Here is a 144,179-nt window from a genome sequence, read left to right on the forward strand (position 1 = left end):
CAACCCGTGAATGGTAACTAACATTATCACTCACATTTTTCAGACGGGGGAATTAAAGCACAGAGAGGTTACATGACATGCCAAAGTCACACAGCTGGTGAGAAACAGAACTGAGATTTAGCTGAGGCAGTGTGGCTCTTGAGTCCCTATTCTTAAGCAATATTCTATGCTGCCATTCAGAGATCAGAATTGCTAGGGCTAGTCTGGGAAATTGGGAGAGTTTCCTAGGGAGGTTAAGATTTAACTACATAAAATTTGAGGTTTAAAACAAAATAAATGATTACCATTGTGTTTGTACTTCGAAAACAAATTTCATATTTTTACATGGTTTCAACTTTTCTTCCTTGTAGAAAACGCTTTATGGTATAAGGAGCAGCTGTGCGTGTATCAAGGATTGGGGTGTAAAGGAGAGAAGAAAGAAAATTTTACAGGTAAGTGAGTTGTTTTGATTGATAATGAAATGTATTCAATTGCAAATTTAAGTCTCATTCGATTCAAATAATGCAATTCAGAATTTAGCTTTCTTTTTACTTTGTCACTGTGGTACAGAGGTTTTGAAAAAAATAGACCTTCGTGTTCAATTTTGAGGGGAAGCGTGGAGGGCGGAATCGCGGATGGCGTTTAGAGTTCATTTGCTCTTATTCAGAGAAGCTGTGTGTGACACGTCATTGGGGCAATGTCCTGGCAGCAGGGTGGCACTGGGCTCCGGTATGGGTTGCGGAAGACTGTTCTCTGGAAGCTTACTGTTCCTGAAAAGGCTGACATTTTATAGGAACTATTAGAAATGCATGAATTCTGCACACAAAATGTCAACTGATAGATTAAGAAAGAGCAACTTGCTGTAGTCACTAGCAGTAAAATTTCTTTAGCTTTCACCCCATTCTGCTCCATAGATATACTGTATATAAGCTTGTACCATTTCAGATGAGATCATTTGACACCCAAAATACACAGTCAAGTGAAACTTTTGCAATAAGAGTGAAAATTTAAAGAAAAATGAAAATAGTAGTATTTCTCCATCTTCAGTTCAGAAGCCAAGGTCATGGATTATGAATTTTAAACACTCAAAAATCATTCTAGATAAAAGATGGCATCTTTACTCCACTTGCTTATTACTTTTAAAGTATGTTCCCGTTTAAGCTTCTGCTTTAAGTTTTACAAATTGGATGCTAATACAAAAAAAAATTAACCCCATCATAAAGCCATTGAATTTAATAACATTTTTGTATTGAATTTCATAGTCAGTGATGCTGCCTCCCATTATGTCTAGAAATCCAGAGAAAACTGAGTGCTTGAAAAAAAAATGTATGCTTAATATTTATGTAACCCTTTCAGTATGATGTAGCTTAGGAAGCTATTCCTAATGGAAAATGAGATTAGCCATAAAATTTGTCCCTGGAGTACTTAGACTCTCAAACACTGGACTTCAGGCACAGCAGAAGACAGCAGTGTGTTCATGGCGTCTCCTTTACCCATGGCTCGGCTCACGTGTGACGTAACAGTTACACGGCTTCATTCCCAATTTTAGCGTATATTACCTCAACTTCCTTGTCACCCATAAGACTGCTCGGCATACACATTTATGGCTGCTTTTCCAGCACATTGAATTCCATTTTCTCACCACAACTTCCGGGACTCCTTTTTGTTAAAAATACATGTAGATGATGTCATCTATAACTTAACCACAGCTCTGCCTAAACTGTAAGTAGCAAATGATAATTAAGTTATTCAATTAATTTTAATGCTGTTAAAATCTGTTTTGTTCACTGGTATAAACATTTAAATATGCTTTTGTGGATAAAAGTGAAATGCTTACAATTTTCCCGTATGAAAAGGTAGAAAGGTCAATGGAGGAAGCCCACAGAAAAGTTTGAAGTTACACAGAAAAACATCACCTATTGGGTTTAAGTGAGAATGTTAGTCATCTCATTACTCGTGACTAGTAAAGCTGTCATTTGTGCATGATTTAGAATTTGAATAGTGGGTGTATAGGATACCTACAGTACTATTTAGTTTCTGCTTTGCTGGTGTCTTGTCAATCTGTCATTTTTTGGTTGTGGAAAATAGGGATTTAATCATGCTTTAGGGAGACTGTGTTGTCTGAGAAGAAAATGGAAATGAACTTAAAATGGATAAAAATGTAAACATGTTTAGTGGTGCCCTGACTCATAAAACTAAAAGCACAGTCTGTCCAGGGTAGTATGCGAGGAGTGGGTCCTGCAGTTAGGAGGCATATCCTTTCCTCTGTAGACTGAGATCATTTCTGAAATATTTTATACTCTATTAAGTTATACGAAAAATAGACAGGAATATAAGTCAACACTTGTTCATCATTTTACTTTTTAATTTTTTAACATTTTGGACTATGAACCGTCAGTCGTCCCATACTTATTAATTAAGCATCTACTATGTGCAGGGCTGTGTGCAAGGCTCAGTGAAGAGATACAGAGCATATTAAAGAGATCATATGGTTGAATGTTTCAGACTTTGATTTCTGGACCCACACCAGCTTGTGTTTGAATCCCACTCTTCCACTTACTAATGGGTGATCACGGAGGAGGTACTTACTCTTTTAATCTCAGTTTCATTTCCAAAATGGTGATAAAAATAGTGTCTGTGTCATATGAAAGTTTTGAAGTGCAACATGACTGCATACATAAAACATTTAATGCCCTTTGTGACTAGCACATAATGAATACTCAAAATCTTAGTAGTAAATTAATACTATTGTTATCATTGTTCATGTTCATTTTTCAAGGAATTAGAAGAGGAATTTCAAGGAATTCAGTAGAGGAAAATTGAACTAACAAAAATATAAATAAATCTGTTGCACTGTGGAATAGTCTCTTAAGAGGAAAATTCCCACAATATAAATAAAAACTTAAATTGAACTTAGATATATAGGAGAAATTACAAATATGCCATTAATTAGCCTATTTCCAACCTAAAATTAATTCCCTAATTAAAAAGAAGGAAGAGAGTCCTTTTCACCTTGGGAGAAATAAGAAATTATATTTAATAAAATATTTTGTAATGTATGTCCATGACAAAATAAGTAGGCCAGATGAGAAAATTTTAAGTAAATGACCAGCATGTATAATCCCAACATTCACAGATGACCACACTCAGTAGTTTAATGTATTTTCCTCCAGTCTTTATGATGTAGTTTTTAACACGATGGATATTCTATTGTACATTAAATTTTATGTCTGCTTTTGACGTTAAACCTTATACTATAATAATTTTCCACATCTTTAGGAATTCTTTATTAGTTTCATTATTCATATCTCAAAAATTCTGCATTTTATGAGGCTACACTCTCAATGCATACGGAACAGTAAACGTTTTTGTCACCAGTTTATAATTTGTAAGACAATTAGAGAATATGACTAGACACCAACTAATATACTTGAGATGTTCAAACAGTTACAGCTTTAAAAAGAGACACATTATTAAAATTCTTAAGAAAATTTTCATTAAAATTAAGAAGCAAATGTTTTTGTGTTTATTGAAAGGTGAATAGAACATCATTAAGGAACAAAGAAGGTGTTAGGATATTTAGGTCATGAGCAAAAAAAATTGAAGTAGAAGCATAAAATGTTAGGTGGTGGTGGTAGCTGAAAAAATTAATAACAGAATCTCAATCAAATAGAGCTGGGAGACCAGAGGGGGAGCCCTCATTCTCTGTGACAATAGTAGAGCCCAGAACCTCAATTGAATAGAGCTGGGAGACCAGAGGGGGAGCTCTCATTCTCTGTGACAATAGCAGAGCCCAGTAGGAAGAAGCAGCACTCCTCTTCTTTCCTGGCAAGGACTCAGCCAATGAAAAGCCAGGGACTCTGTTTACTAGAGCCCTCCCAACTATTTTTTCCTCTCTCTAAAGAGTTTGCCTTCTCTTGCGTAGTAGGAACTTGCACTAGGCTTACCATGGTTGCAGAACCTGGGCTGCAGTTCTCTACTGAACTCTACATAGACCCATTTTTGCAGGAGAAATATCTGAGTCTGTTTGTTTCAGGTCACCATAGTTTACCTGAATACCAATAGTGCATGCTTTAAATGTTGTAAGTGAAAACTGTATATAATGTGGAGGAGGGAAGTTGAAGAGACAGATTTTGTTTTCTTAGGTGATTTTTTTTATCTCAACCGTAGTACTTGAAGCGGACTAAGTACATAAGTATTGCTTAGATGTTCTAATATTTTGCAAATTATTTTCACATGCAATATATTGCAAATTGAGCAAAGTACTGAAAAAAATAATATTCTTTTCTTTGTAGTATAAGTTGATGAAGTGTCAGAGAGTTGTTTTTCATTCTCTGAAATAAAAATTTTGTGTTTTGTTTTGATTTCACACCCAAACAATACATTAGTTGAAATAAAATGTGTATTTTGTGCCGTCAAAATTTTGTACACATTGTTGAATTGCCTTTTAAAATTTTTTCCTTATGTTATGCAGAGACAAAAGACTTTTACATAAAATGTGTGTAAGGCAATGTACCAGTTACTAAGGATGTATGGACAAATTACCCCAAAACTTAGTTGTGTAAAACAACTATTTGTCATACTCATGAATATTCTGTTTCAGAAATTCCAGCAGGGCACTGTGGGGTGGCTTGTCTCTGTTTTATAATATCTGGGACCTCAGCTGGAAAACTCAAAAGCTGGAGCTAGTGTTATCTGAAAGCTCATTTATTCACACATGTGGCTTCTGGTCTGGGATGACTCACAAGTTTGGCGACTGAAGCAGCTGGGGGTTTTGTGCATCTCTCTGTGTGTGTTTGTTCCACATGGTCCTTCCAGCATAGTGGCTAGTGCATTTACAGTAGCCATACCTATGGTAGTCAGGGCTTCAAAGGCACAAGAGGAGAGAGAGAGAGAGAGAGAAACCCTATCACCTCTTATGACCCAGCCTCAGAAGTCATGTCATGGCACTACCATGGTCCTCTATTGACAGAGGCAGATTCAAAGTTCCATCCAGGTTCAAGGGAGCATAGACACAACATCTCAGTTGAAGGGTGTCAACATCACATGTATTTAGAGCATATGAAATGAGCTGTATATTGGTGTGTCAATCTCTGGGAAATATAATTTGCCTCAGGCATGAAGGCTAATAACAATAGCATCACATTGGAATTCCAACTACCCATTCCAAGAAATATTTCACCATTACTTTTGCAGTCCCCACATGCCTTACTTTGAATGTATCAACCCCTTTCTCTTCCTTTCGTACATCTTCACTTCCCTGTGTTTTGTACCTCTTTCTGTAGGTTTGCCGAATGTGCTTTCATGCCATCTCACAGTGGATTCATGTGCAGCACATGTGTGTGCAGAGTTGGGTTTCATATATTATTAATAATACCAAATGCCTTCTTCTGCATCTTGATCTTTTCCCCTTGACCTGTGTTCTTAAGATTTTTTCCATACTGTTTCATGTAGCTTAAGCACATGCATTTTACATGAGCCTTACTATTCTGTTGAATATATTTTCCACAAATTATCCATTTTATTGATGATGGGGTTTGGGTTGTTTCCAGTTTTGTTTTATTTATCTCTTATCTCCAGTGTTTCTGTTGTCATATAAGTTTCTTTGAATTTTGCTTTTATATAAAAGGTTGTTATAAATATGCAACTTGCGTGTATTATGTGCCATAAGGATATAAAGTTCATTTTTTCCCCAAAGGAATTTGGAATTTATCCTAGCACTACTAAGTGAAAAAAATTTAGTTGGAAATAATTTCAAGGTTATAGAGTGTTGCCAAAACTAGTACAAAGAAATTATATACCCTTTAGCAGGGTTTAGCTGTTATACATATGTCCATGTTATAAATATATATATGTGTGTGTGTATGTGTGTATGCACATATCTACGTAGATATGTGTGTGTGTAAATTACATTAATCATGGTGCTTACCTCTGAATACTTTCATGTGTATTTCCTAAGAATGGGAGTATTATTAACTTATATAACAGAATCATAATCAAAATTCATAAATTTACATTGAATCAATACTTTTATCTATCATCTATATTCCAATTTTCTGAATTGCCCTAACCTTGTCCTTTATAGCATTTTCCCACTGTAGTACAGAATCTAATCTCTAGAGTCAGATATTACAGACTTGTCATGTCCCTTTAGCCTGTAATATTCCCAGAGACTTTCTATGTCTTTGATAACATGGACACAATTGAAAAATATAGAGTTCGTCTCCTTTTTCAAGAAAACAGTCCCTATTTTGCATTTGTTTCTTAATCATGTCTACAATGAAGTTATGCATGCATGGTGTGTTTCAGGGTTTCACATCTGGAGAAACATCATGTCCACTTGAAATATTCCTTTTGATTACCTTGAAGGTGTTCCCCCAATTCTCCACTGTTAATCTCCTTAAAAAAAAAATTGTTGTTAACACTTTTCTCAACTAATAGACAATTAATTGGAGAACAGCTTAACACCATACAAATACATGGATCATCAAAATTTCTCCTTAACTGTGGCATCCACTGATGATTCTTGCCAGACAGTCTTTACCATCATAGTTCCAATATAATGATTTTCCAGCTCCAGAAACCATCCCACCTTTAGTATTCTACCATAAACAATAGACTTCACTTCTCCTGTATTTATATATGTATTTATCTATTTATTATTGAACAGTAATTAATTCCTATGTTTAATGGTTTATCACTGATTACTAAATATAATTATTTCAATGCTCAAATCCTCCCAGATTTGGCCCATGAAAGCCTTCCCAGTAGGGTTCCTCTGTGTTTGGGACTGGCTCCCATCTGACTTTCTGGCATGACAATATATTCAGTGCTCACCTTGGACCTGCTGTACCCTAACAGTGGAATCTATTTTTCCAAGGTGCTATAGTTCCTGTTTATTAGCACCATTTACTTGAGTCCAGTGTTTTCCTATTGATCAGTAATGTTAACCCTGTTATAAATCAAGTTTCCACATGTGGATGGGACCTGTCTTGGCTTCTCTATTTAGTTCTATTAGCCTACTTGACTGTTACTAGATACATAGGAAAGTCTCAATACTTTCATGTTAATTATTATACTGTCTGCTTACTTCTTAATTATCATACTGTCTGCTTACTTCTTATATTTGCCAGGGCATTTAAGTGGATAATTGGTATAATCTTGAAATAAATAAGGAAGTAATATTCTTAATTAAAATCATTCCAAGAAACAAACAAACAAGAACTCCAGGCACAGTTAGCTTCACCAGAAAAATTTACCAGAGTTAAGGAAGAAATGATGCCAAACTTACAGATTCTTCCAGATAGATGAAAAAAAAAAAGCAATTCTCTGCCTTTTTGAGGTCAATTTGTTTTTTGTTTGTTTGTTTTTTACATCATCATAATATTGATTTAAAGACATATGACACAGGCCTTACAGAAAAGGAAAATTTCGGACCTTAAATATGATCTTAAAATCCTAAAGAAAATATTAACAAGGAAATGTCAGCAAAATATATATTATGACCTGGTTGTTTTTAGTCTCCAACATAAGCCTGGAAATATTTTAAAATCAATGTAATTGGCCACCTTAATAGAAAAATTAGAGAATTATATCAAGAGATGCAGATCAATTAGTTGAAAACATTAAATATCCATTGATAATTAAAAGCAAAGAATATTTTTATTCTGATACAAGATAGCTACAACAAATGAAAAAGAGAAAGCATTGTGCTCGATGGTGGAAAGTCTAAAGCTTTTTCTTTGAGATCAAAAATAAGAAAAGATGGCCATGGGATCTACTTTTATTCAATGTGTGTCTGAGGTCCTAGCTAGTCCGTTAAAAGAAGGAAAACAAACAAATTTATAAGTAGTGAGGGCATAAAATAAAAGTGTTATACTACTGTTGACATTGTAGACTACTGTTATATATGTAAACTAACCAAGAGCATCTATGGATAATTATTAGAATAAAGCAGCAATATAAGCAAGTTTGCTGGATGTAAGATCAACTTACTGCATCCTAGTCCCTACCCACCCCCCAAAAAATCCTATTTAGATGGAGGAATATACCATATTAATTTATCAGAAGTCTCAATATCATAATGTCATTTTATCCAAATTCTACCAGATTTACCCAATCAAACTCAAATGTGGTAGTTTGTTGATTTGCCAAGCTGATTCTGAAAATCATATGGAAATGCATATGGCAAAGAATATCCAAGATAATCTTGAAGAAGAACAACAGAATGGGAAAACTTGCCCCTACTGGATATTAAAACTTATTGTAAAGTTACTATAATTAAGATAGTGTGATATTTGCACAGAAACAGGCAACTAGACCAATGGAACAAAATAATGACTCAGAGGGAAAACCACACATATATGGGCATTTAACTTATGAAAAACATGGCCCCAGAGAGTAGACAGAAAGAAACTGTGTTTTTAATATTTATTTGGTGCTGGGAATAATTGGTATTCATGTAGATATCCATATCCACAGCTTGTACAGAAATTCTAGTGGATTGTAGATCTGAATGTTAAGGAGAAAAATAAAAGCTATAGTAAGGTAACAGAATTTTTAAAGACTTCTGTACAGAAAAATATTCCTTAAACAGGACTTAAAAATCTTTAAGAAGGTAAATATTGATAAACTTTGATGACATTAAAATATTTCTGCTAAAGAAACAACATTAATTCAGTAAAAAGGCAAGTACGTACTGAAAGACCATATTTGTAACTCACATAGTTGACAAATATTGCATCCACAGTATGTAGGTAAATCTTCCAAATCATTAAGAAAAAAAAGGTAACCCAATAAAAATATGCAGAAGACAACTGAACAGCATTTCACAAATAAGGATATACAAATAATCAATAAACGTATGAAAAGATACTTTAAAGATATTGGAAAATAAACATTAAAACCACAAGAAGATAACCCTATTTCCCCAACAGAAGGCCAGAAATAAAACTGCCCCAAAATTTGATAATACCAGTGGTTGGAAAGAATGTGGAACAAAAATTACTCTCTTTAATTTCTGTAGGGAGCGTAAATTATTTTTTAAAAAACTAGGAAAAATTAGTATGATTTATTTGTATTACAATTATATTATTATTAGTATTGTATTAATATTATTAGTATTACTATTTGAAGATATACATTCTTTATGATACTATAATTTCATCCTTAGGTATAATCCAAAAGAAATTCACATATGTGTGCACGAAAGGCATTTTAAAGAATGTTCTTAGGGGCATTATTGTGATATCAGTACATCAGTTCTAGAAACAACCCACCAATGGTAGAATGAATGTACACAGTTGTGTTGAATGTATCAGATGGGGCAACACGCAGCTGAAAAAGAATGAACCGCAGCTATATACATCAACACAACTAATCCCACAATACAATCTAGAGTGAAAGAAATAAAAAGAATACGTGATTCAGTGGTAAAATAATACAGAAAGATGAGTGATGCCCAAACAAGAGAATGGTTACCTAGAAGTGGGAGAGGGTTAATGTCTGGGAGGAAAAAAGGAGACTTTTGGGGTGTAATGTTCTAGCCTGACCTGTGTTACGGCTATTTAGGTGTTCACTTGGTGATAAATGAACTGAACTTTCCATGTCAATATATGCTTTTCTAAATTTGTGTTCTGTGTCTTAAAGCCAGTTTGAAATGAAAAAGGACAAGCACGGTGAAAATCAAAAATGACTTAGAACTAAATGTCAAATGAGCACACTTATATCAAACTTTGCATTTAGAGATAAATGTCTACATTTACAAGAAGTTATTAAAAATTAAAGGAAACTTGAAGAAAAAAGGGTTAATACTAATGAAGGAATTGATAAAATTAAAACTAAGCAGTTTAAAGAATAATTAACAAAACAAAAAATGAAAGGTTTGGAAAACAAGATGGAAAACTGGATTAAGATAGAAAAACGCAGTGAGTGGACTGAGAGGATGAAGGTGACTAGAGAGAAATAACCACGTTAGGAAAGAAAAGAGAATTACTACGGAGGATTAGTACATTTATACTTACAATTCTGTCAGTTTTTGTTTCAAAATTATGGATTGGAAAGATATAGACAAGTTCATGAGAAAAAATTTTTCCTCTTTGGAGGGATAGAGTAGTGTAGTATAGAACTGGGGAGCAAAATTAAAAAGGTTTAAATAGTATTTGTAATTAATTACATATTTTATTTAAAATATTTGAGACCATGCACCTTTTTTGTTAATTTGGAGGGCTGGGTACACATAGGTTAGTTATAATATTATTTATAACTTTCAGTATTTTTTCAAAAATCTAAATTTGAATTGATTCTTAAATAAATCTTTAAAGAACCACAGAATTATTCCATTTTTAAACAATTCACATAAGTCAAAAATGGTGAATTCTCAATTGTTTGATCAGGGAATTGATTATATTTACCAGTGCTTCCTAGAGTTGCAAATAGAGCCTGTAATATATTAAGGACATTTCACGTTACAGGCAGAAAGTATTGATTGTATTGAGTGAGCACGACAACCATTCCTGCCGTGTAGGTCTAACGCGTACCCTCATTAGCTTACCTGCTTTACTGTGATGGTTTCCAGATTCTGCTCCTTACAATTCATGTCGATTTTAAAAGACTCATCCCAACCTGCCATACCTGAGCTTGAGATATTTTAACACCTGCTTATATTTCTACCATAGCCCCCAAATCGATAGCATAATATTGTAGGACCTTCATGCACTCTATTCTATATTCCTCATTTTATGCACTTCACCTCATAAGAAGCATTGTAACTGATTTATTGAGAGCTTTCAATTCCAGCATATTTTTTCATATATTAAGATAATCACATTGTTTTCTCTTTTTTTCTGATATGGTAATGAATTACCTAAATTTTTAATGTTTTAAACCAAACCATACAGAATACACATTACTCTGGTCAGAGAACTGCTTTGAATAACACCAGTCCTTTGAAATTTGTTCAAACTTTCTCTCTGCCCTACATATAGTCATTTTCTTGGTCCCAGTTTCATGTAAACTTGAAACACATGTGTACTTCTCAGTTGCTGAGTATAAGGTTCTATTAATGTGTCAAGTAGATCAGTTTTTAGTTGTGCATATCAAATTTTTTATCTTCTTCCTCTACAGTTTACTGAGAGACATGTGTTAAATCCCTCACCATGATTATGGATTTTTTTTCTTCTTTAGTTCTGTCAACTTTCATTTTACATATTTGAAGAATACATATTTTTGGTTCATACATATTTAAAAATTTTACATCTTCCTGTTTGATAGACTTTTATCATTATAAAATGTTCCTTTTTTTATCTCTGGTTTTCCCTAAAGCCTTCTTTGTTCAATATAGCTCAATCAACTTCCTTTTGGTTAATGTCTACACTGTGTATTTCTTGCCATTTTTTTTACTCTCAACTCTTCTGTCTTATTATTAATGTGGTGCCTGGAAATAGACTAAGACATAGTTGCATCCAGACTTATTGGGGAGTGCACTCAAAATGTATACTGGTAAAGAAGGGATTAAGTCAAGACTGATAAGAAGGAGAAGCAGACTGCGGTGTGGTTGCAACCGAGGTCTCCGACAATCCTGCAAGGAGCTTCGTGGCTAGAATGACTCTTTGGAGTTGCCTAGGTTAAGGTGGCCAAGGGCCATTCCTGGGAAGGAGGTGGCATAACCTCGGGCGAGGCAGTTCCCTGCATTCAAGGGTAAGTCCCGGTGCAGGATGCAGCTGTGGGTCTGTCTTCCCAGCAGTTGCGAATGGCTGTGAAGGCCTGAAAAGGGAACATGGGTAGAGCAAAATAGTATCCACTGAAATCATTTAATGGCCATCCTTTCCGAGGAATATCTTATTGGATTTTACCCTTTTTATTCAGCCTTAAATACGTCTCTTTCAATTGGAGTAATTTCATTCACAGTTAACATAATTACTGTTACATATAGGTTTAAGCTTATAATTAACTTTGGTTAGGAAACAAAAGAAATTCAGTTCACCTATCCTATATTCTTTCTTCCTTCCTTTTTTGCCTTCATTTTAAGAAATATGTTCTATGTGAGCTGATGAATGTGTTGACCAAACTTACTGTGGTAATCATTTCCTAATACGTACATGTATCAAATTTCTACATTGTATACCTTAAAGTTACACAACGTTATATGTCAATTATATCTCAGTACAGCTTGAAGAAAAATACATGTCTGTGCTTTTTCCTTCTATTTGTTTCTAGCTATACATTTGTTTAGTATTCTCTTGGGTGGTTACCACAGAGATGTAAATGAATACTTTTATCACTTTGGAAATGGTACAGGAGCCTTGAAAGACTTTGGGGACATTTATTCTTCTCCAACCTACAGAGCCACAACTAATGTGTACAAATTGTGTGTGATACTGTTTGCAAGGTCCTTGTGTATATAGACAGTTTGATTTAAATTCAATAAATAAAAAATTATGAGATCATGTGAGATTTAGTTATTTATTAACTAGTATTTAGAATGAGAAGATATGAGGGGTTTATGTGTCTATTGTTCTCATTGCATATAAAGATTCGTCATGGTGTCTAGACATCATCACTTTCTGTTCAGGTGTAGAAACCATCTCTTCAAGGTACTTTAGTATCAAATTTCATGTCTCCTGATGCAAGAAAAAGAGAGCAAGACTGTTATTATTTACTATCCTATGACTTTTCAAAATATGTTTATTTTGAAACAATACAGATTTTCTTGTCTGTGCAGTTTTCTAATTTCATTTATTTAATGCAAGTTGCATAATTACTTATGATGCTGAGTCATCCATCGTGCTGCTTGTGTGAACTCTGGCTTCCAATTTTAATATTGTTACTGAACTTTGTTAATGATGACCAAAAATGTAATTCTTACCCAGAGTGTGCAGGAAAATGTACAAAATGCCTCTTTTTCTGGTCATGTTCAGTTAACTATTCAGAATTCTATAGTCTAAATGTAGAACACCACATCTTCCAACAATGTCTTCTCTTGAACTCTTTAGGCCGTATCTCTCAGTTCCTAGAATGTGAACTTTTTCTCTGTTGACCTTAACTTTGCCTTCCACACACCTGCCCCCAGCAAGAAGAATAGGTGAGGAGACTGTAGGCAGAGCAAACAGGGCTGTTCTTTTTCCATTGCTCATCCAGCATGGCTAAAACTGGCCATTGACATGTGGCTCTAGGTCTATCACCCTTAGAATGTGAAGAGCAAATAGTTCTGGAGAAAGGAGACATTCTCTTATTCTATAAAGCGTGCCAATGCATGTCAGTTTTCTTAACTCAGCAAGTCCTAAGCATGGAGAATCATAAAAACATTCACATTATTTTGACACTCTTTTCTCCTTATGTAAGTCAAATTACTCATGTTATACCTTTTACCATGTTGCATATGTCTTTTCTGTATTATATGTCATTTTATACGATTTTCTTCCCCTTGTTTGGGTCCTGATTTTTTTTAACCTATTTTTAGCTGAAAAATGTTCTTTTCATCTGTGTCTAATATTTTGTTAAACTCATTATTTAAGTTTTTAGTTTCAGTCATTGTATTATTTAGTTCTATAATATTCATTTGCTTTTAAAAAATTATTTCCAATTCTTTTTTGAATTTTGGAACATTGTAATTTAATTATTTAAAAATACAAATTATAGTTATTATAAAGTCTGTGTCTGATAACTGCAGTATCTGGATATTATTTAGATCTATTTCTTTTTTTTTTTTTTGGCGGTATGCGGGCCTCTCACTGTTGTGGGCTCTCCCGTTTTGGAGCACAAGCTCCAGACGCGCAGGCTCAGCGGCCATGGCTCACGGGCCCAGCCGCTCCGCGGCATGTGGGATCTTCCCGGACCGGGGCACGAACCCACGTCCCCTGCATCGGCAGGTGGACTCTCAACCACTGCGCCACCAGGGAAGCCCTAGATCTATTTCTTTTTAAAAATTTTTCTTAGTACTCTGACATTTTATTCCCTTCATCTGTGAAAGCTTTTTATAATTGAGTGTCAGATATCATATATAAAAAATTATAAAAATTACTGGTAACTTTGGGTAGTGCTTTGTTCTTCCAGGGTGAAATTACCACATATTTGTTTAGTTTAGTTTAGTGTTTTGTTTTTTAGGCAACTCGTTTAAGAGTCATTGACTTTATCCTATCACAGGTTGAAATTATTTGAAGTTAGATTTAAGTCCTTGAGAGACTGGTCAATTATTGGTTTACTTTGTCACCTAAAGTATGTCTCTTTGGGGTTATAAGCCAAAGCCTGACTATTTAAAAATCAGGTCATCTGTTCCTTGTAAGTCTCTGGCCTTCAGTTTCTCACCCTGCCCCCACATTTTGTGAGGCTGGAGAAGATACTGTCGACTTCCTCATGAGATTCTATGGGATTCCATTGATTTGTGAGTTGAATGGTTTGAAACAAGTAATTCAGCCATTATTAGTACATCGTAACTGTCAGACTGCTCTGAATTTGATGCAAATAATTTCTATATTTTTCTAATTCAACCTGAATATAATATTATCAACTAAATAATATTCAGCCATACATGTAATAAACACCCTGGGAACACATTATTTACCAAATATGAAACTGTGCAATGTGACACAAAATGATGGAAATGACAGAGCCTGTCAGGAATCTTCAGCAATATATTGAGAAGGTTTAAAATTAGCATTTAGATATAAGTAAATGTTAGTAAAGGATAAAAGCAAATATTCAAGTTTGAACTACCTTCACATTCACCTGAGATGTATGGAATGACTCTTCAACTCCATTGTAAACACTTTTTAATAATATTCATAAAAATTTGTGTTGCAGAATATATATATATATATTTTTTTACTTTACAACAAGAGGATTAAGACTCAGAGATAAAGTTTCTTACTTAGTATCACACAGCTTGAAGGTGTCAGAGCAAGGGTTTCAACCTGTATTATATATGTGCAGTGTGTGCTCCTGAAACCCTAGTGTTCTTTCCATTCACTGATGCTGCTTCATTGAGGCACATACATTCAGAACAAGTGCATATTTAATCTCTATTTGGGCTTGAATGAAGTAATATATTTGTCACATGACACTATTTAGGACAGAATATAAGTAAACATACAGAACAAATCATTACTTTCCTCAAGTAGTCAAAATCTTTCAGTATAAATTTAAAGATTAGCTTAGGTTCTCCCATTGCTCTTAGGTCATAATGAATTTCTTCTTCTACTTCTGTATTTTCATATAGGTCATGTATTAAGTGATTTCTTTCCTGTGTTGCTTCTGACTCAGTGAGCATCATGTGGCTTTTGAGTCAACTCAAACTGATGTTTAAAATCAATTTCTTTTGTTCACAGTTATCAAGTCAGAAAAAGGCGTTTTCTCTGACTTTAGGAAGAGAGACACTAGATTTTCAAAACAGAATCTAAATTTATCCTGAAGAATTTGTATAAATTGAAATTGCTTAAAAGTCTCAGTAATTTTGCAAATCAGGCAGGAAGGCATCCAAAGTCTATTACAAATGCTTGTGTATGTCTATCTAGCGAAAGCGGCAGGTGCAAAGGATCAGATTGTGAATCTATGGATTTAAATTTAGAATCTGTTTTTTTAAACCATGCCTTGAAAAGAGAGGAATTAACAAGGGCTGTTATAACAATAGCTATTTGTTCTGACTATTAAGTTGTGTTTTTGGCTAGATTTTTCTCTCAACACTTAATTTTAACTGTATGGAATTAAATTGTTTTACAGATTGGAAACATATCAATTTCTTGTATATTTGCACAATGCTATTCCTTACTCTTTACTTTAGCATGGTCATTTGGCAGAAATTTATAGATATTTTATTTAATTTTAATATTTTAGTTTTTTAAAAAACCCTCTTGTTTTCAGTTCAACCCAAATGATATGTAAATAAAAAGAGAAATAAAGTTAGAAATATGGATTAGATATAGAGTCCAGAGGGCATTGAGTACTGGCTAAGGAATTCAGACATTCTTAAATAAGCAATGGTGAGTCCATGAACATAACTAAATACTGGAAGAAGATAATCCAAAATGTGCTTTATAAATAACAATCTGGCTATCACGCATTCAGCCCACTGGGATGGGCCTATTAGGCACATGACCATGCCAGTAAGAAGAACTTTTAAGATTGTGCAGGTAATAATTTGTAAGTGCCTGTATTAAGGAAGTGATTATAGTAAGAATATTAAGCAGATACTTTTAAGGTATCAGAGAACCAGAATTGACGGGATCAGGACATAATGCAGTGAACTGTGAATGAAGTGGGAGATTGATCATGAGACCATTTTATTTTTTTAATATCTAGGTGAGTAAGAGGATGGTAATAACATTTACAAATATAAAAATGCATATATTTTCTAATTTAGACTTTGGACCTAGAAAACAATTAAGAAATGATGTGCAGATTTTGTTCATCTGAATATAGGATGGAAGTTTTAGGGAGAGGTCAGAGCTAGAGTTTTAGGTCCAAGTGTTATTTACTAAATTTGGCTGACACCCATGAGCTTTAATGATCTTTCCAAATAAAAACTACTAACAGTAAGTCAACGTTTCCTAATATTTCCCCATCAATACAGTAATTATTAATAAACATGACCCAGAGATAACTTTCTGGAGGTCATCTTAAGGAAATATAAACTAGAATATTTTATTATGTGAAAAATGGTATGTGAGGGATTGTATTAAAAGAACTATAAAACCTTACTCTTTTCAATCTCTGGGAATCTAAGCTTTTATGAAAGGCAGCTTCATGTGTTACAGTGTACAGCACTATCCTCTCACAGATACAGTTACCGTCACCACCATAGCTTTAGTCATGTCAGTCATAGATTCAGGCAGATCCTTAGTAGACTATTTTTGACCAAATAAGTGTTTTTTAACTCTGTGATTCAGCATCATCCACTTGAACTGGGGCACCTCTGCTAGTTCAGTCATGCCTACCCCAGCCCATTGACTTTGCAAGTTCTTAAACAAAATTCTCTTTGTCTCCTGGTATTCTGGTTTTTATGGGGGGGGGGGGGTTGAAACTTATACCCACTAAGTACCTTGCATTTCTATTTATTTTTCTTCTTTATCTCTTTGCTATCTTTAAAGCTATGAGAGAAATAGCTTTTATCTAAATTCCTTTTTCAGTAATGCTACAAATATTATCAAAACATCGTATATTTTTAAAATATTCTTGATCTTATCCAGCCAGCGAGATGGTGGAATAGGAAGTCTCAGAGCTTATTTCCACACAGAGACACCAAATTAACAACAATATGTGGTCAAAAACCCTTTATGAGAAGTCCAGAACCAGTTAGTAAGTTGCAGCACACCGAAGTAAGCTTAAAGCCAAGAACAGCCACGTTGAAACTGGCATTAAAATTTTTCTTTTCACCCACATCAGCCCCTCTTCCAGGCTGGTACAGTTCATGATTGGGAGTAAAAGCCAAACTAGCAGCTTCCCTCTTGGGAGGGAAAAGAAGAATGAAAAGTATGTCCAGTATTCTGGCCTTTGGGGATGCTGCCTGGGTGATTAACTTCTGTCTTACCTGATTTGGATTGCTGATTTGGGTACCTGCATTCCTTGGATGGCTGGGGAGCATAGAGAACAAAAGAGAGCTCAGTGGCTTGTTGGCAGCACCAGAGAATCTGCAGTACCACAGGCAGACATCAGCGGGAGCAAGAAACTACAGTTGTCCCTTGAGCAACTTGGGTTTGAGCAGTGCAAGTCCACTCATATGTGGATTTTTTCAACAAACACATACAGTATTGTGATTGGTTGAATTCATGGCTACAGAACTTCACGTACAGAGGGCCGACCATAGGGCATGAGCATCCACAAATGTTGGTATCCTCGGCAGATCCTGGAACCAATCCTCTGTGGATACCAAAAAATGACAGATGGCTGTACAAGCTTCTGAAAAAGAAGCTGGCAGACCTCTCCAATTGTGGAATTACATGTATAAGCCCAGAGAAGACACTTTCCCATAAAAAGGTTTGATTGGTGATCTATAGGTGGACTGATTTGTGAAGGTCTTCCCCTGTATAGAGATAATTCTTCCAGACTGGGAGAAGACAGAGAGCTTATTTAAAAAAATTATGGCCCCAAATGTCTTAAATCGGGGGAAGGGGTTCAAATTCAAGAAACTCAAAGCATTCCACTTATGATGAATTCAGAAATATCCACACTGAGACACATTATCATGAAACTGTCAAAACTCAAAGACAAAAAGAGAATCTTGGAAATGTCAAGTGATAAAAGACTTGTCACATACAAGTGAGCTCCCATAAGATTATCAGTTGATTTCTCAGAAGAAACATACACAAGAAGGAATAATATAGAAGAGATGGATACATTTGTAGAAACATACATCCTATCAGGACTAAACCATGAAGAAATTAAAAAAAAAATCAGAACAGACCTATAACTAATAAGGAGATTGAATCAATAATAAAAAAAAATCTTCTAACAAAGAAAAGCCAAGGAACAGATGGCTGCATTGGAGAATGCTACCAAACATTTAATAAAGAATGACACCAATCCTTCTCAATCTCTTCCAAAATTTTGAAGAGGAGAGAATATTTCCAAAGTATTCCAGAAAGCCAGGATTATTGTGATACAAAAATAAGACCACACTACTACAAATAATGAAAACTACAGACTAATGTCTGTAATGATATTAATGCAAAAATCGTCAGCAAAATATAGGCAAACTGAATTCAACAACACATAACAAGGATATCATTATAACCAAGTGAGATATATTCCTGGAATACAAGATGGTTCAACATATGAAAATCAGTCAATACAATACACCACTTTAACATTATGAAGGATGAAAACCACATGATCATTTCAATTGATGCAGAAAAAGCATTTGGCAAAATTCAAGACACTTTTGTGATAAAAACACTGAATAAACTAGGACTAGAAGAAAATTACCTCAATATAATAAAGTCCAAATAAAAAATAAAGTTCTTATGTAATAAAGTTATAATAATATATGAGAAGTCCAGAGCTAATATCATACTCAATGGTGAAAAGCTGTGAGATATTTTTCGAAGATCAGTAACAAGACAAGGATACCTACACACATCACTTGTATTCAACACAGTACTGGAAGTCCTAGCCAGAACAGTCAGATTAGAAAAAGAAACAAACAAAAAATTCCAAAACAGAAAAAAAGTTAGGTAAAATCATCTCTGTTCACAGATGTCATTGTCTTATATGTAAAAAACAAACAAACAAAAAAAGAAAAAACCTAACGATTCCACAAAAGAACTGTTAGAACTAGTAAGCATATTCAGCAACGTACAAAAATTAGTTGTGAATCTGTCATTAACAAAACTACCTCAAAAGGAAATCAAGAAAACGATTCCATTTGCAATATCACCAAAAAAGAATAAAATGCTGAGGAATAAACTTGATAAAGGAGGCAAAAGACTTGTACACTGAAAACTATAAAACATTGCCAGAAGAACTAAAAGAAATGAACAAATAATGGAAAGACATCTTGCATTCATGGATCGGAAGACTTAATATTGTTAAAATGTCCATATTACCCAAAGTGATCTACATATTTAGTGCATTCTCCACCAAAATCCCAATGGTATTGTTTTGCAAAAATATAAAATACCGTCTTAAAATTCATGTGGAATCTCAAAGGATCCTGAATAGTCAAAACAATCTTGAGATAGAAAAACAAAGCTGAAGATCTCACACTCCCTGATATCAAAACATATTGCAAAGCTGCAGTAATAAAAAGAGTACTAACATAAAGACAGACATATTGACTGAAAGGAGAGAATAGATAGCTCAAAAATAAACCCTTATGTATACAGTTAAATGATGAGAAGAGTGCCAAGGCTACATGATGGAGAAAATATAGTCTCTTCAACAAAGGGTGTTGGAAAACTGGATGTCCACATGCAAAAGAATGAAGTTGGATCCTTACCTTACACCATATACAAAAAAGAACTCAAAATGGATTAAATGTAATACCTAAATGAAAGACACAAAACTATAAAACTCCTAAAAGAAAATATAGTGGAAAAGCCTCATAACTTTGGATTTGGTAATGATTTCTTGGATATGACACCAAAAGTACAGGCAAAAAAAGCAAAAATAGACAAATGATACAACACCAAACTTAAAAATTTCTGCACACAAAGAAAGAAATCAAGAGTGAAAAGGTAACATACAGAATGGGAGAAAATATTTCCAAACCATATATCTGATAAGGAGTTAATATCCAGAATATATAAAGCACTCCTACAAGTCAACAACAACAATAACAAAATCCAATTAAAATATAGACAAAGGACTTGAATAGACTTTTCTCCAAAGATGATATATAGAAGGCCAACAAACATATGAAAAGATGCTCGACATCACTAATCACCAGGAATATGCAAATCTAAACAATGATATATCATCTCATATTCATTAGGATACTCAATTTCAAATAAACAAAATCACAAGTGTTGGCTAGAATATAAAGAAATTGGAATCCTCTGCACTGTTGGTGGGAATATAAAATGTACAGTGACTATGGAAAACATTATGGAGGTTCCTCAAAAAATTAAAAATACCATGTAATCCAGCAATCCCACTTATGGATCTATATCCCAAAATGTTGAAAACAGGATCTGGAAAAGATATTTGCACACCATGTTATTGCAGCAGTATTCCCAAGAGTCAAGAGATGGAAGCAACCTAAATGACCATTGATGGATGAATGGATAAAGAAAATGTGGTATATACATGCAATGGAATATTACTCATCCTTAAAAAGGAAATAAATTCTGTCATATGCTACAACATGGATAAACCTTTAGGACATTTGCTAAGTGAAATAAGACACTCACAAAAAGACAAATTCTGCATGATTCCACCTATAAAATGTACCTATAATATTCAAACTCTTGAAAACTGAAAGTAGAATGGTAGTTACCAAGGCTGTGGGGAGGAAGAAAAAGGAAGTTGTTGTACTAAGGGCATAGAGTTCCAGTTTTGCAAGGTATAAAATTTCTAGAAATTTGTTTCACAGCAATGTGCATATAGTTAATATTACCGTTCTGTACACTTAAAAACTGTTAGCCTGGTACATTTTGTGTTACGTGGTTTTGGCCACAATAAAAAATTATTTTACATAGATATGCTTTATCACCATAATAATGTATCAGATAGCTAAAAAAAACCCTTATCTGTATTTACTCTTCTGTTTATTATATTACTGTCTGATTTCCATGGTAGCCTAATCTTCACATTTACAAATTGTTTTATTATATATTTTGTCTATAATTTTAATATTATCTGAAACTCATTTTCATAGAGCATTTAGTTTTAAAAAAGGGTAAAATAAGTGAGCCTCACCAGGATTCTACTTATCCTTTAATAACTCACAAAAATTCCTCAATAATACTCATTACTTATTTACGTTTGCCATTTTTGTCTACCAATATGAGCTTTTGATACTAATAGATCAAACATTTTGGATGATGAATTTCAATTTTCTTCTGATTCTGAATACTAATAGATAGTTATTTAGGATATTAAATGTTTTGTTTCACAGATGTTTTGAACTATCTGCTTTCTACATTCAGCAATCATTAACTACTCAGATACTTCATTTTAATTTCATTCTAAAATGTAATGACATATATATAAACAGCTTGCTTGAAGATATGTTTATATTTTGCATACATATGTTTTTCTTGTGACAACTGAAGTAGTTTTTTTTTTTTTAATTTATTTATTTATTTAGGGCTGTGTTGGGTCTTCGTTTCTGTGTGAGGGCTTTCTCTAGTTGCGGCAAGCGGGGGCCACTCTTCATTGCAGTGCGCGGACCTCTCACTATCGAGGCCTCTCTTGTTGTGGAGCACAGGCTCCAGACGCGCAGGCTCAGTAGTTGTGGCTCACGGGCCTAGTTGCTCCGCGGCATGCGGGATCTTCCCAGACCAGGGCTCGAACCCATGTCCCCTGCATTGGCAGGCAGACTCTCAACCACTGTGCCACCAGGGAAGCCCTGAAGTAGTTTTTTAATTTATTTAGTTTTCATCTAATATAATTTAGATAAAAAGAAATTTTAAGTGAATGCTCTTCTCTCTTTTTTTTTCAAGTACTTTCCTGTTTTGTAAATTAACCTATAGTTACTATAAATTGTCCCAATATAGCGTTGCTCGTTTTAAGTTCTTATCTCCATGCCATTTCTTATACAAGGCATTCTTCTTGGCATTATCTTTACTCCCCTTTTTAACAAGTTTCTCCCAAAGCCTTTAAAACAGTTCTAACCAACATCCCCTGTAAAACCCTCCTGGTGGCCAATCACCACGTTGATTTAGTTGGTCTTGTTTGCTTTCATAGCACAATTCATCACACAAAGAAGGTAACCAAAAATGCTTTTAGAATTTCAATGAATGATTTTGATTTACGTGAATAAATTTTCCAGTTTTATACTTTTTGAAAGTTCTATACATGGTTACATCTTACATGAAGAGTAAAAGAATTTTGTCACTAATTACAAGTGGGATTTACCAGAAGTTTCTTATGTAGGGATGATTAAATCAGATGATTGTATATAGTAATTATTATCAATAAGCTTCAGTTGCATTTATTACATATGCCTTGAGGGTCTGTTATGATTCTGAAAGGTCTGTGTAGGGACTAAAAGTCTGTTCTTATCTGGATGCTTTGGAGTCAAATCAGTCTTAATCTGGCTTTGGAGTCAAATTGGCCTTGATGTGATTTGGGGGAAATTACTTAAACTTTTGTGGCTCAAGATTTGTAATAGAAGAATTACTGTTAAGGGACATTTTTAAATAAAATATTACTTTTCTTTAATGTCCTCTAGTCTCTGAGTTCTTACAACTCAAAGATTATGTCTTAAAATTTCAATCTGTGTCCCAGTGCAGTATCTGACACCTAGCAAGCACTTACCATGTGGGTGAGATGAACAGAAGGGTAATGAAATTATTAGCGCTTGTGAGGAGGAAGAATATAATTCTTGGGGCTGATACTATCAAGGAAGAATTCCCAGAAGAGATGAAAATTGATCTTTACATTGAAGGGCATGTGGGACAGAAAAAAAAGAAAGAATATCCTAGTTGTGCATCTAAGCCAAAAGTATATTTTCATGGTAATCACGTGAAAGCATTTTCCAAATGTCAAAGCCCATAAAATATTTATTAATAAAGGTGTTTGCAACAAATTTTCCTAAACATCTCAAATCTATGCTGTATTTATGTTTGCCTAGTCTAATGAATAGAAGTACTTTACATTTCTGATCAGCTTGCCTGCAATGCTGGAATTTGAAATAGTTGAAATTTAATTGCTTAAAAAATACTCCCTGCTTCTTCTCTTGCCCCTTTATTTTTCTCTCCCTTTTTCAGTCAGTTTGAAGGGGGGGGGGGGGAAAAAAAGACACACTGAAAATCCATTTGATAGGTTCTTGTGCCCTCTTGTGGCAAATCCATTTTGCAGCATAAATACTGCCCAATCAGGCAGGAGTCATCAAATTGCTAACCAGCCCCTCCTGCCTCTCACTGGAAATGCTCTTGTAGGCTCCACACAGAGAGTAGGCACTAACACATCGGAAATAATGGCCGCATCACAAGTAATTTGGTGAAACTGAGAAGAGTTCAGTTGTATCTATACTTTTAAAAAAGCATTTTGTTTTCAGAAGCAGTATGACCTTGGGCTAGCCACTCTGTTGCACTGAGCTTCATTGCCCTCATTTTTCAATGGAGATATTTCTATGTCAAAACAATTTCACAGGAATGCAGAATAAATTAATGTATATTAAGGTGTTTCATTATCTAAGTGGGCAAAATAAAAGGGTTTATATCATTATTACATTTTTATGGCATACAGTTCAAATAAGATGTATTTAAATAAATTTATTCAGTAGGATAACTTTTTATTTTGACTAAAAATCTTGATGACTAGGTCTGGCCTGGTGTGAAAAATATTAAATTCAGGAAAATAAACAACTATATTCTGTATAAAATTACCTACCTAATTACTCACTATATATATATATATGTCCTAAATACAAAAATATTTTTAATTCAGAGAGGACAGAGTCATTTGCAAAAAAATCAACTCAGTTATTAGATTCACTCGTTCATCAGATAGTTAAAAATAATCTACAGTATGCCAGTATTAGCTTAAGACTAGGAAAAATATGGTGAGTTCCCACATGGAGCTAATGTTCTAGGAAATAAACACAAACTAAATAATCATATTATAAATGTAAAAAATGAACTGTGGTGATACAAGAAAATGAAATATGCAGGTATCAGGATGTTTAATTGGGGAAATTATATTACCTAGGAAAATAATGCCTGGGCTGAAATCTAAAGGAATAACAAGCATTATAGAGGCAGAGGGTCAAGGGTGGGTTTGGGAGAAAGAAATATTACAAGCAAAAGCCGTGTCTGGAAGGCAGAAAGACACTGAAAAAAATGAAAATGTCAGAAAGCAAGAGAAAATATGGTTTTTGAAAAGGCAGGAAAACTGAATAGTTTGAGCACTGTGGCCCTATGAATGACATTCATTCTTTACTTTTAGAGTCGCCCATTTTAAAACTTCAGTTGTACAGTTTCTTTTTCCCCAGGAATTTTGTAACTTAAAAACAGCTTTAAAAAGCAGATGGAAAACAGAGGTCACACCAAACCTGGCGCACCACTCCAGCACACATACATACAAAGGTACACACTGACAAACACACAGATACGTTGAAAAGGAAGTTAACTGTAAAATTCCTTTGGTATTTAATGAACGATAAAACTTATTAGTTGATAAACATAAATTTATGATACTGGTTGCATGCTCTACAACATATGTGTATCAATATCTAGATGCATATGATTTTTGTGTGCTGCTTCTTTTGGCTCCTTCTTTTGCCTAATTCTTCTTTTGTGTAGGCAACTTGTGACACGGCTCCCAGTGAGTCTTAACTCTTAGTGGTCCTGCCCTTGATTATTTCCCTCCCCTTGTGCTTGAGTTGGATCTAGTTAGTGGGATGCTTTTAGAAATGACAGAATGACTTTTTGTGGCTAGGCTTCCAAAGACAGTGATTTCACCTTGCAGGCATTCTCTACTGGCTCTTCTCACACAATGGCTCTGACGGAGAGGGTAACTGAGGGCAAGGGACCGAGGGCAGATTCTGGCCAATGGCCAGTGGGAACGGAGGCCCTCAGGCTCACAGCCCTAAAGGAATTGAATCCTGGCCACCACCGCTGAGGGAGCCTGGAGGCAGATTCTGCGTCAGCTGGTCCTGCACCCCTGGAAAGGTGACATTGTCCCCAGTCAGCATCTTGACTGAAGCCTTGTGAGTGAGGTGACCATCCATCCTGGTTTGCCTGGGATCAAGAGACTTCCTGGGATGCGGAACTTTCAGTTTTAAGACCAGGAAGGTCCTGGGCAAACTGGGATGAGTTGGTCACCCTGCCTGTAAGAGCCTCTGAGCCAGAAGATCCACAGAAGTTGAGATAATAAATGTAACTTGTTTTAAGGCAGTAGATTTGGGGGGTAATTTGTCATGCAGCAGTGGAAAACTAATACACTTACATTCAGGATTCAATTCGGGTATCAGTTCTCAAAGAAAATCTCTGAGTCTCGGGTGTGTACCTTGAGACCCCTCCTCAAATCCTCTACAGTATTCTGTACTTTTCCCTATGAGAGCATCTGAAATGCTGTCTTGTCTTGGTCCACTTGGTTTTTCTTTCAGTTCTGCTAGACTACAGACCCTCTGTTAGTATGGCCCATGTTAATTCCCCAAGGAAACCTTAGTAATGTTACAGAATAGATACCACAAGCTGAAGCAGTGATGTGTGTGTCCCCTGGCTGGCTCTTCAGTATACTGGAAAAGATGTCATTATTTGAGGATACAATATTTCATAAGTTTAAAAAATACTTTATTTAGTTCAATTAAATTTTCATCTTCTGTGAGTAGCATTAGATTTCTTGTATATTTTTCATATTATAAAGAAACGTTTTTTAAACTTACTCCTTTTTTTTTTGGAAAGCCAAAGCTGTTTTCACAAATCTAAACTCCTCACTGTATGATTAAAGATATGATTAAGAAGTAAAGGGATTTTGATTTTGTGGCCAAGATACTTTAGAATAAATTGAAGTCTGTTGTAAGTAATAAGAAACATAATAGTTCTGATTACATTCACATAGAAATAACTTAAAACTCAGTTTTTATTTCACTAAGAAGCACGGATAGCAGTCCTTATATAACGATGATTAAGTAAACGATGATTAAGTAATGGGAACAGAAATGACAAAATGGTAAAACTTTGTAAAAAGTCGACTTTTTCTATCATAAGTGAATAGACTTGCCAGACATCAGGAAAAAAAGAGTTTGTAACAGACAATATGAAATCCTATTAATTGAATTAACTAAAACACGGAACTACATGATTATCATTCAGTTCAGTCTCTGTGGGCCACTTTTCTTTTGTTTTATTCTGTGGCTGTAGTTTGAGCTCCAGGCAATTGCCCTTTAAATGTGAGCACTAGGTATGTCTTAGCACAAGACTGAAGAGCATGGCTACAAAAGGCACTAGTGCAATATTTCTGCAAACCAAAAATGCATCTTAATTTTTTGATCCTTCTAAAGATGTTTTTATAATGTAATATGGGTCAATTATTACAGTCCTTCTAAATGTAGTCTAATGGTTTATTTTTAGAGTGCACTTTCTCCAATTCCGAAGCCAAGTTTGCTAATATAAGACTCTACCCACCCACAAATGTCACCCCCACTGTGATTGTCAGGCTTTACTTGTTCATCGGGAGCTATCTTCTGCTCTTTCTGGAGTGAGCAGGTAAAAGAGAAAAGATTTTCTTTTTAATTACTGAAACACAGACTGCAAATAAAAGCGTTCCTAATGGCAGTGTCATAAGTGTAGGAGGAGACAGGTCTCACGCAGGATGCAGCAAGTAAGGACAAAGAAAACGTAAATTCTTGCCTGAGAAAATTTATGGGAAGAAGCTACTACATAAAGTGAGGTGTTGGATTCAATGATTTGTTTATAAGTAAGTAGTCCAAAACTTTTGAGCTCTCTAGAACATAAAACAACGAATATTCAACACTTACTGCTTTTTAAGGGCCAAATATTTATGTGTTCAGCATATCACATATGAACACTTTAGATGTTCATATTACAGTTTATTTGCAAACTTTCATTGAAAATAATTTGGTTAACAGTGTAAATACTTTTATTGGTTATTTGATACATGTTACAAGTGATGTGCAAAATAAGGATTTATTTTATTGCTTGTAAAACATTAGTATTCCTAGTTCTAATTTGAAAAGTTTCACGATGCTTCCGAAACTTCATCTGTTATTCTGGCCTTTTTTACTTTTCTATAGAATTTGCAGTCCTTACCTCATACAATCTATGAAAAATGCCAGGAGATTATCCATAAATAAAGCTGTGAAATTTACTCATTTCTGAAAAGGCTATGTGCAATCTTGCTTATAGATTTATTCTTGCTTCAGAGAGAGCTATTAGTTTCCTTGTGTCAAAGTGAACTATGTTTTAGTACACAAATCAGAACATATGTTTTCTATGGTATCTTCTATTTAATTAGCAGTTAATCATCAAAGATAACATGCAAGTTAGAATACACTGTATTTAGAAAGCTAGACACTTAATCTCTCTAACAGATTGTATTATATATTCCAAGTCTCATGGCCCAGCATTATAAAAGAAGTTATATCTGGAATGTTTCAATAACATCTAAATTGCGCATGCTCAACCCAGGGCTAATTAGGCAGAACTCGATCTTACTTAGTTTTAGTTTCCCTTCTATGTCTTGTATTTAATGAAGTTTTTACCACATATTCTTCAATTGAATCAACTAAGCCCCCTAGAAAGTATTGTCAAAAACATGAGTTAATTTTATATTTATACTGTTATTAACGGAAGCTAGATTTTATACAATTAAAGAAGATTCTAAATATTAAAAGCAGTTGTCAACATAAGATCAACACAAGAGACTGGGTTCATGCTAAGAAAATCAAGAAATTTGAAATTGAGACACATGCATGAAATATTCACACATTATTATTAGCTCATGTTGTTAATGAGATAAATAGATATCATTCTGAAAAGAAAAGGTTAGTTGTGACAATAGAAAAGATGTGTCATGCCACTTCTCACTATGTACCCATGATAAGGCTGAACTGTTGTTTGTTTTACTTCTTAAATTCTGTATCAAGAAAGGTGTGTCCTTACTCCTCTCACAAAATATACAAATTCTGCCCATAGCCCAAGTTCTAGTTTAAAGGCTGTTTGCATCATAGACGCTTCTTGGTAGCTACTGTATCCTGGGTGCTTATAGGACTCATTACTCTGTTCTTACTCTTCATTTCAGTTACCTATTGACTTCCCCATCTATTAAGAAGAGTAATGTTCCAATTCTGGTGTGAAGAAAATTACCTTAGCAGCTTGTGTACAGTGCAGATTCCTAGTCTGTATGCCTGGAAAATTTTAATTGAGCAGATTTAAGATATTAGGCAGAAGTCTCTACCTCTAAAAAGACCATGTAAACATTATATCAAATTTATGTACTTGATTTCATGCAAATATTATTTTTCCCACTTCAAACACACTCTGAGGAATTTATTTTACAGCCCTGGGCCAAAACTCTCATGTCTGTTTTTTTTCCAACATTTTGTGATATTGCCTGGCATCTTGGAAGTGCCCCCCAAAATAGTAGTCTACGGTTATTTTATTTCAGTCATCATTTGTGCCCCATGCAAACTCTTTGCTAAATATTTCATAAGCATTCTGTTTTATGACCATAATCATCTCACTGAATTAAATTTAAATTAAATTCTATAATTATGTGGGTTTAAGTCTTAAAACAAGTCTTTAAGTCTTTATTCCCACATGCTGTGTTCTTGACTTTCATTTGTATATTGTTTAATAGGATTATGTTTTCAAGACAATGTTTTGGTAAAGCTAATTGTATAATAAAACTCCTGACACCTGATAAATGTAACAATATTTTTTTCTTGCCTTTACTCATTAAAACATGATGAAAATACAGAAATTTAAGGTCACATACCTTATTCCCCTCACAATATTCTAGATATTTATTGTCTCTGATATTGTTCTATTAATTATGAGTAATTCCAGAAGCCAGTTATTGTTCTCCTTTTAAATGAACTGCAACATTTCTTAGAGTATAAAATTTTGTACTTTTTTACTCTGAAGTTCAATTGACTACATCACTATATATATTTACATATATATCAGCATATAGTTGTGGTTGTTAATTTCATTTTCTTGGATTACAGTGAGACTCCCTGTCTGCTCATCTATGGCTTCATTTCAGTAACATTTTCTTTCATATTTGATATTATCTTAATGTATCATTTGATACCTTGTCTTAAATTTACACTAATCAAGGCTCAGTAAGTATTCTATTGTCTATCATCCATTTCTCTCATTTTTCATCTAGTCACTTCAATCACCGTATGCATTTCCTTTGTAACTGGTGTGGTTTTCACAAGCCTCTCTCACAGGTTATTTCTTTACATTTTTTACAGCATCACTTTGATTCGGTTAATCAGAGTTCAGCAATAGCATTAAATTCTATCTTAATTTATATACTTAGCTCCACCATCTCCTTTTTTTTCTTTTTGCTTCACATTGTTTTCTTCATTCATTCTTAATCAAATATTTTATTGTGTCCATCTCTTTAATTTTCCTGAAATGGAAAGTAGTTATGTTTTAAATAATTTCTATATTACCTAAGATAAATAGATATAATTCTTAAGTGAGTTTCTCAGTATTTGGAACGCTGTGCTTTGAGTCTTTAAAAACAAATCATTCATTAATCCATGTATTTTTTTTTTTTTTGAGAGTGTGCTTACATGCCTTTGTGTGTCCCTGAGGTTTGTATTTTTAAAATCTGTTTTGGATGAGTACAATTCTGTGTACCTTTGGCTTTCTACTTGATAAAGCAATACATAGATTGTGGAATCTCCATGATTTTCCTCCATTTTTACCTGAACAGTTTAGACATTTATTTGTTCTTTAACTTTGAGTTGCAAGGCTGAATGTAAATTTTTATGCTATTTTTAGCTCTTCAACTGTGGGAAAGGAATGTAACTCTGGACATCCACAACCTGAAACTTTGAATACCTGCTTTTTTTTTGAAGCTCTCAACATGTGCTCACCCTAAACTTGCCAGGGCAATTTTTATACTTAGTGGTAAAGGACAGGTTCCTTTCTTAATTTAGTCTTATGTGCTTTGCTTTGAGGAGCTTTGGATTCCATGGTAAGAAGTCAGTTTTTTTGGCCAGCACACTGTTACACATGTACGATTCATTTTTATCAGCAGCTACAAACTTGGTTCTACAGCTGCTGTAGACATATATTTGGCATTATTCTAGTGGGGTGGGATAGGGAGTGTGGAAGTGGTCACAAAGCACTGAGCTGATCTCCCTGTGCTATTATGTGGCTGCTTCCCACTAGCTACCTATTTTACGTTTGGTAGTGTATATATGTCCATGCCACTCTCTCACTTTGTCCCAGCTTACCCTTCCCCCTCCCCATATCCTCAAGTCCATTCTCTAGTAGGTCTGTGTCTTTATTCCCATCTTGCCCCTAGGTTCTTCATGACCTTTTTTTTTTTTTTTTTCTGTTTTTTAGATTCCATATATATGTGTTGGCATACGGTATTTGTTTTGCTCTTTCTGACTTACTTCACTCTGTATGACAGACTCTAGGTCCATCCACCTCACTACAAATAACTCAATTTCGTTTCTTTTTATAGCTGAGTAATATTCCATTGTACATATATGCCACATCTTCTTTATGCATTCATCTGTCAATGGACACTTAGGTTGCTTCCATGTCCTGGCTACTGTAAATAGAGCTGCAATGAACATTGTGTACATGACTCTTTTTGAATTATGGTTTTTTCAGGGTATATGCCCAGTAGTGGGATTGCTGGGTTGTATGGTAGTTCTATTTTTAGTTTTTTAAGGAATGTCCATACTGTTCTCCATAGTGGCTATATCAATTTACTTTCCCACCAACAGTGCAAGAGGGTTCCCTTTTCTCCACACACTCTCCAGTATTTATTGTTTGTAGATTTGTTGATGATGGCCATTCTGACCAGTGTGAGGTGATATCTCATTGTAGTTTTGATGTGCATTTCTCTAATGATTAATGATGTTGAGCATTCTGTCATGTGTTTGTTGGCAATTTGTATATCTTCTTTGGAGAAATGTCTATTTAGGTCTTCTGCCCATTTTTGGATTGGGTTGTTTGTTTTTTTGTTATTGAGCTGCATGAGCTGCTTGTAAATTTTGGAGATTAATCCTTTGTCAGTTGCTTCATTGCAAATATTTTCTCCCATTCTGAGGGTTGTCTTCTCGTCTTATTTATGGTTTCCTTTGCTGTGCAAAAGCTTTTAAGTTTCATTAGGTCCCATTTGTTTATTTTTGGTTTTATTTCCCTTTCTCCAGGAGGTGGGTCAAAAAGGATCTTGCTGTGATTTATGTTATAGAGTGTTCTGCCTGTTTTCCTCTAAGAGTTTGATAGTGTCTGGCCTTACATTTAGGTTTTTAATCCATTTTGAGTTTATTTTTGTGTATGGTGATAGGGAGTGTTCTAATTTCATTCTTTTACATGTAGCTGTCCAGTATTCCCAGCACCACTTATTCAAGAGGCTGTCTTTTCTCCACTGTATATCCTTGCCTCCTTTATCAAACATAAGGTAACCATATGTGCATGGGTTTATCTCTGAGCTTTCTATCCTGTTCCATTGATCTATATTTCTGTTTTTGTGCCAGCACCATACTGTGTTGGTTACTTGTAGCTTTGTAGTATAGTCTGAAGTCAGGGAGGCTGATTCCTCCAGTCCGTTTTTCTTTTTGAAGATTGCTTTGGCTATTTGGGGTCTTCTGTGTTTCCATACAAATTGTGAAATTTTTTGTTCTAGTTCTGTGAAAAATGCCCGTGGTAGTTTGATAGGGATTGCAATGAATCTGTAGATTGCTTTGGGTACTATAGTCATTTTCACAATGTTGATTCTTCCAATCCAAGAGCATGGTATATCTCTCCATATATTTGTATCATCTTTAATTTCTTTCATCAGTGTCTTATAATTTTCTGCATACAGGTCTTTTGTCTCCTTAGGTAGGTTTATTCCTAGATATTTTATTATTTTTGTTGCAATGGTAAATGGGAGTGTTTTCTTAACTTCACTTTCAGATTTTCCATCATTAGTGTATAGGAATGCAAGAGATTTCTGTGCATTAATTTTGTATCCTGCTACATTACCAAATTCATTGATTAGCTCTAGTAGTTTTTCTGGTAGCATCTTTAGGATTCTCTATGTATAGTATCGTGTCATCTGCAACCAGTGACAGCTTTACTTCTTCTTTTCCAATTGGGATTCCTTTTATTTCTTTTTCTTATCTGATTACTGTGGCTAAAACTTCCAAAACTATGTTGAATAATAGTGGTGAGAGTGGGCAACCTAGTCTTCTTCCTGATCTTAGTGGAAATGGTTTCTGTTTTTCACCATTGAGGACGATGTTGGCTGTGGGTTTGTCATATATGGCCTTTATTATGTTCAGGAAAGTTCCCTCTATGCCTACTTTCTGAAGGGTTTTTATCATAAATGGGTGTTGAATTTTGTCGCAAGCTTTCTCTGCATCTATTGAGATGATCATATGGTTTTTCTCCTTCAATTAATATGGTGTATCACATTGAATGATTTGCATATATTGAAGAATCCTTGAATTCCTGGGATAAACCCCACTTGATCATGGTGTATGATCCTTTTAATGTGCTGTTGGATTGTTTGCTAGTATTCTGTTGAGATTTTTTTTTTTTTCTTTTTTTGCGGTACGCAGGCCTCTCACTGTTGTGGCCTCTCCCGTTGTGAGCACAGGCTCCAGACGTGCAGGCTCAGCGGCCATGGCTCACAGGCCTAGCCACTCCACGGCATGCAGGATCTTCCTGGACCGGGGCACGAACCCGTGTCCCCTGCATTGGCAGGCGGACTCTCAAACACTGCGCCACCAGGGAAGCCCCTCTGTTGAGGATTTTTGCATCTATGTTCATCAGTGATGTTGGCCTGCAGCTTTCTTTCTTTGTGACATCTTTGTCTGGTGTTGGTATCAGGGTGATGGTGGCCTCGTAGAATGATTTTGGGAGTGTTCCTCCCTCTGCTATATTTTGGAAGTTTGAGAAGCATAGGTGTTAGCTCTTCTTTAAATGTTTGATAGAATTCTCCTGTGAAGCCATCTGCTCCTGGGCTTTTGTTTATTGAAAGATTTTTGATCACAGTGTCAATTTCCGTGCTTCTGATTGGTCTGTTCGTATTTTCTCTTTCTTCCTGGTTCAGTATCGGCAGGTTGTGCATTTCTAAGAATTTGTCCATTTCTTCCAGGTTGTCCATTTTATTGGCATAGAGTTGCTTGTAGTAATCTCTCATGATCCTTTGTATTTCTGCAGTGTCAGTTGTTACTTCTCCTTTTTCATTTCTAATTCTATTGATTTGAGTCTTCTCCCTTTTTTTTCTTGATGAGTCTGGCTAATGGTTTATCAATTTTGTTTATCTTCTCAAAGAACCAGTTTTTAGTTTTATTGATCTTTGCTATTGTTTCCTTCCTTTCTTTTGCATTTATTTCTCATCTGATCTTTATGATTTCTTTCCTTCTGCTAACTTTGGGTTTTTTTGTTCTTCTTTCTTTAATTGCTTTAGGTGTAAGGTTACGTTGTTCATTTGAGATGTTTCTTGTTTCTTAAGGTAGGATTGTATTGCTATAAAATTCCCTCTTAGAACTAATTTTGCAGCATCTCATTGGTTTTGGGTCATCGTGTTTTCATTCTCATTTGTTTCTATGTATTTTTTGATTTCCTCTTTGATTTCTTCAGTGATCTCTTGCTTATTAAGTAGTGTATTGTTTAGCCTCCATGTGTTTCTAGTTTTTACAGATTTTTTCCTGTAATTGATATCTAGTCTCATAGTGTTGTGGTCGGAAAAGATACTTGATACAATTTCAATATTCTTAAATTGACCAAGGCTTGATTTTTGACCCAAGATATGATCTATTTGGAAAATGTTCCATGAGCACTTGAAAGGAATGTGTATTCTGTTGTTTTTGCATGGAATGTCCTATAAATATCAATATTCTTTGTTCGCACAGCTCCCGGGGTTCAGCCTTGGATTTGGCCCCGCATCTGCGTGTAGGTCGCCTGAGGGTGTCTGTTCTTCGCTCAGACAGGATCGGGTTAAAGGAGCAGCTGATTCGGGGGCTCTGGCTCACTGAGGCTGGGGGGAGGGAGGGGTACGGATATGGGGCGAGCCTGCGGCATCAGAGGCCGGCATGACGTTGCACAAGCCTGAGGCGCGCTGTGCATTCTCCCGGGGAAGTTGTCCCTGGATCCCGGGACCCTGGCAGTGGCGGGCTGCACAGGCTCCGGGAGGAGAGGTGTGGATAGTGACCTGTGCTTTCACACAGGCTTCTTGGTGGCGGCAGCAGCAACCTTAGCATCTCATGCCGGTCTCTGGCGTCCGCGCTTTTAGCCACGGCTCACGCCCGTCTCTGGAGCTCCTTTAAGCCGCGCTCTTAATCCCCTGTCCTCGCACACCAGGAAACAAAGGGGCAAGAAGAAGTCTCTTGTCTCTTCAGCAGCTCCAGACTTTTTTCCCAGACTCCCGCTAGCCGTGGCGCACTAGCCCCCTTCTGGCTGTGTTCACGCCGCCAACCCCAGTCCTCTCCCTGCCATCCGACCGAAGCCCCAGTCTCAGCTCCCAGCCCCACCCGCCCCGGCTGATGAGCAGACAAGCGTGTCGGGCTGGTGAGTGCCGGTTGGCACAGATCCTCTGTGCAGGAATCTCTCCGCTTTGCCCTCCGCACCCCTGTTGCTGTGCTGTCCTCCGCGGCTCCGAAGCTTTCCCCCTTCGCCACCCACAGTCTCTGCCTGCGAAGGGGCTTCTTAGTGTGTGGAAACCTTTCCTCCCTCACAGCTCCCTCCCACTGGTGCAAGTCCCGTCCCTATCCTTTTGTCTCTGTTTATTCTTTTTTCTTTTGCCCTACCCAGGTATGTGGGGACTTTCTTGCCTCTTGGGAGGTCTGAGGTCTTCTGCCAGCGTTCAGTAGGTGTTCTGTAGGAGTTGTTCCACGTGTAGATGTATTTCTGATGTTTCTGTGGGGAGGAAGTTGATCTCCGCGTCTTACTCTTCCGCCATCTTCCCCTCTTCTCTGGATGTAAATCTTGAAGCAAAGTTCTGCCATTTGTCTATGTTTGTTGGACATATGATTTATATAATGCTGGTGAGGTTACTGACTAGGTGGCATGTATTTGTGAATTCAAATGAGATAATGAGGGCAGACATTCTTTAAAGCATGTAAAACTTTATAAAACATGAAGCTTTATTTTACTCATTATGCCTGAATTAAGGGAACTGAAAAATATTACATATTTATTTCTACCTTAAGACTAGGCTAAATAACTGTAAACCATTTAGTTGCTTCCCCTACTAACAGATAATACCCACTAAAGCTTACTTATCACAAATTGGCATCGATATGATATCCATGTCCTGATCATATAAATTCTCATAATAATTAGAATTCTCTATGTATATATTCACCATCACAGGGATTTACCTATTTGATATAGGGAACCAGATTTCCCAGGTTCCATGGTATCGTGGCATCAAAGTTGGAACTTTGGAAGAATGTTTTCCAAATATATGTGTGATTCAGAGTAGTCATTTACAGTGGGAAGATACAAAATAATAATCTTTTAAAGTAACCACCTAGAGGGGTGGGATAGGGAGGGTGGGAGGGAGGGAGATGCAAGAGATATGGGGATATATGTGTATGTATAGCTGATTCACTTTGTTATAAAGCAGAGGCTAACACACCATTGTAAAACAATTATACTCCAATAAAGATGTAAAAAATAAAAATAAAATAATTGTTTAACTTTTCTAAATAAGGTGAATGATCCTAATAATGACCCTGTGAATTGTGCATCATTCTCTTTGACAGAAGAATCCAAGGGTCAGAAAAGTTAAAGACTGTGTCAGAAATTATGTTGTTAGTAAGTGGAGGTCTTAGAATAAATCCCATTTTGCCTATTTTTAAGTAAAATGAAATTTTCACAGGGTAAATATCATCACACTTAAAACACATTTCCTCTATGGGCCCTGAGTGAGTCTCTGAGAAGAGTGACTCTGAATTCTTCACTCTTATGACCCAAGGGTGAGTCCCTGGCCTTAGCACAGAGCAGTCTCAGTAAATTGGTTTTGCTTAAGTAGATAAACATGGAGAGATGAAAAGAAGAAATGTGAGATTGACAGCTACAACCAAAGTGATTCTGAACACAGAACAATGGACAGGAAGTCTGTCATCAGAAATGAAAACAGAGGCAGCTATTTGGAAGATCCCTTGTTCTATTATCTTGCTCTAACAAAAGATCAAGTTTACATGTTTTCTTTAAGATAACTATGTGGAGATGTTTAATTTCATGAAAAGTATAACCCATATTCAGAATATCTATATAATTAAAAAAATAGATTGTGGGAAAATTAATAAAATTCAAAAGTCTAGTGTGATATTTTGGGGAAAGCATTTTAAATGGGAAACAAAAGAAAAGCTTGAATTCTCTCAGTTATCTTTATTGATTTCCACAGTCATTTAAAGAGATAAATTTAGGTGTTTTTCTTGGTTCTGTATATGGGTTTAATAAATATTAACAGTTTAAATTTATAAAAATTTAAGAATTCATAGGTCATTTAGTTTAAAAAGTAACCACCCGTTACTATTCCTTATTTTCCTTGCTTTTAACCACCCATGCATACACACACATTTACTTTCCTTACTGAGGTATGCAGGGGAGGATGGGAGGGAAAGAACACTTATAACAATGGTTATTCTGGAGAACAAGCAGTTCACTAATAAGGTGAGCTAAAACCTAACTTCACTGGATGAGAGTACCCAGAATGATGATGATTGCTCTTACATCAACTAGGTATTGAAGGTTTTAGGTATTCATATCTGATTATGTTTGATAACCACACATCTGTAAGTCACATTCCATAATGCGAGTGATAACAAGTCATTTTGGTTTATGAACCAAAACTAAGCACTGCCATGTCTTGTTAATATCAAGGGATATTGTAAATTAGAAAAACAGAACCTTAAAATATCAGCATTTATTCCTCCTGTGAGCACAAGGGGGAAATGCTGTCATAAGATCAGAGACCCTAGTCAATATTTGGGGTGTTCCTCAGTTGAGGATTGTGGCAGGAACTGAAAAGGGACCTTTCATCAGCTACACAACAGCTACTATGGGAAATTACTGCCAAATCGAAGAATAAAGAAAACGCTTCCACATAAGCAGAAGAGCACTCGCACACCAATTATTGTTCTGTGGGTCTTGAATGAGTGAGGCCTTTGCAATAAAAGTAATGAAGTTTCCCTTTTTTTCCCTTTTACAGAGGAGGAGATTATGAAAATTTCCATACTCTGAGGTTTTTACTTTATTATGTAAGATACTATTCTGATAAAACTGTGTGAAGCAAACATACATCCACCAGAGTTCCACATATTAATTCAAATATTAAACTTCATATCAAGAGGCATTTTTTCATGAGAAGTGAGAAAGGAATTAATTTTCTTTTTATTTGCCTTTTCTCCTACTACTTAAAAAACAAAACAAAAACAAACAAAACAAAACAAAACAACACATTTCCTACATGTTGTTACCCTTCTAAAATTTCTGCATCAGGGTCTGAGACCAATGGTTGCCGAGAACTACAGCTTATCTGAATCCCAGAGTCTATATCCAGGTCGTTCCTTTGGAATGTGCAGTGCCCCGGAATCTGGCAGCAGGACCCCTCTCTATTGGTTTGGAGAAGCCTGCAGGAGGTCTGCTCTGTCATCACCTCATACTGCCCTGAGTCTGCTACTAGGAATCTTCTCAACCAAAGCCTCCAAATTCTCCTGCATCTGCTCTTTCTGGTTCCACAGACGAAGAGCTGTCGTCCACATGCAATACTTCCCCCTTCGCTACTATTGCCAATGCCCAGCCTAGCAAGAGTTAAAATTAACAGTTACATCTACCGAATACTGGACATATTTGCAATTATTTCTTCAAATTTTTTTTTCTAAATTATCCCTCTTGGGATAACAATTAAATGCATGTTAGACCACTTGACATTGGCCATCAGGTGATTCTGTTTATTTTTTCCACCTATGATTATTTTTTCTGTATCTTTCACATAAGATAATTTCCACTGATTTGTGTTTAAATAAGAAACTTTTTTCCCATGTACAATCTGCCATTAAGCTCATTCAGAAATTTTTTAAAAATTTTAGATATCTTATTTTTATTTCTAGAACTTCCATTGGGTTTTTATTTTATGGTTTGCATTTCTCTCATGCGGGTCTCCATCTCTTCCCTCATAGTGACCCATCTTTTCCCTTAGGTCCTTGAAGATATTTTTAATAATTTCTTCAAAGTCTTTGTCTGCTGGCTCAAATCTGCTTCATCTCAGGGTCAATTTTTATTGCTGTCTTTTTTCTTGATTTTTCTGGACGTTGTAGGGAGACTAGACTGTGTTGTGTACATGTAATGGGTATTGAATTTTATTCTCACTGTCAGTTGAATTACTGGTATAAACTTTTGGTCTTACCCATCTTGTCTTTCTTTTTAGACTGAATCTGTTTCATTTCTCCTTAGTTCTCCATCATGTCTCTAACTATAGAGAATGATCTTTACTGTTAACTCATGACCTTTCTGATGTCTCAACTTAATGCCTGAGGTTGCCATAGTGGTCTCCTTACATGGCTAGACTGAAAATACAGTGTCTCACAACATTCCATGTCTTCTAATATTTCTGTTTATCTCTCAGTCCTGCAGCTGGCAGTCTCTGATGCCTTTTGGAGCCATGCATAGTCAACTCTTGCTAAAGACCTAGGCTGGACTGACTCCAAAATCTTGCTCTTTCCACTCTACTTCTTGAGTATCTGACTCAAGGCTTCTCTGTGCAGCTCTCTTCTTTCTCATACTCTGCAAATCTCAGCCTCTTCAGCTCCAATTTGCCTGACCTCCAGTCTGCCCAGAACTCTTCCCTTGTGTTCTAATTCCCTGTGTCACACAGGAAGTGTCCCCAGTCAGATAGCCTGGGCAAACATGGGTTTCAATTTATGAGTTCCCATTCTTTGAAGGATCATAGTACTATGCCACCAGTTATCTGATACATGAACACAATTGCCTCATATATTTTGTCCAATATTACAGTTCTATGGTGAGCAGACAAATAGTATACTGGTTACTTCATCATGATTGCATGCTGAAATTACCCATTTCCTTTACATTTAATGAAGCCTTATTAATTTCTTCCAGTAATAACCAGAACTGCCATCCAATTATGATTCTTTCACACATGATTAAATATTTTTCTTTAAACTGCAATAGCAATAATAATTTTGGAAAAAAATCCAAGTCATCAACTTCAGTTATTTTAATAATAATCATAAATTATTAAGTTATTGCAAAATACCAATGTACATATCACTATATGTGGATTTCTCATTATTCCATACAGAATTTATAAAGTAGGTACTCTCCTCATTTCAACTATGAAAGAAATGAAACAGAGAAATTAAGTAGTTCTTTATGGTCTCATAGTTACCTAGTACATTTTGAATTCAGGAAAGAAACTCAGGGAGTTTGCCCCCAGAGCCCGTGATCTTGACTGTTTTGTCATGTGAAGAATACTGAGATAACAAACAGGAACAACACAATAGTGATCAGTACTAAATAAACAATTTTTAGAAAATATTTGAAAAGTCACAAAAGGAAAGCACAATATTTGCAATTAAAACAAAAGGAAGAGGAGAAAAAACATACATTTTGCAAATACAGGCATAGCATAGAGATACCGTGGGTTCAGTTCCAGACCATAGCAATAAAGCAAATACCATAAAATAAAGTGAGTCACAGGGATTTTTGGTTTCTCAGTGCATATAAAAGTTATGTTTACATTATACTGTAGTCTATTAAGTGTGCAATAATAGCATTACATCTAAAAAACAATGTACATATCTTAATTTAAAATACTTTATTGCTAATAACAGATCAACATCAATCTGTGCCTTCAGCAAGTTATAACCGTTTTGCTGGTGGAGGGTTTTGTCTCAATGCTGATGGCTGCTGACTGATCAGGGTGGTGGTTGATGACGTTTGGGGTAATCGTGGCAATTTCTGAAAATGAAACAGCAATGAGGTTTGCTGCATCAGTTGACTCTTCCTTTCACAAATGCTTTCTCGGTGGCGTGCAGTGCTGTCTGAGAGCACTTCACCCATAGTAAAGCTCCTTTCAAAACTGGAGTCAGTACTCTCAACCCTGTTGCTGTATCAACTAAGTTTATGTAATATTCTGAATCCTTTGTTGTCACTTCAACAGTCTTCACAGCATCGTTACCAGGAATAGGTTCCATCTCAAGAAAACACTTCCCTTGCTCATCCATAAGAAGATACTCCTCATTCCATTAAGACAGACATTAAGATAATTCCATTATCATGAGATGCAGCAATTCAGTCATATCTTCAGGCTCCACTTCTAACTCTAGTTCTCCTTCTATTTCTACCACATCTGCAGTTACTTCCTCCATTGAAGTCTTGAACCCTCAAGGTCATATATGAGTGTTGGAATCAACTTCTTCCAAACTCCTGTTAATGTTGATATTTTGACCTCTTCCCCTGAATCATGAATGTTCTTGAGGGCATCTAGATGGTGAGTCCTTTCCAGAAGATTTTCAATTTACTTTATCCAGATCCATCAGAGGAATCATTATCTATGGCAGCTATAGCCTTACAAAATTTATTTTTTTAAATCACAAGACTTGAAAGTCAAAATTACTCCTTGATCCATGGTCTGCAGAATGGATGTTGTATTAACAGGGATGAAAACCACATTAATATCGTACATCCGTGTCAGAGCTCTGGGTGACCAGGTGCATTGGCAATGAGTAGTAATGTTTTGAGAGAAATCTTCTTTTCTGAGCAGCAGATCTCAACAGTGGGCTTAAAATATTCAATAAATGATGTAAACAGATATGCTGCCATCTAGGCTTTGTTGTTCCATTTCTAGAGCACAGCATAATTCTTAAGGGCCCTAGGATTTTCACAATGGTAAATGAGCACTGGCTTCAATCTAAAGTCGCCAGCTCTATTAGCCCCTAACAAGAGGGTCAGCTTGTCCTTTGAAGTTTTGAAGCCAGGCATTGACTTCCCTCTAGCTATGAAAGTCCTAGGTGATATCTTTTACTAATATAAGGCTCTTTTGTCTCCATTGAAAATCTGTTGTTTTGGGTAGCCACCTTCATTACTTATCTAAGCTAGGTCTTCTGGATAATTTGCGGCAGCTTCTACATCAGCACTTGCTGTTTCACCTTATACTTTTACGTTATAGACACAGATTCTTTCCTTAAACCTCATGAACCAGCCTCCTCTAGCTTCAGACTTTTGTTCTACAGCTTCCTCACCTCTCTCAGCCTCCACAGAATTGAAGAGAGTTAGGGCCTTGCTCTGGATTAGGCTTTTGGCTTAAGGGAATATTGTGGCTGGTTTGATCCTCTACCCAGACCAATACAATTTTCTCCATATCAGCAATAATGCTGTTTTGCTTTCTTATCATTTGTGTGTTCACTGGAGTAGCACTTTTAATTTCCTTCAAGGACTTTTCCCTTGCATTCACAACTTAGCTAACTCCTTGGTACAGGAGGCCTCGCTTTCAGCCTATCTTGGCTTTCAATTTGCCTTCCTCACTAAGCATAATCATTTCTAGCTTTTGATTTAAAGTGAGAGATGTGTGACTCTTCCTTTTACTTGAACACTTAGAGTCTAATGTAGGGTTATTAGTTGGCCTGATTTCAATATAGTTGTGTCTCAAGGAATAGGAAGGCCTGAGGAGAGAGTGAGAGACAGGGGAAAGGCTGGTCGGTGGAGCAGTCAGAACACACAACATTTATTGATTAAGTTTTCTATCTTGTATTGGCACGATTTGTGGAGCCCCGAAAATAATTACAACAGTGAAGATCACTGATCACAGATCACCGTAACAAATATAATAACAATGAAAAAGTTTGAGATATTGCAAGAATTATCAAAGTATGACACAGATGTGAAGTGAGCAGATGCTCTTGAAAAATGTCACCAATAGATTTGCTTGACACAGGGTTGCCACAAATCTTTAATTTGTAAAAAAAATGCAATATCTGGAAAGCTCAGTAAAACTAGGTATGCCTGTGTGCCATAGTAAAGAAGGTACCAAGGAGAAGATAGGCTTGGTAATTAATGTGTAGAAGAGTGAAGTTACTGACTATAAATATCTTAAAGTTGGAACTAATTTCTTATTCTGTCTTTAAAGGGAGGCAGGAAACACAAATCCCTAAAACTGGATGCAGGCATAGAACTTGTTTGAGAATCCCTGCTTGCAGAAGATTTGTAAACCAGCATGAATTTGCAAATATACTTACTTAAGTGATTAAGGGACTTAACTATCACTGCTAGGGCTTAAACTAGTTTTAGATAAGTCACTGGTTTCTGGCAGCACTAGAGGGGAGGAAGGAGCCATGAGTCATGGATGGAAGACAAATGGTTCTTGTCCCAGCCCATAGAAGGGCAGTCCATTGACCTTGGGCAGGTCATTTCTCCTTTTTGAGGTCTCTGTGCTTTCATCTGCAAGCAAGGACCTTGAATACATAATGTTTCAGTACGTCCCCTCTCTACCTTCTATACATAATTTATCAACGGAATGAACAAAAAATCTAAAATAAATTCAATCCAAACATAAATCGATCTGTTAAATGAACACTACTTACTAATAGAATTCTATTATGTTATTATAGATTTCATTGTAAATAAATAATTAACAATAACCTCCTTGGCATTTAAAGCTGTCTCGTATCTAATCTAGAAAAAAATAATAACGGGTCCACTACAATGTCAGTACTCAGTCAGACGTACTCTTACTAGATCTTGATTCAAGCTCTGTCCATGGAAGTTCTTGTAAATACTTAGAAAAGCGATCATGGGAAACTCTTCTAGGATAGGAAGTATGGAAAATCCTGAGCATCTGGCCATCACAGTGTCCTGCCAAAGTGGAAGCTCTGTGATGACAGAGAAGTGAGAAAAGCATCAGTTTACTGAACAGAAGCTTATTTTAAAATCTGTGTGATGTTAAGTGTGATAGTAATTTGTTGAACTTCAATTCTGAGTCTTTGAAATAAATTAATAATGCCAAATTTAGAAATTGGAGGATTGCTGATGTTTGAATATAAAGGATTGAGCATATTGTCTGAAATTCGTTAAGTTCTTAATAACTGGTAGTTTTCGTTCATCACCTTTCTTTTATTAGTATAAAAACAAAGATGCTATTTTATAATGTGTACTTTTTAAACAACTTTACAGAGATATCTCTGACATATAAATTGTATATATTTAAGGTGTACAACTTGATGTTTTGATATATTTTTACATTGTGAAAACATCACCACAATTAAGCTAAAGAACTTAACCGTCACTCTACGTAGTTACCGTGTATGTGTAGAAGACTTAAAGAACTATGCTTTTTGCAAATCTCAATTATAGAAAACGTTAACTATCATCACTACACTGTACATTAGATCTCCAGAACTCATTCATCTTGCATAACTGAGACTTCATATCCTTTGACCATTTTTTCCTCATTTCCTTCATACCTCCTCCCTGGCAACCACCATTCTACTCTCTGCTTCTATGAGTTTGAGGATTTTAGATTCCACATATAAATGAGATCATGCAGTATCTGTCTTTCAGTGTCTGGCTTATTTCACTTAGCATCATGTCCTCCAGGTTCATCCATGTTGCTGCAAACGGCAGAATTTCCTTCTTTGTCTTTTTTTTTTAAGGCTGAATAACATTTCATTGTATGCACACACCACATTTTCTTTATCCATTCATCCATTGACAGACCCTTAGGTTATTTCTACATCTTGGCTATTGTGTGTGCCCCCTTGGTGGAAAGGTAAATTGATACAGCCATTATGAAAAACAGTATGGAGAGTTCTCAAAAACTTATAACTAGAACTACCATATTCAAGCAATACCACTTCTGGTTATGCATATATCCAAAGAAAATAAAACCTGGAGATCAGGTGGGTGTTTTAAAATTTCTACATATTCTTTAATGTATAAGAAACAAGATCCCAGGACGTAAAAGATAGCTATATATACTTCAAACAGTTTCAACAATTCAGTAATAATTTATAAAATGGCAGTATATAAACAAATATTAGATTAGTTATTTATTTTAATATGAGATTTAAACAAGAATGTACAAAAACATAAAGTTCAATAAATGTATATAATATGTCATTAATTTTCTTGAAAAATACATGTAAATTAATGTACATTAAAACAGTTCAAAACTTGACTGAACAATTTGTCAAGTTATAATAATTAGAACTTTGTCTTTATTATTTTTTTAATTAGTCTCAATTTCATGTTTGAATGAAAGCAATATTCTACCTCTTTTCAGCACTTATTCTTTCATTCCTTTAAGTCTATCTTAAACAAATTTTCTTTACATAAAGAAAACTCATTGTTCACTCTCTAATATCTGTACTAGATGTTAGAAAGGTATAAAAATGGTGAAATATGGACTCTGCTTTGAAGGAATTTATAATAGCAAAGTGTGGTCATAATAGAGATTAAAAAATTGTGAGGTTGAAGATAATTTTGTCTGAGACATGAGAAGTGTTGTCCAGAAGAGACCACTGGACAGAAGACATTTTAACTTTGAAATAACGAAGTGCTTTAATCAATAGGAAAGATGGGAGGAGCAAAGCCACAGATCATTGAGAAGTGTGGTGTAGTTTGGAAACCCGAAGTCTGATAGAATGGGGAGCAACAGCTTAGAAATATTGGTGGAGGTAACATAGAAATTGTTGACTTGTGTTAGATCGTGGAGGCAGTTGAATACAATATTAAGTTTATGTTAAAGTGGAGAGCAGTTCGGGGCCACTGACGTTTTCTAAGATGATGAGAGATGTCAACAGAATTAAGTTTCGGGGAAAAAAAACCACTTCAGTTTTGACAGGGGAAGATTTGAAACAGATCAGAAAGAGTGCTTATGAGAGATGAGAAGATACCAGGGTTATGGTAGGTGTATGTTTTCACTGAAAAATGTGAAGAAGAGGAGGTGAGGTTTCAAAATGTCTGGGTTCTTCCTGGTGTTTCTGGAAACCTGTCCAGACGCCCAGCCATAATCTGGGCATGACCAATCTTGGTTTGAGGCTGCTTTGATGAGATTCTCCATGATCCTTCTTTAGTCAGTAACTCTGTCTCCCTCTGGTCTTACTTGTCTGGTTCCTTGAAACCTCTGAATCCCCCTTTCTCCTTTGAGTTGATCTGTAGATCCCATCCACCCTCTAAATCCCAGATTCTTCATCAGCCACAGAAGGCCTAATGATTTGAATGTAGAACTGGAAACCCAGTCAAAAGCTGGTCAAGTGATACCCCAAGGTTGTGTTATTTTCAGATGTCTCTTTCTTGTCACAAAAGGCTCTCCTCCCAGCTATCCACATGGACAATTCCTTCGATGCCAAGACTTTGTTCAAACATTACCTTCTTGAAAAGGCTCTACAATCTCTCTGTTTAAAATTTCAGCAGCCCACCACACACCCACCTCTGAATCTGCCATAGACTGCTTTAATTTTTATAAATATATACCTTGCCTTAAGTATACAGTGCCTTCTTATATAATATACTATTTATTATATTGATTTTTTTTGTCTGTCTCCCCTACTATCACAACAGAAGGTGAGCTACGTAGAGAATAGAATCTTTTTTATTTTCATTGTGTGTCTGACACATAGTGGGTACTCAATTAACTGTTGAATGAGGATAAAAGCAATTGTCACAGGGTATTTGGTGAGTGAAAATTAAAGTTATAATTAAGAGATTATATGGCTCATTCAGAAAACTGAAAGAAGTTGATTAGAGTAGAAGTAGATTGCATTGGGAAGAACACTGAATGGAGAAAGAAACTGGCATTGTTTACACCTTCGGTGCACAAGGAAAACTTTATACCTAAAAAGCTCACCCTCCTTCACATTAAAGGAGCTCCAAGTCCTCTCTTTCAGTAAAACTCTTCACAGTGCTACCATGCAACAGGCATTACTAACTGACTGGACGGAACTTTTGTGGGATGTGAATAGCAAATGACGCCTTGCACTTGTGGGAGGCAGAATAATGGTCCCCAGAAATGTCCACTTCCTTATCCCCAGAACCTGTCGATATGTTTTGTTGCATAGCAAAGAAACAATGAAGAAGTCAGATGAAATTAAAATTGCAAATTAGCTTGACCTTAATGTATGGAGATGATTCTGGTTTACCCACAAGTAGTCACAAGCGTCCTAAAAAGTGGAAGTGGAAGCAGAAGGGGGGTTCAGAGAGGTGTGATGTGAGATTAACTCAATCCACTATTGCTGGCTTTGAAATGCAGGAAGAGAACGTGAGCCAAGGAATGCCTGTGGCCTCCGGAAACTAGAGGCAACAGAGTAATAAAATCTCCCCTAGAACCTCCACAAGAGAATGCAGCCCCACCAGGACTTCAGCCCAGTGAGACTTGTGTCATCCTCTGACCTGCAGACTGTAAGATAATAAATCCATGCGTTTTAAGCCACCAAGTTTGTGGCAATTTGTTATACCAGCAATCAGATCCTAATACAAAATCTTTCCTGAGTGAATGAACAAAGATCCTAATACAGACTCTTTCATGAGTGAATGAACAATGACATCCTAATGCAGAATCTTTCATGAATGAATGAACAGTGGCAATGAATGAAATCATCATCGCCTTCCACGAGCTTGTAAACTTGATGCCTATTCCTTATTACAGTGCACCCGTGATTTTGCATGCGATTCTAACTTCAGACAACCCCTGCTCTGAAAGTTTGGAAAATCTTTCCAAATATTTGGTAACAATCTTTCTAGAATGTCTATTGTTAAATAGAAAACTATACGCTGAAAATAAACGAGGGAGCATATTTCCAATCTCAGATTCTTGCGGTTCGCTCACTCTTAGTCTTTTCAGCTAACATCTGTGAGGAGAAGAGCCAGATGTGAAGTAGCATGGAAAACAGTTTGCTGAGAGGTGCTCTGAAAAAAAAAAAAAAAAAAAAAAAAGACCATGGCAATTGTTTTTACTTAGGAAAAAGTAAAGGTAGGCTTTAAAAAGTGCACAGACTGCATTATAAAAATACTCTTCAAAGTGTATTTTATTTTGAGATAGTTGCTCATTAGATGAAAAGCATTGCTATATTACAGAAAGAGTATCAGGCTGAAAGTCAAGCTATATGGTTTCTATTATCAGTTCTGCATTTTTTAGGCTCTATGTTAACCCCAGTCCCTATATTTAAAAGGTGGTAAAGTTTTAATGAACCTATGTGTATGACTTTATGATATTAAAATGTAAAGTGTTTAAGTGATGTTTAAATGTGAGGGAAAACTATGATAAGTAATGGAAAGAAAATTAATTAAATAGTCAAGAGACCTGGATTCATTTGTAGGAGAAAGAGCAAAGTTTTCGAATTACAATGAGCTTGGTTTGAATCCTCACTCTGCCATTGCCTAGCTTCGCTTAATCAAGTTATTTATTCTCTCTGGTCATCTCTTTCCTCATTTGTAATAAGAACAGCAATTCCAATTTTAAGGGTCATTTAAGGGATTTATTGTAATAATGCTATTAGTTTCCTAGTGCAGTCTCTTGGCTTTAATAAATGAATGGTGTTAAATTGAAATAGATTCCAAGCAAGCTTCTCTGTACCTGGGTGTCTTCTGCAAGACTTAACTCTCAGTCTTCATCTACAAGAAGTGACTCTCACCTCTTCTGTAAGAATTAAATGAGATAACATGGATTTGCCTAACAAAAATTAGGTATTCAATAATCACTTACTAAAAAATGCAGAGTCCAGAGTCCATAGTTTCCTAATTCTGACTAGGGCTGGACATAGGCAAAGAAACATGTCAACATCTCAACCACATGGCCCCATCTTACACAATGCATTTCCATCTATTTCAAAGGACGTCTGAGTGTAAAGTTGCCCTTTGGGGTGGAAGAGATGGGCACAAAACACTTAGGGAAGGTGAAATGCAAATTGTGGGAGTCTGTAGGGTTTGAAGCAGCTACTAGCCTAGAACTATAGCAACAAGGCGAAAGAAGGCTCTGAAGTAGCTTATAAGGTAGATAATGCTAAGTCCAAAACTGAACAAAAAGATGCCAGGAGAAGAAAGAAAATCTTAAGTGTGATTTCAGTGACTTAGCTTTAGAGGGAAAGGTAAGGATTAGAAAGTTATTGCTGTTGATGTTCTCATGTCAATGCAATCTCTGTCTGTGGCCAAGAGTGTTTACCCTTTACGGTATCATGAACCTCTTTGGGAATTTAATAAAACATGTTGACCTCCCTCACCAAATTCAAATGAACATATGCACAGAATTTCAGGGTGTTTAAGGGTGACCTGAAGCCCATCCATGGACTCCAGGTTAAGATCTCCTGCTACAAATATATATTCTTTTTTGACTGAAGTATAGTTGATTTACAATATTGTGTTTCTGGGGTACAGCAAAATGATTCAGTTGTACATATATACATATTCTTTTTCATATTCTTTTTCATTATGGTTTATTGCAGGATATTGAATATATTACTATACAGTAGGACCTTGTTTTTTCTCTATTTTACATATAGTAATTAGTATCCCAAACTAATTTATAAACTGTTAATCCCAAACTCCTAATTTATCCCTCCCCTACCCTCTTTCCTCTTTCGTAACCATAAGTTTGTTTTCCATGTCTGTGAGTCTGTTTCTGTTTCATAATAAGTTCATTTGCTTCATATTTTATATTCCACATGTAAGTGATATCATATGGTATTTGTCTTTCTCTTTCTGACTTACTTCACTTATTATCTTAATCTCTAGGTCCATCCATGTTGCTGCAAATGCCATTATTTCATTCTTTTTTAGGGCTGAGTAGTATTCTGCTGTATGTATGTATATACATATATATATATATATATACACACACCACATCTTCTTTTTCCATTCATCTGTCAGTGAATATTTAGGTTACTTCCATGTCTTGGCTATTGTGAATAGTGCTGCTATGAACGTTGGGGGCCCTGTATCTTTTTGAGTTACAGTTTTCTCCAGATGTATGCCCAGGAGTGGGATTGCTGGCTCATATGGCAACTTTATTAAATACATATTCTTAATCTGGAAAATCCTTGATGAACATGGAATCAGAGTTCAATAAGTGTTTAGTGACAGTCAGCTAAAAAAGCCTAATATGCTTTCCACAAAAATGACAGCTCTTTTGCTGGGATAATGAATGGATAAAGAAGATGTGGCACATATATACAAGGGAATATTACTCAGCCATAAAAAGAAACGAAACTGAGTTATTTGTAGTGAGATGGATGGACCTAGAGTCTGTCATACAGAGTGAAGTAAGTCAGAAAGAGAAAAACAAATACCATACGCTAACTCATGTATATGGAATCTAAAAAAAATGGTTCTGAAGAACCTAGGGGCAGGACAGGAATAAAGACACAGACGTAGAGAATGGACTTGAGGACATGGGGAGGGGGAAGGGTAAGCTGGGACGAAGTGAGAGAGTGGCATGGACATATATACACTACCAAACATAAAACAGATAGCTAGTGGGAAGCAGCCACATAGCACAGGGAGATCAGCTCAGCTCAGTGCTTTGTGACCACCTAGAGGGGTGGGATAGGGAGGGTGGGAGGGAGACGGAAGATGGAGGAGATATGGGGATATATGTGTATGTATAGCTGATTCACTTTGTTATACAGCAGAAACTAACACACCATTGTAAAGCAATTATACTCCAATAAAGACGTTTAAAAAAAAAAAAAGGACTGTCTCTGAGTCTGGAATTCTCATTTTGAGATCACTGCCAATTTGATCTTTGAGATTTTCTTCTTCAATGTTTCCTTCAATATGACTTAGTAAATTCCCAGCTATAGACTTCTTAGTGGTTTAGTGGATTTCTTGCCAAGTCATAGAGATATGTCTTTACTTAGAAATGCTGATTTGTTTTCAAATGTATTGATATAATTGGACTCTGAGGAATTTTTTTTTCCATTTCTAGTGGAGCTGGGAGCAAGCCATCAATCCTGCCCAGCCACCTATCCATCCCTGCTGTGCCTCTTTCTATGAACCTCTCCTAAGCAGAATTCCTTAGCTTCTTAAACCTTTGTTCATGGGCCACAGAAAATAGACCAACCCACCTGCAAGTTAAATCAGCTCTGCATTTACATGAACTGCCATATTGGTTCATTTGACACCATCATGATTACTTCCAGCTCAATCGAAGATTCACTGTCAGACTTTATAGTAGTCTCCTAACTCTTCTCCCCAACTTTCACCATTTTATTTACCTATTTGTTTTCAACACAACAAGCTAACTGATTTTTTTTTTTAAGTATTGCAGTGAAACATAGGGAACCAATATTTTGAAGGTCAAAATATTGTGTATTAGACATTTCATATGGTTTGAGATAATACATCGTATCACTCACTTGCTCAAAACCCTCTAATGGCTTTTTATCATTCTTAGAATATGTCCCAAACCCCTTTTCTTGCCCTACAAGGCCAGCATGACATAGTCTTTGCCCAGGTCATCCACATCATCTCAAACAACATTGCCTCACTTACCCCAACCTCAGTCACCTTGTCAGTCTTGCTGCTCATTGAAAATGACAAGCTGATTCCTGCCTCGGGGCTTTTGCACTTACTGTTTATCTCTCTAGAGTAATTTTTTTTCCCCCAAAATTTTCTCATGGCTGGTTGCTTTTCAACATTCAGATCTCAGCTCAACCATCACCCTTTCAAAAAGAAGAGATTCCTATACTGGCTACAATAACTCTCCACCCCCATCACCATACTCACCGCTCTCTACCATTGTCCATCATCCGACTTTAATATAGATGAAATTTTTACCTATAAGCCCATATGTACTTATTTATTTTCTTGTCTAATTGTTAGTTATCCCTATAATATTATGAACCACTCAAGGGCAGGAATTTGTCTGACCGACTGCTCTAGTTCCAATACTAGGAGAATATCTGATGTATATTTGGTATTTGACAAAAACAAAATAGTTGAGTGAATGAAAGGCTCAATCAACAAATGAGGAAAGTGAGTGTATTCTTTCAAATTAATTAATTGTTTATTTTTTAACCAAACTTCACTGGGCATGAATTATGTAATAAGGCACTAAGCCAGGCACTGTGAATAAGATCTGTACTAAAAACAATAGGTCCTGTAAATAGATGCATAGCTCATAGTTGAGGAGCACAGATTCAGTAAAACATGTAATACTCCTAGTACGCTAAGACAGATGCAAATAATTTGCTTTTGAGTTCAGAAACAAAGGGTAAATGTTTACAGCAAGATGAATTGAGTCACTTAGTCCATTCCTTCTAGAATGGGCAGTAGCCTTTCTGCTACTCCAGTTTCTAGGAAGGTTAATGTGCTGGCACATATATATTCCATTTAATGAATGGGATGAGATAAGAATTAATTTTAATATTAATTTTAATTTTCCCGTATATATGACCAATTGTTCTACTCTTTTGAATGGTCATTCTATTCCCACTGTTATTAATGCAAGATTTATCAAAAATTAAAATGGATTTATTAATATATCCTTCATCCTATACCATCTTCAATTATCTATCGTTGCATAAAATCACAGTAATTAGTATATAAGTTTTGATATCTGTACATAAGACTCATGAGTTTTCTTTATTAGAGTATTTGTAAATATTGACTGTTTGCTATTATGGGAAAAAGATTTGTCTTGTTGATTTCCAGTCATATTCATGCAAAGAAAGTCTGTTCTGAATTTATTGGGATTACAATTAATCTCTATAACTTTTGTTGGGGTTCCCGTTTTTATACTGGATGCTGCTTATTCGTAACCTTAGTATATTCTCCACTTATTCAGGTTATCTTTAATGGCTATAAAATACAATTGCATAATTTTCTCTCTAAGTATTGTGCATTTCATTATTATTTTTATTCAAGGGGATTTTATTTTTTGTTGTTGAAAATAGCATTCTTTTTAAACATCACATTTTATAAGTATTGCTGGTAAATAGAAATGCAGTTTACTTTTTCTTGGTAAGGATCATATATCAGACAAACTTGTTCAACCCTCTCATTAATTTCATAATTATTTATAGATTCCTTTGGGGTGTTATTTGAAAAAAGTATTTTCTGGGAATACTGACAGATTGCCTTCCTTTTTCAACCCTTATAACTATTATTTTTCTTTTGTTTTGTTTTGTTTTCTGTTAAGACTGTAAATTACACAACCTGTTCTCAACACTATGGTATATCATTATCTCGAACTTCAGTTTCTTGGTATTACGTCATGTATTCTGTGTAACCGTGCTATTGTTAAGAGTAGGTAAACATGAGACAAAATCACATGAGTCCATGGCATACAATAAATACTTAAAAATTATCTTTTGTCCACTCCTTCATACATGCACAGAGAAAGCTAAATATTTGTTTCAAGTTTAATAGTTTCCTCTCATTACTCTAGCTTAATAGGATTTCTTAATTGGAAAATATATATCTGGTAAGGATGGTGGTAGAAGAAGGTAGAAAACACATACACACACAGTCACACACAGACACACACACACACACACACACACACACACACACACACACACACACACACACACACACACACACACCCATGGCTAGAAAGAATGAAAATATCCTGAAATCTCCTTTTCTTTCTCTGTATCCAGTTAGACACCTTACAATGACAAAGGAAAAGTGGCCTTGAATTATTTTAGCTTAAAAGAGGTACTCATAATTGTCCTAAATCTCTGTGTAATATTTTTGTCCAGGAGGTATAACAAAATGTCTCCTGTGAATTAAGAATGGTAAGGACTGTCACAGGAAAGTGGAAAAATATGGAAACTGAACCTCATTTACATTGACACATTCATTATAGAGAGAGCTTTTGAGGAAAATCACTCTGTTATATATTTTTTCTAGGTGAATCATAAGTAAAAAATGGAATAAATTTGGTTTGTGGGATTATGAATTGAATTCTGCCAGGTAAATTCCTCTGATTTTCTTTGAAGTCAGCTCTAATTATACTCTTTCAGAGGTCCTCTGTGAATATTCAGTTTTACTACAGTTTTGACTTTCACTAATTTGAACATTAAAGGAAAGAATTTTCAGAAACCATCTGAGCAAAATACTTTTACAACCCCAGCAGTACTATTGATTCTAAAAATTAAAATCTGAAACCGAAATGAGAAACATATTTGGAGACTGAAAATATGTAGGTATTCCAAATCACAACAGTTAGAAGCCAATGTTTCTGTCTTATAGCAAAGTACTGAAGCAATTTCTATAACCTTAGGAAAATTATATAAAACTGTATATCTGCTAAATTATTTATCCTCCCTTTTCCATAAGCCTGCTCTAATGCTACCCTCTTTCTCTAGATACAGTGAAGTTTGGGTTAGAATTTTTTAAAACTTCTAAAAGTGTGACAGAAGGATCCAGAGGTGGGCTGATTCCAAGGACTAGAGAGAAAGCAGGAGTGCTATGAGTGAGGAAGAGTGAGGAAGTGTGGAAGGAAGTGAGGAAGAGTGAGGAAGCCAGAGTTCTGTTGCTATTCTATGAATGACTAATTACATATTCTGATAAAAGTCACTTGGTTTCTCTTGGTTTATAGTTATATATCTGTGAAATGAAGAAGATATTGGAGTAGGTTCCTCTATAACAAAGTATTCCTTTAAAATCATATATCAGTAATAATTGGCACAAGGAAACACTGAACAAATCAGTTGAGGATCAACCACATCAAATGCAATACTCAGGCACCAATAAAAGTGGATCAGTATTAGGCAGCTAAGTGATGAGTAAAGGAGAAACCAGCTTTTCTATCACTCACTTCTATTTGCCTCTTTGAATTTTCATTTGCTTTGCTTTTCTGTATCCCTTATTGCAGAAGAGCATCTTGGAATGATCTCTTACCTCTGGGAGGTGCCCTTGCCTAAGGTGGTGTTTTTCAATGAATACTCAGTTTTATTGAATGTGGTAGTTATTAAGTTGGCTCCGTAGCTATGAAACCTCGAGTTGGTTCATCTGTAAAGTGGCGTTGATGGTTGTAAGACAGTGTTCTAACAAATAAGATGATGCATATAAGGTGAGTGCTCAGCAAACAGCAGCTGCTATTCTGACTATAATAACAATTATTATTTCCCAGCGTGCTTATTAAAATTCAGACTTCTTGGCCTCTTCTCATAATCTGATGGGATGAGCTGAGGCATGCATCTTTTTAGCAAGCTCTCCAGGTGTTTCAGATTCATAGTTGTATTGGATAAGTATTAGCGAAAGGGAAAGGAAAAGGAGGTAAGAGGACCTACTTCTACTGTTGCTCTTGGCCAAAGAAACAAAATGAGCCTTTGCATCTTCTTTGTGGTCCAGCTTAGCTTACCAGAACAAAGAGTCTAACCTATCCAAAAATCATAGTGTTACATATATTTGGTTTTGCACACTGTGTTAGTATCTCCTTCAGGAATGAAGGGGCATAGTTGTAGTCAGAAAGAGCTGTGCTTGGGACTTCCCTGGTGGTGCAGTGGTTAAGAATCTGCCTGCCAATGCAGGGGACACGGGTTTGAGCCCTGGTTTGAAAAGTTCCCACATGCTGCAGAGCAACTAAGGCCGTGCACCACAACTACTGAGCCTGCACTCTAGAGCCCGCGAACCACAGATACTGAGCCCACGTGCCACAACTACTGAAGCCTGTGTGCCTAGAGCTTGTGCTCTGCAACAAGAGAAACCACCGCAATGAGATGCCCGTGCACCACAACGAAGAGTAACCCCCACTTGTTGCAACTAGAGGAAGCCCGCATGCAGCAATGAAGACCCAACGTGGCCAAAAAATTAATTAATTAATTGAAAAAAAGAGAAATAGCTGTGCAGGACCTTCCATGTGCAGAATCATGTATCACAACCAATGACTCCATCTCCACAACATAGGATGAGCAGTTTTATATAAAAAGATAAATAGGCCATTGTCTTTTTTAAACTTGAATTCTACTTCAAACTCCAAGTGTGAACTTAGGTGTTTTTGAGTTCTGTAAGTGTATTCAATTTTAAAAAGTAACTTAGTCCTCTTTCAGGGGTCACAGTATGGGGGAAAAAAAGTTAATATTTAGAATATACTTCACAGAAACTCCTCCCCCATTCCTCATTAAAAGGACATCACACCATAAAACTCATTTTCTTTTCTAGTATTAGTGATTTGTTCTTATTTTGGTACTAGGTGGCTTATTATGTTGAAACAGTTATCCTAAAGCTAGAAGTGTTGGATAAGACAATTTGAGACTATACTATCAAGCAGACCATTGGAAAGTGGCCCCTTGGAGAGATGATATTTCGTCATCTTTTAAACAGCTCTTTTGAAAGGGAAAAAATTATTATATTGAGGATGGTTTCAGATTACCTTCTACCAACACTTCTAATTATTACCTAAAGTTACTGAGGGATAAGGTAACTTATTGTAACTGAATCAGGCAGAGAAATAGGCTGGAAAAGTCACATTTTCTTTCCCATATTTAGTCTTCTGAAATCCTTTATAGAATAAAATATGAACATATTTGTTCATAAACTGATAATATGCACCTAATGTGTTCCTAAAAAATTGTTTAAGAATCGAGGTTGACTTTGAATGTGAGACATTATTATTAAATAGGCTATATATGCAATTTTGATTTTCCCATTAACTCAATAGGTGAGAAAGTTGTTCTCATTTTAAATTATAATAGTTGGAAAATTTGTAATATAAAATTGTATTTCTTTACTATCTTATTAATTTATTTTGTGTTTTTAATACAATTATGAGCAGAGAATATGAGACAAAGGGCAGAAGACCTAAATTGACATTTCTCCAAAGAAGATATACAGATTGTCAACAAACACATGAAAGGATGCTCAACATCACTAATCATTAGAGAAATGCAAATCAAAACTTCAATGAGGTATCACCTCACACCAGTCAGAGTGGCCATCATCAAAAATCTACAAACAATAAATGCTGGAGAGGGTGTGGAGAAAAGGGAACCGTCTTGCACTGTTGGTGGGAATGCAAATTGATACAGCCACTATGGAGAACAGTATGGAGGTTCCTTAAAAAACTAAAAATAGAACTACCATACAGCCCAGCAATCCCACTACTGGGCATATACCCTGAGAAAACCATAATTCAAAGAGAGTCATGTACCACAATGTTCATTGCAGCTCTATTTACAATAGCCAGGACATGAAAGCAACCTAAGTGTCCATGGACAGATGAACGGATAAAGAAGATGTGGCACACATATACAATGGAATATTACTCAGCCATAAAAAGAAATGAAATTGAGTTGTTTGTAGTGAGGTGGATGGCCCTAGAGACTGTCATACAGAGTGAAGTTAAGTCAGAAAGAGAAAAACAAATACCGTATGCTAACACATATATATGGAATCTGAAAAAAAAAATGGTTCTGAAGAACCTAGGGACAGGGCAGGAATAAAGACGCAGACGTAGAAGATGGACTTGAGGACATGAGGAGGGGGAAGGGTAAGCTGGGATGAAGTGAGAGAGTGGCATGGGCTTTTATACACTACCAAATGTAAAATAGATAGCTAGTGGGAAGCAGCCACATAGCACAGGGAGATCAGCTCGTGCTTTGTGACCACCTAGAGGGGTGGGATAGGAAGGGTGGGAGGGAGACGCAAGAGGGAGGAGATATGGGGATATATATATATATATATGTATAGCTGATTCACTTTGTTATACAGCAGAAGCTAACACACCATTGTAAAGCAATTATACTCCAATAAAGATGTTAAAAAAAAAAGAGAGACAAAACTTGAGATTTTACTTGTATGTGTTTGACTTCCTCTTAGTGGACACCTGCTGTTTTGTCCACGCAGTCGTTCTTTTCATTGAATGCTGTTCCTTCTTGTCTGGAAGGGCTTGATTCTTCTCCATCTCCCCATCAGCTGCAGGGAGGGGCACATTGCTCAGAGGTGGCTTGTCAGAGGACTGCAGCATCATAGCAACCATGAATGATTAATGTAGGTAGGGACAGAACTAAACTCCAATCAGCATAACTCTGGGATTTTTTCTCTTAGACCTATTGAGTAAGATTCCTTTCCTCCCAAGATCAGTGAACTGGCAGGACAGGAAGTGCATGACATCAGCCACCTTGCTCATCAAGTACAGAGTCTATTTTAAAGTAAGGAGAGCCGAGCTGGTTGCCATCCTTGGAATTCCTCATTCCAGCTGTGATGCAGCCAGCAGTACCTCTGGACTCCCTATTCACATGCCCAAATACATTTTCTTTATTGGCTAGCTGATGTGAAATACATTGTGTCAGCCACGACTAAAAGAAACCTGATAAAATGTCTCTAGGATTTTATTGTTTCTAATATCTACATTATTTTCAAGTACCAACATCTATAATCTTGGGGTAGTACATTCAATGCTTTTCAGTATTATATCATATGTGAATTGTCATCATTTTCTTTTTTCCTAATAGCACACAAAATAATAACATGCCTTTAAGTTAATGGTGTCTTAGATATAGTGAAATATATTTCATTATATATTGAAATATTGAATATTTCAATATTTTGAATTGAATAATTCAATTCAATTATTGAATTGAATTATTCAAAATAATTCAACAATAATTGAATATTGTTGAAATATTGTTATATAATAAATATTCTATCAACATGACAAATATACTGGAAAAAAATACATTCTATATAGCTGCATTACCTAATACTGTAGTCACTTGGTTTTTGACCACAAATGTAGCTGGTTTGAATTGAGATGTGTTTTATATATAAAATATGCCTTGGATTTCAAAGATTTAGTATGAACAAAATAATGTAAAATATCTCAATAAGTTATATTAATTTCATATTGAAGAATAATATTTTAGAAATATTCGGTTAAATTAAATATAGTATTAAATGTATTTCATCTGTTTCTTCTTAGTTTTAAAAATCTGGCTACTAGAAAATTAAAAAAAATTAATATGGCTTACACATTAAATACGGCTTACATTGGACACATTGTATTTGTGTTGGAAATATAATATTTCAATGGGGTTTACATGACTTTGCTAAATGTAAATATATTAGCGCTATCACTCTAATTCTCAGTATCATCATTCATTCTTTTTTGAATTTTAAACAATGCGCCAAATACACAATGAGCAATCATATGTTCCTAACAGCTTTTGTCCCTTATTTTTTGATCTAGTAGTCTTCGATGCACATAATTATGTCTATATATATATCCCTTTGTAATATTTTTCTTCACTATGTAATTTTGATTTGTAATTAATACTGGATCCCTATTTTATATATTAACAAATAAATCTTTGGTAGTATTTTATTTTATTCTGCTTTAAATAACAAAGTTTGTTTGTTCTCCTACCCTCATAGTGATAAAATCCATCCTCATCTTCATGAACTATAAACAGTCAAGTGCCTCAGGTCTGTTATTGGACCTTTCTTCTGTATCTCTGTTAATTCCCTAAATGAGACCATACAATGCGAGGGCTTGAGAAACCATCTCTATGCTCATAATTCCCCAACCTGTATTTTCCGCACTTTCTTAAGAGCTTCTATTTCCAGCTGCCTACTTAACATTCTTCACTTGAAAATCTAATAGATATCTCAAATATAATTGTGAAAAAGTAATTTTAATTGTTACACTCTTCCAGACCTGCTTTGCAGAGTCCTCTTCTTCTTGGGAAATCACACACTTAGCCATTAAAGCCAAACACCTAAAAGTAGAGTAATCCCCAGGAGTAGAGAGCCTGTTTTTCTCAAATACCATTACCAATCATTCAGCACATCTTGTAGAAACTAATTTTAATATGTATTGTCGTCCCTTTCCAGTCTCATGACGATAGCTCTAGAACTCAGTTATTATCTCTTACCTAGTTAAATGCAGTAGTTGCTTGCATGTTCTCCCAAGGCGATTCCCCAAATTCTTCAGTAAATTATCAAGAAAACAACCATAGTGAGCTTTCAAAGACCTTAGTCATATTTTTAACTTTCCCCTGCCTAAGATAATCCTCTAATAAATTTTCCATCACACTTAGAATAAAAAGCCGATGCTTTGCTGTGGCTTCCCATGGTCTATGACGAGTGCATCTCTCTGACTTCACCCCCTTTCCCTCTCACCTTCCCTCAACACTGTTCTAATCACACTATGGTTCCTCATCTGATCCACATCCTCAGGTCTTTGATCTTGCTCTTTCATTACACTCTTCAGGTCTCTGCTCAAACGTCACTTAGAAAAGTCGTTCTGGACCAATTCCGGTTAAAATAGCTCATTTCTTATGCTTCATTTCCTTTCCCCAGTTGCAGTGTTTCTTTGGAGCACTTATTACAATTTGCTATTATAGTATATGTCCATAAATTTGATTTTTAAATTTGTCTTCTTCCACTGAAATTTTAGTTTCTTGCACATAGAAAAAAATCCATCCATTTTATTAATCATTATAGCCCTAGGGCAAAGAAAAGTGTTGAGCACTTAATAGAAAATTTAATAAATACATGCTTAATTAATTAATTATGCAGAAGTAGAATTATTGCCTGGTAATTTATGCACATAAGCATCTTTACTACAATTTGGAAATATTATCTTCAAGAGTGGTTACACAAAATTACTTTCCAAACAATATAGCATTAGATGGTAATTTTCCTCATTTGTGTGACCACTTAATATTAGCAGACTTTTTCATTGCTGCAAAACAAATAGGTGTAAAATTATAACCATCTCTTTTTTTTTTTTTTCTTTTTTCTCTGTCTGCTATGATGTTGAGCAGCATTTTATTTGTTTCTTCACTATTCAGGTCTCCTGTTTTGTGACTTCATTGCTCACATATGTTTGCAGAATATTTAACGATTTAAATGTTCTCATTCATTTTAGGAGCTTCTTTATGTATTCTCAATATTAATTTGTTAAGAGGGGTATGCCTGCAACTATCTTATGCAAGTATGCCAGTTGCCTTTTCATGTAAAATGATTTTTTTTCTTTTGCACTAAGTACAATAAAAGATCTAATATATTTTCTTTTAAAATTTTAAAGATTTACTTTTTGTATTTAGGAATTTAATTATCCTTGGAATATATTTTAGAATATGGCCTAAGGTTGAGATATAGTTTTACATTATTTTCATATTCAAAACCAACTGTCATAATCATTTATTAAGTATCCCATGTTCAACCCATTGGCTTTTGACTCCATGTCTGACATCTATGATCTGTATATATGAAATTACCATATATGTCACTGGGTCTATTTCCAGGTTCTTCTACTATGTTGCATTGAACTCTGCCTATGTCTGCTCTCTGTTACACTAATTTAATTGTGGTTGTTTCACATGAATTCTTTATAATAGAAAAAATTCTCCTTCATTAGTTTCCTTCCAACAACTTTGATTCATCTTGAGTGCTTACATATCCATATGTATTTTTAGAGTCTGCAGACACATTCTGTGAAAAAAACTTAAGATTGTGATTAGAATTGTATTTAAACAATAGTTTAATTTGACAAGAGAGCCACTGCACTTTAAAAAATAATAAAAGGTGATCTTTGATATCAAATCTGTAAATAAGCTTTTGGTATACTCAGGAAAGATCTTTTTGTGGAAAGAAATGTTTTTTAAGGCTGAATTGGACCCGAATTCACCTGTCCTTCAAACTATGTTTGTGAACATATTTCTCTTGATGTAGCTTGGGGCAAAAAGAAACAGACACATTTATATGTCTTTCAGTATCTGTGGAGGGATATTTATGGAGAGAGACCAGAGAGAAGGCCTCTGTATCTTTCCAGTTATCTCAAGCACTGAATATATATTGGTGTAAGTAAGCAGTTAATTACTGCAGGAGCCAGACAAGCAGGCCAAATCTTTACTTTCTGCCATCTACTAACAGTTAATTCTTGATAACATAGAGAGGTCATCTATTTAAGGCCTTAGCATCAGACTTAATTTTTGTATGGAGAATATTGTCCATAAATTCATGAGATGGAGCAATGTTCTCTCATTCCCTGACCTTCTCAGGGAGCTAAAACATGAGAAGATGCATATTCAGCTCTTCCCAAGGAGGGTAGTGACCTGCTGAAGAAGAGGAAGAGAATGGCCATCCAGTCAAGTTGAGGATCTTAAGGAGAGTCGTATCCACAAAGCACAGAACAGAGAATTAGGGAATATACAGAGCATCTCATTCTGAAGAATTGAATTTTCATTACAAATGTTGTGAACAGATAAAAATTCCTCCCTGAAAGTATATCTCTGTCATTGTAGCAGAAATATGAAAATGATATTAAAACAACTCTAGAATTTTGTATTATTTCTATGGAGGGAGGAGATATCTCACTTTTGTTCTCTGTAATAAATTGAGTCCTTTAATTTTTTTGTCTACCATTAGTGATGGATTATTACAAATTTGATCACACAAATACTGGGTTGATTTTAAATTAAAACACTGCAAGGAAAATAGGAATGCTTTCTGTTTTTTTCCCTCCCCAAGGCAATTTTATTAGACAAATCATTAAAGGGAGTTCACTAATTTTATAGAGAAATGCCAACATTTTTCAATTAAATTACACCAACCTGTGTGTTTTTAAATACTTAATAAACACTTAAAGCTGTATCTTATAACAGCATTATAAAATAACACAAACAGGACAAGGACCTAAATGAAATGGATGTTGCTCTAAAAGCAGGAAGGCATTGAGTGAATAAAATTGGTAATAAAATTTAAACAATGTGTGACCCAAAGGAATGATATTTATTTTTCTTCCTCAGGCTACTGTTATTCAAGACTTTAGATTCATTTTCTTGACATGGGTATAAAGTAAGTGTAATGGAAGAATTTTGAAGAGTGAAGGAAAAGATTATAGGGTATGAATGTGCAAGATTTCTGCTTCCCCTCAATTACTTAACACTTCTTTTTTTTTTTTAATGGGGACTCTCAGTGAGGAACACAGAAGGCTTTAGCAGGGGAAATCCTCAAAATCACCAAAAGGAAACATCAGGGCACATGGAAAGAACAGGAACTTCATTAGCTTTTTGCCTGTCACATTTCTAACCTGGCACATACAGGAAGGTGATAGGTGTGTTGGCTGGTTAAACACAAATGCTGGGCGGTTTTTGCTCATCACCAGTTATGCCCTAACTTCAGCTGCCTCTCGTACCTTCAACCCCATGCCCTTGACTGGTTCCTCACACCTGATTCTCCCAACTTAACTGCAACTTCTACACTCTCACTTCTGACTTCCTCCTAAAACTACGGTAATCAGATTTTTAGACCCCAAACTCAACTGAGATTGTCTTGTTAAAATCACTGTTAACTGATTAATTGATAAATCATGTGGAATCTTTTTTCCATCCTTTTCAAATCTGTCTACTGCATTTGTCACTATTGATCCTTTCTTCATTGAATTCTCTGTAGTGCCAGCATCCAGACCCGCCTGCCTCTTCCTTCTCTGACCTTCATCAATAGTTCTTTCTCTGCTCCTCCCTCTAACAAGTCTCTGTCCTCGGGACTCACTCCTCTCGTAGGTCAATTATATCCTGTCACCTTGTTTCACCTGCCATGTATATACTGTGACTCCAAATTGGTCGTTTGTAGCCCAATTTTCTCCCCTGACATCCCCTGTGTTTAGTCTTATAAATACAATTAAGACAGGAAATATTCATCTAACTATTTTACAGTGGCCCAAGTTGAACTTGTTCAGAAAGTCAGTTATCACATTTACAATGAGATTAGACTGGGCAAACTACTTTGATTCCTAGACGAGGAAATAGATCCCAGACCAGCTGCTTTAACTCCAAATAAGAACTTTTTCCCAACAGAGCAGCATTTTTCCCCAATAAACAACTTTTTAGTATTTTTTCTTCCAAATTTGATTTTCTCCATCTTATTATTATGTCAGAAAGGAAGAAAGATACAGACACATTTTTTACAAAAGGGTATATTTACTCTGCATAGGAGAAATGTATTAGATGTAGAGAGGAGAGGACTTGGAGGAAGCTGACGAAGTCTTGAATGCATGCCTTAGCACTTGGTCACTGACTTTTAATCCCTAAGACTCTGGGATTCTAGACTGCCCTCTTCCCTTGTGTGATCGTTAATTTTAAGCGTCAGCTTCACTGGGCTAAGGGATGCCCAGATATCTGGTAAAACATTATTTCTGAGTGTGTCTGTGAAGTGTTTCCAGAAGAGATTAGCATTTGAATTGGTGAACTGAGTAAAGCAAATGGCCCTTTCAAAGTGGGTGAGCTTTACCCACTCTGTTGAGGAACTGAATAGAACAAAAAGGTGGAGGAAAGGCAGACCCACTCTCTGTGCTTGAGCTGAGACATCTGTATTCTCCAGCCTTCATACACAATGGTGCTCCTGAAACTTGTACCAACAGCTCCTCAATTCGCAGGCCTTCAGACTCATACTGAATTTCACCACCAGTTTTCCTGGTTCTTCAGCTTTCAGACAGTAGATTGTGGGACTTCTCAGCCTCTGAAACTGTGAGTCAATGCCTATAATAAAGTGTTTTCTATATACAGTTGATCCATCAACAATGCAGGGTGTAGGGGCACTGCACCTCCGTGCGGTTGAAATTACACATGTAATTTATGGTCAGCTCTCCACATCCATGTTTCCTGCATATCCACCATTCTGCATCTGTTGATTCAACCAAGCTTGGATAGTGTAATTCTGTAGTATTTTACTATTGAAAAAATCCCTGTGTAAATGGGCCCTCACAGTTGAAACCTATGTTGTTCAAGAGTGAACTGTAGATAGATGACAGGTAGATAGATAGATAGATAGATAGATAGATAGATAGATAGATATGCTATTGTCTGAAGGACCCTGACTAATACATCTGGCATCCACCTTGTTATTCACACATCATCTGAGGGACATTGGTCAATTAGGCACCGGACAGGACAGTTGGATTTTTTTCTTTCCGGAAGAGCAAGAGAAACTGAAGGCTATATTCTGTCACTGATACATTCCATTCCACATATATTTTTAATATCTCAGCACTATGTATTCAACCTTATATCACATCAATCATTCTATATTCCTTATATCAGTCATTCGAAGGAGATAGCATTATCTCATTTTGTAATGAATTGAGGCTCAAGAAATTTTAAACTGCTATCCCAGGGTCAAACTCTAGTAGAATTAGAGTTGACCACACACGCACTTTCTATTAGCTGCTCTCTACTCGCCCAAAATGACCTTCTTAGCATACTTTAAGTGATTCTGTTAGGTCAAGTTCTGCTAAACCCTCATCTTCCACCTCTCGCCACTCCAGGCTTTTGGTTAACACTGTCAGCATGCCTACCTTTACACACCACGCTGTTTCACGTCTCCGTTCTTTTATCGCAGTCCTCGTCCTAACCTGAAATGGATTGCTCGCTCACCCCTTCTCCTTCTTCTGGCTAACTCCTACTCAGGTGCCTGCCTGCTTGCCTTCCTTGCTTCCTTCTCTCCTTTTTTATTCCTTGTTGTTTTTTAAAATATTTTTGCGTGTATATATAATATATGAGATAACTGTCAGGGGCTTGACAAACAGTGAAAAACAAGACACAGTCCTTATTCTGGAGAAATTCTGTTTATTGGAGTAGATGGACTTTCCACAGATAATTTCAATATGGTGTGATAAGGGCTATAATGAGGCAATTACAAAGCAGTCTACTGGACTAGTCATTTCCTTGTCCAGGAATCTCTCCTAGACTCCACTTGCATCTCTCTAAGCTTCCATAATAACTTCTCTGTATCTAATTGCAATAACTGTATTCTTCGATTAACATCATCTGTTTATGTGTCTGTCCTTCTCCTGACCATTAGTTCTCAAGGCAGGGATGATGACCTATTCATATTTGTGTAGCCACTTTTTGGAAAAGTTAATGGTAAATAGCACTAAAGAAGTATGGTTATTTGGTTTCTTAAATAGTCGATGTTGCTATAAAATATATGACAGTTACAGAATAATTTTTAAAAACTGATAAATACATAGAAATATTTATGCCTAGAAATTTTTTTGCTCCATAAATAATATTTTATTAAATATGTCATCTTTATTCATATGAGATATTTTGTAATGATGCAGACAACCTGCACTCTGTAAGGATTACAAATTGATCTCACCCTTCTGGCAGTCTTGTTCTTGCTACACCTGGTGTTGCTTAGTAAGGCTACGCTGTCCTAACTTTAAACCTGGGGCTCTGGGCTTGCTTCATCACTTTCATAGTGGAAGTGAGGTGGGGTGGGGCAATTTCAGGAATTAGAAATGTAAAATGTTTCCTTCTCTAGAGGAAAGATCAGCCATAGATGATGAGAGAAAGGGACAGAGGTGGTGGCAGGACCAAGAATAGCCTGGGAAGACTGAAGTAATCCCCAAAGACTCCATTGGCGTGTCTTTAAATCTAGTCCAATAGCACATAATTCAGGTAAAAATAGTGCAGTTGTTTTGCAAAGAAATTCAAGACATGTCTTCTAATCTCGTCATTCTTCTGTCTGAAGCCCCTCCAAATAAAATAATATCACTGGGCTTGCAAACTGTGTAAAGGAAGATTTCAACACAATCCATCTTCCCACTGATGTGTTACTCATGATGCAGACATTCTGGAGAGAGCGCAAGATCAAGGAGAGAGTGTTAAGGAGTAAAAACATTCCCAAAGTCATGCATGTGACTATAGTTTGTGTTATCATCTTTTGTGGGTGACTAAATTGGCCCAGGAGACCAGATAATTCTGTCTACAATGGTGTGCTGGGTCCCCTAAGATATAAGTAGTTTATGGGCTCTGGCAAATTAAACCTGTTAAAGATGACAGACTTTTTTATTAACGCTCAGTGCTTGGTAGTGTTTATTATTATCTTTATCTTATACTTTTTTATCCTTTTTAAAAAATTTTTTATTGGAGTTTAGTTGATTTACAATGTTACGCTAGTTTCACGTGTACAGCATAGTGATTCAGTGATACATATACATATATTCATCCTTTTTCAGATTTTTTTCACATATAGGTTATTACAGGATATTGAGTAGAGTTCCCTGTGCTATACAGTAGGTATATCTATTTTTGATTATCTATTTTATACATATTAGTGTGTGTATATTAATCCCAAGCTCCTAATTTATCCCTCCCCACCCACGGAGGATGACAGGATTTTAATATTAAACTATTTATCTGATTGTTCATTGTATCTATGATCTTGTTTCTGTTTGTAATTAATATTTAAAATATATACATATATATGAATTTGATTTATACATTTACCATGAAAATCTGTGAGAAGACTCAGTTTTTCATATAGTTTATCATTCTCTATGTAAATGCCTCATGAATGGAAATATTCTTTCAAAATTTAGGCTAGTATATTTTGAAAATAATAATAGTATCAATAGGAACAACAACAACCTCCATCTGTGAGAAGCTTCTCCATTTCAATCATTCTACAAAGAGCTTTTTAAATGGCCAGTAGACACTTTCTGTGCTAAAGGCATCAATATTAGATTCAAGTAGTTCTTTAATCATAATGAATACATTGATACTTCATGTTAGAAAATATATTTCCTCCTTTTTCTTAACTCTGTTTTCCCTACTTATTACATTCATCTTATTATGTGCTGTTTTTGTAAGCTTGTTTAATGGCTTATTTGAAAGTAGATGGTGTAAAATAAATAATAGTAAATTTGCTTGTATTACCTGATTTTCTGTTTTATTGCATTTCATGTAATCGTATCAGAGTGTAGTGAAATAATGCAGGACTTGAGCTAAGACCATCCACCCGTAACTCTCACTTATGAAATAAAAGTAAACATCCTAACATAAATACTAGAAAGCCAACAGAACTTGATAGATTTAACGGGAATTGATGTTCCAGGAAACTAGAGATTTTTCCCAGAAATGTAAGAATCATTTAACATCAGAATACGTGTTATAATATTATACCATACCAGTTGGTCCAATAGTAAATAACACGACATACTATCAATTTGCATTGAAGTAATACTTTATTGTTTTGTCCGAATAGTGATGTTTCCTTCTGCCTCTGTACCTGTTGCGCTTTCTGCTCAAGCACAGCAGCTTTCTGAATTTTGGTTGGATTGGCTCAAATAGATTATTGTATTTATTTTTCCTCATTCAAAAATATTCATTGAGTATGATTTCTATGCCAGACCCTGTTCTAGACACCAAGGAAAAAAATAAATGATAAATAAATAGTCCCTGCTCTATGGGAGCCTGTGTTATGCAATGAGAAGTGTTTTACAGGTTAACTAGAGCAGCGGTTCTGGACCCCTGGCCCTGGTACCTGAGCTGAGTTAGCTCCCCAAGCTTCACATGGGAAAAAAAAAAAAGTTGAACTATAGATTCATGGGCCCCAGGAGGGAGCTACTGGGTCAAAATCATCAGGTGTGGAATGAAGAAATTTGTATTTTCAAAAGCTTTCAAGGTAACTTGGAGGAAGAGTTTGGAGCCATGGGCTAGTCCTACCTCCCATCTAATGCATCTAATGGTTCATCATCAGGTGCCTCAAGAGGATGATGAGTAGACAGGATGAAGGAGAAGAAAGAACCAAGAATCTGAAGCATAAACTAATAACTTCACCAAGATTCCAAACTCACATTTTTCCTTGAAAATCACTCTATTATGTGCTCTTTCAAATATTTTCTTCAGAGTCAGAAAAATAAAAGCAGGTCTGAAAGATACTTTGTATATGTATATCAACTTATTAAACTGAAAATCCCCCAAGTTCATGGGATCTTATAAGATGCACAAAGCAAAATGGTGACAGTTGTGTCCACCTGAACACTAATTAGATTCTAGACCTGAGGCTCTGAGCATTTACACATCAGTAGGGACATAATAAAATCATGGCTTGTTCAGAAGTGCAACCACAATCATAGTAACATTAAAAATTATTGCATGAGGAGCAACCAGGACGTTAAAATGAAATTTTCATTCCATAAAAGTGAAAAGGCTACCTGAGCCTGGAGTAAAATTCTTGCTGTACCACTTACTAGATGTAGTAGACACAGAGCTGCATCCTCAGACCCCTTCTTCAGGCTGATGCAACCCACCTCCAGCTGCTGGAAATATCTGAGCCATGCTTTCACTGTAGTTGGCCAACCCATGGGTACCATTTCATACAGGGGACTTTAGCATCCTTGGAATTTGGTATCTGTGAGGATCGTGGAACCAATTCCCCGCAGATACTGAGCGACATCTGTACTTAATATGCCTCATCAAGGTTATGTCTTCTCCTAGGAAGTGGTCTGTGATCAATGATGAACTGACGTGGGTATATGTATGTCCACCCCTTTGTCTCAATTTGAGACAGCTCTGAAGGACCATCCCATCTCCAGATCTCCCTGTAGGAACACTTGAAGCTTCAGTTGAAACCCCGGTGGGTCATCGTTTCCCTCTGCCCAATCCTGTTTTCCTCCTTCTTCCCTGTGTATCTCCTAAGACTCCCCAGAGAAGCCTCTGTACACAGCTGTCAGTCTCAGAGGTTCCTTCTAGGGAGCCTAACATAAGACACTAGATGCACACAATTTAACAAAACATCTCAGTGCATTAGTTTCCTCATCTATAAAATGAGAAATAAAATAGTTATTTGGAGGATTAAATGAGAGCATTCATAAAACAACAACAACAAAAATAAAAACACATGGCACGTAGTTGGTAATTCCTCAGTGCTTATTTGTTTATTTAATTTTTAAATGCTGACATACTAAATCACAATAATAAATAGAATAGTTCTTCTATATATAATTTTACATTTTCTAGAACATTATAGCTCTGTCATCTTATTAAAAATCACGCATGTCCTGCTGGGAAGATAGCAACCTTTCCCAGTTATGAGCTTACAGAGAACTTCTTGTCTATCCTCTCCATCTGGAAATGAATCTTATTTCATGACACCATTTCTGAGGTTAATTGAGTCTTTCTTATCATTGTTATTTCTTTTAAAGTTTTATGGCTATATAGATGCTGGCCTATCTTGAATGAAGGGAAGATAATTGGAAATCAGTTTCCTCATTGGCTAGTTTTTATTATTTTATTTTAGACACGAAAAACTAAATTCCACATATAGGTAAGCAAAAGGGAGTAATTTTTTCTGGCATTAAAACGCAGATGTATAAGTAACAAAACCAAGAGTGTGGAAGGAGTATGAAAGAAAAAGCAAGAAGTGTGAAAATCAGAGGATAAAAGAAGAATCAGAAGAAAATGAGAACAGTCAGGCTTTTAAATCGACTGTAAAACACACGCTTATTGGTTTAACTGACTTTTTTGCAGAAAGTTAAAATGCAAAGTAGGATTAGCCATCTTTAAAAATAAGGAGTGTATTTTATGAGCTAGATGCCCATCAACAGCTAATTGAACAGCACGTTACAGAAAACAGTGCATGAAACCTCTCTGCAGCCCCATTCATGGTCTACAGCATTCTGCTTGAAGGAATTAACATATCCAAGGCCTCAGGGCTAATAAAAGGCAGAGACAGAGTGAAAATCCAGGTTCTCCTATTCCAAAATCCTGCATGATGCCCCATACCTCCTCTGTGTTCATTATATCAAATGTTCTTCCCTGTTGAACACATTAGTGGGTACAGTATTTTTATAGGGTATATAAATAAAATCAGTGGATGCAAAGTACCTAGCACAGTCCCTGGAACACAGACATAGACACAGTTGAATGTTTGTTAAATCTAAATACATTTAATTACCTAAGAATGGTTATGCATTCTTAGGTAACTAAAAAGATGAAGTGACTTGTATCCTTTGATGTACACAATGCAACATAGAATTGCAGTTTTAATTGTAATATGGATCACTCTGTTAGAGGTGGCTTTGTGACAGCCTTGCTAGCCTAGATCTACAAGTTCCTAAAAGGCAAGGCTTATCTGTTTCTGCATTTCCCAGGCTGCTTCCACTTTGTCCCATCACAGAAAACAAATCCAGCAGAGAGCTTGTGAGTCCGGAATCAGATGTACCTGGACTTGAGTTCCAGATCCAAGCACATAAGTTGTATGGCTGCAGAATTGTCATTTTACATTTTTGTGCTTCAAAGCTACATATATAAATGAAAATCACAATGTCTGTTTCACATAATTATTGTAAAATATAGACTAAATAATATCCTCTTCTTCTTTCCCATCTGATCATATATATGTGTGTGTGTGTGTATATATATATATATAAAACATATATATCTTCTTTAATAAACATTAGTTTTCATCCTCTTGTAAGTAAAAAGATAAAAATATCAAACCATAATCTTACATTTAAATATATATTCAATAAATGTATAGAACCACTGATTTTGAAGACAATTGGTGACCACTTACTAAAAAGTCAATTTCATAATTTTTTATTGCAGGAAATATTATTTATCTTACTGAAAGGGAGTGATTTTACCTATCTAAACAGTAGGACCATAGCAATTTTCTTTCCTGATTGTCCTAAAGCCCCACTGTTCTCAAAGCAACATGAACCCTCACCTTTACTTGAAGGGAGACCTGTGTCTCTTGACTGATCATGTCTACTCCCAAATTGAGAACTATTAACAGCTACCTAAAGCATCACGCTTGGTGCTAAGATCTTCCAGCATCGATTTTGTTTTTTCCACAGCTCAGCAAAATGTATGTGAGAACTATTTATTTATTTATTTTACTTTCTCCTAAAATACTATAAAGAACTCTCATTTTACCAAATTTATTCTCCAATAGCTGTCTTTTCTGCTCCCCTGTGTTTTTATTTTTCACTGGATGAAAAATTAAACATTTTTAGATGAAAGCAGGAGTGAGAGAATTAACTGCTTTCATAAAAGCTTCCAGAAATGGTATTGTAAAAGCATCTTGCATTTGTTATTTCTGTTTTTCCTCCATAGTTCTTTAATTTCTTCTTTGTGTTTGAAGGAATTCTGTGCTCTTTTCAGCTTAAGAAGAATTAAAACCATACTCAGTTCTTCAAATTTAGACATTGACATTGCAATGATCTTTAGTGGAAGAAAAAAATACAGCAGAGACTTCACACATGTCTGTAGGTTGTGATTGGGCTAGTGCTCTAGACTGGGCACAGAATGGAAACTGGATTGCTCAAAACCGGGACACAAACTGATATTTGAGGCATAACTGCTGGCCTCCTTCCACAGCTTAGGATGCTACCCCTTCACCAAACATTGATGAAGGAATTTGAAAATGATACAAAGAAGCAGAAAGATATGTTGTGTTCTTGGAATGAAAGAATTAATATTGTTAAAATGACAAGACTCCCCAAGGCAATCTAAAGATTCGACATAATCCATATCAAAATACCCATGACATTTTTCACAGAACTAGAACAAATAATCCTAAAATTCATATGGAACCACAAAATACCCCAAATTGCCAAAACATTCTTGAGAAAAAAGAACAAAGCTGCAGGCATCACACTCGCTGACTTGAGACTATACTACAAAACCACAGTAATCAAAACAGCATGGTATGGGCACAAAAAGAGACACATAGATCAATGGAAAAGAATAGAGAGCCCAGAAAAAAAAACCCATGCACTTATGGTCAATTAATCTACAACAAAGGAGGCAAGAATATACAATGAAGAAAAGACAGCCTCTTCAATAAGTGGTGCTGGGAAAACTGGACAGCTACATGTAAAAGAATGAGATTAGAACACCATATACAAAAATAAACTCAAAATGGATGAATTACCTAAATGTAAGACCTGAAACCATAAAACTCCTGGAAGAGAAACTAGGCAGAATACTTCTTGACATAAATCATTACAATATTTTTTGGATCTGTCTCCTAAGGCAAAAGAAATAAAAGCAAAAATAAACAAATTGAACTTAATTAAACTTAAATAAAACCTTTTGCACAGCAAAGGAAATCATTAACACAACAAAAAGGCAACCTGCTAAATGGGAAAAAATATTTACAAATGATATGAATGATAAGGAGTTAATGTCCAAAGTATATAAAAAACTCATACAGCTCAATATAAAAAAAATCAAAACATGGGCAGAAGACCTGAATAGACATTTTTCAAAAGGTATACAGATGGCCAATAGGCACCTGAAAAAAGTCTCAACATTGCTAATCATCAGTGAAAGGCAAATGAAACCACACTGAGATATCACCTCATACCTGTAAGAATCGAAATGTCTACAAATAACAAATGTTGGAGAGGATGAAGAGAAAAGGGAATCCTCATACACTCTTGGTGGGAACGTAAATTGGTGCAATCACTATGGAAAACAGTATGAAGTTCCTTAAAATCTAAAAATAAGCTATCATATGATCCAGCAATTCCACTTCTGGGGATATATTCGAAGAGAATCAAAACACCAATTTTAAAATATACATGTACCCCAATGTTCATAGCAGCATTTTTTTTTACAATATACAAGACAACAGACAAATGGATAAAGAAGTTGTGATATATATATATATGTGTGTGTGTGTGTATATATATATATACACACACACACACATATATTATATATACACACACACAAGGGAATATTAGTCAACCATAAAAATAATGGAATTTTGCCAGTTACAACAATGTGAATGGACCTAGAGAGTATTTCGTTTCATGAAATGACAGAGAAAGACAAACACTATTATATTATCACTTATAGATAAACTCTAAAAAGTAAAACAAATGAATGTGTATAGCAAAACAGAAACAGACTCACAGATATACAGAACAAACTAGTGGTTACCAGCTGGGAGAAAAAAGGGGGGAAGAGGCAAAATAGAGGTATGGGATTAAGAGGCACAAACTACTATGTATAAAATAAATGAGTAACAAGGAAACGTACAACACAGGGAAATATAGCCATTATTTTGTAGTGCTTTAAATAGTCTAATCTATAAAAAATGTTATATACTATGTTGTATACCTGAAACCAATTTAATACTGTAAATCAGCTATACTTCAATTTAAATTTTTTTTAAAAAATAACATTAACAGAGAGAGGATATGCAGGCAGCTAACTGCACAACCTCTGGAAAAGGTGCCAGAGTCCTGAGCTGGTGATGTGACCGTAAACAATGCAAACACAAGGAGATCAGAGAGGGAAATCCCATTCTTTAAAAAGTATACGGCACGTAATTTTGTAGGAGTCTGATTATCTAAAAATGTGTTTGTTCTGTCTCACATTTAATTAATAGTTGGAATGTAAAATGTTAGGTTGGATTTTTTTTTTTCCTTGTCAGAAATAGGATGCATTATATTTCTGGTTTTCATTGGTGCTGGTAAGAAGTACACTTCGTTTCTGATACGTTTTATTTTGTTTGAGGCAGTTTCTTCCCCCGCTTTTTCGAATTTTGTGGGGACCCCTCATTACTCTTATTGGTCTGCAGTTTCACAATTTTATTTACTAGGTATTGTCCTAAATTCGTCTTTTGGGCTAAGCACCAGCTATTCATTTCAATGTGAAACAGCATTGTTTTCCTTTTGGGAAATTGTCAGGAACTATTTCTTTGATAATTTCTTCCCTCTCTTTCTAAGGGTCTGTCTTTCTAGCACTCTGATAGTTCCGATGCCTGAACACCTGTGCTCACCCTCTCGCTTCCTTACCTTCTGTTTCCTATTCCACTGTTTATGCTTTGTGTTCTTCTTCTTGGAGATATACTTAATTTTATCTTCCAGATACTACGTGAATTTTCTTTAATCCATGTTCTTCTTAAGTTTTGTGTTGCCATTTTTATGTCACTAAATTCTTTCTTCATAGATATAATATATTCTCTCATCTCAGTGAATTGCTGCTTATTTGTGGGGACTTCTTGTCTTTTACTTTTGTTCTTTTATTTTGCTGGTTTTTAAGTATTCTCTCTACCTTCTATCTGTGTTTTCATTTTAAATATTGCCTTTTTAGTATGATACCTTTGTTTTGGATCTTCTATAATAGACACATTATTCTATGGTTTGGTGATCCTTACATGTCTGCTTTTATTTACAACGAGGAGATCAAAAAGCTAACTTAGGGAAATACTATACAGCAATTAAAATGAATGAGCTACTAAAACATGTGACAGCAGTGATCAATCTCACAAATATACTGTTGAACCAAAGAAGCCAGACCACAAGAATACGTATTATGTGATTTCATTTATATGCATTGCATTCAGGCAAACCTGATCTGTGTTGTTAGAAGTCAGGATAGGTGTTATCTTGGAGGACTTGTGGGTTGGAAGAGGACTTAGGATGGCTCAGGAGTACTGGTAATATGTTATTTCCTGACCTAGGTGTAGTTTATCTAAGCATGTTCAATTTTTGATAATTCGTCACATTTTAACCCTGTACATTTTGTGGTGTATATTATATTTTTAAAAACCTTTAAAAAGTCTTATTAGAACAATCCTTGCACAGTTTTTTAAAATGCACTATAAGCTGTCTGTGTGAGGAAGTAAAACGTTAATTTAAAAACACAGGTCTTTACTGTGGGATCATCTGCCTGAGCTGATCCTATTAAAAAAAATAGTAATAGTAGTATCTTTTATTCTTTCCTATTGGGCTGCTTTTCTAGGAAAGACTATTTTCATCTCCTGACTGAAGGGTAGAGCTTTATCTACCACATTCAAGAAGCTGAGTAGAGAAGGTGGTCCATTCTGTTCATCTTCCTCCCTCAACTAGGAAAGCACTATTTTCACTACATCCATGGGCTTTTAAAAAACGAATAACATGTTTATTAAGATATAATTCACATCATAATATTCACTCCTTTAAAATATACAATCCAGTGGTTTTATATTTATCAACTCCATTAATTATAACAACCCTATAGAGTAAGTATTAATATCACCTCCACTTTACAGATGATGAAACCAAGGCCAAGAAAGGTTAAATGTCTTCCCCAAGGCCTGAATGATATCATGAATATAAACTGTCAGACAAGATACATTTAGCAAGGTAGATAATAAATATGAATTATCTTTTCCCCTTATTAAATAATTAAGACACAATTTGCAAATTGTCACAATAAATCAATCATTACTTTATGGAACATGGCCTTGGTCATGTTCAGTTCCGGGCACGTGTGAAACACCAAGTTTACAGTGATGACTAACTCATGCCCCTGGCCTCAAAAACTCTTACAAATGTCTAAGAAACAGGCAGGCATGTGGCAAAGGTTTAGATAGATTTTATCACCAAGGCTTATCTGTAACCAGCAGAAAGTATGAGTTAAGGAAAGCAGTTGGGAACCAATTTTTCAGAACAAAACCATTATTTAAAACGTACTCTTTTAGGCATCTTGTAAACATATGAAAGGAGCAAAACACCGATTGTTTAATGGAGCCTCAATGAGAGACACAGCATATAACCACACAGTAAAATGTATAATATGTGGTTTCTATGGGAAATAGGAACCCAGTTAAAAACAAATCAGCTCCAGCTGGGGTAGTCCAAGAAGACTAGAATTAGCACTTAAAGGACAGCAAGAATTTCGAACCTTAGAGGGGCAATAAGGACACTCAAGATAAAGATATATTTAATTGTATTCATTGATTCATATTACATAGTTATTAGACGTATAAACATGCTGGACATAAGGAAATTACAAGTGGTTCAAAGATGAATAAGATATAATTTCTACAGGAGAAGAGCTGTAGAACAGGAGAGAAATAATTACATAGACTGAGCTGAGAGCAAGTTATTCTCTGTGACTGAATGCACACGTACAGAGGTGATGAGGGCCCTTAGTGGGAATTTGGTCTTCCAGGCGGGTGTTGTGCAAAGCTACCCAGAATAGTGCAGCAATATAGAAAATTCTGGTTCTTTGGGAAGACTCAGAAGCTAAAATCGTCAAAGGCAAATGCCAATATAAATAAAGTAGAAGCAGAGGCAAAAGCAGGAGTGGACTGAAACATGAATGAAAGAGTGCAAGTTGGGAACAAAGTGAGAAAGCAAAGCACTAAGGGATTCTTACAGAAGATGCCGAGTGGCCAGTACAGCTGCTGTGGGTTGATGGGTTGTGTGGGCATGGACAGTGCGCCTGCCTGCAGGACAGATGTTTTGCTAGCGGTATGAAGAGTATTCTCTGATCAAAGAGGGGTACAGGTCAATGTTGTTTGTCAAAGGGGTGGGAAAACTTCCCAGAGGAGATAATGTATATATCAGCCTTTGAAAGTCGGGTCGGTTTTTCCCGGGGTGGGGGGAAGGACGGGGGCAGGAAAGGTCACTTGATGCAAAGGGTGCAGCAGGCTCAAAGGCTCAGGGGCATATGAGTGCATGGCCACATGGGTGTTCAGGGAACACGAGTATTCTGGCATTTTTAGCACATCACACGAGTGGGAAGAAACAGTGGGGTATGGTGCTTACAGGGAATTTCAGAGAACTCTAATTAGATGCGAATGGGAAAAAAGAGCTTTGTTGCAGAAATCGCGTAAGTTGCTACTTATTTTTCAAGTTAGACCTATATTCCCTTTAGGTCCAAATAGGATTAGCTTTATACATTGTGGCAAATTGAATGAGCTTTGTTTTTTTTTCAAAATGAAGGGTTCACCAGTGCTGTGATGGTTAATTTTATGTGTCAACTTGACTGAACCACAGGGTGCCCAGATAGTTGGTCAAACATTATTCTAGGTGTTTCTGTGAGGATGTTTTTGGATAAGATTCACATTTAAATCGGGAAACTGATTATAACAGGAGATATATATATATATATATATATATATATATATATATATATATATATACACACACACACACACACACACAACTTATATGTATTTATTTTATATGTATATATTTAAATACATTTTTATACACATACACACATCCTATTAGTTCTGTTTCTCTGGAAAACGCTAATACAAATGCCAAGAACCTCTTTTCTGTGTTGGTGGTATAGTGGTGAGCCTAGCTGCCTTCCAAGAACCTCTTTTCTAACCTACTAACCAGCCATTCTTTATTCAGTTATCAGACTTAGCTGTTAAGCATGCCAGCATTTCAGAAGGAGCAACCTGAGATGAATCCGTGGAGTAAGAAGCGAACTAGAAGCTTTAAAGTTCCCTAGTAAAACTCCTTTGGGGGATAATTATTGTCTTTATCTCTTCATACACACACACACACACACACACACACACGTGCGCGCGCACACACGCACATACACACACACACCATGGCTTAGAGACAATTGCTTAGGATTTTGAGTCTCGCAGATCTCAGTTCAAATCCTTGCTCCATTTCCTACCACTCCTTTAATCAGAGGCAAATGATGGAACTTCAGAAGCCTCAAATCATTCTTCTGTAAAATGGGAACAATAAGAAAATGTTCCTGTAGGCTCAGGTGAGATGAGCTATGCAAAGCACTTGTCATGTAAAAACTACTACAAATATCAGTATCCTCCCCTAGTCCCAGCAAGTGCCGCATGTGATAGTTCTTCCTTCCCTCTGTTCTCCTTCAATTTTCCTCTAAATCCTCCCCCACGAAGAGAAATGCACAATAATTGGAATAAATTCCCTGTTGTAAACCATTGGATTTCATGTTTCTTCTGAGCATACATGCTGGTTTATAGTCATTGAAAGCACTAAAAATAAACTTCCATTGTCTGTGGCCAGGTGTTTAACACACTGGATACTTGTCATTCAACGAAGAGGTGACTGCACCCCTAAAATATTTTGCCTTTTAGTCTATAGGAAATCATTCAGATAATGAAATCTCAAGAAGAAGCAAGCTAAGGGATCACGCAAATCTGTTTCTGCAGAGCTGGGACTGTGGTTGAACACACACACACACACACACACACACACACACACATTCATAAACACGAACAACCACCCACAAACATGTTTTACGAGCTTTCATGAAAAGCCTTCAGGGGCTTCTGCAAAGTCACCTGGTTAATCTCTAAATTAATCTTTGTGCAAACAAAACTCCTGTAAGCTGTTTAGCAGGTGACCTCAGAAACAAGGCAGTATATAAGCTTCTGACAATCTATTGTGGGCTTGATATCTTAAAGAGCTCTTTTCTGACCCCACGAGCACACTGCGTGCTTCAAGCTGCACTCCCTGAATCCTGGTATGCGTGCGTGCATGCACATGTGTGCCGTAGTGGCATATTTTTATCTTTTCTTTCAATCCAAACAAAATCTCCAGAATACAAAAGTATCCTCAGTCTCCTTAGTGTCAGAGCTGTGGTATGTTTAGAATTGGGAAGGAAGTCAGAGATCACTGGCCTGAATCCCTCTTTCTAAAACTGTGTTAAAAGATAGAAGGAAAACATTTATTTTCTAGCGTCCCTGTTGTGGGTTAAATTGTGCCCCCCAAATGATATGTGGAAGTCCTAACCCTCAGTACCTGTGAATTTGACCTTATTCAGGAATAGGGTCTTTGCAGATGTAATTAAGATGAGATCACACTGGAGTAAGTCCTTAATTCAATACGATTGGTGTCCTTATAAGAAGAGGAAAACTTTAAGAGAGGACAGATGCACACAGAGTGGAGAACACTGTCGAAAGACACACACCCAGAGAGAAGACAGACGCGGCTGCAGAGGCAGGGATTGGAATTACAGGTCTGCAAAACAAGAAATGCCAAGGATTGCCAGTAACAACCTGAAACTGGGAGAGGAGTCGCCATGGCCCTGCGGACACCTTGATTTCGGACATGTTGCCTCCAGGACTGTGAGAGAATACTTGTTTTAAGCCACCAGTTTATGGTACTTTGTTAAGGAAGCCTTAGGAAACGAATACAGTCCCGCAACAAAACAGAGTGGGCCCTAACTTGAACCCATGTCCTACACCCCAAGTCTCCTGCTCATTGAGCTTCACTCTGATGAGTTTCTAGGTTGATAAATCATGCAATGATAGTGGCGGGATTTCTTTATAGGAAAGATTTAATAGCAGACACCTGATAGAATGGGAGATGGAAGGTGCCTGTGCACAGTATGAGATGTTGATTTTTGATATCAAAACAACAGGAGGGGACAATTGAAATCATGGCAGGTCATACTTAATATCCCTATACCAGCTCTTCCTTGATATCAACACTCCTGTATGCTCCTCAGTAGCATAAAGATCGTGTCTTTCTGTTTTTTCTTCTTGCAAAGTACCCTCATTCAGCACAAGGCATATTGTAGCAGCTTAAAAATAATATTTAGCTTACCAATATTTTTTGACCTATTGGTCCATCCTTTATTGAATTTTTTCTTCAGTTTGATACCTGTTTAAATCTATAGAGTGTGGATGCAAAGTTCTTGCTCTCTGAATTTCTCTGTTGGTTCTTTAGCTCTGAGCATTTCTCATAATTTATTTCCTGGTTCATTTTTGATCAACTTTTTCTTTCTTCTGTTTTGACTCTGGAGGAAAATTTTTAAGCTCAGATTGAAATCATTAAAAAATTCTCAGAAAAGTGTTTTGTACTCCTCAGAGGAGCTACTATTATTTTAATTCATAATTATAATTACAGCAATGTTCACTGGGATAATTCTCCAGTACTCCAAAACAACATTTTCTATAAGCACATATTGTTGTTAATGCACCATAGATTCCTGGGAAGAGCTAATCTATTTATTTGGTATATTTGGGTTTGTTGCTGGCTGAAAGAATTAGTTTCTGATACATTTTTACTATATTCAGTAGTTCACAGATGCTTAGCTGAATATTAAACTAAAATTGTTTTAAAATTTTGATGCACAGAGCAGATTAGAAAAAATCAAAAGTTTTAATCCCCATATATTATTTATTTTTTACTTCCTTTAAATACAATTATTTTAAATCTGAATCTATTCAAAATGAAAGAAATAAGAATAAGGTATAAAGGGACACAAGTTCTATCTTGGATTCAATAGATACAGAATAGAATGTAGAATATAGAATATATCTCATAAATATATTCAGAAAGTTTGGGCAAATCAATCCTCTGGTCCTCAGACTAGGTATGATAAGGAAAAAAGAATCATTTGTTTCTTAAATTCATGTATAATAAGGAAAAAAGAAAATTCATCTGTGTACTTTCCTTCTTCCTTTTCAATTTCCCTTCACTTCCTATACTTCCTTTCTTCTATAAAAATTATGCTGAAACTAAATCATAAAATAATACAAAACAAAATTTTATTTCATCTCCCACCATTACTCTAACTTGAGTTACATGGGAATATTCTTTCCCCATTCCAGGATGGAAACTGGAGCATATCTTGGTACATGTTTTCCAAGTTTGTTCTTAAGTAATTACATAATCCTATAGTCATTTTTCAGACCTAAAAAAACACAATTTTTAATAGTCCCAACCAGTATTTGAACAAAATGAATGCTTCATTCAAATATTTGTTCCAGAATAAGACTTGCCCTCTCTCTTGCCTATGGTTTGTGGTTACCTATAGCCTGCTTTTGCAGGAGGTAATCTGCTCTCTCTCACTCTCTCTGATCAACCCCTCTCCCACCTTCTCGTTGTTCTTTAGGATCGGCAAATAAAATAGTTTTGCAGAAAAGTCTGGATTGACCTCACATGCTTCTTAGTCCCTCTACCTCTGTTTCTAACTCGGTCTGATCTTAAAATGACCATCTCAGTCTTGGTTACGTTGCTTACCTCTACTGAGATGTAAAGGGGTGATTAAGATGTCATGTCATCACTGATTCAGTTATATTTTCAGCCTTTGGATTCAATGTCTGCCTTGATGTCACCTTGTCTCACAGAGCCCTTTTATTCTGATTTTAAAACTCTGCTATATCACCTTCTTCCTGTATTGACTTGCCTAGAACTAAAAAAAAGAAGATAACCTTTGTTTCAAAGATTGGCTGTTGTAATAATCATGCCTACCTGCTAGTCATATAGTTAAACTGGGAAATCCAGTTCAACTTAGCAAGCTCCAAGAGGTGATGCCTCACACCACTACCCAGGGTGACAGGGTCCAAATTCACATAAACTTGGTTCTTAGTCAGTCATAACGTGGGCAATGGGTTTACCTCTCAAGAATCCCATGTAACACCCTTCACTCCACTGTTTCTTCATAGGTCAGAGAATTCCTGGCCGTTTAGGGTCCCGAATCAGCTTCTAACATGGAATACTCTAACTGGAAGCCTCCCTTCTGTTGAATTAGACAATAACGCCGTAATGTAATTAATGACAATTAATTAACCAGATTATATCACTTTTTGCAGACCTTTTTAGTGGCAGAGGAGTTTCTAGGGAATGCCCTTGACTGACAGCCAGAAGGCTTCCTAGGCTCCAAATCCCCTCTTTTCCCCAGATCCCAGTCTCCATGACACCATGGAGATTCTATTCCATCCTACTGGCTCCTTTATCCAGGCTCTTTTTTGTAACATGCAGAATTTGGGCCTCTTTCTGAACTCCTACCAATAGAAGGCCAGATTTTTCTAAGTCCTCTCAAATGGATCTAAGTAGCAGATAGTACTTTTTCTTTGAAGGTTAAAAGTATATTCTCTCAGAAGAAAATCTGTTCTCATTTACATGCAGTTGAGTTAATAATGGTGGTTAATCAACTTTTTAAAAAATTAATTTCTGGCTGCATTGGGTCTTCGTTGCTGTGCATGGGCTTTCTCTAGTTGCAGGGCTACTCTTCGCTGTGGTGTGTGGGCTTCTCATTGCTGTAGCTTCTCTTGTTGTGGAGCATGGGCTCTAGGCATGTGGGCTTCAGTAGTTGTGGCAGGTGAGCTCAGTAGTTGTGGCTCGTGGGCTCTAGAGCTCAGACTCAGTAGTTGTGGCACACGGGCTTATTTGCTCTGCAGCATGTGGGATCTTGCTGGACCAGGGCTTGAACCCGTGTCCCCTGCATTGGCAGGTGAATTCTTAACCACTGTGCCACCAGGGAAGTCCCTGGTTAATCAACTTTAAAGCCTGGTCTTTGAAATTAAAAAGAAAATAAGAAGGGGAAGAACATTCATTTCAATAAAATGTAACTTAGAAAATGAAGATAAAATCATGTTTTTTCAACTACTTAAATCATCTTTATCAGGTTCACTACAGGAGGACTTAATTTGAAAAGATAAAATGTATTGACTGAGTAGTGTATCTTTGGGTATTTGATAGAGGAGTGAGGCCACGAGCGAGAAGCTTATCTTTCATAGAGGTTAATTCTCAAATGGAGAGATTTGTAGACTGAAGCTCAGTCTTTTTGTCATTGTAACTGGTTTTATTTCCCTTTCAAAAAACACTGTTCAATTTAAGTAATGTAAAAACATTAGTTAAAATCATAGAGTATAGGCATAATAACTTCTTGACAAATTCATTGAAATCTTGGTGAATGCTAGTACAATTATGACCTACTGTAAAAGAAAGCTTTATTACTTTTTAAAATTTTCATCATTTTCTCCTAAACAAATTTATTGTTTAAGTTAGTAGGAAAATAATACTTTTTATTTTCCTCTTTAGAATTTGTGACCATTTATTAAATTGCTCAGGGACAAATACACATTGGTTTTTTAAAAGGAAAAAGCCAGCATGGTCTTTAAGCAGTGACAACGTTGTGTGTGAGTGTGCATTTGTGTGTGTGCGCAGATTCATAAAGCAGAGACGGTTCGATCATATCTCCAGCAGAGAGCCCTAGAAATGTGGTTTACCAAAGCATCATTTTCCCCTGAGAAATAGTAAGAGGATTAAAACCAGCAGTGATAAACTTCACAAGTAAAAATAGTTTGACAGTTCAAATTATGTCCTTTTTCTAGACCTCATTTTGCCCAATTAAAAAAATGAGATTATCAGTCTAAAGTAAGACTTTGCTTCCACTCAACAATGACTATGCTTCCTTGGGACGTTAATGACCTGCAATCTATGTACTAAAAGTTTATCATAGTTTTTTTTTTTTTTTTCGGTTCCTATTTGTGTTGGTGTGGGGTACTAGGTGGGATGCAGAAAATTATTAGCTAGTAGGCATACAAGTATCTGTCCCATACTCTTTAAACATACAGTCTGCTATTAAATACGTGTAGTAAAAGGTCACACAGCAAATAACAAATGGTCATTAACAGAAGAACTATGAGGTCAGTCCTATGGCTTAATTAATTAAAATGTATGCTTATGACTTAGATCATCTAGTTGTGTACTATGAAAAATATAAAAGTGATGTCTTTAAGAAATTTAAAGTAATATATTATTTAATTTGGTGCTATATCTTAGTCTTTATTATGTAATTAGTGTGGAAATAATCACATTAATTATTTATGGTGCCCAGGAGGAAATAGTGAACTGTCTGCTGCAAGTTTAAGAGTCTCTGGACTAGATGATTTCAAATGCCCCTGCAACTGCCCTGTCCACACATTCCGTAATTCTGAGCCTATGTCTTTTTCTGCTCCCCACATTTCACGGGAGGATGACAATTGCATTGCATTTAGAAAACAGGTATACAAGAGGGGAAACAATAATAACTAGTTAATATTAAAACTTGGAGAGAGGAGAAGTGTTTTGTCATATATGCTATAAACATCTATTAAATATTTAGTGGAGTGAAAGTATTGTGGAAAGTTACATTCATAAACATTGGATGGAGAGACTATTGTGAGATGAGATTTTACTACCAAGAGGCTGGGTGATGCAAAGGAAAGGGTAATGCCGAGGAGTTTAGAAAGACTTGGGTTTAACATTTGCCAGCGAGATTTCTGGGACAAGTTACGGTGCATCTCCAAGCCTTTAACTTCTCATCTTTACAGTTGCGAAGATAATCCTTGCTTTGTAAAATTACTATGAGGGTTAAATGAGACAGCATTTGGAAGGCAACCTGCTCAAACTGTTGTTCAAAAATATTAATTCTTTGTTGTTGTTGATGCTGTGTCCAGTTTTTATACATGCTTGGAAGTGGTCTATATTTAATCTCTTCTCCTATCATTTTTCTCACCAAATGGGTATATCCCAATTATCATTGCAGCCACAATACTCACAGATGACTTGGAAAGGGTGATGTCCCATGAGAATAATCTCGCCAGAGTTATCTCCTCTCATGTCCTGAGTTGTTTCATCCTTTCTTCCTCCTATAAAGTGGACTTGGAACTTCCTACTCTGGGTTGTAGCGAATAAAAAGCACTCTATGTAAGCATCAAAGCCAATTTAATCCTTGTTCAAGTCTCACAAGCCTCTTCTTGCAAACAATAATCCTGCAGGACATCTCATTACTCACTGGGATAATTGCTTCAAATATCGAAAGCTACATAATAAAATAAGAAAATCCTTATTTTAACAAAGCTCACTCTGGGGCTTCCCTGGGGGCTTCCCTGGTGGTACAGTGGTTGAGAGTCCGCCTGCCAATGCAGGGGACACGGGTTCGTGCCCCGGTTCGGGAGGATCCCACATGCCGCGGAGCGGCTGGGCCCATGAGCCATGGCCACTGAGCCTGCGCGTCCGGAGCCTGTGCTCCGCAACGGGAGAGGCCACAGCAGTGAGAGGCCCGCGTACCGCAAAAAAAAAAAAAAAAAAAAAAAAAAAAGAAAGAAAACTCACTCTGGCTGTCTGGAAAAGGACAGACTCAGGAGGAGCACGTGCAGGTAGAGAGAATGGTTACTGGGCTGTTAGAACACTCTACGTGAAACTTAATGAAGTCCTGTACCAAGGCGGAAGACGCCAGAGAAATCTGAAGAAAATCTTATCAAACTTACTGGAACAGACTTTATGTAGGGAGAAGGTCAACCCTAGTAATAACCCTAAGAATTAAATAAACCTGTGCATTTCTGTATGTGGTGTGTAGTAAATGAGAGTAGAAGGAATCATGAAATCATGCTGCCAAAGTAGGAATAAAGGTCTCTGTGGACTCTGAATAGAGTTACACAGAGATTTCAGAGGAGCTGACCTTTCATTCCTTAGTAATCCCCGAATGACTCACAGCCCAGCAAGGGCCCAGCGTCGCTGCTCTGGGAATCAAATGCTCTACTTTCTCAGCACAAACACAAAATTGTAGCTCTATGAATACCCAGGAGATGTTGTCCTGGCCTCCAAAAGCAGCAGTCATGATTTATTGAGCACCTACTATGAACCAAATGCTTATGTGCCTTATAACAAATTTACAAGTTGTAATTAATTCCATTTTCCAGATAATAAAATTGAAACTCCAAATGCTGGGGTGGCTTACTCAGGATTACACAGTCAGTAAATGGCTAAACTGAATGAAAGATCAGCTTGTGTCTAATTGCAAAGCTGCGTCTCATTTCACACCACCATTCCTCCTCTATAAAGAATATATACATATATTCAATTTCAAACAGCTACTGAAATTACACAGAGGTAAATGTATTGAGTTGCAGCAATGTTGCCAATAATTATTCATTGAAAAAACATATGGTCACACCATACCCTGTACACAAATGTTCATCATAGTGTCATCATAATAGCCAAACACTGGAGATGAACCAGCTGTCCTTTACTGAGTGAATGGGTAAACAGACTGGTACAACCATACAATGGAATACTACTCAGCAATGAAAAGCAATGGACAGTTGGTACATGCAACAACTTATATGAGTTGCTGAGCAATTATGCTGAGTGATAAAAGCCAGTCTGAAAGGTCACATACTGTGTGATTCCATTTTGTCATTCTTGAAATGACAAAATTATAGAAATGACGAATAAATTATTGGTTTCCGGAGGTTAGAGACTGGGATGGGGATGGCAGGATGGAGGTGGGTGTGGTTATAAAAGGATAACACAAGAGATCCTTGGGGTGATGGATGCACTAATCTACACACGTGATCAAATTACCTAAAACTAAACACACACACACACACACACACACACACACACACATGCACATACACTAAGAAGTAGAAATAAAACTGGGAAATCTGAATAAGACCTGTGGATTATATCAATGCCAGTATTCTGGCTGGGATGCTATTTTATGCTATAATTTTGCAAGAGGTTAATATTAGAAGAACCTGTGAAAAGGATACACGAAATCTCCCAGTGTTATTTCTTACAATCGCATGTGACTATACCATTCAAAATAAAATGTTTAATTTAAAGAAGACAACAGACATTTATTGGGTGTTTGATGTTAATAACAATTAAAAATAATAACAGGAAAGTTTTTAAAATGTATGTACAATCAAAAATGTGCTTTTAAAAATATATTAAAAATATTGTTTTGCATTATACAAGTAATTTAGGATCATTCAGAACAATTAGAAATTTTAGAATCACAATAACCAAAAACACCTACCATTTGACTGCCCAATAACAATATTTCGATATACATCCTCTTAGACAATTTTCTATACACTTTGTACATTTTGTCTTTATAAAAATTTTATTATTCAGTTTTATAATCAAGAATTTTCAGTTAATAATTATTGGCAACATTGCTGCAACTTAATACATTTACCTCTGTTGTATAATTTCAGTAGCTGTTTGATATTTCTCTGGCATAAACACCCAAGAGTGCAATTGCTGGGTCATATGGTAATTATATGTTTAGTTTTATAAAAAGCTGCCCAACAGTTTTCCAGATTGACTGTAACACCTTTTATTCCCACCACTAATGTATGAAGAGTTCAGTTTCTCAGAAGTATTTGGTGTTGTCACATTTTTATTTCAGCCATTCTGATAGGGTGTATACTGATATATCATTGTGGTTTTCAAACTACAAAGCTAATCAAATTACAATGTTCCATGCTAGAAGAGGAGGGAAAAAATTGTCCTTTCATACAGTGCTTTTAGTCAGGTTACTTCCATTTGACATGGTAAATCCACTTCTTGGAATCTGCCCTACAAGAGATTTTTCTCATTTCAAAATCACAAAGTCACCTTCTGATTATTTAGTGTTCCAAAACAATTTGCCAATAGTTAAGGACAGCTCAGGTCACAAAGATGTTGGCCTCTTTTTTAGTGCAGATGAAGAAAGTAAAGAAATAAGAAATAAGCTTTCTGGTCCAAGGGTCAGCATCCTTAGGTTAGTCTATGTGAAGCTGTCACACGGATAGATCTGAGCTGGGTGTAGCGAGCAGTCAGGTTTCTATGAGCCCACAAGCATGAAGGCTAGACCCAGGGCCTTGGAAGGTTTTCCAGAATAATAATGGTCAGTTCAGAGACTCAGCAATGAGCCTCTCTCCTGCGGAATACTCAGCAGCTATGCAGACATTCAAGGGCAACCTGTGCAAGAATTATGCTTGTTTACAGGTGAATCTGTCAGGTAGAGAACATTGATAGCCATAGATATGACCACGGTATTTACTTCAAAAACCAAAAACCAACCAAACAAATAAAAAACTTCAAGAAATAAAGGTCTGGATTTTTTTAAATGGAAACTCTTCTTCCTAATATTATCTCAGATTTAATTCCTAAAAATCCTTAAGATTTTGTTAGGTATAAAATCAATGACCTGAACACAGAGGTTATCAGCAGGGTCAAAGTTACTTCTCCCTGAGAAAGAATCCGGAAGCCTCTCTCATTTACTTTAAGCAGGATTAAAAGAAAAATTAAGACCTTGAAAATTCCTTCTGTCTTCCCGCCCCACGCAACACATGCGCGCCCCCCACCCCCGCCACACACACAAATGGAGGCAGAAGAAATATTAGTTTACTCCCATTGGAATTAAAGTACTGTTCTTACCTTGAGCATCAAATATATTCAACCCACAATTAGATTTAAGACATATAATTGTGTGTTTATGAATGAAGGAAGAGCCATTAGACAAACATTGCCTTATTGGTTTTCTCTATATTATTAGTAAAATCAGTTACTAATCCTTGAAGATTATTCAATAATTGTTTCCAAAACATTTAAAGGAAAATTCATGAGATGATAAGTTCTTCATGATCAGTGTCTAAGTATTGTTGCTTCTACATTTAGCTCATTAAATATTTACTTTTAGCACTTCGTATGCGCCAAACACTTTTTTTTTTCATTTTTAAAAAGTAATCTTTGTATGCATTAATCCTTTTAATCCATATAATCATGTTTTAGGTACTAAAATCAGCTTTTCTGAAGAGGAATAATAACTTTTCACATAACTTGTCTAAAGTCTTGTAGCTAGAATTGGTGGAGCCAGTCAGAATCCAGACGCAGCCAGTCCCGCTAATAACCACTGGGTTCACTGGCTCCCTGTGCCCAGAACCTTCTAGATACTTGACACTTTTTAGATAACCATGTGCCCTGTGATTCTTGATAAATATAAAACTGTCATTTCTCCAATTTCTAAAATGTCTTTCCTCTACCAAGGATATGGGCATCACAGCAAATGAGGATTAGTAATCAAAGCTAAGGAAAGTGAAGGGTGACTGAAGGAAGTCTGTCCTAGAACTCGGGCCCAGGTCTGCCCCCTATGGGTGTGTGACTTACAGCTGCAGAGGCTGCCCAGCTAAGGGGGTGAAGGATGGAATGCAGCTCTGCTCAGCCTGTGTAAACAAGAGGAAGGGGCACCGTATGTGGAGCTTCTGTACCCCAAAGGCACCTTTTTGAATTGGCAAACTGAGAAGTTTATAATTCACCCAAAGGTCCAGTTCCACGTGTGCTGGTAAGAAGCTCCTATCCCGCTCTCAAGTATGCCCCAAACTCGGAGAGATCTTGGACAAGCCTGCTTATTTATTTATTTATTTTTGCGGTACGCGGGCCTCTTACTATTGTGGCCTTTCCCGTTGCGGAGCACAGGCTCCGGACGTGCAGGCTCAGCGACCATGGCTCACGGGCCCAGCCGCTCCGCGGCATGTGGGACCTTCCCGGACCGGGGCACGAACCCGTGTCCCCAGCATCGGCAGGCGGACTCTCAACCACTGCGCCACCAGGGAAGCCCATGCTTATTTATTAGTAACCTCCTCCTCCCTCCTCCCTTAGGTTGCTTGAGGACCTAAGCACATGATTCTAGTAACTCCTTTTGAATAGCATTTGCTCTTTTTTTATCTTTTTGGATGCAAAGCTTGAATTCTGTCTATACAGTCTTTTAGGACAGGTTGACACACTGAGGAACTTTCAGCTTTCAATATATAACCATTTTTGGTCCCTGGAGGCAAATAGAAAAAAGAAAAGAAAAGAAAAAGGAAAGGAAAGAAACCATGGAATGAAGACCATACTTTGTCTTCAACTGGGGTCTGACCCATGAAGGGTAAAAGCCTAAAATTTCAGAGCGTTAGTTTACTTGCCTTTTACAGAAGCAAATTCTCCCTTAATGAAAATTCTCCAAGAACTGAAAAAAACTGAAAAGAACATAAACTGCATCTTAAGAAGTTTGATGTGTGACTTGAGGGCTTTGCAACACATCCATCATGTTCTCCTTAAGTCCCTCATATTAAATATGGCACCTCTAATAGTAATACAGGTAAATTTGAGGTTGATTTTGAATTGAAGAAAATTGGAAGGATATTTGGTGGAATCATTATGTTGTCAAGAATTCTTCACATTCTCAACAATTTGGAGGCTAATTATTCTGCTCTATGACTGTTCAGACTTTGCATTTTCCTGTGGCCCTTCTCTGTTAACCACCTCATTAGTGTTTTCTCTGAAGGATAGCAGGGGAAAGAAAAGGACACTCTACTCAGCCTTGTAGGGCAATGAAGATGGAGCTACTGACCCTCGTGAGATTCCGGCCTGGTCCAGGATTACAGATGCCTGTGATCAGCACAGAATCCCCCTAGCTGTGAACTGACGGTGTACTATAAGCATTTAAATGGAAACACCATTCATTATAAATGCATAAGCATATGTTTTATTAAACCATGTTCCATTTTCTCTTAATAAACACCTATAATATGCATAATCATTAAAATATATATATGTCTTTAAAGCCTCTACTTCTGCTTCCTTCCTTCCTTTGTATCTCCTTTTCCCTTAGGCTACTAAGGCTTGTACTGGGTTGAACAGAGTCCTCCAAAAATTTATGTCCACCTGGAAAATGTGAATGTGACCTATTTGGAAATAGGACATTTGCTGATGTAATCAATTTAAGATGAGGTCCTATGGTGGGCCCTGAATTCAATGATTGGTGCTCTTCTAAAAACAGAGATTTGAAGACACAGAGGAGACATGGGGAAGATCACATGAAGACAGAGGCAGAGGTTGGAGCTATGTTCCCACAAGCCAAGAACCCCAATGATTGCCAGTAACCACTGGAAGCTAGAGGAGGCAAAGAAGGACCCTTCCCTAGAGGCTTTGGAGGCAGCATGACCTTGCCAAAACCTCAGTTTTAAACATTTAGCCTCCGTGACTGTAAAAGAATAAATTTCTGTTGTCTAAGCCCTCCAGTTTGTGGTATTTTGTTATGGAATTCTAGGAAACTAACGCGGATAGTATCTAGAGACTTTCCCCTGGGCACAAGAGTCTTTGAGACCTTGGAGGTGCCATTGTGAAACCCGGGAAAGGTAAGATGCAAAGAGATAAACTGATGAACACAGAGAGGGCTCTGCTTTCGAACTGGGTGGATGCAGCCCCATGTGTTGGTCTGTATTTCCACCCTCCTTAGCACTATTTTTCTATGTTCTAATTGTTGGTGAACTTGATTGTCTCCTAAACTGTAAGCTCTAAAAAGCAGTGTCAAAATTTGATTTACAACTGCTTTATTGCCAGTGCCCTGTATAGTACCTAACAGACAGTAATTGCTCAATAAATGTATGTGGGAAGAATGAAAGAAGGAAGGGAGGGAAGGAGGGAGAAAGGGAACAAAGCCAAGCTCTCTTAAAATGAAGTTGAATTATTCCTTCTATTGAATTGATTTCCAAAACTATTAATGATGTCAGGAAAACCTGGAAATTCACTACTATGTTCACACACTTACCAATGAGTAATTTAACCTTTTATTCTAAAATATAATTTACCGTTTGTGTAATGAAATCATTAAATTTTGCGTCATTTGTTATGCTCAGCTTTAGAAAAGCGAAATAATAATAGAGTTTTCGTGTTAATAGGGACTCTAGAAATAACCATTTCTACCCTATTATTGTATAAATGAGAAAATACAGGCCCGGAGAGATGAAGTGGCAGGATCCAGGTTTCCTAACTCCCGGCTTTGTGTCTTTCCTACTATATCACATTGTCTTCTAAGGCATAGAAGGTGATGGGTAAGACAGTCTTCATTTACAAGAATATAACTTCTAACCCTATGCCATCCCACAGTGCAAAAAACTGAATCCGAATAGAAGAAGACTTCTTAAAGTAAAGCTTTTCTCTCTCTCTCTCTCTTTTTTTCTTAATCACTGACAGGTGATCAGAATGAAAAACAACAAAATGGTATTTTTCCTTGTCTCAAGTACTCTCACACGGGGCCATGAATTAAGGCAAGGCCAACTTCCGTCACTCAGTTTCCTCCTCAGAATATGACAATACTTCACTCTTTTTTAGTTGCTAATTTCATCCTTAAAATATTGCTGAGAACCAAATGAAACAGTGCCTGTGAATGCTCTGCAAAAATATTTTATACATGTTCTCAGTCTCTTGTTATCCAAACATTCCCCTGGTCTCCAACCAGCCTCCCCTCAATCAGCCCCTTGTTGATGGCAGCACACACTTCATTTTTGGGAACAGTCTCTCCTTCTATTTCTTTATCCTCACCAATGAAAACATCCCTGGTGGTGTTCAGCTAAATGTCATGTCAAGCTAATTCAGTCCTATTGTTTTTCTAATTTAGAACAAAAATAAATGTTAGTTAATTGTGGCAGGCAAACATTCTTCTGACAAAGAGACCAGTGTCTCAGACAAGGGCTGGCAGGATTTTAAAATTTTACAAAAGAAGCTGCTGCATAGACGACTTGATTTCAACGTGGGGATTGTCAACGTTGACTCCTTTGAAAGAAAAATAATGATGGAATTCATTCTGCAAACAATAACACATCCAAACTTTATTCTTTGCATCAAAAATATCCCTAAAATTCATCAGGGGTCAAATCTATTTTGATCAGCTTGCCTTTTAGTATATGCTCCAATAGTGGCCCCATAAATTTCTTCTGTTTACTGATAAACAGCCGTAATTTAAATAACATTGGGATTCATTTCCCAGGCATTTTATTAGCTTCTCTGAATTGATTAATGCTTCATAAAGTCTGCTTGAGGGGAAAAACAAAGACAGTGATTATGTATTTTGTTTTTAATTTCACTGTTATACCTTTACAGATTTATAACACAGTGCCATCTGTCGGACTAAGTGTGCTTTTTCAGCGCAGGCCAAACTTAAAACCATTCACTATGTTGGCCTCAAGAGAGCCACCAATTATTCAAAAGGAATATTCAGTTTGAGCACAGCTTAAAGCTCCATGAAGAATATGGAGCCATAGGTAGCAAAGAAATATGCTGTTATATTACTATGTTATAATTACGTGTTATTATGCTGTTATATTGAGATACTGCTTTATCAAAGAGAGCATTGTAGCAAGATTTCCTGATTTTGGATTTTTATACTCTCTTGAGAAATATATAGTTAGATAATCAAAGCAAATGGAGTTTGTGATAATACAGACTCCCCCAATACTCCAGAAATACCAAGGAGATGTTTGCTCTGTGCTTCCTTTGTGACTTGTAATGCCACACGTTGTAGCTCACATAGCCACAGACAACAGTGGGTAGTTACCATCTACTTGATGTCTGTCTGCATTATACTGTGGAGTTAGGAGGTCAAGGAGCTTTTCAGATCTATATTCCAGTATTAAGACTGGCAGAGCATTGGCTTCCAGAATGTGGGGAGAGTATCATAGGAGCATAGTTTTCAGACCTCTCTCCCTCATCAGCATATTATCCTTCCAGCCTCACATGAAGAAAAGTGCCCATTGGTATAAAGAGTGACATATTCAAAGGAGGCAACTATTACAGATCAAATTTGGACAGTGTTTAATACCATCCTGATCTAGAAATCTTAGTTCTAATTTCATAGCTACAGAATGAATTTAAAACATTCAATCCACTGTTGTTATCTCCCTTGCAAATATTACATTATTTTTCTGTTTTGTACTTGTCTTAAATACTCACATGTGATCAGAGTGTGTTAAAGGAAGGGTCTTCATTTGAGAACATTGGTCCAGAGGATATCATTTTCTAGATCTTTTTCATTGGTAAAATCTCTTATGATAGATTTGCCTGTAAATATCTTGAATTCATAAATAGTCCTTTCTCTTCTTTATAAAAGAAATCCATATGCCTTATCTACTATAAGTTTTGATATGGTGATTTGCCTAGGATGTGAAAGGTCTTATAAACCTCTATGTTTGGGGGTGGAATGGAATGGGGATATAAAACTCAGTAATAGAAATGTATCTTCACATTTCTGAATTCAGATATATGGTAGCCTGGTATAGAAATACTAATAATGTTCATTTATGTTTTTCTTCTACTCCAACTTTAGAGCTTTTTTTTCAAAGAAAGTATTCCTTTTGAAGGAGAGACTCCTGAAAATAAAACAAAAAGAAACCTTTTAAGAAATATTTAACATAAAAACAGTATTTTTTTCATTAATTTATACCTAAGAAGTTCGTTCCAGCTATTCTTTTTTTAAAATTTATTTTACCGAAGTATAGTTGATTTACAATGTTGTGTTAATTTCTTCTATACAGCAATGTTATTCAATTATAAATATAATATATATTTTTCTTCATATTCTTTTCCATTATGGTTTATCACAGTATATTGTATATAGTTCCCTGTGCTATACAGTAGGACCTTGTTGTTTATTCATCGCATATATACTAATTTGCATCTGCTAATCCCCTTGGCAACCACAAGTCTGTTCTCTATGTCTGTGAGTCTGTTTCTGTTTTGTAGATATGTTCATTTGTGTCATATTTTAGATTCCACATAAGTGATATAAGTGATATCATATGTTATTTGTCTTTATCTAGCTTACTTCACTTAGTGTGATAATCTCTAGGTCTGTCCATGGTTGCTTCAAATGGTATGATTTCATTCATTTTTTATGTCTGAGTAGTATTCCGTTGTATATATATGTACCACATCTTCTTTATCCATTCATCTGTTGATGAACATTTAGGTTGTTTCCATGTCTCGGCTATTGTGGATAGTGCTGCTGTGAACATAGGGGTGCGTGTTTCATTTTGAATTATAGTTTTGTCTGGCTATATGTCCAGGAGTAGGATGGCTGGATCATATGGCAACTCTATTTTTCATTTTTTGAGGAATCTCCATACTGTTTTCCATACTGGCTGCACCAATTTACATTCCCACCAACAGTGTAGGAGGGTTCCTTTTTCTCCACACCCTCTCTAACATTTTTTATTTGTAGATATTTTTTAATGATGGTCATTCTGACCAGTGTGAGGTGGTACCTCGCTGTAGTTTTGATTTGCATTTCTCTAATAATTAGCAATGTTGAGCATCTTTTCATGTGCCTGTTAGCCATCTGTATGTCTTCTTTGGAGAAATGTCTATTTAAGTTTTTGCCCATTTTTTGATTGGGTTGTCCAGCTATTCTTAAGATCCAGCCCTTGGACCAGTCATTATTTGAAAAGATTATTCCTATGAGATGACAAAGGAATATTTTAATCATGAGGATTTTTTAAATGTAACCAGAATGTTCCCTGGGACTACCAAATTTGTATATTATATCAGATAATACCCAAGGATAAATTTTATATGTTATTATTTTCACATTCACTGTGTATTATTCAACAAGGTAGTCATAAACAATTTGTCAACTCATACCATAAAACTGTTATTCCTATCATAATTAATCCTCATCTTATTTACTTTTAAATATGATCACATTTTCTGCCTCCAAAAAAGATACTATGTTAGTTGTCAGATGATTAGTTTTTGCTATATGCCTTTTTATATTAAACAAAATTTTGAAATATACGTCATTTTAGCTGTGCACTATTGATAATGACAATAATAATAATTCTTTAACTCAATTCAGAGGAATTTTATAATATATGGGATCTCTGTTAATAAAACAAATATAAGCAGGGTTATAGATACAGAGAACAAACAGATGTTTGTCAGTAAGGAAGGAGGTAGGGGAGGAGAGAAATAGGTGAGGGAGACTAAGAGGTACAAACTTCTAGTGGCAAAATAAATGCGTCATGGGTATGAAATGTATAGTATGGGGAATATAGTCAAGAAAAAATACAATTAAATGGCAACAGTATATGAAATGAAAATATATGCTGAAAACTCTCAAAAAAAATCACTCAGAGATTGGAAAATACAATAATGGCTCTCATGTACTTTACCTTTGATGTTGATAAATATTGTTCATGTTCCAGATACGAGTTTTTCAGGTACTTTGTTAAAATTAATAAAATTATAATTATATAAGAATTGATATGTGCATGAGAATAAATACAAATATATAACCTTATATGCATTTATTTTTTATTTAAAGTAGTTAAAGGAACTCACCATTTAACTATGAACATACTGTTTTAAATTATGAATTACAATAGTATCAAGAACTTTCACCTTCCTTTATCTGCCTTTCCTAGTTCATCCACTTACAGCCTCCCTTCCCAAACACAATCAAAATCGTAAATTTTGTGTTTGAGATTTATAAAAGTTTAATCATGCTGTGTTCTACAAAATACAATGATCAGAAAAGAAAAATATGTTCCTGATCATTTTCTTCAAGGGTTTCCTCCATCTTCACGTCCCGTGCACTGAATAACTCTCTGTCCATTTTAATCATATTCTATTAACATTTTCTTGTGGTATAAAAGAAGACAAAACTCAATAGCCCCAACTCAAAAGGATGGCCTGAGTCCAAGTTGGTTGGCAACAAAATGACCATCGCTTTGAGTATTTTAGTTTTCAGTTTCACATCACCCATTTGCTAAATGATTATAGAAATAGAAGAGATATCTAAGGAAAGATGAGTTGTTAATTTAATATTTTATAATTAAAAGTTAGTATATGTTTGTTATTTTAAAAATATAGAGGTAAGAATTTAATTACAATTATAATTTAAAGAGAAGAAAATGGATAAATCCATAATCTCCCCTTTCCAGTTACTATTCATATGTCTCTATATTAACCTTGTAAACAGCCTTGAATTTAGCCTTCCATCCATTTTTAGGTAAATGTGCATAAACCATTTTAGGATTCTTTAAAGCATAGTTGGTGACAAAAAAAACACAAAAAAAAACAAAACAGGTGTGAGCAACAGCGCCTCAGAGAGTCTAGAGGTATAGGAACTAAGCACACTAAGAGGTGTGCTTCTTCTATGTTACAGGTGCTATTTTAAGTATTCTAATGGCAATAGCTCATTTAATCTTTAAAAAAAGCAAACAAGCTAGATACTGTCATTTTCTTTTTGTGGAAGTGAACACATTTATTTCCCAGGGTTAAACAGTTTGTCTCTGTGCTAGAACCAAGACTTAAATCTATGTCTGTCTCTAAAATCTTGGTTTCTTCCAAGGAATCAGAAGGAAGAGTACTCTACAAACACTATGCTCAGATGGAAGAGGTGGCCGCCTTTTTTTTTTTAACATCTCTATTGGAGTATAATTGCTTTACAATGGTGTGTTAGTTTCTGCTTTATAACAAAGCGAATCAGCTATACATATATACATATATCCCCATATCTCCTCCCTCTTGCATCTCCCTCCCACCTTCCTACCCCACCCATCTAGGTGGTCGCAAAGCCCTGAGGTGATGACCCTGTGCTATGTGGCTGCTTCCCACTAGCTATCTGTTTTACATTTGGTAGTGTATATATGTCCACGCTACTCTCTCACTTCATCCCAGCTTACCCTTCCCCCTGCCCTTGTCCTCAAGTCCATTCTCTACGTCTGCCTCTTTATTCCTGTCCCACCCCTAAGTTCTTCAGAACCTTTTTTTTTTTAGATTCCATATATATGTGTTAGCAAGGTGACCGCTTTTTGAAAGGAGGGTAGAGAGAAAAGAAAGGCATTTGTACTCATTGCCTTTTGAAGTGCCTGTCAATTTTCTCAACCAAATAGAATTATTCAGTGTGACAGTAAATCCATTAAGTTGGATCACAGTGGCCTCTTCTGGTGAAAAATGAGAGTATCAGAAATCGTCATTAAAAATTATAAATAATTATTAAATATGAATTTTAAATGAAGTATACATAATTAATTTCTACATATTTTCAAATTAAACTGCCTTGTGAATACTAATTTAAAACGTGATAGTTTGTATAGCAGCTCCTTCTGGGATGGTTTTCCTATATGTCATCTAAATGTATTATGTTACAAGGAAAGCATATTACACGGGAGAAACACAAAGATGGGTCTGATCAGTGCTGCTATCTTAGGTAAATTTCTAATTCTTTCAAGGCCTCAGTTTCTGAGAAATAAGGAACGTTGTGATAACAAAAGCAAGAGCTCTCACAACGACTACTATACTTGATGATCATGGTATACAAACAAATACCATACATATTATCACAATGATTCTCATAATAATCCTGTGAGATTCACAGGGTGAAGTTACAGATCCCAAATTATATTAGAGGATACTAAGACTAACATAGATTCCATATTTTGATAAGTATATCTCTTAGTAGTGAATCCAAGTTGTAAACCAAAATCTCCTCATTTGAAGTTGAGTTGACCTTCTGCTACAGAAGAGTATTTGTGAAGAGGTAGTGGATCCCATCAGTCTCTGCCTGTGAAAACCTTTGTCAACTCGAGTTTACTATATTTGCTATCATGATACACTCGACAATGTCAGGGTAGAAAATTACTCAGTCCAGTGTTTTTCAAAATGTGTCTCTCTCTTGAGCCTTCACGTTCTTCTCATAAACAAGAAGTAATTAAATGACAACATTCCAGTCCCCTGCCCCATGTTAACTTTGTTTCAGACAGAGTACAGTCAGGGAATAGACACCACACAAGAATTTGAACAGGGAATGTGTAACATCAAGAATTATTATTTAGAAACAACGGATTCATTTTAAATGGTAAAGAGAACTCTAAATAACCTAGCTTTGAGGAAGAATATGCAAGGAAGAAAATAAACTTGGAAGTGGGGAGCCCTCACCAAGCGTGGGATTTAGACCTTATTGGAGAAGCTGTGGTTAAAACTCCTTATGGAGTTGTTGTCCTGGGCCTTGGTTGTTCTGGGCCAGGCTGGTCCACTGCTGCTCAATCAAGGCTGGTGGGCAAGAAACCACAGCTTGCAGTGCATGCAGGAAACACCCTTCCGTGTTGCAGGTGTGTGGGAAGCCAAGAATTGCAGCTGGGCATGGCAAGCAGGAGATAGCCCTCTGGGATGCAGGCAAGCCCAGTGTGGGAAGCCAACAGCTGGAGTACCTGTGAGACTCATTGGCAATTTACCCATAAGATTCTGAGGTTTAACCTGAAGTCCATGAAGGTGTGGGTAAAACTTAATTGGGGTAAACATCACTGCATCTCCCCAGATATGTCAGTGGCTTCCACGAAAAGAACAAGAAGAATAAATTAAAAGTTACCTTAACCAGAAAAAGAAATCCCTTCCTCCTGCAACGTCTCTTCAGCACTCACTCTCTACTGAAAAATCGGAATGCCCTGTTTGATGCTAAAGTGGAATGCTTACAGGGTCCAGCCCCATTATCACAGAGCAGGTAATGAAGGACATATTTGGAGCTGAAAGGCAGTAAAGTGATAAATAGTACAGGCCTCAACCAGAACAGTTCAGTTCCCATAGGTTTTATATGTTAGGGGACAAAAGAAGTTCTGCTTGACCAAAAGAGAGAGAGGGATATATATATATATATAGAGAGAGAGAGAGAGAGAGAGAGATTCCACTAATTTAAAAAATGTGTTGGAAACTGCCAATGTTATTAAATCTGCTCTACTTCGTAGCTTAGAAAATTGAGGTCCAGAGAAGGAAAATGGAATAACCTGGGACGCACTGTCTGTTAAAGGCAGATCAAGGGTTAGAACCCAAATTTCCAAACGTATAATCCCTAAACTTCAGTTAAGCCTTTCCCATATTATTCATATGGCCTCTCTGACCATACAGAGAAGATAAAGATACACTTTAGTAAGCGTGTGTCTGGACAGTGTTAGGCCTTATGGCTAGACTATCATATTAAATATAAGGCCAACTAGAGGAATTAGGTAACTGATACTACAATATGTATGATCCTTGAAAACGTTTACCCAAATTACTAAAAGAAGCTAGTCATGTCCACCAATGGATGAACGGATATACATACATACATACATATATATATATATATATATATATATATATATATATATATATTTATACACACACACACACACACACACACACGGGGATACTACTGAGCCATAGAAAGGAATGAAATCTTGCCATTTGTGACATGGATGTACCTTGAGAGTATTATGCTTAGTGAAATAAGTCAGACAAAGACAAATACCATGTGATTTCACTTATATGTGGAATCTAAAACACAAAGCAAACAAACAAAATAAAGCTCATAGATACAGAGAACAGATTGATGGTTGCCAGAGGGGAGGGGGTTTGGGGAGGTGAGTGAAACTGGTGAAGGGAATCAAGAGGTACAAACTTGCAGTTATAAAATAAATAATTCATGAGGATGTAATGCACAGTATGGTGACTATAGTCTATAATATTTTATTGAAAATTTGAAAGTTACTAACAACGTAAATTTTAAAAGTTCTCATCACAAGAAAAGAATTGTAACTTTGTATGGTGACAGATGTAACTAGACTTATAGTGGAGATCATTTCACAATGTATACAAATATCGAATCATTATATCGTACACTTGGAACTAATATAATGTAATATGCCAATTATATTTTAATAAAAAGAGAAGCTAGTTTTCAAAGGACCACATATTGTATGGTGTTACTAATATGAAATATTGAGACTAGGCAAATCTATAGACACAGAAAGCGTATTAGTGGTTCTCTAGGGAGAAATGCTGCTCTTATAAAACATATTCTAAGATTGGGACTTGGCAGTTTAGTTGTGGTAGAATGTTGAGAACTGACAGACCCTGAGTAAATAACCTGAGTGTTACCAGGTGAAAGTGAACAGCTCAGTAGAGACTGTGTAGCTGCAAACCACCTGGGCTTCAGCCAGGGATCCCTGGCACTGGCGTCCCACTACTCTTAGTCAGGCAGAAGCTGAGTTTCACTTGAGACTAAATGATGGGACCTTCTGGTATCAGGCAATCTGGTTACTGAGTCCATTCTTAAGGGTTATCTCAGAGTTTCTGCATTTTTGGCAGGTGGCAACACAGAAGCAACAAGAATTTCTGACGTGTAGACAAGTATAAGCAAATATAAGGATCCTTAAGAATACTGACAGCAGTTAGCCCTGGCAAAAGTACTAGAGTTTCTGCTAAGTTGGCAAGATTGAGCTATGTAATTTGGGTAATAAGGGAAATGTGATATTGACACACGTTGGCAGGGTCAGGAACATGGTAGCAACTCATGTTATTTGTAGTCCTCATAAGAATCCTCCAATGCGTATTATGTGTGTTTTACAATTTAAGAAATTGATACTTGTACAGGTTAATACATAGTCCAAAGTGTCCAGGCTAATAAGTAGAGATGCGTGCACTGACATCCAGCCTTACGAAGATCAAGCCTATTCTAAGCGGTCCAGGTTGTTCTATGGGGTCTTTAATGTTTATGGGTATTGAGGTTCTTGAAAAGTTATTGTAGTCCCGTGCCTTGGGCCACATTTCAAAATTTCTTGCTCTATCGTATAATATCACTTATATGTGGAATCTGGAAAAAATGATACAGATGAACTTATTTGCGAAGCAGAAATAAAGACACAGACGTAGAGAATGGACATATAGATACCAGGTGGGGAAGGAGGGGGTGGGATGAATTGGGAGATTGGCATTGACATATATACACTACTATGTATAAAACAGATAACTACTGAGAACCTACTGCATAGCACTCAGTGCTCTGTGGTGACCTGAAGGAGAAGGAAATTCAAAAAAGAGGGGTTGTATGTATACGTATAGCGGATTCACTTTGCTGTACAGCTGAAACTAACAACACTGTAAAGCAACTATAATCCAATAAAAATTTTTAAAAATTTCTTGCTGTTGCATTTATCAGCAATACTCCAAGAACCCCCGAGTGCTTCAGAATAACTCTTTTATTAAACTCACTTATTATTGGTAAGTTCATTTTATAGCACAAATTTCAGTTGTTGCGGTTCTAGACCAATTGCGCATGTTCAGTCTTCCTCCGAATGTGAGGTAAACACCCACATTACTTGGTGCTTCATATTTAGGGGGATTGCAAGTGTTGCTCTGACACAACAGAGTGGATATTGACTGAGCATCTTGTGGCACAAATAAGGTTTCCTTTCCTGTTCACATGCAACCACACTTCTGTAATCAAGTGGACAGCAAATGGCCATTAAGCAAAAATGCATGAACACACATAGGTAACATTTAACACAAATGTTATTTTTAAAATGGAATCTCTTTTAGCCCTTTGAGAATTGCAGTGCAATTCTTTCCTTCTCCTCTTATTTTGAGAACATGTCCAGACTGTCAACATAGTAGAAGAGAAGGGTCACTTGGAAATGCCCTGAAAGTCAGAGCTTGTGCCACTGAGCTTGTGGCCTCTGCTTTTCAGCGCCAGCACAGCTGATTCTTCAGAAAAGATTCTCGAGTTTCATTTAAATAAATGGAGTTGAAAAAAACCCATTAAAAAAAGCCTTTCAAGGTCAAGCTTACTTCAATTTCTGTTTACACTGGGTAGAATTTTTATGGTTTTGGCTTAAAACAAAGTGAGACAAGTCAGCAGCCTATACTAGGCTTATTAGTATAGCTATGATCCCTGGTTTTCCACTTTCAGTTCTAAATAAATATACCCCCCCCCGAAGTAAAGGGCTTGTTTTTTTTCTGATTGTGGGTGTTTATCTCCTCTTTCCCTCCTGTCTTCCCTTTGACCTGACTGGAGGGGGCTCTGAATTTGAGCAGGCTGAGGATGTGCTGAAGGTAACTTTGTCCGGGAATGTTTCCAGTTTTGCAAAGTGGAGAATAATACTTCCCATCAGTACTTCCAGTTAAGCATTTCCAACATTCTGCTCTGTGTCTCAGCTGTCAATGTCGATGTCTTCCATCATACAGCTGATGTGAAACCTCTTCGAGGAACTCTTACTGGATGTCCAAATTGGACTCATTGTCTTTCAGTGTTTTCATCATAACTGACAATGCTTTTTACGAAAATTCTGATTAAGCTGAATTGCAGTTTCCTATCCATCTGTCATCCCTATCACTAAATTGTAGATTGTTGAGTGAAAGGATGAGCCCTGTACACAGAGTAGGCCCTTAATAACTCCTGTAGAATATATAAAATTAACTAGCAATGTGTGCGTTAAAAAAGCATTGGTACTGTTTCAAAGTATCCTTAACACAAGCTGATAAATGAAGTAGCCTCTTCCCATGCGTGGATCTGGTTTGATGAAACCAGGTCCAACAGCCATGGCTCATGTAATATCCCCAGATAAACTAAGGAAGCTCAAAGGCAGAAGAGCTAATGGAGAAATTAGATCTAGTTATAAACTGTATCTTTTAGTTCCCATCTTAGCCTCTGGTAACCTCTCATATCTATTCTATGGTAGCACAATTGTCACCTCCTCCTGAGCTTTTCCTGAACCTGGCAGGCTGAACACTGGTAGTTCTCAGCACTCACTTAAGAATGCAGATAGGTTGGGATGAATAACCAAGCCCTGAATTCAGCTGACCCCAAACAACTTTTAATGATTGACTCACTGTGCAAAATAAAGAATTCTCAGTGTGGTTTAGTATAGCTTATTTAATCATTGCCCTTCTAGAGTTGTATAGGCTGTTTCACTGGAATTGTTAGAATTCTTAAAATGAAAAGTTCTTCTTTTGGTGATAATCCTTCTTCTTTACATTAAAAATGTAAAATTATCCCTTACATTGTCCACTTAAAAGAGTCTGTAATTTCACTTCATAATTCTCTATGTCTCTACAGGATCTTAATTCTCTTAAATATTCATTTTTTTTCCTGTCTATTCAAATGACAATTTCAAATAATCTTTCTTTTCTCTTTGTGTATTAACCTTTCGGTGCCAGATCCTTTGATGTTACACTCTGCTGGCTCAGCTCCATATTCTCAGTCCCTCAGGGGTTGACAGGATGCGGCTTTGGAATCTCACTAACTGAACGCCCTCACACACACCCACTGACTCAGTGAGTGTAGCCCTCCCAATTTCCAGGTAATATGTGAGCGTCCCCTGTCACCCACCTGCAGTCCCACCCGTACTCTCTGAAGTTCTATCTTATTTCCCACCACACGTTTCTCTCCTGTTAAGGCCAGTTCAGTCTACCTCACCTAAAGGAGTCCAGGAGAGTAGCTCCGTGCTCTCTTGAAGCTATAGTCGTTTTCACAATCCACGACATCTGTCTTTGTCTTCTTCTTCTGAGCACAAACAGGAAAGGGAAATGGTGTATCCCACCGAAGTTGCCACAGTGCTAGTGACCAACGTAAGGGCTACTGTTGGCATAACCGTCAATGTCCATGCCCCTGATCCCCAAAGGGAGGGCTCTTGTGTCTGGCCAAGGCTGTTATCACCTAATTGCTTCAGAAACTGCTAGGATGCACTCACAATTTTCTAGATCTTTACCTTCTACTTACTTTTTCATCACAACCCTACCTGGAATTTAAGTATAGTTCCCAAGGGACTAAGAAATGGACAATTTTAAGAAACAGACAAGTCTGCTTCCCCAAAACAGACTCTAGGCTCCCCCAACAAATCAGACTTGAAAACACACCCTGCCATGCCTGAATGTAGCAGTAAACTAGGTGAGGTTAAACTTTAAACCCATGTTTTTTAAAAAATTCCTTGATTTCCTCTTTTGCATTTGCCCAATGCATAGTGGTTTCTTGAAGCCACAGCCCTAGCTTGTGTCCTTCGTTATTTCACACGTAAACTGTAGGTCCTACACTTTCATCAACCCCAGAGCAGCACGGAGGTTGCTACACAAAGCAGGCAACTCTCAGGCAGGAGCCTGCAGCTAGTCACAGTGTCATTGATCCACAGTTGGTCATATGAATGAAGAGCTGGGAACTCCATCTTTTTTAATGAGGCCTGATCTAGGCCATGTCATATACATTAGTTATAGCAGTGGAGCCATTAAGGAACAGAACATGTAGGAATATTTTCTCAATGGCCCCTGAAGGACAACTGGAGACCTTCATTTTCAAGATTATATTGATAATTAACCAAGAGAAAACCTAATCCTGGGGAGGTGCCAGACCTTTTTAAACCATTTGAGGCAACAAAAGAAAAGCTCTAATTCCAGACGAGAAGAAAGGCAAAGCTTCGAGTATGAAAGAGCAGGGACTCAGAATCAGACGTTCCTAAATCTTTACCTTGTATCTACAACTATAAAGTGATCTTAATGACACTGTCACCATCAAGGAACCATAGTTTCATCATTTATAAAATGATAATTATTTGCAGGACTGTTCTAAATAATTCAGATGATAAATATAAAGTAACCTGCATAGTTCCCATACCATGGAATATATTCAACAACTAGAAGGTATTATTTTTAAGACTTTATTATTATTCTCTAGCCAATGCTCACTAGCCATTAAAATATCCCTAAGAAAATTTCCATTAGAGTTATAGAATACAGAAAAAATATTGAAAAAATGGTGCTAGCGATCACTTAGTCCAGTGAGTTGAGGGAATTTACACATCTTCCATCCATGAAAGATGCCTGAATGTCAATTGCACATCGATCTAGTTTTTAATTGAAATCAGGGAGACAAAGTTGAATCAATAATAAGTACTGTATGATTCCAACTGTATACCATTCTGGAAAAGACAGAACTATGGAGTGAGAATGAGTAAGTTAGCAGCAATTGTTTTTTGTTCTTTCCAAAAGTAATGTTTATTGAGCAATTACTATGGGCATTTTGTCCCGGGAAGAGGACTGAAAGAAGAATAATGATTCCTTGGCCAAGTGGGTTTTAACCTACAACTTCTGAGTCCATGCTCACTTTTCTTTCATCACACAGTGGGCCCTTTCTAACCAGTTCTAGGACCTGTTCCTTCTCTCCTTTGTCAGCAATATGCCTCAGGCCATTGCCTTTCAGCTAGATCTTGTTTTCTTCCTCCAGAAACACAAAATGCAAGAGCAATGGCAAAAGGGCAGAAATAAGTTAATAGCAAATTACTCAGAGTCACCCCTGGGAAGAGCAATGTTTATAGATCGTTAGTAAAGAGACTTGCTAAGGATTATTAGACAAATCAGTAGTCAAAGTCTATTTCTTTTAATGACATAGTTTCAAATGTGAAATCCAACTGAGTGACTTCCTTACTTTTGACAATAATCATCTATTTTTGTATGTCATAGCTATTTTGTTTATATGTTCAGCTGGATTTAGTTAGGATTGGAGAAGTATGATTCCTTCCTTCCTTCCTTTTTTCTTTCTTTCTTTTCCTTCTCTCCTTTCCCCCTTTCTTCTTTCCTTCCTTCCTTTCCTCCCTCCTTCTCTCTCTCCGTCCCTTCCTTCCTTCTAAAATTGCCCCTCACAGTTTCTTAATTCTCAGTAGGTTCACAGACTTAATGTCACCTCTAGCATAAGCCAAGCACGTGTTACCTCCCAGTGTCTCATTTAGTGATGAAGCATTGACTGAAAGGAAGGGGAACTCTTACATTTTCAGAAGTGACATATGGGAAAAGAACCTTGAGACAGGGGTGCCTGTATATACACCCCTATGCGTGCTGGCTCCGTGGGCCAGTGATGACTTTGCGTTGATTCTGAATCACACGGGAAGTTGCATCGGTTACTGCCTAGGGATCCACTCTAACCCCTGGGGAAGACAGAGCTGGGATTCTACTCACAATACATGCTCTTTAGTGGACAAAAAGTGTTTTGTATGTAAGTAAGCCTAAACTTCTAATCTAAGCTTCTTTTTAGACAGATAATGAAATTGAGGCCTCCTGAGGGAAAATGGCTTGCTTAGGGCCACAGTGCCTTGAGTTTTAATATTTATAAAAATATTAAACTAGAACAGAGGTCCCTTGGGAGATGCCAGTACCCTACTGTAGTTACTTATCATGCAGTGACCAGAACGATAAAGGGGCAAACCCTCTTCATTGCTCCCAAATTGAATCACTAACAGCAACACTTATCACCTCACTTTCTGGCTTGCTTTGTCCAAAAGACAAGAATGCTGGGATGAAATTGGATAAAGGTCAAGGGACCCCAGTTCTAATGTATCATCACTACCTTGTTCTCTTAATATCTGAAAGGTTCCTTTTCCCCTCTTATTAAGAATCTGAAATATGTCATCACCTCATTGTGGTCACTTTCCTTAAAGCTGAGTTGTGCTTTCAGGGGGGCTGGCTGGATGATATTGTGAGTATAGACAGTGGCTGCCTTCAAAATTATTCCCTTCCGTCCTACATTCTCCCTCCACACCTGGAATAGTGTGATAGGATCATTCCTATGTGATTTGACTATCATGTCCTTTCAGGAAAGCTCCTCTCCAATAGGCAGCTATGGTCCTCATTGCAAACTTATGTGATGGGTCGTCTTCCAGGCCCCGCAGTCACTCACACATGCCTGGCATTAAGAATGGATATAATTGAGATTCCTAAAACGATACTCACCACATCAGTTAAAGGGGTTTTCACTATACTCTACTGAAAGCAAAGATACTGAAGGGTATTCAGTAGATAGGCAAAATGAATTAGCATTTTAAAAACATTCTTCTTTAAATTAGGACCTGTAAGAAGGACAGGTATATGGCTGGACACAGAGTAATGGTGAAAGTTCAGATTTACAATTATGAGTCCTGGACTACATCAATAGGTAAGAAACTTTTTCAGAAATGCTAAGAAGGAATGGTTGAAGGTTTGGATATCAAATAGAGGTATGGAGAGAAGGAGAGAAGGTTTAGAAGGGGAGAAACTTGAATTAATGGTGAAGTGTCTTAAAGTAAGACATGTCCCCTCTTTGGCACTCAACATAGTAAACACAATAGTTAAGTGATTGATACATTGACATTAAATCAGACACATATATAATACTTTCACCTACCTTCACCCAGACTTTTAAAGAGCAACAGAGAGCATCATTATCACTTAAATTTGTTGTCTCTTTGATGATTACTTAAGTTTTTCACAAGTAGATTTTAGGAGATGAAAGGTTAAAGCAAAAGAAAAAAATGTTACAGTGAAATATAGACATTCATGAACAGAAGATGTACAGAGACATGTAGTATGCAGTGAACCGTGGCGTTCGGGATATGCTGAGACCAGATGGTGGGATGCCTTGAATGTCATACTTAGTGGCTTGGATTTGGTAGGGAATGGGACATGATTTAGGGGTTTTAAAGGAAGAGTGATGACATAAAGTGATTCAGAAAGAACACAGTGATTGCGGCTGCTTGTTGGAGGACTGATTTGAAACAGTAAGACCCAAAATAGAGATACTGTTAGGAGAAGTGTAAGAAATAGGGGGAAATATCAGAGATTTAATTAGATAGCGACCCGCCACATTAAAATACGTCTTCACTGCTGCTGACTCCTTCAGATAACGTGTATCATTTTTATCATAAATAGAGCTCATAAGGCTAATTAGAGTTTCTTATGTGCCTGGCACTATGTTCTCAAACAAATTAACTCATTTTATGTCCACAAGAACCATATGAACAAAATTCTCTTACTAGCCCTCTTGTACAGATGGAGAGACTGAGTCAGAGAATGGTTAGGTAGCTCTTCCAGTGTCATACAGCTGGGAAGTGGCAGATGTGGGATTCAGGTCCAGGTTGATCAGGCTCCAGGGTCTTTCCTAGGCAAGCTCATCCAAAGCGGATCATTCTCTAGATTTTGCTAAGGATACAGATGGAGGTAGCCTTCTTTCTTGTTTCTTCCCCATACCCCAACCTTTATCTATTCCTTTAGTGTCTAATTCACTAAATGTGGAGGGGAAAATGGTCTCTCTCCCATCCCCACACTGAGTCTATGGGCTTTCAGGATCCTTGAACTGACTGAGGTTAGACACAGTTTGACTTGGTAGCTTCAGATTCTTAAATAATGTTTCCACTCTACTCTCTTGAGCTTACACTGACTGTAACTGCCTTGTGTTACTCAGTATAATTGATGCAATTTACATGAATATCAGCCCAAAAGAATATTATATTGTTACCTTATTGTAAATGCTTAGAATTGACCTTAAATATCTTTCATTTTAGAGTACTATTATCGTCCCTTAAACTAAAACATCTAATCAAGAGATTTTGACCTCTGAGACTTGGTTCCACATTTGTAATATGTTTACATCATGGGCATTTTCTACCGTAAATCTCTCCTGCATGGGAAATCCTACAGGTAGAAAGGAGCAAAACTATAAAAATAAATCAATCATTTTTGACTATTCTTCTTTCAAAATGTATTCAGAATACACTCTGAGCTCCTCTCACCTGACCCAGGCAGGAAATGGCTTTTCAGAATAACTCTCTTCCATAGGACCAAGTCAGGTCAGCAACAGAAAGAGCTTGTCTAGTTAAAGGACCACAGGGATCTGCTGCCTCTGATCTGAAGCACACTCATAGTTTGTCTGAACTCTATTCCAAGTTGAGGCCAAATTGAAAATAATAAAACTCATCTGAAAATAGCTTCTCAGATCCTCCTCCGTTTTTTTCTCTCTCTCTCTTCCATTAAATATTCTAGTCCTAGGGGATTTCAAAAAGAAAGGCCAGGATAGCTTAGAAAGCATACCTTAACATAAAGAGTAGAAAGATTTATATGACAGGAAAACAAGCTCAGATAATGGCTAGAAAATGAAGATTAATGTGCAGGTGAGAGGACTTGATTATAAAACCCCTGCCCTATCACATCAGGCACCTAGCATAGAAATGGCTAAGCAATGGTAGAGAAAAGTGAGATAAACCATTCTGTGAGAAAGCAAGGGAACTATAATTACTATCTATAATTTTTCATAACCCTTAAAATATTGAAAAACCTTAAATGCAAGAGAGTTAGTAATCACAACAAAAAGAAGCTTCTTATATAAACCTCTTATAGCCAGCCTCTTATATAGAAATATGAATATGCCTTATTAAAAAGTTATGAAAGTATAAACACTTCTACTCACTTAAAAATTAAACCTGATGTAGACAAATTTTGAGTAATCATCTCTGCTGATATGTTTGAATCAGCATTCCAGTTATAAAAAATGCACGTTCACTTACAGTTTATAGAAATGGCAAAAGTCAAAGTTCACCTGATGATGTTAGGGTGTTAACAGTACAAAACAATGTGCAGTATTTTCACGCACCAAAATGCGATTTCAGTCTTGAAAGTTGAACACTAAGAGCCTCGGGCCCTGTGTTTCTGAGTGGTGTGTTGGTATGTTGGGAGGCGGGGGGCAGGGGGTTCTATATATAATTATAGTATGGAATGAATAATAATAAGAAGAAGAATTAATATTTTTAGAATGTACTATGTGACAGACACTGTGCTCATCACTTTACGTGCTTCAGTTTACCCAAAGATCAATGAAAATAGACTTCTGTGCCATCTCTAATATTTTAGCCTAGACATTGGCAAACATTTGCAGTGATAGGACACTCACTGCAGAAACTGGATATTGGTCTATACCAGAGACATCTGCTTGTTTCTCAAACACAAAGCTAGCTTACCACTTAAGGAAGGGTAATTAAAACAAGAGATTAAACTTTAAAAATGTGATTTCAAATCTTAGCTATGTCAGTTCTTACCTATACTATTGAGAAAGTCATTATTAACTTCCTGAGCCCTCAAATATCTAATGGTGGGTCATGATACCTACCCTGTGAATCTCACTGATACATTTTAAAGTAGAAATTAAATGATGTTTATGAAACTTCTTTGAAAATTATAAAATACCAGAAAATAAAATTGTCATTTTTTTTCTGTATCTACAAACCTCTCTGATTTGCTAGTGCTCTGTAAATAGATACAATTGGCTCAACATCTAGAACAAACTTCTGGTGTTTATTAAAATTTGCATTATGATGAAGGATGGAAGCAAACAGCCAGCAGCATCTCAACTTGCCATCTTCTTAGTGCCTTGAAATTGCAAAGATTTTTACATCATGCTCATGCAGAGAAAACACATAGAAGGAACCACATCTGTTATGTCTGCTGCACAAGACACATTTATTTTTTCTGATTCTGCAACGTGCAGTGGGTCGTTCTTCTGGTCTCACCTGAGGTCACTCCTGCTGTTGTCATCATCTGAGGGTTCAGCTGGGGTCGAGGAGGGGGGGTGAGACGATCCAGGATGGCCTTCATCATATGGTATTTCAGCTGCAATGGCTACAATAACTGGGGCCTCTCTGTCCACATGGTCTCTCTAGTAAGAGAGTGAGACTTCTGTACATCATGGTGCAGGACTTCAAGGGGGTGAAAACGGAAGGTGCAAGGCCTAGAGGTCATTATCAACATCAGTCACAGGGCCAGATGAGATTGCAGGGCAGGGGAAGACTCCACCTCTTGATGGGAGGGAGGCAAGACCACATCGCAAAAGAGCATGCAGGAAGCCAGGGATTACTAGGCCAGCTTTGAAAATGTCTTCCTCACTAGTTTAGTCCCTTGTGCAAGCTATGGGTGATCTCTGCCAGAGAACCCTCCTTTCTGTGGTCAGGGCTCACTGTGACATAGGGGAACTGTGCCATTCTAACACAGACAGGAGAGGTGCAGTCATCCAACTGATTACACTCATCCTCACTGATGAAAATTCTATTGCCTGCTTTTTGGAGAAGTGATTCCGGCTCCTTTCCATTGCAAAAAACTAGCAGAGACTGAATGCGACAAGGAACATTGCCTCCTCTCCTTGGGATAAAAAATTAAAAACTAAAACAAAACAAAAACAATGTAAACAGCCCTCTAATATTAATTCACACCTTTTCTTTTCCCTCACGTACTTGTTCAGTAAATACCTTTATACCAGATAAATGGGACACCCATGGAAGAAAAAAGTTTGGGGAGAGAAAATTATGATTTATACATGTTGGGTTAAAAATAATTGCAAAACATCCAAGTAGATAACTTGATATGAAGGGGTTCTCTGATGTTTTATGTTTTTATTTAAAATTTGCTGGGCTTCCCTGGTGGCACAGTGGTTAAGAATCCGCCTGCCAATGCAGGGGACACGGGTTTGAGCCCTGGTCTGGGAAGGTCCCACATGCCGTGGAGCAACTAAGCCCATGCGCCACAACTACTGAGCCTGCGCTCTAGAGCCCACAAGCCACAACTACTGAGCCCTCATGCCACAACTACTGAAGCCCACGCGCCTAGAGCCCGTGCTCCGCAACAAGAGAAGCCACCGCAATGAGAAGCCTGCGCACCGCAACGAAGAGTAGCCCCGCTCGCCGCAACTGGAGAAAGCCCGTGCACAGCAACGAAGACCCAACGCAGGCAAAAATAAATAAATAAATATTTAAGAAAAGAAAAATTATTCTGTGAACAAATATGTGAAGCATCAGAAGTAAGGTATCTTATTTCACAATTTTGCCTGAAATCAACACTATCTGTAAGCTTAATTTAAAGGGCATGCCTGCCACCACTGCTGTAATTTTTTTTCCCCAGTGAACCAGCAGAGATAGCATGAAATGGCTGTAAAACCCCAGGGAAAATACATATGAACATTAAAAGGTAAATAAAGATAAATCCTCAGAAGATACGACTCATAGGAGATGATGTTCATATTTTGCTATTAAGACATTGCTCTTTTCCTGTTATTTGCATTTTTCCTATGATTTCAGCAATCGGTAGAGATTACAGGCAATATCTTATCAGTTAATGACAAGAACATCTGGGTCCTATCTCCCCTGATGCATTTTAATCAGGTCATTGAAAGGAAGCTCAGCAGCTGAAAGCTATCTGTTTTCTTTGGGATAATTGCACAATGTAATTAAAAGTATTTTATCAGCAGTCCATGGCAGAAGAGAGAAGTTCTATGCATGTGGCCTCATGGATGTGAATTGCAAGCATTTTTAACACTTGAGGAACTTGTCTTATAAATCATTACCTCATACTCTAAGACGCCATTAGCTTTTTGGTGCTCGTGCTTGCTGGCTAGTCAGTGAAAGACTTCCAGAAAGGCTCTAACTTTCAGAATCATAAATCCCAGACAGTGTCACTTGCATTGAGGACACTCATGCAGTGCAAGTGTCTGTGGACGGAACCCATGCCCTCTACCCATCAACCCTCAAAGTCATACTCAGATAAAGACACATCTAGAAAACATCACATGGTACACTTCTTCCCACAAGGCGCAGAGAGGGTTCATGAGATTTGAAGTCAAAAGAGTAGAGTTCTCTTTATAGCTGCACCGGTAGCTACATAAATTGAGAAATTATTTGCATTTCTGGGCCCATTTCTTCATATGGCAAACAGGTCTATAAATTAAATTCCTGACTCACAGGATTATGTCCCATGCAGTAAGTAAGGTGCCCTTGAAGCTTGCACACGTGCAGCAATAAAAGATATCTGTTAGCAAATTTAACATATTAATTTCCCTAATGTGTTGTATGCTTGGCCTTTATTCACTGTTTTAAACTGAGGTATAATTTGTATATAAAAAACAGTACAGATCTTAAGAGTTCAGATGAATGAGTTTCACAATTTTATGTGCTCATGGTAACCTCTGAAGGAAACACAGTGTAGAACTTCCACTCATGCCAGAAATTCCCTTGGGTCCCTTTCCAAGCAATTCCAGCTGCCTGCTTCCCAAGAGTGGTAGTCACTTCTGATTTCTGCATTGCCTGTTCTTGGTCTTCAAAAAAATTGAATTATACCATATGTATTCTTTTCATCTGTTTATTTTTGCTCTCTCCATATTTTTTGAGATCCATCCAAGCAGCTGTTGACTCTTTTCATTAGTATTCGATTCCATGAATATACCACAATTTGTCTATTATACTGTTGGTAGACAGTTGGGTTGTTTGTAGTTTAGGACTATTAGGAACATTCTTGAATAAGTCTTTTCGGGTACCTGTTTCATTTCCCTTGGGAAAATATCTAGGAGAGAAGACGATGGGTAGGAAGGCAGCTGCACGTATGATTTATAAGAAACACACAGAAGTTCTTCCATAGGGCTCCTGACGTGTCGCACACCCAGCGGGGAGATGCAGTTGCTGTATGTTTGGTGACATTCGGTGTTGTGTTGTAGTCAAACTAGAGCTGTGGAATGGACCCCCTGTCCCATCCAACATTGGTTCAGATGTCAAGACCGATGGCACCAGACAGACACCAAAAGGTATGAAAAGATTTATTACTGTCAGAATGAGCTTTTCTGGGAAGGGCACAGCAGCCTCCGAAGTAGATCTGTGAGTCTGATTATTTTAGGTTCCTCATGTAAGTGGAATCATGCAGTATTTGTCCTCCTGTAATTGATTTATTTCACTTAGTATAATGTCCTGCAGGTTAATCCACTTTGTCACAAATGGCAGGTTTCCCTTCTTTTTTAAGGCTGAGTAATATTCGGGCCCGTAAGCCATGGCTGCTGAGCCTGCGCGTCCGGAGCCTGTGCTCTGTAACGGGAGAGGCCACAACAGTGAGAGGCCCGCGTACCCCAAAAAAAAAAAAAAAAAAAAAAAAAGGAGGTCTCTGTTTATGTCCATTTTAAGATAAATTTTATAATAATGCTTCTCTTTGCTAACTGTAGCTCTGTGAATAGAAAGCCATCTTTCTCCAAGTTCAGAGCTTTTTTTTTTTCTATTTAAGTATATCTAAGTTCTTTCATTTTAAATTATCAGCACCATCTCTGACAGTTTATTAAAGGACTCTGTTTTGCTGGGATATTCAATAGAGATAATGTTTACCCGTGTAATCTATAGTTATGAGTGGATTTCCTCTACCATCTCCAGGATGCCATCTGGAATTGCTCTTTGTACTCTGTCCCCAGGCAAGACATCTGCCAGTGACCTGTTTCCTCCATTCTAAGCTCCTCTTTCCCCCAAAGCACTCTGGCTCATACGGAATTTAACCTCCACATGTGCACATCCCACAAGTGATTTTATCAGAAATAGAAAAGTTACATTTGGATAAAACGTAGTTTTCAAATAGTTTATCCTCACTCTTACTCCGGTCTACTGCTTTTCTTTCTTAAATCATCAATTCCTTCTAAGCTCTGATGAAAATATCTAATTTCAATACTTTGTCAGGGAGCACAGAAATTCACATGGAAGCTGACCTAGTTCATTCCTATACTCTTGAATTGTGTGACAGGCATCGGAGCTCTCATGTAAACTCACATGGAAGCTAGTTCGTTCCTATACTCTTCAATTGTGTGACGGACGGCGGAGCTCTCTTGTAAACTCACGTGGAAGCTAGTTCACTCCTATACTCTTGAATTGTGTGGCGGGCGGCGGAGCTCTCATGTAAACTCACGTGGAAGCTAGTTCACTCCTATACTCTTGAATTGTGTGGCGGGCGGCGGAGCTCTCATGTAAACTCACGTGGAAGCTAGTTCACTCCTATACTCTTGAATTGTGTGACGGGCGGCGGAGCGCTCATGTAAACTCACATGGAAGCTAGTTCATTCCTATACTCTTGAATTGTGTGACAGGTGGCGGAGCTCTCTTGTAACCTTCCAGAGCTGGAATACTTGTGGATAGTCTGGCTTATTTATGTTCTGTTTTCTTTGCTTGATGGTGAATTTCTAAACAGTATTCTTGGTTTCAGTGATTATGACTGAACTGAATTAGTCTATACAACTAGTTGGAGAATATTGAACCTTTTTAGTTATTGTTTGTGTTTTTAGTCTTCTGTTTACTGATCAAGGAACTGTCACAGAATTTACTCAACAAGGACTTTGGGGCACATATTATTCTGGCTTATCACCAGGAATGTGCATTATAATCATCAATGGAGCTTTCAAAAGTGTGTATTCCCCACCTCGAGCCCTAGAACACGTGATACACCATGTGGAGTTGAAGCCCAGGTTAAATCTATTGTGTTCTCATGAATAAGGATGGATAAACTCTACTACCCAGTGAAGCACGAGTCTTCTCTCAGCTCCGGGAATGCAGCAGCGAGCATGACAGTCTCAGCTCACAAGGGACTGGCAATCGGTGTTAGAAACAGGCACATAAATGTTCACCTTAGATATAACGTGTAGCACATCTGACTGACTGGCGATTAGAGAATGCGTTCAAGAAAAAGTGATGTCTTAGCACAGTTCTGAGAAATAGGATCACCCAGATGAAAACAGGACCAAGAACATTCCAGACAGAGGGAGCGGCATAAGCAAAGACACTGAAGGGAGAGGAACCTCGAACATTCGAGGAATTTTAAGTAAAAGTTGTTGATAGGAGAGGGTGAGGAAGATATCATATGCAGGGTCTAGAAAACGACGTGTAGGATTCAGATTTCATCCGAGTCACACAGAGCAGAGCTGCAAAGTGTATAAATGTAAACCTGCTAGGTAAACACACCTCACATGGCTTACAAGCGCTGAAGCTTTTGGCAAGTGGCTGAAACTCTCTAATCCTCGATTTTCTAATCTCTTAAATAGGACTAATAAGACCAGCCTTTCATGTAGGTTGAGGACAAAATGCTATTACAAATAAGAAGTATTTCTTTCAGGACTTTTCTCCTAACAAAAGGCCATTCTCTGTCCATTTTCTTCTTCCTCTTAACTCTAACCATGAGGACTCGGGCTGTAGTCACCCGGGTGGCTTGGAACCATAGCCCAGGAAAGAGTAAGGCAGGGACACAGCAGCCGTTAGTACGCTGCAGCCACAAGGAATTACAATCACATATCCAAACATGACATTTATGCTGTGCTTGGGAGACGTTTAGAAATAGATGGTACCAGGCTTATTAATTAGCAGCAGGATGTGAGGTTTTGGTGGGTGTCTCTGTGACTCTTGGTCTTTTCTTCATGGTTATAAAATGATTGCTGTAGGGCAGTTTCATGAGGGGTAGGAAGGGGCAGCAGAGGAAAACAAGTGTGTGTAGCCCTTTGCCCCACACATTTTTAGTCTCTGAAGAAAGAAAATTTTAACAAGAACTGAAAAGATGTACCTATTTAGACAACTCACCTCATCCTGAGATGAGAGAACTGGGATTACAAGAAGTAAGTCAGAAAGAGAAAGAAAACTACCGTGTGCTGACACATGTATATGGAATCTAAGGAAAAAAAATGTTATGAAGAACCTAGGGGCAAGACGGGAATAAAGACACAGACCTACTAGAGAATGGACTTGAGGATATGGGGAGGGGGAAGGGTAAGCTGTGACAAAGTGAGAGAGAGGCATGGACATATATACACTACCAAACGTAAGATAGATAGCTAGTGGGAAGCAGCTGCATAGCACAGGGAGATCAGCTCGGTGCTTTGTGTCCACCTAGAGGCGTGGGATAGGGAGGGTGGGAGGGAGGGAGACGCAAGAGGGAGGAGATATGGGGATATGTGTATATGTATAACTGATTCACTTTGTTATAAAGCAGAAACTAACACACCATTGTAAAGCAATTATACTCCAATACAGATGTAAAAAAAAAAAAAAAAAAAAAAGCAATTTAAAAACTTTCCAAAACCCATGATTCTGATTGCTATTATTTTGATAGTCAAAACTAAAATATCAAATGAATCATCCTGCCTTTTGGTCAGCTGACAGGAAAGAAACTGAAATAAACATGATATTAAAGTATCAAAAAAAAAAGAATGCTTTCTACTAAACACAAATAGTAGGACCGGGTGAAGCACCTTCCTTCCTTCTGCTCGTGTCCTGCTACTCATCTGATATCTGAGCAAAATCAGGTTTCTGTTAGCAAAGAAGAAAATGAAAAAAGGCTCCTAGGAAGCAAACAGCAAATATCTGTCCGGATTAGAGCATAAAGGAAGTCCAGGGGGATTTATACGTGGCAGGGTCGGCACGGAGCAGTGAGCGAGGGTCTTAATAGGCAGAAATCAAGTCTAAGTAGGGAATTCACAAGGACCGTCTTATTCTGGGAAGATGGGAGAGAGACTGCAAAAATCTTCAGAAACCCAGGGCAAGGAGGCCAGGAGTTACACAGAGCTATAACTATGATAGAAAATATGTCTAACAGCAAAGCAGAAGAAACATGAAATAGGGCTATGGAACTGACATTTAAATAAACCCCAAATATCCACCCAGATATGCAGGTTGGTTGCTACCTTTTTGCTTGAGACCTGCTTGGAAGCTAATACAGGGCATGGGTACCTGCCAGCGCCCTCTGCAACCCAGAGCTGGCATATCGAAAACCACCGCATACCTTGCCTCACATGCTAACACACTACAAATGTCTTTAAATAGAAAAACATTTAAAGTGAAGCCAAGAAGTTTGAAAATAAAAAACAAAAAACCCTCAACCCTACAACCTCTTTATTGAGAACAAATAATAAAAGTTTTAAGATTTCCACTGACAAAAGATAGCTGTAAGGCAGATCATTTTAAAATGCCTTCTGGCTGAGTAATATTTCACATACTTTCTTAAATTTTTCAAGATGAGTCATCTTCCTTGATATCCTCAGTTATGAGGAAAGAGGTGCATAATCCTTGAGTAAACACTAGTGGTCTGACCCAGTAGACAATGGTTATAGCAGCAGCAACGACCACAATAGAAAAGAAAATTTGTCACAGTCTGTTGTTTTCTTGGAACAAGACCTGGAGTGTGTGTGGCGGGGGGCGGGGGGGGGGGTGCGGGGGAGAGAGACGACCATCAAGTCTGATAGCCAGCAGCATAACAGAGCATCAGATCCATCTAGGGCTGGAGCCCATGCACTTTCTACAGAAACCCAATTAGTGCTGGGCACAGGCTTGGGATTTATAGTGATGGAATATGTGGGTGTCTGACAGATGAAGCCAGTGCAAACTACAGTCCCACCAACCAGACCAGCCAGGCTGGGATGCTCTCATTCTAAAGAGTGACCTTTTCCAGCCCTGCATCCCTCTCCCATCTTCCACAGAGAGAAATAAGAACTCATTCTGTATCTGGGTGACACCTGCATTATTTATCTAAAAGAGATTTTCTTCAATAAACTCCACACCTGCCTCCGCCCTTTTTTCATTCTCCTTTTGCACCCCAATAACTACTGTGATTTGGGGATGTTACAGGAAGTTAAAGCTAGATTGATGTGAACTTAGTCAAGTGCCTAAATAATCTAATAAAAGTTTCTCCATGGGATCCATCTGGCAAAATTAGGGTTTATTTAGTTATGGAACCAAAATAGTTAATCTATAATGCCAGTTAGGTAAATACACTGGTATATAGTATATAGAATAGTATGTGTAGTATAGTATAGACAATATAGTAAATATATATATTTAAAACACTATTTCTGACTAACTAGCTAGTTTGGAAACATATCAAATGTCATCAGACAATGAAAAAATTATCCTGTATTCCTTTGGTCTACTAATGTAATTGCTTCAAGAGCTGAACAGTTTTCTCTGTCAGATTGTTTCCAAAATCATTTTCTTATTTGAAAATTAAGTTCATTAAGTTCACTAGCCTAGTCTCCTGCCACCTGTTCAGAATTCAGGTCCTAAACCTCTGAAGGTGTCCTCTCCAGAACCATACCAGAAAAGGAAAATGACTTTCGATCTATCACATAAAGATTAATCCACTATAGAGACTGTTTTTTTTTTGATCTTCAGGATATACTAGACTACATTACTCAACGCAAATAATAGAGAGTGAAGATATCCTAGTCTCCTGTTGGCTTTTTAAGAAAACCCATCCCACATTGCTAGTTTTGTTTATACACATTCCCATTCTAACTTGGTTCTGTTCTGATCTTAAAGGTGTGTTCATTCCTTGTAGGTCTCAAGAGTGACAAAACTTGAACCAGAGTTAACTAAATACATTATCTGAAAAGATACCCTATTGTCAAATAGCACCCATAGGGTTTTATTATGTGATTTATAAGGAGTCATTCTGCCCAGGAATGCTGCCGGAGTGCATCAGCCTACTTTACGAATGCTTTCTGATCCAGGACATCGCAGTGCTGGACCTTCTCCCTCCAGCCTTTAAAAATCAGCTGTGGGGATTTTTGGCAGAGTCGAGGGCCTGAGAGCTTTCCTTTGTAACCCACTAGTCAACCAGACCACCCCCATATGTGTCCGTAGGCCTTCTAATGCTGTGGCCTGGCCCTGCCTGCGAGAGTGTAGTCAGGGACTCCCCTCTTAAACTTTCCTGCATCTCACTGGTCCGGTATAGACGCTGCCTTAGGAATTGTGGAAGGAGTGCTTTATTTACAGATAGATGTTTCCAAACTGCCAATTACCAAACCATCACTATTGCAGGGCATTGAGGGATACTGGGCAGAGTTGGGGCTTTGGAGACACATAGATTGGCCTAGGTTAGAATCCTGGGATCGGCACCTTCTTTGGGGACCTGAGCCACTGAGGCTCTCTGAGCCATTCTTTACTCACTTGTGGGGATGACTAGTAGCTACTTGATTAGGATTTTAGGAAGGCGATTCCAAAGCGTTTCCCCGAATTGCCAGATCATAAAATTCACCTGGAAAATCCACCCTGATTGAAGAGGATCTGGATCGTTCTCCAGAAGTTTTGAAAGCATGAAAAGAGCATACAAATGTCAAACATTAAATGAATTTAAAAATGTGTATTCCTACTTTTTCATAGAATGTTCAAAAATTATCAGTGTTTAAAGATGAGCGAGATCTAAAAATGACAAGTTTTTTTTTTTTTTTTTTTTGCGATATGTGGGCCTCTCACTGTGGTGGCCTCTCCCATTGCAGAGCACAGGCTCCGGACACGCAGGCTCAGCGGCCATGGCTCATGGGCCCAGCCGCTCCGCGGCATGGGGCACGAACCCGTGTCCCCTGCATTGGCAGGCGGACTCTTAACCACTGCGCCACCAGGGAAACCCCTAAAAATGACAAGTATTTTTTCCATTCATTCATCTGTGTTGGCTCTTTAAAAGCCTTGAACATAACCAGTCTTTTCAACTCTCCTTGGGTAATTCTGATACTTGACAGAGACTCATTATTTTGGGAACATTTAAGCCATCCATGCTGTAAGGTGATGAGCTGATTCTCTGAAATTCTACTTACTACAGACACTGCATTTTTACTCACCTAGATCATTTTATTAATTCCCATGAAACAAAACTCACAGGAAATGTCAAAAGTATTCACAAATCTGGAAAAGGCCACACTTATCTATCTGACTTACTCCAGGTAAAGCATATATATTTCTACTTCTTTGATATCCAATTTTCTCTCAAGGCTGACTAACAGCTTTCGAAGTATATTTGCCAACCAAAAAAAATCATTAAGGTGAAAACATTAGCATGAGTGTGATAAATATGCTTCCCAAGTGGAGATTCCCAGAGTTGAATTCAAGCTAATTCTGAAGGTTGCAGATTTTTAATAAAATGGCAGCATTTCCTTTTAATGAATTCACATGAAGTTTCTGCCCCCATGAATTTCCAATATCCCAGTACCCCCACCACTGTGGGAAGTAAGTCTGACCCCTTGATTTAGGGTCAGGGTTGCCAGGAGCCCTCCTGACCCCTTAGCAGGAACCTTAGCAGATACACCCAGCCATCCTCATAGATGACACCCCGAGCTTACTGGCCACCATGCTCGCTCTCCCACCCTGATTCCTTTCATCTTGAATTATCTTTCTCCACTTCTTTTTATTGAAGTATAGTTGATTTCCAACACTGTGCTAGTTTCAGGTGTATGGCAATGTGATTTGGTTATACATATATGTGTGTATATATACACAATACACTTTTTCAGATTCTTTTCCACTGTAGGTAACTACAAGATATTGAATGTAGTTCCCTGTGCTCTACAGTCAGTCCTTGTTGTTTATCTATTTTATATATAGTACTGTGTTTCTTCACTTTTGATCTTCAGAATTCGAACCCTCTTTGAAGTCACCTCCCAAGCATTTCTGACCTTTCAAATATGCCTAGAGCCCCTGAGCCCACAGTATGACCCTTTCCCTTGTGAGCTTCTGTAACATTCCCTGCACTTCTCACAGGAGAATTATCACCCTCTGGTCCATGTTCGACTTACTGGGTGAAAAGCCCATCCAAATGGAGCTCCCTGGGGTCTGGACACGGTGCTGTGCACCGCTGCCTTTCACAGACATCAAGCCTGAAAATAAGCACAGCGATTTTTTTTGTTGTGAATTAAAATCAGTGATAAAAAATTAACTTATTGAACTGTTTCAACCAGGCAGAGAACATCTCAGATTTACAATTGGCCACTATGTGAATGCCGTTTTAAAATGTAATACTTGGGCCTCTTGGTCTTCATTTCTTTCTCTTTCTTAGAATAGACTTGCTTCCCCTCCCATTCTCTGAACTGTATATTTAGTGCCATTAATGAATCTTTCCAATTTCATGGACTCATCAGATGAGCCTTCCTTCGAGGGGTGTTTTCCAGACCTAAGTCCTTGGAGTTGCAGGGAAATTCTAAGAAGAATCACCAGGTGGCGCCAGAGCCACATTACCAGGCCGCCTAAAGGCTGCTCCCAGCAGGAGGGTGTCCTCAAGCCCCTGATGAGTCTGTGCTTCCTCTCCATAGCTTCTTCCATCCAGGCTATTCCTGCAAATCATCTCGATCTTATCTATTCCTCATTACACCATACCTGCTCAATTTCAGCAGGCAGAACGAAGATTACCTTTTACCAGCTGCAGGAGCTGTTCCCCACTAGGATGAAAGAAGAGTTTCAGGGTTGCTGGCCAAGAAGCATTTATTGAGAGCCAGCTATGTGCTTGGCTCTGTTTTATGTCTTGATTTAAAATCCAGGATTTTGCTGTTGGGAAGGAATGTAGAGTTCTTGTGCTATCAGTGTTCCCAGCCCCTATTTAATAGGGAGAGATACCAAGGCTCAGAGCAGAAATTTACCTAATGTCATTCAGAGAGTTAATAGCAGCAACTATATGAAAGACCAGACTTCTCGATTCCAATAGTGTCTCCTGAATGCTCAGTATTACTCCAAAGCAGCTAGACTACAAGCCGTTTGAACATACAGATTAAGGCCTCTCTTCCAGGTCTCAGCACAAGCCAAAGCCTTTGTAGGTGCCCCAAGGTATGTGCCAATTGATGGATGAATAAACTGACTCTGTTTTCTATTATTCTGTTAGAAAAGGGTAATGATTTCGATCCATCACTCTCCACGTTTTATTTTCTTCAGGGGTATTTTGAATTTTAAACTCCAACCTAAATTTTAAACTAAATAATGAAGCTTCCAAAATTTAAATAATCACATCTTGGAAATCCCATTGAAGTGTTTGTGTGCTTAGAAAGTTATCGATAGGCTGAAAATCAGAAGTATCATGGAGATGTTTCATTCTTACAACACTGAGATATTTTGAATAGCATGATAAAACCATTACATGTAAAGATTCATTCATTTACTTACAAGCTCCGTGACACGTGGCTTCTGGGTGGTAAGCACTGCTCTAGTTTGAGGGATGCAGCAGGGAACAGGTAGACAGAACCTCTGCCTTCACACAAGTGCGTGCTGAGGGGGGGAGACAGATAGTAAACAATAACAAGTGAAATGATGTAGTTTGTCTGATAGAGAGCTCAGAGCTATGGAGAAGAAACAAAGGAGGGAAGGAGAACAGGAAGTACTTGAAAGGGGGGTGGGGCAATCTATTGTACAGAGCTTGGCAAGGGAAGGCCTCACAGACATAAAGGGTACATGCAGGAAGGGCATACCAGGTCAAAGGAATGGCAAGTGCAAACTGTCCAAGGGAGGGGCATGCCTGGTCTGTTGGGGAGGAGCAAGGAAGCCAGTGTTTCTGAAATACTGTGAGCCAAGAGGAGAGGCAGCCAGAGGTGATTATTACATCAGCTTTCCTGTATTTTGTTTTTTGTTTTTTTTTTTTTCACAAAACTGAGGAAGGGATACTTTGCTTTAGTCTCAACACCAGGTTAAACTTTTATGAAATAACTCATAGTTTTCCTTTTGCTACCGTGGAATGTACATAAAATGTCCAGGTTGCTAATCAAGCTTCGAGCCTTGGTAACAGGGAAATACTGTCATCTGAGAACCTCTAAGGATTGATTAATATCGAAATAATTTCCATCTCAGACTGAAAATTCAACCTATCTCCTGGAGCTGACATCCAAGATTGATCACCCAAGCCAAGTTAATCATAACAAATGATATTGTTGGGGCACCTATAATTAATTGCTACCTAAATGAGATGCCTACCTTTGCCAGAGACAGCCCCGGAACACATCAGGTCATTCATCTTTCAGTTTCTCATACTAGATTCATAATTTCATTGGCCTGCTGATTCCTCTCAGAACGCACCACATGTCTTACACAATGATTTTCTTTTTCCTTCGGTGTTTAAGAGTATTATATGTAAGATATATGCAGTTAAAGGAAATTATGAGTCCTGCAATGATGAGTTTTTCTCTGCTGGCTAAGAACTGGTATTTAGAGATAATTTTGAGGTATATTATCTCTTTCCCACATTTTACCCTCCTGATCTTCCTCATAACACAGTGAATTAGGTATTTTTATCATCATTATTATGATTCATATTTTACATGTGAGAAAGTGTGGTCAAGGTGTTTAAGAAGATTTCAATCTTTTATTCCCTCTCAAACTGCCTGTTGTTACAATTTATTGGATACCTTTGTGACCGGCTTGGTCTCATTAACTGTTTTAAATCCAGCAAAGAGCTCTGTTCCAGCCACATAATAAGGACAAAATAAATGTCTGTTGGATAGAGTTGAATTTCTCTTCATGGCTGTCCTCTTCTCATTACTTGTTCCCTCATGTCTCTCCCTCAGAACTCAGCTCAGATGCCATTCATTCTGGGGAGACTTCCCTGGAAGTTCTTCCTTCTTCAGGATAATTTGTCCCTCCATCCTCTGTGCTACCTCTGTATATTGTACATATATGTATCATGATTCTTTGCTACTAGAACTTCTGATTCTATTTATCTCAACAAGTACTCATTGAGAAAAAGGATTAGTAAAAATCATCGATCACAAGCCCATAGCTAATATTACCAGATGGTGAAAAGCTAAAAGCTTTCCTCTAAGACCAGGACTGAGACAAGGATGTCTATCCTTGCCAGTTTTATTCAACATGGTACTGGAAGCCCTAGCCAGAGCAATTAGGCAAGAAAAAGATATAAAAATGCATCCAATGAAAAGATCATCACTCTACAGAGATGTCACCTGAGAGCTGGGGGATGGGAGGTTGGTAAGGGAAGTCAAGGTCCAGGGAATAGGAAGAACAAGAGTATGGTGATGAGATTGTGAATGCAGGGCTGGGATGTAAATGGAGTCTGGTTATAACACTGAGAAAGAGAAAATATAAAAGAAGTCAAATTGAAAATGTGGTTTGCAACATTATCTGTCTATGTTCCTCCTGATTAAGGGACTATCTCTTCTAAAGTCAAAGACAGTGATAACTGGCATTGCAGATGAGTGTTGTAGAAAGATAGGGATGTAACCAGCTTGGTGGGGATTCATTGGATCAAACTCCTAGAGGGGGCAGCATGCCACAAGTGGGAGAAATGGACCTGATTTGGGGAGCTCTGCAATAGAATTCTGGACCTACCACTTAGTCTGCAGCCCTGAGCAGTCTCTGAGTCTGTTTCCATATTTGAGTTATGGAAATATTCACCCTTTGCTCTACACAATGATTCACTTTCTTAAGTACTGATCTTCATAACAATCCAGCAGAATAAGAGGTACTGCTGCCAGTTGCACAGATGAAGTGGAGTTGTCTAAGCGCACAGAGACTAGCGGTCCCACAATTTAACCTCCTCCGTGTGCTCTTGTATTTATTCACACAAACAAAATCAATTTGATGTTCCCAAAGTTCCTTGAACATTGCATTGCCTTGCTCAGAAGGAACCCAGACTTGACTGCTACCTCTCTGAGCCTCAGTCCCCCTCTGGAATGATGTTTTCTTCATTCTATCAAGAAACTGGATTACACAGACACTCAGCACGTAATTGACGATTGTCACTGATATGAAGCAGATATCTAACATGAAATGAATAGCTATAGATGGACGTCTATGTTTATAATTGTATAATTATAATGCTCTATGTTTGCAGACTGTGTAAAAACGTCCACATGTTACGGTTGTTGACCTCATCCTGGAGCTGCAGCTACTTTGCATGTGTGGGAACTTCCTCAAGTTCCCTCATAGGTTTCTTCGAGCTTTAAATGATGAATGTTCGCAGAGTTTATAGCACAGTCCTATGATGGGATAAGTGCCCATCAGATGTTATTGCAGTTATTAGGATCGCCACCTTTGTTGTCATTATTTTTTCTTCCTAATAGCCTGGTAGAGTCTCTGAGGCAGATGTGATTGTCCCAATTTTATAAAAGAGGGAACTATAAGGCTAGAAGGGAGAAATGGCTGCATTTAACAGATCTGCAACATGAACTTGGCTTTTACTTCATGACACAGTGGTCTTTCCTTTGCCATCATGCCTCAGCATATCCATGTTAGAAAATTCCTCCAGTTGGGAAAAAGTTTGGCAGAAAGAAAAGTTAATGAGCTGAATCATTTAAATGGAGAGATTGGAAAAATATTGTTGTTCCTTTCGCACGTTACATTCTTGCCAGAAATCAAGTAGGTGGAGTTTTTGAAGAGTAACCAGTTTGCTAAATATGGTGGTTTCAAATAATCAAGTTTAGATACCAGTTACATTTAATGTTTGAAGAAAAAAATGAGACAATTCAGGCATGATGCTAAACTCACTGAGCTTGGCTCACTACCAAATTTCTTTCATCGAAAGTAATGACTCTAAAGAATTATAAATACCATAACGCTATATCATGAAGCATAAATTATTCTAGAAAAAGTTTTACATTTAAGTCACCTTCTCAAAATGTTGGAAGTTAACTAAGATTACAAATGTGCAATTCATATCCCAATTGCCTCAAGAAAAAAAATAAGTGTTTATATAGCAATTGAGGGCAAATCTCCTCACTATGTGTACAATTTTATCTGCTCAGAGGTCATCCTCTCTTTAACTCTGATCTGCAACTTACGCCAGTCTCCATAAGAGAAATCAGGTTCCACCAGCAATTTTCTAGCTTAATGAGATAAAAATCCTGAGGATCAGTGCATGAATGTAAAACTAAGATAAACGAGTATCCGCTACTGATAAATATTTAACAGATGTGGTCCAAATCCCTCTGCCAGCTGGAGGAGGGGAAAGCGTTCTATTTCACAGCTCGGATATAATTATTGGCCACATTTCTCCAAGCAAAGACAGTGACATTGGCTCACTCCCCAGGAGAATTTTCCTCTGATCTTGGCATTGGGATTTGCTTTTCTTTAACAGATTGCAGCAATATACCCTTCTCTTGACCCACTTTATTCATTCACAAGATACCTGGAGCCAAAACCATGTTTGAGAAGTAGAAAAGAAAGGGGCTGGCACAAGCTGTGTTCATATACCTACCAAAGGGTTATGGAGAAGTGCATACATTCCAGGCTTCGCTGAATGCACCTGTCTGTGTGTTAAGAGTAGATCGGATTGGTCTGGCAAACGATCATTTGATCCAAGTAGTTCATTCAGGACTTAGAAGAACTTTTACCCAGACCCAGTAATCACTTTTTTGGACAGCTTCACAGACAGTCATCATTAGTCCAAGTGTTTTGTCCTTTTCACTCCTTAAACAGATTGTGTGCAAAGAATTTTCCTAAACATCACCACTGAGACTCCTTCCAGTAACAAGTGACTCATCGTTTGGATTCCCAAGCAGCCATTGTATAATAGGACAAGGATGTTTTGACCACGGTCCTTGACCTGACCATTTTGACCCCAAGGATGTTTTGGTCCAAGAATGCATTCCAGAGCTTAGGTGGGTAACACACTCCCAGTTTATTCATTTCCCATTTTTACTCTTTTCCTGTGTAATCATTTTCCAAACACTATTACCCAAATAATGTTTTCTAAAACACTAGTCTGATCATGTTATTCCTCTGCTTAAAAGCCATCAGTCACTGACTCCCTGTCACCAACAAAAAAACACCACCACGTTCTGATCCCACTTGACCTGCCTTTTCTCATCTCCAAGCCTTCTCCTTGCATAATCACCCCTGAGCCACCAAGCTCATCCTGCAGGTATCATACATTAACTTATGTTGTTTTCCTTGCAAGGCCCTCACTCCGGAATTGTTTTCAAGTCTCATTATTCCTTAATAGCAAGGCATCTTCCAACATCCATGGCAAGCCCCTCTGATTCCGGGAAGCATTTTCTGCCAACTCCAGGCCTTGAATTCCCCCTGCCTCTAAATACACGGCATATCGATTCTATCTCGATCATTATAGACATTTTCTTGCTATTGAATTTATGCTTTCATTCATGAGTACATAGCTATCTCACCAATTACTGAGAGTCGAGCTTGTTAGTTTGGTTTAAGGAACGCTATGGAAAGGGAAGACCTAGATAGGAATACACAACTGATTAAACAGGTATCCCCATGGAATCTGCCTTTTTAAGGACCAAGTTTAATGGAGTACTAACTCGTAGAATATGCATATGATGTCTTTATTAAAACTTTTGTTAATAATATTGAATATTATTGTAATTCAAACAACAACAAATCCATGATCTGCAGAGTCATTTATTTGTTTGCTTGTTTATGATATCAACAGTTATTTACTGAGTACTTGGACTGTGCCTCAGGATGCATAGGGAAGGTAATACTGTCCTTGCTCTTGAGGAATGCCCTGTAGACATCTTAGAGGTGGAACAGCTGAAGCTCAGCAAGGTCAAGTGACTGGCCGCTGGCCAAGCACTGGTTGGCCCGGACCCCAGTGAAGGTCCTCGGATCCCTATTACAACCCTCTTCCCACTCTTTATGCTGTTCCACAGCACACGTTCAGGGAGTGACTCTGCTTCTCTTGGGTTTCTTAAATCTTGTCTGGATGGCTGGCAAGCTGAGGAGAAATATACAGTGTGACGGTAAATGTCCTATTTTCTGTACGACTTGGAGGAGACAGGGGCACAACCTTTCTGAGTTGGGCGGAAATCCTGTGATTAAAGCAACTTCCCGAAGACGGTTCCTCGTCACCGAGTTTTTGGATTTTTACTTTCAAAATGCTTCTTCCTGCTGGCACACATGTGCAGTAAGACCTCACAGTTTCCCTAGGATGTGGCCAATTTGATTACCTCTTTTTTCCATGCTTGGAAGCTGCTATGTAATAATCCTTTTAACCTCTGCAAAGCCAGGAAAAAGGTGACAGCAGGGGCAATATTAGTACCTGCGAACATTTTCCCCCTTTTAGATTTTGAGGACTTATTACATGTTTACAAAGAACAAAACAAAACTCTGTCACTTAACAGTCGGTGTTATTCCAATCAGCTCAGAGCTCTGAATAGCTCATTTCCCGCTCCCAGTAGAAACTAGAGAATCCTTAGGAAAATGGCCTTTGACTTCATGGCAACATCTCAGATACTTTTTCCTATTCTGCTCTCCCATTCCTAGTCCTCATGTTTTGATCTTTAATATCCTTAAAAATCTCTATGACTTTTTAAGTTGGTTTTACGTCTCTTCTCAGCCACTTTTGATCAATGTCCTGGTAGGAAGATCAACATGGTTTTCATTTCTCTTTGGTCCTTGAAACCAGCATGAAAGCAACCTTGGTCCCACTCTCCTTAGACTTTCCATGAGTTTCCCCAGCACCCTGCTGAGGCCAGGCCCCAGCTTAATTCAGTTCAGTAGATTCTAAGAGGAGAGTTTAGACAGGCACATAGGGAAAAAAATGAGCTGTGTCCAACTAATGGGTTCACTGTAAAGTTCTATTTCTCCCTTTAATAGACTAAGCAGTTTAGCTATTTATTTCTTTATAAATGTGTAGGTATTCACAAACATATTTCCTCTTATCCCTGAACCCCTGCTGGGCAACATTTCCCAGCCTTCATTTCAGCTCATATGACCACGTATGACTTATTTCTAGCCAATGAAAATGTAGTTGAAAGTGACATACACAGTAAGTCCCCTACATGCGAACCTTCAAGTTGAAAACTTTCAAAGATGCGAACGTATGTTCATATGTCCAATCACGTAAGTTAGTTCACGTGTCTGGCGTACATCGTCACGTGCGTGCATCCTCTACAAGTGGTTGTGCTTTTGTGTACTTTACTGCACAGAACTGTGTAGAGTACAGTAGTACAGTATCTTTATAGATAAAATGGAATCCAGCAAGGAACCACAACCTGTGCCATCCACGTCAGGCGTGAGTGAAATTGCAGCTTGCCCTCCATCCCCTATTGCTGACGATCCTTCAGCTCTGCCATCTCCCACGTCCTCTCCCTCCTCCAGTCAGTAACTCTTCTTGCCTGTTCACTCGATGCCAGCCCCCTTATGCCAGCTGTTGTGCTGTACTACTGTACTTTTCAAGGTACGGTACTGCAAGATTAAAACTGTTTTCTTTATTCTTTTGTGTGTGTTTGTTTTTTATGTATTATTTGTGTGAAAAGTATAATAAACCTATTACAGTACAATCCTATATAGCCAATTGTGTTAGGTGGGTACCTAGACTAACTTATTCAGACTTACGAACAAATTAGACTTATGAACGCACTCTTGGAACGGAACTTGTTTGTATGTAGGGAACCTACTGTACCACTTTTTGGCCTATATTATAATAGCTTCCTACAAATGGTTTCTTACTGCTTTTTCCTTTGTTCACTGGTACATAGAACTCCATTATCCTAGGTTATAGAGGAAAAACCAAATAGAGATAGCAAGGTGGGTCCTGAATTACTATGAGAAAGCCACCACGGAGCACCATGTTGGACTTCATGTGACTGAAAAATAAACGCCTATAATGTTAAGCTGCTGAGGTGTGGGGTTTGTTTCACAAATATATGCTACCCCGGAAACTATAATAGAAACCAGTACCTTGATGTTGACTTAGCGGATGGTTTGGGAGTGGCATGTGAAGATAAATTAGGTCAGAAGAGTGAAGGACTTTGTTTTACTGTGGCAGAATATTTGGTAAACTTTTGCCTTCAGCCTACTTGATTTCTATAGCTCTAGAGGAAGTAGCTGGAAAAAGTCAGAACACTTGCATGTCAAATTTTATTGATTTGACTTTGCACAGTCTTACAGGAAAGAGAGGAGTTCAGGCAAGAATAGACTGATTTTCCAATAGATGTCCACAACAGCTGAGAAAATCCAAAGATACGGGGCTCTGCAGTGTTAGAAAAGCAAGCTGCCGCCAGATCCCAAGTACGAACCCTTACAACTGAAAGAGATTTTTAGTAACTAAAGCCCAGCAAGTGGTCTCAGCTGAACTAAGTAGCGCAAATCTGAGGCAGCCATTCATGAATGATGTGGTTTTCCCAAGTATCATTTCACGTAACCGCAAGGTGATCACCATTAAGTTGAGAAGAAGAATGGGAAGAAATTGGAAAAACAGAAACAAAAAAGGAAATTACGTCCAAGAAAGGGCAAATTACACTTACCTTGTGTTTCAGTGAATATATTTGTAAATACAAAATTTTTTTTAATCTAGGCATTGAGAGATAAATTAATTTTCAGTGATATCGATATTTTGTAAAATGTTATTATCTTGGCAGTTTTCAGGAGGCCATATTCACATGTTTGAATCTTCATTTTTCTGGGGGTCTTCTTACTGTCTGAACACATGATTAATGACAACCCTAAAACAGACTGCAAATAAAAATATTAGCACTATGGAATTGAGTTTTACTTGTCACTGTTCAAAGAGATAATTGTATTATGTAGGATCAAATCTCATACTCTAAATGTCATTTCCCATAAAAGCTAATTACTCTCTTTTGGGCACTCATTCTTTCCACTTCAAACATCCTAGGAACATCCTATTTTAGGGAGATCTCCCTGGTGGAAAGCCTGTTCCTTTGTTACGGGTCAGAGAAATAAAAGAGACCTCTGATCGTATTGAGAGGAACAGCCACATATAGGATGACACAGATAACAAATTACCACTTAAAATTTTATTGTATGTTTATTTATGAAATTTTTTCCAGTTTATGTCTGTTACTCTCATTTTACAGAATGTATGCCTCCTGTACACAAAACTTTGCAGCGATTCTGAGGAGTCCTATGACCTGAGGTTATCAAAGCAATATTTCTTCAAGCTCTAACACTCCATAACCCTATGACTCCAGTTTTATTGCCAGGTTCTCCCTCCCATTTATCCTCAGGGTAGTGAGAGACACAATCTTCATATGAACAGATTTGGAGATCTGTCAAAATTCCAACAGACCATTACTGGCAGAGCTTAAGTTTGCCCCAAGCTCTTTTTCACTCATTCTAAAACAAATCAGTTCTTTCCACTCTGCCATGCTGCTGTTACCTGCACGCCCACAAACATAGAACCCATGTGTCATGATTAGCACATCAGAGCAAACCCAAAATCTATCATGGTAATAATCTTTCCTCATGTATTCTTGGTGTTAATATTTAATTACATGAAACATACATGAACACTGCATTAGTTATCTATTACTAAACAGATTTCTCCAAAATGAGTGGCTTAAAGCAATACTCATGTATTTTCTAGTACATTCTGCAGGTCGGGGATCTGGGCGTGGCTTAGCTGGGTCCTCTCGTTTGGGGCCTCTCACAAGGCTGCCATCAAGGATCACAGTCATCTCCAGGTTCAAGTGGCGCAGGATATGCCTCCAGGCTCCCTCAGTGGTTGTTGACAAGATTCAGCTCCTTTAGGGCTGTGAGTTTGAGGGCCTCGGTTCTCTGCTGGGTCCTGGAAAGAAGTCTCCCTCGGGTCCTGGCCAGGCGGCCTCTGCATCAGAGCCATCCTATGCGAATATCCTGGGAGGAAAGTCACGGTCTTTTACGACCGAACCGTAGCGCATCACCCTGTCACCTTGCCACACTCTCTTCATTCACAGCACGTCACTGTGTTCAGCCCACACTCGTGGGGAGGGGATGACGCAGGAGTGTGGACAATGGGGGGCAGGGATCACTGGAAGCCCTGTCCCAATATGCCCACCACAAGTATACTCACATCACAATGGATTTTTTTTAACTCAAATCTTATAAATTCTCTTAAGGACACCTTGATTGATGAATTCATGTGTGTTTGGGAGGATTTGTTTTTTTATTCACTCAGAAACATAGACTTTTTGGAAGACCCTGTGCTATACGCTCAGAATACAGAAGTGAGTATTTTATTCTTGCCTCACGGAGCTCGGTTTCTGGCCACGGCAGGAGTCATATGGATAAGCAAGGTTGTGGACACGGTTGTAATGAGGGTCCAGAGGGAGAGGCAGGATCTTTCCATGCCAGCATATCTCGTTTGTAGTGATGTCTCCTTTTAGGCAGTTGGTAACATCATTTTATGCTTAATATTTGTATTCAATCAACCAATGAACATCATTTTTATTCCTTCATAGTGAAATGGGAGCAAATAAGTATAATTATAGAACTATGGTGTGAGTCTGGACAGTCAGCACAAAAAAAGGGGTGGTCACAGCTGCTCTGAAGAGCATTAAGAAAACATTTTCATAGGGGAGATGGAGTTAGATTTAAGTTTTGAAAATCAGTATCCCTGTCGGATGGCTGGGTGTACATGGTTGGTGGTACCATTCAGCAAGGCAAGGAATACATGAAAAGAAGCAGGTTTAGATGCAGCATGAAATAGTATCATAATATTACATTAGTCAGCATTCAGTTGAAGAAAAGAGAACCCATGTTATCTAGTTATACAAAAATGGGATTTAGTAAAGTTTCTTGCAAAGTTCCTAGGAGGGCTCAAGAAGTTGGCTCTAATCTGAGGTATCATAGGACAACTTCCTGCACACACACACACACACACACACACACACACACAGAGAGAGAGAGAGAGAGAGAGAGAGAGAGAGAAAGAGAGATGTTCTTTACTCTGCCTCTCTGGAAATGCCACACATTGCCGAATCAAACATTTCCACTAGTCTCATTGCTATAACTATAGTTGTAAGAAAGTCTGGGAAATGCAGTTTTTCTTCAGCTCTGCTAAAAGGAAATTGAAACAACGAGAGCCATTTCTCAGTATCAGTCACATTTCACATTTTAGTTTTAAATATGTTGTATGAAGTACTTGTGGGACACATTTGTAGAGGTGCCCAGCAAACACTGGATACACAGTCATCCCTTGGTCTCCTAAGGGGGTTGGTTTCAGGACCCCCCTGTGGATACTAAACCCATGGATCCTCCAGTGCCTTATATGGAATGGCACAGTATTTGCATATAGCCTAAGTACATCCTCCCGTAAACTTGAAATCATCTCTAGATTATTTATAATACCTAATACAATGTAAATGCTATGTAAATACTTGCTTCTTAAAGCTTTCTAGAATTTTCTTTCCAACTACTTTGGACCTGCAGTTGATTGAAACTGAGGACGGAGGCAGATGCTGACTGTACTTGTTTGAAGTTCATTTTAGAAAAAGCCAAGAACATTAGAAACTCTAAGTTTCCAAGAACCAATTAGAGCATCTATTTCAACTGTTGTCTAATATTGGAATCTGTTAGCTTCCTGGCTAAATTAATGAACATCGCATTGAACTTAACATCTCCTGAAGCCACCCATCGTCAGACAACTCTGTATGCAACTATGTTCGATTTATCCAAAATCACTCTCCGTGTGATTTCCACCCATTCATTCCTTTTCTGTACTCTGGAGCTTCAAAGAATGTGTTTGTGCCCCATTCCCTTCTAAAGTATAGCAAAATTTGCAGGGAATTCTTAATATTGTGAGCTCCCTCTTTGGATAACAAGCCGTAATCTACTCTGAACGCTTGGCAAACATTTCTGTAAGGAAACAGTGAGAATCTCAGGGGATTCTGTTTTCTGGTATTCTGTGGGTCTCCAGCACTTTGAAGAGATTCATGAAGCTTGATTATGGCCACTGCCACCTCTGACTTCACCTCACCCAACCAAGGCATCTAATTGTCTCCCCTCTCCCTCTAAGGTGTGTCTGGCCAGGTGCCACCTCTGCTTATGCTACAGACTGGTTTTTACCTTTCTTCCATGACCCTCCAAAAAAATGTCTTGCCACTTTCTCACTTCAGTTTCCTCATCTGAAGTGTTTCCTTCCCCAAACAATAGCAGTGGACCTAGAGAAAATCTCATGCCTCTAAGTGAGTGACCTCAGGGCCAGGTAACCACAGAGAAATAGATCTCAGTATTCCATGTTAAAGTTATAATTTTGAATTTTAAAATATAACTAGCAGAGATCAGGAAGCACCAGTGCCTGATGCCAACAGTAGGCATAGGAGGAAAAGGCATCTGAAAAGGTCTAGAAAACAGACTGATATTAGATCCCATTTCATTAAAAGTGATTTTGCAAAGACAATTATGTAGCATAGGAAAGCTAATGATTTTTAATCTTCTACGGAATGTAGGTACTGTGCTACATCTTTCATTTGCTGGTTTTATTTAATACCTAACGGCAAGGCAGCCGTTATTCTCTCTTTATCATAGACAAGAAAACTGAAGCTCAGAGATGTTAGGTAATGTGTCCCTATATTCATTCATTCATTCATTCAGTGCTCTTCATGTTATAGCAAGAGGAAGATCCTTTTTGGTCTGTCCTATTGCTCAGTGGAATAATATGACCAGAATCCTTAGGACCCTCTAACTTTGTATTTTGTTTTGCTTTATTAAAATCTCCAGGTCAGAAAATAGGTTTCCTGTGTCCTTGCATCTATGAATCCCAACCAGAACATCTCGGATCATGTCACACCTGCTGATTTTTGTTCTCAGGTTCTCTTCCTCTGTACTCAGCTCATATGGGCTTTGGGACTTTAGTTTTCAGGCAGGAGCCTGGAAGGAGAACGTGATTGCTTTTAGCAATTTCCGAGATAAGTCACATTCCTCCTACCTAGGGAGAGGAGTGGGTTAGGATTTAATGAATGCCAGGTGATTAACCCCTTGAGACAATTAGGATATTGTTTAGGAAATTTAGTTTATATTCTCACTCCTATTGGCTGTTTGTTTATTGACTTAAAGACTATTATTATTTCAAGAGATCTGGAGTCCAGAAACCTTGACCCATTTCCTGTCAGTGTTTTTCATTTTACAGATGAAAGAATTTAGGCCCAGAAGGATGGAGTGAGGTGTCTTTTCCAAAGGCATAAAGAACATTTGTAAATGAAAATGGGCCACAACTCAGGACTACTTAATTTTATACCCAAAGTCATCCCCCCACCCCAGCTAGAGCCTTTTCTTCCCTTCTGAGAGATGGTATCCTTCAGAGGTGCATTACCCACAGGTAAACATCAGACCAAATGGCCAGAATCTGGCTTGCGCTGACCATTGAGTGGCGGTCTCAACACTCTCCCTTAGAAACTAGAATTTCTAGGAGGAGATTGCACTCATTTTCCTGTATCACATGGTTCCATCGTCTTACTCCTCCTGACCAAACGGGACATTAGACCACTTGGAAAATTTTTACAAATGCATATTGTATCCATGTGTGCAGTGCAAACCCTGTTTCAAATACGTGTATATACATTGGCAATCTCTCCTTTTCCTTTCAGGAAGTTGGAAACAGATGTTTCAGCTAAACTAGTAACTGTGCTTCTGTATTTGTGTTTGGAATTCAAGGAACTTCTATCCAGTGAATTAAAGTCAAATTCATATAATTTTCCTGATGAAGTGAGAGAATAACATGTTTGAGAAATATGAGAACATGTTTGTCATTGGAAGATATTCTTTATTTACTTAAAAAGGTGTGTGCAGAGCTGCGTACAAACAAGGACTAGAGCTTCATTTAGCCCAATTACTGTAACACTATCTCCTGCTCTGTGTCATGAGGACTTATTGACATGTTTTATATTATGCTAATACCCTACAAGTAGCCTATGTCTTATCTGCATAGGAAGATCCTAATCTTCGTAGGCACTAATAAAACATGGTTTAATCTTTATTTTTTTCATGGTTTATCCTCCAGGAACTATCACAGTACAGAATACATTTTTATAGTAAGTGTGCACTAAATATCTCTTTCTTTTCTTATCAGTGCGTATTAATTGTCTATCATATTCCAGGCTCTCAGAAAGTAAAAATAAGTAAGAATTGGTTCCTGCCTTCAAAGAGTTCATAGTTTCATGGAAGACACACATGTGAATTCAACTATGTATGACCCACCTCCTAGAGTAATGAAAATAAAAACAAAAATAAACAAATGGGACCTAATGAAACAAAAGCTTTTACACAGCAAAGGAAACCATAAACAAGGCAAAAAGACAGCCTTCAGAATGGGAGAAAATATTTGCAAACAAAGCAACTGACAAAGGATTAATCTACAAAATACACAAAGAGCTCATGCAGCTCAATATCAAAACAAAAACAAACAACCCAGTTAAAAAATGGGCAGAAGACCTAAATAGACATTTCTCCAAAGATGACATACTGATTGCCAACAAACACATGAAAAGAGGCTCAACATCACAAATTATTAGAGAAATGCAAATCAAAACTACAATGAGGTATCACCTCACACTGGTCAGAATGGCCATCATCAAAAAATCAACAAATAAATGCTGGAGAGGGTGTGGAGAAAAGGGAACCCATTTGCACTGTTGGTAGGAATGTAAATTGATACAGCCACTGTGGAGAACAGTATGGAGGTTGCTTAAAAAGCTAAAAATAGAACTACCATATAACCCAGCAATCCCACTACTGGCCATATACCCTGAGAAAACCATAATTCAAAAGGACATATGTACCCCAATGTTCATTACAGCACTATTTACAATAGCCGAGACATGGAAACAATCTAAATGTCCAACAACAGATGAATGGATAAAGAAGATGTGGCACATACATACAATGGAATATTCCTCAGCCATAAAAAGGAATGAAACTGGGTCATTTGTAGAGATGTGGATGGACCTAGAGTCTGTCATACAGTGTGAAGTAAGCCAGAAAGAGAAAAACAAATAGTGTATATTAACGCATATATGTGGAATCTAGAAGAATGGTACAGATGAACTCATTTGCAGGGCAGAAATAGACACAGATGTAGAAAATGGGCATGTGGACACGGCGGGGAAGGGGAGGGTGGGACAAACTGGGAAATTAGGTTTGACATAAATACACTACCATGTGAAAAATAGATAGCTAGTGGGAACCTGCTGTATAGCCCAGGGAGCTCAGCTCAGTGCTCTGTGATGACCTAGATGGGTGGGATGGGGGTGTGGAAAGGAGGTCCAGGAGGGAGGGGATCTACGTATACATAGAGCTGATTCACTTCATTGTACAGCAGAAACTAACACAACACTGTAAAGCAATTATACTCCAATAAAATAAATCAATAAATGCTCACAATGCCACCTGGTGTGTACAGAGCTTCTTGTGTTCTTCCCCTTTCACACCCCACCCATGAGTGAGGCATGGATGGCCCAGTTTAACAGATGAAGAAATCCTGGGTGGTGTGTGAATAACCTTTTTGGAACCCCACAGCAAGTAGGTTGCAGAGTGTACTGGAATCCTGAATCCTGATTTCTCGTCTCATGCTTGCCAGCCTTCACCATCAGCCTTTGAAGGGAGGGCCCTGTGTCAGAGAGCTAGGTGTGCCCCAGACCTGTGGGCTCAGAGGCGTAGCAGAGGGGAGGGGGCATCCAGCTGCGGAACCCTGCTTACTTCTTTTTTTTTTTTTTTTTTTTGCGGTACGTGGACCTCTCACTGCTGTGGCCTCTCCCATTGCGGAGCGCAGGCTCTGGACACGCAGGCTCAGCGGCCATGGCTCATGGGCCCAGCCGCTCCGCGGCATGTGGGATCTTCCCGGACCGGGGCACGAACCCGTGTCCCCTGCATCGGCAGGCGGACTCTCAACCACTGCGCCACCAGGGAATACGTGTTTTTATTTTTTTTTTTAAACAAGTTTGCCTTTAGCATGTTTTTATCTCATAAAATACTGTTCAAAACCGTTAAAACCACTGTTCCTTCTTCGCCTGACAATTTTATTGGTCACTGTGTTTTCATACAGCGTCGGCACTTTGTTCCTGTACTCAACTCTTGACGCAGCCTCTGATGTGATCTGAAACAAACTAATTGAATCAGCTTGGCAATCACCATTCATTGGTAAAGTGTGCTGACGCCTTGCTCCTGACGCTGGGAGCTGTTCTTTGTTTCAGTTGTTCAAATTTAAGCTTAGGCCTTTCTCTTTCTAAAATATAAAGGAAGCATTCAGTTATTCATTCCTTCATTAATTCTGCAGACATTGATTGAGCACCTCTATTCCTATCGGACTTCATGTTAGAGATTAGAGATATAAATATTAGTAGAACTCAGTCCCTGCCCAGGAATTAATATAATATAGAGTAATGAGTGCTTTAATGAGTAATACAGACTGTGCTATCAGGGAACAGAGAAGTTAGTGAGAAAATATACCTGGAAAACCAGCTTTCACAGAGGAGATAGAATCTGAGCTAACATTTTGAAGATTAACAGATGAATCAGACGGATGGTGGGAAGAGGATGACTTTTCCAGGTCAAGGAAATTAGAAGGCACGAAGCCATAGAAGCATGAATGCACCAGGTATGTTAAGAACCTGATGTAGATTGTGGTACCGCTGATGTGAAGGAGGTGGCGGGCACAGCAGAGTGAGAAGGGCCGAGAGAGGACGCTAAGGCTGATGAGAGAGACGCTAAGGGGACGCTAAGGCAGATGAGAGAGATGCTAAGGCTTTTATGCTAAAAGCCGGATGATCTTGTCCTGGGGTCCACATGCTGATGTTAGGCGCCCCTAAGGAACTTAAACTGCCATATATTTTGTCTACGTATATGCAATTTTTGTGGGGAAGGATACAATGGTGACCCCAAATATTTTGAAACCATTTCTGTAGGCTACAGTGTACCATTGCAGATCATTCACATGAGGAGGAAATGATCAAGTCAGTGCTTTAGAAATTCTTAATATGCAATGAAAGCATTTACTCCCATGTCATTAATATGAATAAGTGCAATTGTTGGTTTCATGGTGTGCCGAAAAACGTTCCTTGTGATAAACTAGAAGAATTTAAACATTTTTGGCCAGATACGCAACTCCTTCTTAACTTTTGGCAACTTCTCTGTTTTTTTCCAAAATGGGTAATCTGGGAAGTCTTGAACAAGGTATTATTTGCAAACAAAGTACTCTATTTGAAAAGACTCATTGACTCTTTCCTATAGGAGGCATGGTATTTGGGGAAAAGGATTGTCACAAGTGCTTTGGGTCTGTGGGCCATGCCCCTGCCTGAAACACTGAATGGCTGACGCACCCACTGGCATTAGCCTCAGTGTTTCCATATTCATCGCTTCTACATGATTTTTAAACAAATGCCCATATTTTATCAAGGGCCAAAATGCAAAGTCCGGAAGCCCCCTTGGGAACTTATGCAAGGGGGTTAAACACTATTTGAACACTGAACTTCTCCTATGTCCTCACTGCATTAATTCGCAAATTCTCCTTTTTGGGAACATGTGATGCATATTAGCAATAGTTACAGTTTTCACCAAGAAATAAACACTGAATTTGTCTGATGAATGAATGAAGCAAACTATCCAGCAGAGTCTGGTGTGTAAGACTCGGTTCAGAGGGACAGCAGTGGCTATGTATTTTCCAAATGGCGCATTTAATACAAAGAATGAAGGCAAGGATATGACCTGGGAATCTCTGGATTAGGAAGATCTACTCAGAGCCCTAGTTACAACCTACCAGAGTTTAAGTGAACTTGAGGTCTAGGAGTTTATTATTGGATGTTAGAAGATAAATGACAGGTAAATAAATAGACAAGTTGGAATAAGAAAGGCAATGAATAAAGGAACTTTATTAGTGCTCACTAAGGACAAGTGCTTTTCTAAGTGTGATCTCACTTAAACATCACAACAACTCCGTGAGACTATTACTAACTTTAACCTAGACTTTTTTAAGGACCTAGACTTGGTAAATGACTTGAGTGAGTGATGAAGCTGGTATTGTGTGTATTAGTTTAGTAATGCCAGCTGCTGTAACAAGAATCTCAGGATTTCAGTGACATCACTGTTAATTTCTCCCTCCTACATAGTCAAATATGGGTGTTTTCTAGTGATCAGAGATTCTTCATCTTCTTTCCTGAGATGTAGTTCTTTCTAGCTGTGGCTGATCTATCCCCCAAGTCTGTGGATTTCCCTGCTTCCAGCCAGGGAAGGAAAAGGTAGAGAAAACTTAGCCACTTTGCAATATCCAATGCTAAAAACTAGTCACGTAGTTTTAAATAGAGACAAGAAGGGTTTGAAAATGTAGTTGCGGGTTGGATATCCACTATAGAAAAGTAGCACAAAATTTTGGTAGACAATTAACTGTCTCTGTCAGAGATTCCATCCTAGGTCTGTTTATGCTGAGTTAGTGATTCTCAACCCTATCAGATTCAAATGTCCCTGTTTTATAACAAATGGTTGAATGCTTTCTCTACCATCTGGAAATAAATTCACAACTTATATAACCTACCTACACACATATTTTCAAAAAGTAAGTAGAATTATTTCATGTAACATAATGGAGAAGTGAAAGGAACTTACAGTAAGGTAATAGATGTTTCAAGGGGAAAATACTGAGCAAAAACTATCCTAATAGACATAACGTATTAGTTACTTGTGCAGATGTATAGAATAACTGCATATGTGATACAAACACAAACTTCTGTGCTTTGTATTAGACATTAAAACTTCATTAACAGAGATGTCTTTGGTTACACAGTTTTTCTATATAGTGACCAAGTCTTAGTAAAGTTGTAAAGAAAAGAATTTACAACCGCACCTCAATATGTACAAGAAGTGCATTCATATATTGCATATTAATATCACGAAAAAATACTTTGTATTTATATATAAAATTAAGTTGAGTTTTATGAACAGATAACTGTAAGTAGTGTTTGTTTGTTTGTTTATTTGTTTCCTACATGAATACCCAGAGGTTGTTCAGGACCATCCTTCAAACTGCCGGACATTTGGCAACCCTGTTTAGTCCATTAATTCAAGTAATGTCCCCTTAATTATTGTGACAACAGGAGCCTCCCCCCAAATTTACAAAATCCACCCAGGGACTGATACATCCCTTATCAAAAACCACTTCAATAGGTCATATTGCCTCCTTGAGTTGAAAATTTTAAATATAACCTCTTTAAGTTTTAGAATAGTTTTAGAATTACAGAAAAATCATAAAGATAGTACAGAAAGTTTCCATATACCCACACCCAGTTTCCTCTGTTATAAATATATTCATATAGTACATTTGTCACAATTATAAGCAAAAATTGTATTTCACTATTCACCAAAGTCCAGATTTATTTAGTTTTCCTTAGTTTTTACCTAACAATTTGTTTTTCCTTTTCTAAGATCCCATCCAAGATATCGTGTTACATTTAGTGGTCATGTCCGCTTAGGCTCCTCCTGACTATGACAGTTTCTCAGACTTATTTTTAAGAATCTTGGCAGTTTTGAGGACTACTAGCCAGGTATTCTGTAAAACATTCCTCAATTAGGATTGGTCTGATGTTTCTTCTCATTATCAGACTGGAGTTATAGGGTAGGGAGTTTGGGTAGGAAAACCAGAGACAAAATGCCATTTTCACTACATGAGGTCAAGTCTAACTTCCATCAACATGACTCATCACTGCTGTTGACCCTGATCACCCAGCTGAAGTGGTGTTGGTCAGGCGTTTCCGTTTAAAGGTGCTCTTTTTCTGTACTGTACCCTGCATGGAAGTCACTGTGTGCAGCCCACACTTAGAGAGCACAGAGCAATGCTCAGCCTCCTTGAGGGTAGACTGTGGACTGAAATGTTCGGAATTTTTTCTTTTTTATTATTTTATTTATTTATTTTTATTTTTTTATTGAAGTATGCTTGATTTAAAATATCATATTAGTTTCAGGTATACAGTACAGCAATTCTGTTATACAAACATATATACATATATATTCTTTTTCAGGTTCTCTTCCCTTATAGGTTATTATAAAATATTAAGTAGAGTTCCCTGTGCTATACAGTAGTTCCTTATTGGTTATCTATTTTATACATAGTGGTGTGTGTATGTTACTTCCAACCTGATCTATTCCTCCCCCACCCCACCTAGAGCTTATCATACTAAGTGAAGTAAGCCAGACAAAGATAAATATCATATGATATTGCTTATACGCGAAATCTAAAAAAGAAAAGAAAGATACGAATGAACTTATTTCCAAAACAGCGACTCACAGACATAGAAAACAAACTTCTGGTTACCAAAGGGGAATTTTTCTACGTGAGAGATTTATCTCTTGTTCATGATTTCTTAATTTATTCAGTCACTTATTTATATTTACTTATATGGATATGTATCTACGAGCACAGATTTTATAAATAAATTTTAAAATGGAAAGTAATTGAAATAAAAATAATATATTAAATATGAATAATATGTTAAAAACTAATTTTTAAGGAGAGGAGAAGAGATAATTTGGGTTATAATCCAATACTACCTTATTTATTTTGTTTCTCAGATTGTTCCACCTTTAGCCAATTGGTGCTCTTTCAGTTGCTTTTTGTGTTCCTTTAACATACTTCCAACACTGTCTTCTTTTTTATTTTTTTTATTGTTTTATGAGCACTTCCTTACTTGCTAACACTACAGGATGCTTCAGGCACATTCAACTTCACCATGCAGGTATGTTGGCATCAGAATTGTTAACCTGTACCCCCATGGGAAGCGATTTTATCAACTAGAATACAGTGCTTCGCACAGTTTCTTTTGCCTTTTGCCTTGCAGACACCACTCATTTCCAAAGTGCCAGATCTGCAGCTTTCCCACAACCTCTTCAGAAACGTTATTGCACACATTTGTAATACGGTTAGGTTGTTTTGTCAGAGTTCACACTTCATCCCTGGATCCCTCATTCTTCTAAATATTTTTAATTTTGTATACATTAAAGTCCACTCTTTGTGCTTTGAATTTCAGTAAGTTTTGACAAATGCATGGTGTCATTTATCCACCATTAGCCTATTACGCAGAATAGCTTCACCACCATAAGAAATTCTCCTGTGTTTCATCTGTAAGCCCTCAGAAACCACTGGCCTTTTTACTGTCCCTATAGTTTTCCTTTTCCAGAATGTTATTACGTGGAATCTTACACTATGTAGCCTTTCAGATTGGTTTCTTTACTTAGCAATATACATTTAAAACTCCTTTATGTCTTTGTGTGGCTTGATAGCTTTAAAAAAAATCTGAATAGTGTTCTCTGTGTGGATGAACCATCGTTGGTTTATCCATTCTCCTATTGAAGGACATATTGTTTGTTTCTAGTTTTTGCTGATGGTTAATAAAGCTGCTATAAACATTCATGATGCAGGTTTTTGCATCAATGTGAGTTTTCAAATTATTTGGGTAAATACCTAGGAGTGCAATTGCTCTATTGTATAGTAAGACTACGTGTACTGTTAGTAAGACTATGTGTACTGTTAGTAACTCTGTGACAAACTGTCTTCCAAAGCGGCTCTGTCATTTTGCATCCCCACCAGTAATGAATGAGTTATGCATCATGATTCTACCCTATATTCAGTGATTCTCAGCTGGGGCATTAATGGCACTTGAGTGGGGTAATTCTTGCACATTACAAGAGGTTTAACATTCTCGGGCTCCTATTGCTAAATGCCAGTAACATCCTCCATCATTAGAGCAAAAAGCACCTTCATGCAATTCTAATGTCTTTATGAAGAGGGAAGATGTACCATCCCATACTAAGAATTACTGATCTCTATGAAAGTTTATAATAAACATTAAAAGATCATGTTAAAACTAAAATTATAAAAGCTAGAAAATTATACCACCAATGTAAAAACAAAGTGTGGGGCTTCCCTGGTGGCGCAGTGGTTGAGAGTCCGCCTGCCGATGCAGGGGACACGGGTTCGTGCCCCGGTCCGGGAAGGTCCCACATGCCGCGGAGCGGCTGGGCCCGTGAGCCATGGCCGCTGAGCCTGCGCGTCCGGAGCCTGTGCTCCGCAACGGGAGGGGCCACAACAGTGAGAGGCCCGCGTACCGCAAAAAAAAAAAAAAAAAAAAAAGTGTGCAAAGTATGTTAACAGCTAGAAAGAAATATACCAACATGTCAAGGATAATCGGCTCTAAATATGAGTAATTTTTAGCCCTATTTACTCTCTTTTTATTTTTTTGTAATTAGTGTGTAGTACTCTTCTAGGATAAAATCATAAATATATTATTCAAAAGTATTCTAATAATGAAATGATTAATAAGTAAGTTTATTACATGAGCTAGATTATAAACA

This window comes from Tursiops truncatus, chromosome 14, assembly GCF_011762595.2.
Source record: "Tursiops truncatus isolate mTurTru1 chromosome 14, mTurTru1.mat.Y, whole genome shotgun sequence".
In the NCBI taxonomy this organism is placed as follows: domain Eukaryota; kingdom Metazoa; phylum Chordata; class Mammalia; order Artiodactyla; family Delphinidae; genus Tursiops; species Tursiops truncatus.